The 126158-nt window shown below is 50.4% G+C and overlaps 3 protein-coding genes across 6 annotated transcripts; all 3 read left to right on the plus strand.

Moving 5' to 3' along the window:
- Positions 1 to 31249: 31249 nt before the first annotated feature.
- Positions 31250 to 32112, plus strand: LOC311618833 (large ribosomal subunit protein mL46-like; the record flags this gene model as incomplete). The annotated part of the gene is given in 2 exon segments (XM_084876451.1): positions 31250 to 31673; positions 31676 to 32112. Coding segments are annotated over 2 exon segments (828 nt in total). The 3' UTR covers positions 32080 to 32112.
- A 7196-nt stretch (positions 32113 to 39308) lies between these two features.
- Positions 39309 to 70518, plus strand: HMGXB4 (HMG-box containing 4). Of its 3 annotated transcripts, XM_084880165.1 has the most exons (11): positions 39309 to 39387; positions 43857 to 43954; positions 44569 to 44717; positions 45013 to 45091; positions 46198 to 47153; positions 59199 to 59280; positions 60698 to 60762; positions 61752 to 61857; positions 62550 to 62719; positions 67807 to 67929; positions 68420 to 70518. In XM_084880165.1, the coding sequence occupies exons 2-11, from the start codon at positions 43924 to 43926 to the stop codon at positions 68462 to 68464; spliced, it is 1806 nt and encodes a 601-aa protein (XP_084736291.1). In that variant the 5' UTR covers positions 39309 to 39387; positions 43857 to 43923; the 3' UTR covers positions 68465 to 70518. The 3 variants fall into 3 exon arrangements, with proteins under 3 accessions (XP_084736291.1, XP_084736292.1, XP_084736293.1); XM_084880166.1 differs by lacking the exon at positions 43857 to 43954 and having other exon boundaries at positions 39317 to 39387; XM_084880167.1 differs by lacking the exons at positions 39309 to 39387; positions 43857 to 43954; positions 44569 to 44717; positions 45013 to 45091 and adding an exon at positions 45199 to 45313.
- Positions 70519 to 72091: 1573 nt separating this feature from the next.
- TOM1 (target of myb1 membrane trafficking protein) lies at positions 72092 to 108535 on the plus strand. 2 transcript variants are annotated; one of them, XM_084880174.1, is made up of 16 exons: positions 72092 to 73702; positions 88345 to 88429; positions 90149 to 90227; positions 91118 to 91267; positions 91550 to 91684; positions 91794 to 91940; positions 94406 to 94522; positions 96987 to 97120; positions 98596 to 98629; positions 98961 to 99054; positions 99727 to 99847; positions 103327 to 103402; positions 105480 to 105533; positions 106579 to 106638; positions 107543 to 107582; positions 107670 to 108535. In XM_084880174.1, exons 1-16 carry the CDS (start codon positions 73651 to 73653, stop codon positions 107822 to 107824), a joined length of 1533 nt encoding a protein of 510 aa, XP_084736300.1. In that variant the 5' UTR covers positions 72092 to 73650; the 3' UTR covers positions 107825 to 108535. The 2 variants fall into 2 exon arrangements, with proteins under 2 accessions (XP_084736300.1, XP_084736301.1); XM_084880175.1 differs by lacking the exon at positions 105480 to 105533.
- The last annotated feature ends 17623 nt before the right edge of the window (positions 108536 to 126158 follow it).

Consider the following 126158-nt stretch of genomic DNA (forward strand, 5'->3'; position numbering starts at 1 on the left):
CTCCCCTCCCCCGCTCCCCAGAGGAATTTATTCCTCCCCTAAAATTCCTCCCCTAAAAACCGTGATGTTGAATGTGGGTTGGTGATTCTCAAAGGGGCGGTTCCTGGGTCGGTGACAGCAGCAGCTCCGCCTGGGAATTGTTAGAAATGCAAACTCGAAGCCCCATCCAGACCTCCTGGATCAGAAACAGGGAGGGTCCAGCCGCCGGGAATGTTTCAACTAGCCCTCCGAGAGATTCCGCTGTATGCTCAAGTGTGAGCACTCCTGCCAGAAGAGAACAAATCAGCTTCATTTTCGTTTAATTAGGTATTTGTGGAGCTGCCGTGTGCCAGGGCTGCAGGATAGAAACAAGCCAGAGGAGGCCCTTGACCTTAAAGAGCTCCCAGCCCGGCCCTGACGGCCAAATTCACTCTCCACACCCGCTGAACCAACATCTCTGCTGGGGAGGCATCTGCAGCCAGCAGCCTGTTTTCTTGGCCACGACAGCACCTGGGATCCTCCAGGCCTTCATATACTCACCCCCCTGCCTCCACCCAATCCACCTGCAGGCCGGCTGCTCTCGCTTCAGTATCCAACTTCAACTCCCCTCCCTGAGGCCTCCCTGCAGAATGGGCTGGCCCTCCCCTGAGAGGGCCTCACAGCAGGGTCTGCAGTCCCCGCTCAGGGCACTAACCATGTTGCATTGCAGCGCGTACTAAAGGTGGCCTCTCCCTCCAGCTGTAAACACTGTGAGGGCAGATGCTGTGGTCTCTTTCCCCTCCATCCCCAGAGCCCAGTGCAGGGCCTGGCTCACAGGGGAAGCAAATAAATATTTGATGAATGGATTCATAAGGGAATTAGAGGCAGCCTTGAAAGACAGAAAAGGCTCAAAAGCACAGCCTGAGAGGGTGGGTGTGGTCCAGAGCCAGCGGCATCAGCATCAGCATCAGCACCAGCACCAGCACCAGCACCAGCATCCCCTAGCAAGCTTCAAGGGATGTCTAATCTCAGGTCCGCCCGGACCCACCGCGTCCCAGTCTGCATTTAACATGATGCCGAGTTTGTGAAACGCTGCAAGGGGCTGTCTCGCCCTCTGTGGTCATGCTGCAAGCATCATCATCGGGTGGCTTGCATGCGCACAGAACACGTTTTTAGACAGCTGATGCTACTACTTTCTCCTCCTGGGAAAACTCCCCAACATGACACCTTCCAGAAAACAGAGGGGCCAGGGACATGGTTCCACACCCAGGACACAGCTGCTGCGACCACCTCTGCTCTCCCCCGGATTCTGGGCGCCCCAAAGACTTCCCAGAAAGATACACAGAGCTTAGCTCCGCTCGCCTGAGAAGGCCATCCATAACGGCGGGGGAGATCAATGGCCTGAAGATCGATCCCGGTGTATTTATGGGGCACGGGTCCCAGCTGCAGGGAGGTTCTGGGGGCGACAGCGTCTCCGAGCTTCCCAGGATCCTGCTTCCCTTCCCGAGAATTATGGGATGTCCTTTGTCTCCGCTCAATCGCGCCCTGGAGTTACAGAGCCATTTAGGAACGAATTGGCTCGTTTTTTTCCGCCTCCCCCTTGCCCGCGGTGACAGGGCGCCCGCCCCAACCCAGGAGTTATGAAAGGGACAGACAGGACACTTCACCAGCTCCCCCTCTCCCCAGCCGGCTCCGAAGCGTTAACTCCTCGCCAGACGTGTGACATTTCAGGAAGAGAAAAAAGGTGAAAATGTGAGGTAGGCATTTTATTGTATTCCAGGTATGTTTACTCCTTGGAGGGAGAACATGGCAATTTTTTAAAATTTTATTTTACTGATTATGGTATCACATAATTATCTTCATCCCCCCCATTCCCATCCCAAGCCCCTCCCCACATATGCCCCCACCACCCTGCTGTCCATGGCCACTGGCTAGGCCCATATGCATGCATACAAGTCCTTTGGTTGATTTCTCCCTCTTACCCCTACCCTACCCTACTTTCCCTCGGAGGTTTGAAAGTCTGATCGCTGCTTCTCTTTCTCTGGGTCTGTTTTTGTTCATCAGTTTATGTTGTTCATTATTTCCTCTAGATGTGTGAGATCATGTGATTTTTTTTCCCCCTGAATATTTTCCCATGGTTCCCGCCTCTCCACATGCCATACCTAGTCATCCCCAGTAGAGACAAGGCACTTTCCCTCGCTGGGCCTCAGTTTCCCCATCTGAGAGGTTGGTGCTCCCAGCTGCACCTGCAGGTTACTCTGGGGGCTGTTGACAAGGTGTAGGTGGAGCTAAGGAAACCTTCAGGGGGCTGGCGAAGGTTCCTGAGCCTGGAAACATCTGGTGCCACTGTGGGCCCCTGAGGTTGCAAGGGAGGGAGCTTGTCAGGAAGAGTTGTAGTCCGGGAAAGGCCAGCGGGAGCTGGGCCTGGGGCTGTAGCAGGGACACCGTGAGGCCCAGGAAGGTAAAGAACATGCTTCTCTGGTGCTTTCTGTGTGTGGTACCCCCAAACCTGCTGCCTCTGCCGGGGAGGCCGTCTCAGTCTGTGTGGGCGGCTATAACAAAAACAACCCAGACTACACGGTTCCTGAACCACGGATATTTACTCCTCTGAGTTCTGGAGGCTGGGTAGCCCACGGTCAAAGAGCCAGCAGATTCCATGTCTGGTGAGAGCCCACTCCTGGCTCCTAGAGAGCCTTCTTCTCAGTGTACCCTCACCCGATGGAGGGAGTGAGGAGTTCTCTGGAGCTTCAGTAAATAAGGGCACCAATCCCATTCGTGAGGGCCCCCTCCTTGTAACCTAATCATCTCCCAAAGGCCCATCTCCTAATACCACAGTCTTGTGGATTAGGTTTCAACATATGAATTGGGGGGTAGGGAGACACAAACATTCAGTCTACACAGAGGGACTATCTATTTCAGTCCTCACTGTGTGGAGTATGATGTCATCATCAAGTGTCTACACGATCCTGAGTGACTCCATGCCCTCGGTGGGCCTTGGTTTTCCCATATTGAAATGACTGGATCTACACCCAGTGGTGGCTGCTGGCCAGGAGCCATGCCCCTTCTAAGATCTGTCATTCTGTCAAAAAGATGCCCTCAACCCAGAATTTCCAAAAGGAGAAGGAGGAGGAAGAAAAGGGTCTCCCTCTTCTGATGGACAAGGAAAGGTCCAGCAAGCACTCAAAAGTATAAAGTGACACACTTTGTGAGAAATGGCAGAGAGAGAGGAAATGGGGAAATGAACAATTTCCAGCCAGCAAAATGGCTTTGCTCCCAGAGGAGCTAAGAAAGGCGCTTAAAGTTCAACTCTCTCCCAGAAGACAGAATGAACGATTCAGAAGCCAGAGGCTGTGAGCACAAGGTGAGAACAAACGTTTACCAGAAATATTACAGGACAGGGGTCCGTGTCCTTCTGTTCAAAGATAGCATACAAATCAGTAAGAAGAAATAGTAACCTCTTGTAGGAAAATGAGCAAAGAACAGTCAATTAATAAGAAGGACGGGAATAAATGGTTACAAAACCAAAAATATATAGAGAAAGAAACTCTAACTAACATGGACATGTACATTAAAATAACTATTAGACACAATTTTTTTTACCCAGGAGAGAAGCAAAGTTCTTTGCTATTAATAAATGTTCGTTGGAACGTGCCAAACAGAGATGATGTATTCCCTTAATGGGTGTAAATTTCCCCAACCTTCTTTGAATGCGTAACAAGAGCCATTGAAAGTTCATATCCTTTGGTCATTTAATTCTGTTCCTCGGAATTTAAGCCAAGGAGATAATTAAAGATATGTACAAAGATTCCTATAATGAAGAAGTAGCAGAAACTACCCAGACATTGACAAGGAAATGGGTTAAGTACATTCATATAATGAGCATAAAGGTACATTCATGTGATGAAATGCAAGCATTTTTTCCAAAAACATTCAATGGCATGAAGAATGTCTCGCGTGCTGAAACCGGTTTGGCTCAGTGGATAGAGTGTCAGCCTGCAAACTGAAGGGTCCCAGGTTCGATTCCGGTCTTGGGCAGGTGTCTTGGTTGAGGGCATGTCCCCAGTGTGGGGTTGGCAGGGGGCAGCTAAATCAATGTTTCTCTCTCATTAATGTTTCTAGCTCTCTAGCTCTCTTTCTTCCTCTCTGTAAGAAATCAATAAAAATATATATTAAAAAAAAAAAAAAGGAGGTGAACCTAGGTTAGACTCTCCAGTTTAAAAAAAAAAGAATCACTCGCAATATAATGTTAAATGAAAATATAAGGCACAAAACTGAATATGTAGTGATACCCCTCGGTAAAAGTATGCAATGTTGGAATATATAAACATGGGCATGGAAAGGAAAAGGGAGGAGGGGCATCAAAATGGTAACAGAGTTTCAACAGAAAATTTTGTTTAAGATATAAAAGGCCTTCGGATAAAACTTGGGATCCTCCAGGAACAATTAGGCTGCAATCAGATTTCCTTTTAAATCATGCTATATAATAAAGAGTTAATATGCTAATTAGACCAGATGGTAGAACGACCTTGCAGAACAACCTTCCAGAATGACCAGTGAGGCAACCCAGGCTGCAAGGTTCAAGCCCCTTGCATGAATTTCATGCATTGGGCCTCTAGTATGAAATAAGCCTTGAATCTCACTCTCTCTAAGTAGAATTACACAACAAGAGAAAAAATTATTAGTCGTTCATTCTACAAACACAGAGTACTTTTATGTCCAACGTTATAATAGGTTTTTAAACTGTACAGACAAATAAGTCAGAGACCCCAATACCAAAGACCTTGTTTGTGACCAGATAGGGAGAAAGTAGCCCACTAGTGTGGTTCAGAAGTTGAGCATTGACCTATGAACCAGGAAGGTCACAGTTCAGTTCCCAGTCATAATATATGCCCAGGTTGTGGACTCAGTCCCCAATGTGAGACGTGCAGGAGGCAGCTGATAATGATTCTCTCTCATCATTGATGTTTCTCTCTCTCTCTCTCTCTCTCTTCCCCCCCCCCTCCCTTCTCTGAAATCAATAAAAATATATATTTTTAAAAATAGGGAGAAAGCACGCACTATTAATTATGGTAGAATGCAAATGGCCCAATTAGAAACCTAAGCAGAGAGACTAACTCCCAGCACCTAAGAAGTGCAGGTAAACTCTTTGGAGGGAACAGGTGGGGGGAGATGGGGAAAACTGATTTAATAAGTCTTGAAAGGTCTGTAATGGTCAGCCAGGTGGATGAAGAGAAGGCAGGAAATGCAAGGTAGAGGGAACTGCGTATGTGTGGGAGGCAAAACAATGCCCACCCCAAAGATGTCCATGTTCTCATCCATGGAACCTGTGAATGTGTTGCTTTACATGGCAAAAGGGTCTGTGCAGGTGTGCTCAAGATTGAGGACCTTCTTATGGAGAGAGGAGCCTCCAGTATCTACTTGGGCCCAACCTAATCACAGGGCCCTTTACACGGAAGGATCTCTCCAGGCTGTGCTCAGAGGGAGATGTGACTACACAAGAATTGTCGGAGAGACGCCGTGTTACTGGCTTTGAAAATGGAGGAAAGGATGCAACAGCCTCCATCCTGAAGCTGGCACACGTAAGGAAACGCGTCTTCCCTGGAGCCCCCAAAAAGGAATGAGGCCTTGTCAACACTCTTGATTCTTAGCCCAGCGAGGCATGCTTCAGACTTCTCACCCACAGAAATGTAGCGGAGTAAACGTTTGTCGTTTCAAACCACAAGGTTTGTGGTCACTTATTACAGCAGCAATAGAAAACCAGTCCATTGTGCAGAGGCGTGGAGGTGGGAGACTGAGCTGCATATGGAAGGAACGATGGCGAGCAATATGTATTGATCACCTGCCAAAGCTTCTGCTTTGTGCAAGACCCTCTCCCAGCTCACAGGCCAGGGATAGAAAAGTGGCCGAGGGCTCAGGGAGGCTCCAAGGAGGGCAAGACCAATGTGTCTGGGGCCTGGGTCAGAGCTCCATTGAAAAGGAAGTCACTGGGCTGGGTCTCGAAGAGTGAACAGCCATGACCAGGGAGAAGGCCCTTCCAGATTGGGGAGCAGCATGAGCAAAATCACTGAAAATAGCTTCTCTGGGGAACGGTATGTGGTCCAGGGCAGCCCAGAGCATGGACAGAGCTGAAGAGTTGGGGGCGCCAGCTGGGCAGGAATGACCAGCTGGTGAAGGGCCTTGAATGGTGGGTTAAGGGGTTTGAACTCTACCCTGTAGGGTACAGGGTGGGGCATTTGATTCTTGGCAGAGAATGAGCCTGCTTCTCTTTGAAGTCCCTGGTGCACTGGGACTCTCTGGAGAAGGACTTCCAGGTTTGGGTCAGCAAAAGACACTCAGACCGCACTGAGCCGGGAGTCTGGGAGGCTGGGAGACTGGGAGGCTGGGAGACTGGGAGGCTGGGAGGCTGAGCCACTGGGAGGCCAGCCTGGAACTGCCTGGCAACAGCTTTCCTCACACCAGTCCCCAGGCCTCTAGCATCATCCTTTTCCATGACACATTCCCCAACACCAGCAGTCAGGGATTGAAGGCCATCCCGCTGGGCCAGCCTCCTTCTCCCCAAGAGAAGACTGGCCCGGACACCGAGGACAGGCCTGGGCCTTCGGGTCAAGGAGCCTTGGCTCTGGGGGAGGAAGGCGAGGGCAGGGAGCAGGCAGGCCATGGGCCCTGGAGTCTCCTTGCCACCAGAGGCGGGGCTCCGATGCCTGTGTCCCCACCGTGCAGGGAGAATCAGCGGCTTTGGCCACTGCCTGGACACCCCTTGCAATGCCTTCAGCACTTTTGGTGAAAGGGACTCCTTTTCCCGTCCTTCCGGGCCGGCAGGGCTTATCCTAAAAGACTCTCTGCTGCCGCGTCTACAGGAGAGGATGCCTTCTACACCCATTAAGTTGCTAACGCCTGCACTCGCAGGCCAGCGAGAAGGGTGCGGGATTGATGGATGTACTTGTCATATTTATGGTTTGTAGCCGTGTGATTAATGGGCTTTGTGGTTTATAATGCAATGCTCATTTCACTCTCCTCTTTAAGCTCCAGGTGATTTATCGAGCCTGGCATTGCGGTGCATTTCAATGGGGTGACAGTGATAACATGTTATCACCCTGGATTGTCAATTAGTCTCCTCTGAGAAGAGGGTGTCCCGGAGCCAGGATGAGAGCAGGATGGGGAGAGGGGATGCTTCTGGACACACCTGCGTCCACCACCTAGAGATCCCAGCCTTTCTCCCGGAGAGCCAGCTCTGTGCCCACCTCTGCTCCAGCAGCATAGTCTCACCAGGGACTGTGGGCGCCTGGAGGGTGCGCCTGGAGGGTGGACTGTTGAGCCCCTGGAGGGTGGGACCATGAGTGCCTGGAGGGTAGACGGTGAAGGCCTGGAGGGTGGACTGTGAGGGCCTGGAGGGGGCACTGTGAGGGCCCGGAGGGTGGGACTGTGAGGACCTGGAGGGCAGACTGTGAGGCCTGGAGGGGGGACTGTGAGGGCCCGGAGGGTGGGACTGTGAGGACCTGGAGGGGAGACTGTGAGGCCTGGAGGGGGGACTGTGAGAGCCCGGAGGGGGGACTGTGAGGGTCTGGAGGGTGGACTGTGAGGGCCCGGAGGGTGGACTGTGAGGGCCCAGAGGGTGGGACTGTGAGGACCTGGAGGGGAGACTGTGAGGCCTGGAGGGGGGACTGTGAGAGCCCGGAGGGGGGACTGTGAGGGCTCGGAGGGGGGACTGTAAGGGCCCAGAGGGTGGACTGTGAGAGCCCGGAGGGGGGACTGTGAGGGCCCAGAGGGGGGACTGTGAGGGCCCGGAGGGGGGACTGTGAGGGCCCGGAGGGGGGACTGTGAGGGCCCAGAGGGGGGACTGTGAGGGCCCTGAGGGGGGACTGTGAGGGCCCGGAGGGTGGGCTATGTGGGCAAATAAACCTCACGTGATTTCTGGTCTACTCTCTACTGGGAAGTACCCACATCCTCCAGAGCTTAAATGATGTCAAAGCACAGAACCTGATCTTCAGGCATCTCACCACTTGCATCTCCGTAGAGTCTGCACGGCTGTGTGTCCTTGTCCCGGCAGCAGGGCCTGCGGGCCCCCTCACAGCTGAATTCCTCGCGGGGCCTTCAGAAAACCCGCTGAGAACGAGTGAGGTTTCTCGTGGCCTCTGAGATGCAGTTGGGATCCAGAAGAGTCATTCTCTGTTTCCCTGGAGACACCTGAGCTTCACCCACTAACCTCTACCTGACAAGCACCTACAAACATTTCTACTGAATTTCACAAGCCACGTGGGCTCAGAAGAACTATGGGGTGTTTGCATTTTCCCAAGGCCTGTGCAGGAAAAGGGGTATCCTTCCTCTGCTATCAGATACCAACATTACTTGGAAAATTCTGTCATTTCTCCTCCCCTTTGTTTTCCCTGGAAAGAAAGAACAAATAGAGCTCTTTCTAGGAACTAAACATCTAAGCTCCAATTTTCACTGGCTGTTGTTTCTCTCTTCCTTATTCCAGAAGATTTGTATCTCCTGGGAGGGGTGGATGTTAAAACATATGTATTCTTTTTTTCTTTTTTTTTTATTGACTTTGTACAGAGAGGAAGAGAGAGAGATAGAGAGTTATTGTAGAAACATCAATGAGAGAGAGTCATCGATCAGCCGCCTCTTGCACACCCCCTACTGGGGACATGCCCGCAACCAAGGTACATGCCCTTGACCAGAATCGAACCCGGGTCCCCTCAGTCCCCAAGCCGACATTCTATCCATTGAGCCAAACCGGTCTCGGCAAAACATATGTATTCTTGAGTAGAGATTTTATGTGGTGAGTTCATCAAAGCTTCAATTTTTTTAAATTTTGTTTTAAACTTCATCTCTATGTGAAATTCATTTTTTTTTTTTATTTTAGAGCCACATACCCAATAAGAACCCCAAGCAGGATAAATACAAATAAATCCTCACCTAAGGCCATCATAGTTAAACTGCTGAAAAGATAAAGAGGGTATCTATAAATTATCAAGAGAAAAATGCCACATCATGTAGGGAAGGGACAATAACAATAAGAAGGACAGCTGATGTCTCAGTGCAAACAAAGGTAGCCAGAAAACAGTGGAACAGCATCTTTGAAGTGATGAGATAAAGATACTTGTTGTAATCTCTAGAAAAATCACTTTACAAAACCACAAAGTACAGCTAATAATAATAAAGGAGATTTGATTAAATACTAAAAATTACTTGACTCACCCAAAAAAAACAGTCAAGAGCCCCAGTAAATTGAAGGGTCCTGGGTTCAATTCTGGTCAAGGCACAAGCCTGGGTTGCGGACTCAATCTCCACTGGGGTAGGGGGACGGTGCAGGAGGCAGCTAATCAATGATTCTCTCTCATCATTAATATTTCTATTGTTTCCTCTCCCTCTCTTCTCTTTCTTTATGAAATCAATAAAAAACATACTTTAAAAAAAAAGTCAAAAAAGGAGAAACAGAGAACAAAGAATAGATGAGACAAATGAAAAACATATATCAAGATGGACGATCAATTTATTTTTATTAAATGGCAAAGGATTAAGAACTGTAATTCTAAACCAGAGAGTTTTGAGTAAATTTTATAAAAGAACTAACTACATGCTATCAGTAACAAAAACTCTTTCCTATCAAAACTGATTAAAAGTAAAAAAGTATTTTTTTAAAAAGCCTGTAAACACTAACCACAAGAAAGCTGGTATGTCTGTATTGGACAAAGCAGGAAAAGGATAAAGTGAACAAATTTCTTGAAAAACACAACTTACCAAAACCAACACAAGAAGACATGAAGAACCGAAACCGGTTTGGCTCAATGGATAGAGCATTGGCTTGGGGACTGAAGGGTCCCGGGTTCGATTCCGGCCAAGGGCATGTACCTTGGTTACGGGCATATTCCCAGTAGGGATTGTGCAAGAGGCAGCTGATCAATGACTCTCTCTCATCGATGTTTCTAACTCTGTATTTCTCTCCCTTCCTCTCTGTAAAAAATCAATAAAATATATTAAAAAAAAAAAAAAAAAGAAGACATGAACAGTCCACATAGCCTTATACCTGTTAAAGAAATTGGATTATTCATCGATAACCTTCCCACAAGGATAATTCCAAGTCAAGATGGCTTAACTAATAAATTATAACAATAAATAAATAAAGCCAACTTCACAGAAACTCTGTCATAAATTGAGCTCCCCAAGAAATCGGCTTTGAGAGAGTTTTAGCGAAGTGGTTCATTGGAGGGTGTTCTTAGGAACACCTGCCATGGAGCTAAGGAAGAAAGATTGAGAAGGAGACACTGAACAATGATGGAGTCACAACAGAGGTTTTAGCCTCTTTTTTTTTTAATATATATTTTATTGATTTTTTTTTACAGAGAGGAAGGGATAAGGATAGAAAGCTTGAAATATCAATGAGAGAGAAACATCGATCAGCTGCCTCTTGCACACCCCCTACTGAGGATATGCCTACAACCAAAGTACATGCCCTTGACTGAAATCGAACCTGGGACCTTTCAGTCTGCAGGCCAACGCTCTATCCACTGAGCCAAACCGGTTTTAGCGAGATTTCAGCCTCTTTAAAGCTGTCCCAGAGGAGGGGCCCAGACCCTTTGTGGTCCCACATCAACCTAGTCATCGTGTGTCGATTAGACAAGAGGGCAGCATTGGTCCAAGGGCAATGCCTGGGCAGGAATCATCAGCAGGCACCATCCTCAGAAGCTGGAAAATGACTCCTTCATTTCTGAAAACGAGTATCTGGAGTGGATGGGGGTACCACATGGTCTATTATAAACTTTTTCAGAAAGTAGGAAAGGAAGAAACGTTTTGCAACTCATTCTGAGGCCATAGCAAAAACTGAGAAATATATGACAAGAAAGAAAATTACGAGCCAATATTCCCCTTGAGTATGAATGCAAAATTCCTTAATAAAATGTTAGCTACTTGAATCTGCAATATAGTAAAAGGATAATACATCATGACTGAGTGCTGTTTATTCCAGGCACTTAAGATTGATTTAATATAAAAGAAGAAAGCAATGCAATTCTCCATACTAGAGGAATAAAAGATGAAAATCACATAATCATCACAAAAGATGCAGAAAAGGCATTTGACGAAACTCAATTCCCATTCATAATTTTTTTAATCCTCAGGAAACTAGGACTAGAAAGGAGCTTTCTCAACCTGATAAAGGGCATCTGTGAAAAATCTACAGCTAGCATCCGATTTAATAGTGAAACATCGAATGTTTTCTCCCTAAGATCGGGAACAAGTCAAGAATATCTGCTCTCACTACTCCCTTTTAGCATTGTACTGGAAGTCCTATCCAGAGCAACAAAGAAAAAAAAGGAAATAAAAAGCACAAAGACTGGAAAGGAAGACATAAAGATACCTTTACACACAAAGTTTTTGTTTACATAGAAAACTCTAAGGAATCTACAAAAATACTAATAAAAGCCAATAGGTGAATATAACAAGTCCACAGGATATAAGACCAGTGCATAAAAATTAATTGTATTTTTATGTACTAGAAAGAAACACTGGCATATTAAAATTTTTTAACAACCTAATTAAAAACAGCATCAAAAATTAATTACCAAAGAATCTAACAAAAGATGTGCAAGACCTCCCTATTAAAAATTAAAGATCTAAATAAATGAGGCGATACCATGTCCATTCTCTCAAATTTATTTATAATTCAATGCAATCTTAATTAAAATCCCAGCAGGCTTTTTGAAGAAACTGCTATGCTGATTCTAAAATATATGGACATGTAAAAGACCTAAGATGGTCAGAAAGTCTTGAAAAAGAACAAAACTGAAGGACTTTCCCTATGATTCTAAGATTTACCATCACACTGAGTAATCAAGACAGTATGGTATCAGTGTAAGGCAAGGATAGAAGGAACTTAAAGTATGACAGAGAAATAAGAGACAATCAAGATTGCCAGGCATCTTTTAAAAATAAAATTACAGAAATAAAATTATAATTAAAATTTTAAATTCAGTGGATAGATTAAATTCAAAACAGCTGAAGAGTTGATCGGCAAAACAGAGAACAGATTTGAAGAAAATGTCCAATATGCCCATGAGATAGAAATGGGATAGAAAAACAAAAAGGAAAAGTAAAGACTAATAGATAATAGAGTGAAAATGTTGAACAAATGTCTAATTAGAATTCAAAGTGAGAGAACAGAGTGATGAGGAAGAGGCTATATTTGAAAAGATAAAAAGAAAAATGTTAAGATGTTAGCAAAACTAATCCTATATAATAAAAGACTAATATGCAAATCAACTGAATGGCAGAACGACCAGTTACTATGACCCACACTGACCACCAGGGGCAGGCACTCAATGCAGGAGCTTCCCCTGGTGGTCAGTGCGCTTTACAGGGGTAGCACTGCTCAGCCAGAACCCAGGCTCACAGTTGGTGAGTGCAGCAGTGGTGGTGGGCCTAAGCTGTCAGACATCCCCTGAGGGTCCTGGACTATGAGAGGAAACAGGGTGGGCTGAGGTACCTCCCCCCCCCACCAGTGCACGAATGTCATGCATTAGGCCTCTAGTGAAAGACATAAAGCTAAAAATTCAAGAAAGCTCCAAGTAAGATAATTAAAAGAAATCCCTATCTTGCTACATCAAAGACAAATTTCAGGATATCAAAGATCTTAGACTGTAGGCTCCATGATGGGAAAAAGCACCACCCACATCATAACCATCAACTAGTACTTGAGCAATGGATGAATTAAACAGGAATGTTAAAAGAAGTCAGAGAAATGGGATCTATTACCTACAAAGAAATATTTAAATTAATAACTGACTTTTTAGCCACCATGGAAGCCACATGAAAGTGAATTAATATTGTCTAAGTGCTGAAAGTGCCAACCTAGAAATGATCTCTTACCCTTTGAGATATAATAATAAAAATAATTCTAAATGGGTTAAACTTTCCAGTTAAAAGATAAAGACTATAGCAATAGATTAACTATCCAATTATATGGGCTGGTGGAAGGTTTGCCTGGCAAGCTGTTGGTGGTTTTTTGTTCTGGTACAGTTTTTGGTTCTGGTTAGTGTGGAACAAGAAGATGGATGAATATTTATTCACTGAAGTCCTACTTGATGATATTAAAAAAGAATTAATATGGCTTACACAGATGCATGTAGCAAAACAGGGTTTTTATGATGAAATCAAAGCTAAAGAAACACAGGGTGAAAGATAACCTCAAATCAGATTACCTCACAATGCATCCATAAGGCCTTGATGGAAGTTGGCTGGTGAGTTAACCCTGAGACTCCTAGCAGCAAAAACAAAGAGGAAAACATGGACATTATTCCATTCCCAATGTTCAAAGCATTCAATACAAACCAATCAAGAGAATGGCAGCTTTTCCTGGTACAGAGACCTGAGAGAAAGTAGTCCTCAATGAAGGGAAAGTATGCAAGGTAATGAACACCACTTTCAACATATCCCTACAACAAATCCAAGGATCTACCCTTTTGTCCTAATTTCTTGTATGTCCTTCAATGAAGGCCAATAGGAAAGCAATTCTACAAGGGCCAAGACAGTAAGGTCCAAATATATAGCTCCCTGGTGTCCCGCTTGACCCAAGGACAAAATTGATAAGAACTAGGTAATGGTTCTTGCCTGTGGGGTGTGGGCCACTCTGAGGATCCAAGAAAGCACAGGGGTGTCAGGAACATCTCCTGGAAGAAGTGACACCTTTAATGAGTTTGTTACTCTTGGACCCCATTAGAGCTGAATAACAACAGCAATAATGATAACAATAATAACAACAGCAGATAGATATATATATATATATATATATATATATATATATATATATATATATATGTGTGTGTGTGTGTGTGTGTGTGTGTGTGTGTGTGTGTGTGTATATATATATATGCCTAATATGCTAATTGTCCTCTGACCATTTGACCATTTGACCAGTCACTATGATCCACACTGACCGCCAGATGCTCTTATCGGTAAGTTAGCTTGCTGCTGGTGTCTGGCCAATCAGGACTGGGTGAGATGGGCAGGAAATACCCTGAAGCCCTCCCATGGTCCCTCCCTGGCCCCAATTGTGCACTGGTGGGAGTTCCTTAGCCTGGTGTGTCCCCTCTCATAATCCAGGACCCTTCGGAGGATGTTGGAGAGCCAATTTCAGCCTGATCTTCCACAGGCCAGGCCAAGGGACCCCACCAATGCACCAATCTGTGCACCAGACTTCTATTAGTATATAACATGCTTACATAGGACCATGGATCGGACACGTTTTTAAACACTTGGACAAATTTTGTAAACCCCTCCCCCATGCACACTCACAATTCTTTAGCAAGCTTGTATACATTTTCTTTCCTAGACAAGGAATGGGCATTAAAAGGCCACACAGTAGGTTTTTTAAGAAGTAGAATAAGACAGAGACACCCCGTTTCCTCTCTCAGAAAGCTAAGCAACCTGAGATGAAAGAGACAAGGAGCAGAAAGACCAGTGTGGAGGGACTGCAGCTATCTTAGTACCAGATGGTAGAGAAAGATTACACATATATATACTAGTGGCCCTTATAGCAGCAGCCCTAGAAGGATGTCTGGAAGTACATCCGGTCTAATTAGCGTATTATGCTTTTATTAGTATAGACTCGTGGCCCGGTGCACAAAATTCATGCACATTAAAAGGGAAGAGACCCAGACCCAGCTGGCCTCACCCCCCACTTGGACGAGATCCAGACCTGGCTGGCCCCACTTCTGTCAAGCTCCGCTGGCAGGGGATGCAGTGTCAAGTCCCCGCCCGCCTGCATGTGCCTCGCCGTGCACACAGCCTCCTGCTGATTGGTCGTTAAGGTGTGAGGGCGTCACAACCATTAGCATATTAGGTCTTTATTATATAGGATAGTAATGGGAGAGTCAAGGATGTCAGGCCAGTGTGATAAAAGGGGCCGTGGAGAGGGAAGGTTAAATCTGGGTGGCCTTGCACAAGTTGTTTTGCTCCTCTATCCCCATCTGTAACACAAGGGCAGTCTCTGATGCTCTGAGCGGGCACGTGGGCACAGCCGCAATGCAAAGGTCGGTGATGCTCATAGTGTATGCTGATAGATTTTACATCGATGGTCTTGAGGTGCTACCGAGCCTTCTGAACTCACAGGCACTGCAGCTTTGTTCTTGGGTGTCTTTTCCTCATTGGTCCAGAGGTTTTAGAAAGGCTATCAGGTGCCACACACTGAGCTGGGGACCCCAAGATAAGACTCAGCTCCTAGCCTGGAAGAACACGCAGGCTGCAGCCCCGACTCAGGGAAGAAGGCTCTCCTCAGATACTCAGAGGCCAGCCTGGGAGACAGACTCAAAGAGCCAAGGGAGCCACGACCGACCAGGCCGTGCTGCTGGGGCTCACAAGGAGGGCCGGGTGGATTCCGGGGCTGCCGCTTAGAAACAGACTGTCAATCACGGGAAAACCCAGGAGGAGGATTTTGTTCCCGAAAACAAGTAAATCTTAAAACCTTATTACATGGGGAGAGAAATGTCAGAAGGATGTGAACTACATTAAAATATAATCAGGGAAACCGGTTTGGCTCAGTGGTAGAGCATCGGTCTGCGGACTGAAAGGTCCCAGGTTCGATTCTGGTCAGGTGCATGTACATTAGTTGCGGGCATATCCCCAGTAGGGGGTGTGCAAGAGGCAGCTGGTCGATGTTTCTCTCTCATCGACGTTTCTAGCTCTCTATCCCTCTCTCCTCCTCTCTGTAAAAAATCAATAAAATATATTTTAAAAAATTTAAAATATATATAATCAGGACTTTTCAGCACAAAGGTTGTTTCCTTGCCTATGAAAACATGAGCTTTTGTCAAAAAAGAAATAACTAGCTAAATGCCACTGTGACCCTTGAGAAGTGGCTTGGTGGGGCAGGACGGACAATGGAGAGGGACTTTGTCTCATCTTTCTTTTCCAAGTCATACCACCTCTGGGGATGTTAACGTCCCCACGTCTGAGACCCTTGCTACTGCATCTGCCCTGCTCTTTCCCATGAATCCACAGCGGCTGGTGACTGCACCTACAATGTGCCAGGCGCCCCCCAGGAAGTCCACCTGCATTTATCATCTCTATTCACAGGGACAGGCTGTTATGATTTCAACTAGAGGCCTGTTGCACAAAGATTCCTGCAATAGGCCTTCCTTCCCCTGGCTGCTGGCGCCGGTTTTCCTCCAGCACTCAGGACCCAGGCCTTTGCTCTGGCCTCCGCCTTCCGTCTTCACTCCAGCAGAGCCTTCAGTCTCCATTCCAGTCGGAGCACCACTCCTGTAGCTCCCTCTACCCCCCACTCTCTCCCTCATAGCAGGCACCCAGCCACTCCATGCCTGCATGTGTGCAGCCTAGAAGCCTGGAGTGGCTGGGGGCGGAGCCACCTTCATCTTTGTTGGGTCAATTTGCATACTCACTCCTGATTGGCTGGTGGGTCATGAAGTGATGGTCAATTTGCATAATTCTCTTTTATTAGTGTAGATGTGGCTGAGACCATGGAGAACTGACATTACTTCCTGAGCTCAGAGGGCTGTGTGGGGTGGACTCAGAGCTGGCTTTCACTTTAAACTGTGTGCAACTGCCCAGCCCATATGGCTCAGTGATTGAGCATCAACCTATGAACTAGGAGGTCATGGTTCCCAGTCAGGGGACATGCCCGGGTTGCGGGCTCCATCCCCAGTGGGAGATGTGCAGGAGGCAGCCAATCAATGATTCTCTCTCATCATTGATGTTTCTACCTCTCTCTCCCTCTCCCTTCCCTTTTAAAAAAATAAAGAATAATTTTTTTTAAAACTGTGCAACTGAAGTCGTCTTTGGGAGTCTGGGACTCCGAGGAAATAACCCTGATAGACATACACCTGACTGTAAAGCCCCGGAGGGATGAGCTGACACCATCCACTCTTTTGCACCGTGTCTTCTCCTGACCTAGGCAGCTCTGCAGCCAAAATGAAGGACCCAGCACTCGCCTCTCCGTGGCAGATGCTCATGAAGAAATAGTCACGAGTGGATGGAGCTGCCCAAAGTAAAGCCGGGCATCCCAGCATCCGTTTTCCTCCTGCCTCAGTCCCTCCCAGAGCTTTCTGCCCCCACCCCCATACCCCATACCCCATCTCCACAGAGCTGAGCCCTCATGCAGCCCCACACAGGAATCCCAAATTAGCTCAACCTGCCTCCCAGCTGCTGGATGAGCCTAATTAGACCAAATTAATAATTTATTCAAGCAAAATGAGACATGCCAAGACTCTCCGGGGAGGCTGGAAAGCGATGATGCCATCTTATTAGAGAAATGTGTCAACACCCCATGCAGACACTTTGATTTTGGGACGGAAGCGGGAGGACGGCAAGTTTGACATAATTCGCCTTCGGAGGCCAGCGCTGGGTCCTCCCTCCTGCACCCTCCCGGCCTGGCACCTCCCGCCCCAGGTGGGGCGCTCCTGGGTTCCCCCTCCTCCTGCTCCTCCTCCCTTCTTCCCCGCCTCTTCCTTCATCTGACATGTCATTAACCTGAACTCTCAGGATCATGGTCCCCTGCAAGAAAGGAAAGCCAATGACAAGCTAATATTTCCATGTCACACACTGAGTGATTCCTACATAAAAATTAACAGGCACTTGACAAAGTCATAATTACTAACTAATGATGCATTATGCAATTTCCATAATTAGTCGTGTTATTGATATTTTCTTCCGGCCACAGAGCCGGTGGGGCCACCTTTGTGTACAGCGAGAGAGAGGGCTAGTCTGTGTGTAGGCGAAGAGAGAACTTTGGGGGAACACTTTCCTTCTAACACCCGAGGGTCACTGGCTCCTGAAGGCCAGTCCCCTCTGGAGCTGCTTCCTCTCTCCAGAGCGATAGGAGCGCCCCCAATCAGCCCAATCCATGGGCACAGTGTCCATTTGAGGACGTTGGGTTTCTCACGTGTCCCAGCTCTTTGAGGCATGTCACATACAATGTGGAAGTTGAAGACTTCTGTGGAACTTTGCAAGCAGCCTCCTTCACTCACCATGCTCACAGCAACCCTCCTGGAAATTGAGTCTGTTAACCCATTTTACAGGTGAGAAGACTGAGGCTTGGAGAAGTGAACTGACATATCATGCCGAGTGAACAGTGAGCACACAACACTGGGATGCAAATGAACACCTTCTGATTAAAATCCTGGGAGGCTGCCCTGGCCAGTGGCTCAGTTGGTTGGAGCCATCGTCCTGTGCACCAAAAGATTGCGGGTTCGTTTTCCTATCAGGGCAAATACCTCTGCTGCAGGTTCAATCAATCCTCAGTCAGGGCTTGTGTAGGAGGCAACTAATCAATCTCTCTCTCTCTCTCTCTCTCATCAATAAAAACATATCTTTGATTGAAGATGGAAAAGAAAACCTGAGAGGCTGAGGCATCTATCGGGGGTCAGACAGCAGGTTCAAGCACTAGCTCATCCTACAAAATGTTGTGAAGATTAACTAAATTCCCACTCTTATATGATGAATTCCATTACCATGTGTTACATTCTATCACCTTACCGTGTCCTTCGAGTGCCCTGCATTTGACCTGTGAGTGACAGGATAGATACTCAGGAGAGAAGCCACATGCCCAGGGAATAGAGCATCATGGGAAGGCCTATTTTAGAGGGACGATCAGGGGAGGCCTCTCCAAGGAGGTCACCTTCGTGGGGACCCAGTGATGGGAGGGAGTGTGCACGCTCCTCACTGGATTGGGGAGGGGGGTTAGGCAGACATCTCGCTCTCATGCGCTTTCTGTTTTTGGGGGGCTGTCTGGACCTGTGAGTAAGGATGACAGGAAGTTGCCCTGGCCACTAGATTACATTTCTGTTAGCTTATCACCTATCTCCTCGTGAGAATGGAGATGAATGGGACTCCCTGGGGGCCAGGCCTTGTTCCTGGGCTCTCCGCTGGAGGCACGGTGCCTGGCCCCGGGCAGCACCCAGTAACCATGGTGAGGGAGCGGACAGTGCAGGCAGGGACCTAGAAGGGATCATGGATGCCCCCAGCTCAGCAAAGCACCTCGTTAAGGGTGAGGGCTCCGTCACTGTTCTGTCTACCTCCACCTCTACTGTGTGTGCTTCCTGGCCATTGATCACACCCAGCGCTGTGCCTGCGCAGTGAGCGACACACGGCCAACACACACGGAGCTGGAGTTGAGAGCTTCACACGGTTATTTCACACAAGCTGTGCTAAGACCCTAGGAGGTCAGAATTATTATTATTATCCCCAGTTTACAGATAAGAAAACTGAGGCACAGAGAGGTTAATTAACCTGCCCAAGGTCACACAGCTAAGCGGCAGAGCCAGGACTGGACCCCAGGAAGTCTGGCACCAGCATCCGTCACTAACTAAACAGCCTCTGCCTTGTGGAGATAAGTGAGGCAGAATCTCTGCTCCCATCAAGTGGACCAGATGCACAAAACAGAGTAAAAGCTCTGCACATAATTACTTACTTAATCAATTAATTACTCATGCATGGCATTGAGGAAGAGGGGAGCCGCTCTGGCCACAGAAGCCACACACACACCACCCCTCCCCATGGTCAGCATGGATTTACCCTCCTTGAAGCTAGGAGGTCATTTAAGTCATCATTTCAACTTCTTACAGCTCTGTGTAAATCAAAAAAGGTCAACCTGTGGCTTGGTGGTTAGAGCATCGGCCTACCCACCAAAGGGTTATAGGTTCAATTCCCAGTCAAGGGCACATACCTGGGTTGCACGTTGCATCCTCACCCCAGCCGGGGCACATATGGGAAGTAACCAATTGATGTGTGGGTCTCTCTCACATCAATGTTTCTCTCTCTCTCTCTCTCTCTCCCTTTTTACTCTCTCCTCTTCCTCCTCCTTCTCCTCCTCCTCCTCCTCATCCTTCCCCTTCAACTCTCTTGTAAAAATCAATAGAAAACATATCTGACTGGCCGGCATGGCTCAGTGGTTGAGCATCGACCTATGAACCAGGAGGTCAAGGCTCGATCCCCAGTGTGGAGCGTGCACAAGGCAGAGATCAATGATTCTCTCTCATCACTGATGTTTCTATCTCTCCTTCTCCCTTCCTCTCTGAAATCAATAAAAATATTTTTTTATTTTTAAAAGAAGAAGAAGAAATACCCTCCAGTGAGGATTAACAAGAACCACAAAAAGGGCAACTTGCCGAAGACGTTTTCCTCTGAAGATCGGTGGGGAAGGAGGCGGGAGTGCAGGGAGGGCGGGAGGCGGAGGGCGCTGTGGGTTATGGCAGTCAAGATTAGATTTAAAATAATTGATGAGGTGTCGCAGGAAAATGGGTCTTTAAGTGGCACCCAATGCTCCTTCCTCGGCCATTTCTCTTCTCCCACCCGCAGAGGTGTTCCCGCTTCCCTCTCCGCCTTCCTCCCACCTCCAAGCAGTGCACCGGCACATTTCGAAGGGGTCGAGAATTCAATCAAAATTACATGTCTCAAGCTGTCTCTTGGACGAAGGAAGCAGTTCCCTCTCGTTGGCGCCTGGAGGCTCGGGGGCCGGGGGCGGGTTAATAACAATAACGCTGTGTATTCACAGGCCACTGTTCAGCAGGAAGCTCCCACAAACATTACGTTGCAGCGCCGCCCGCCGCCCGTATCATTAACAGGTAAGGGAGCTTTCAGCCCGAAGACGTGGCTGGAACGGCCCCGAGGCTAGTGAGGACTGAAAGCAGCTTCAGACAGTCTTGATCAAAGGACTGGTGCTCTGTGGAGCCGCCAGGGCCAGCGGGTCCTTGACCCTCATCCTCCTGCACAGGCCCTCCTGTCTGAGGTCCCAGTGCCTTCGCCAGGAGGTGAAGTTCAGCGAGGGGAAGGCCGAGGGGCTGGGTCAATGAGGTGGAGCTCAGCGAGGGGAAGGCCAAGGGGCTGGGACGGGCAGGCGTGCTTCCTGCTGTCCGTCACAGGACATCAGACTGACATCAACAACCCAGGGGCTGCCAGAGCCAGCGCAGCATCTCAGTGAGGCCAGGCTGGGGCCCTGCAATCCTCTAGTCCTCCCCTCGTGGTGTAAGACGGCTGCTGCTGCTCCAGGCACTGTGCCCACATTCCAGGTAGGGTGAGAGGCAGAGGAGAGTCTAGACAACCTATCCCTTTTGCCAGAACAGCAAAAAAAAAATTTGCCCCACCCATGTGGCTCGGTGGTGGAGTGTCAACCTATGAACCACGGTTTGACTCAAGTTGACCTGGATTGTGAGCTCAATCCCCAGTAGGGGTCATGCAGGAGGCAGCTAATCAAGATTCTCTCTCGTCATTGATGTTTCTATCTCTCTCTCCCTCGCCCTCTCCCTTCCTCTCTGAAATCAATAAAAATAATTTTTTTTTTTTTAAAGGTGTCTCAGGAGCCCTATCCCCACACCCAGCAGATGCCCACTTACATCTCATTGGCTAAAATGGGATCACATACACACACCTAGCTCTACTCTAGATGAATCACCGGCGGAGGAAGTGTTTGGAGGGGCTGCTGGGCTAACCAGCCAGCAGTGCAGGCTGCACTGTGGAGTCGGACAATCGGGTTCTTCTATCATTCAGATCTAGGGTTGCTGGGGTTCTTGTTCCGGCATTAAGAAGGGTTCAGCAATCTGGAGAAAGGCTGTGTGTAACTGAAGTAAGAGTCCAGAGACCAAAGATAATTTTGAAAGGCATTGAGGGGTCAGAGGAGCCTAGCTAAAGAAACTAAGTTCTCTCTGTCTCAGGACCCCTTGCTTTTTATTAACACAAATTGTCCTAAGGCAAGGTGGAGATATACATTTCAAAGGCCAAGGTTAGTTTACAGAGTCCATTGTCAGATTGGGAAATAGCCTACAGCTGTTCAGGTATTTGGCCAGTAGGAGGCAATAACATGTAGATTAAGATGTCCTGAGCTGTCTGGCAGTAAGCAATCATCCTATTCAGGTTTGGGGAAATGCCTTTAGCCATTACCAACAGGCAAGAACATATGTGACTCAGCCCTGTTGAGTCCCCAAGTTCCATCAACCTTTTTTTAAAATATATATTATATATATTTAATTGATTTTTTTTTTTTACAGAGAGGTAGAAGGATAGAGAGCTAGAAACATTGATGAGAGAGAAACATCGACCAGCTGCCTCCTGCACGCCCCCTACTGGGGATGTGCCCACAACCAAGGTACATGCCCTTGACCAGAATCGAACCTGGGACCCCTCAGTCCACAGGCCAACATTCTATCCACTGAGCCAAACCAGTTAAGGCTCCATCAACCTTTTGATGAAACTCTTGCAGTTATGACATGCTGGAATTGGCTTCCGGCACAGGACCTCAGTTTTCTCAACTGTGAAATGGGGAGCATTAACCCAGATGTGCTCTGGCTGACACTGAGTGAATTTGAATGTCTACGGAAATGCCCAGCGCTGACACGGAAAGAGGCTATTTCCGTGACCCTGGGCTGTAACCCCTGGCTCCCTGCCCTGCTCTGAGGTTGTCAGGCCTGAGCAGTGGGGGCCCAACAGCCTAGTATGAGAGGACAAAAAAATTCAGGCTAGCCAATGCTCCAGCCACGGAGCCAAACCGACTCGGGCAACAAGGCCAGATTCTGACACCTACCAACTCATTACATGATGATGCACAGTCCTCTTAAGATACGTACATGTTTTCAGTTGGAAAAAATAAAGTCTTTAAAAATATCAATATCTTGAAAAGGTCTCCGCCCTGGTCGTTGGAGGGCTGTTGTCATCAGAACCTCTCCGGTGGGATTCCGGGGAGCCCGGTGGGGCTGTGGTGTCAACCAGAGAGAGAGACACTTCCTCCTGTCTCCTGCCAGGCCGCGGGGAGACCTGCTGTGCAGGGCAATGTGTGGAAAAGGTCAGACACACTCCCCGCTATTGACGGTCCGTGTTGTTCTGGGCACGTCCCAAAGGTGGCCTGTCACGGTGCCACTCCTCCCCTCCCCTGTCAATAAAACATCCGTTTCCTTCAGGGGACTAAGTGCCCAGCTCAGGAAACAAACCCGGACTGATTGGTCCAAGCTAGTCAAGCTATCTTTATATATATATAGTTGATCTCAGAGAAGGGAGAGGGAGAGAGAGATAGAAACATCAATGATGAAAGAGAATCATCAATCGGCTGCCTCCTGCACGCCCCACACTGGGGATCAAGCCCACAACCTAGGCATGTGTCCTGACTGGGAATTGAACCATGACCTCCTGGTTCATAAATCCATGCTCAACCACTGAGCCACACCAACTGGGCTACTCATGCAATCTTATCCCCCTTTGCTAGGCATCAGGGCCAGGAATAAGCATTCAACCCAGTTCCGGAAGTCCACAGGTATTTCTGGAAAAGCCACTTCTCCCTGACCTGAGAGAGGCACCCTCTCCCTGACTGCTGGGTCCCTGCAGCGGGACATGACGCTCGAGGCTGAAGCAGCCACCTTCCAGTCCTGACAGGAGACATTGCCAACACAATGAGAGTGACAGAGAAGAAAGACAGGAAGATCTGGGCCCCGGTCCGTGATGGCATCGCTGAGTTGTTGAAACAGCCCTGCCACTGCCTCAAGTCCTGCTGCACAAACAATTCGGCTTCTTGGGCTTTAACCCTTTGCGTGCCATATGCATCTACAGACGCTTTAAAAACTCATTTGTCATGAGAATTTTCAACTGAAAATATTCAAGAACACCCGAATGGTGAGTGATATGTTTTTTTTTTATAATATTCATTGCCAATTGATTTTTTTTTTTATTAAATTCAAAATATCATGGCATGAGGGCATGGCTTCCATTTTGGAGGCGTGGCAGTTAACTGGTTAAGCCCCTAGCAGCTGGGTTTTCAATTAGTAAGCAATAAACACATCTGTTTTCGTTATCTACTGCTGCACAGAACTGCCACAGACTTCTCCAGTTTAAAACAATGCACATTTTCTGTTGAGATTACAAGAAATGCTGAGGGGGATTCTTTAAGAAGAGGAAGAAGAAAAAGGTAAAGATAAACATTATGAGCAACAAAAAGACATCAAATACATACCTACCAACAAGTGAATCTAAAAATCAAGTGAATAAATCTGAAGAACAGAATGGACTGGTGAATATAATGGAATCAGGGACATAGAAAGGGAGTGGACTGCCAAAACCGGTTTGGCTCAGTGGATAGAGCATCGGTCTGCGAATTGAAAGGTCCAGAGTTCGATTCCGGTCAAGGGCATGTACTTTGGTTGTGGGCACATCCCCAGTGGGGGTTGTGCAGGAGGCAGCTGGTTGATGATTCTCTCTCATCGATGTTTCTAACTCTCTATCCCTCTTCCTTCTTCTCTGTAAAAAATTAATAAAACATATTAAAAAAAAGAAAAGAAAGAAAGGGAGTGGACTAACAATTCTCAGGGGGGAGGGGGTTTGAGGGGTGCGGGGAGAGATTGGACAAAAACCTTACACCTATGGATGAGGACAGTGTCGGGGGAGGGGGTATGGAGTGGAGGGGGATCAGGTGGAAAGGAGTTATGGGGGGGGGGGGGAAAACACCTGTAATAATCTGAACAATAAAGATCTATTTAAAAAATAAAATAATGCACATTTGTTATCTCATTTGATTCTGGAGGCCAGGAATGTGGGCGGAGCTGAGCTGGGGCCTGGGCTTCGGCGTGTTGAGAGGCTGCAGTCAGAGTGTCTGCAGGGCCTGGGGTCTTATCGGAAAGGACCGGTTGGGACAGGATTTGAGCCTCTCCACAGACAGAAAGAAAAAAAGTTTCACATTCATTTCAGTATCCACAGTAATTAACACAGGGCGTGGCACGCGGTAGGTGCTAAATAAATGTTTGTTGAATGAATAAATGATTGCATGGATAAATGAATGAAAAAAAATCCGGTGCCTTGCAACAACACCTACGCACCCAACTTCGACCTATTGGTTGGCAAGAGGTGAGTCTTGGAAGAGCTTCAGCGGACTCAGTCATTTCTGCAACCCAGCTGTGCTCTGAGCTCCGCAGGGCTGGGCCTGGTCTGACCTGGCCCTCCACCTCCCCAGCTCTGTGTTTCCAATGCCCAGTGCAACACCTGGTGCCTCCTGGGCCTCACGAAGGCTGGGGGAACGAATGAACAAACGAATGAATGAATGAATGAGTGCGTGGCTCCGCCTCACACCGGCAGCCGCCTGTCGCAGGGATGGGGAAATCTGTCGCAGTGACGGCCCCTTTGACTGCGGTTGTTAACAAAGCGTCTCGGAGTGTGGTAATGAACGTGACAGCATGTGCCGTCTGTCCACGCAGCCTCCCTCCGTCTCCGTGCATGCCAGTCTGAGCGAACGGATAGCGCACGCTGAGATTTACTAAAAAGGCATTGAATTCCGCTCACACGTCCCCGACCGATGCGGGGACTGGCAGCTACCTCTTCCTCGCATTACCATTCTGATTCCCGGCGCGGGGAGACGGTTTCTCCTCCTCTCCCCAGTTGAGTTACTGTCTGCTTTTGTGGAATAAATGGCTATAAATTGAGTTACCGACACTCTAAAACGGGGAGATATATTCTCGGTGCTCTCCGGGCAGTTGACAACATTATGGAAATACACAAAGTGTGTGTCCAAGTGTATGCGCGTGGTGATGAGTGGTGATGGATGGCGGGAGGACGGGGGCTGGCGGTGGTGGCCTCGGGCAGAGGGACACGAGCTGCCTGCTTCCCCGCCATGGCACCGGGGCCCAGCCTTGGGAGGGAGCATGAGAGGTGGACCGCAAGGAGGGTTACAGCTCTGAGGAGAAACAAGGAGGGCGATCGCTGGGGAAACCAGCGTGGGAAATAAAGTAAGAGCAGGCCAGAAAGAAGCATTCTGGGGACATTGTTGGTCCCCCCTCACCCTGACTCCCTCACACGGCTCTTGCCTGTCCTGTGACCACCTCCCAGCTTCCAGGGGCTTTGCACCTGCACTCTCTTTGGAAGTCAGGCCCTGGGCTACGGGGGTGGCCCTGCAGCTTTGCAGACCCCTGGACGCAGATCTTGGCCAAAGACTGTGGGGCTTGCTCAGAGTGGTGGTCAGAGAGCCTCTCGGGAGCTGTGGCCCGTGTCAGAGGGCAGGACAGTGGGGACTTCCCCACAGAGCCCTCTGAGGGACCAGGGGCCCCTTTGCTCTCAGTGTTCCCCATCCCCGTGCCAGTGCAGGCCCCTGGGGACACAGTTGAGCCTCAGCTGGAGAGAGGGAGGCAAGCACCAAGGGGAAACACGAATTGAGGTTCTGAGCTGCAAAGAACCAGAGACCTCAGGACCTGCTGCCCTGCAGTGGAGGGACAAGGTAGCACCCATTGCGCCCCCACCTGGTTGAAAAGGTCCAATGCATCCACAGGCACCAGCCCCTGAGAGCCAGCCACTGAGTACTAGCCACTGAGTACCAGCCACTAAGAGCCAGCCACTGAGTACCAGCCTCTGAGTGCCAGCCACTGAGTACCAGCTTCTAAGTACCAACCACTGAGTACCAGCCACTAAGAGCCAGCTGCTAAGTACCAACCATTGAGTACCAGCCACTAAGAGCCAGCTGCTAAGTACCAGCCACTGAGTACCAGCTGCTAAGTGCCAGACACTGAGTACCAGCCGCTGAGAGCCAGCGCCAGCGCTCCTCCTGGGTGAGCTCACTCCATCCTCTCAGCAACCGCAGAAGGAAGGTGGCGCTGCCTAGTGTGCAGCTGAGACGCGGGAGCTGAGACGCGGGAGCTGAGACACCTGAGCCTTAGAGGCAGGTCTGTCTGCTCAGGAGCACACCGGCGACACGGAGCAGAGTCTACATTCACACCCAGGTAGGGCTGTCTGGGCTGTGGATCATTTTGGATGCCTTCTTTGTGGACTGGTAGGGGAATAAATTAATTACTGTACAGCCACACAACAGAATACTATTCGGTAATATACAAAAGGTAATTAAAAGGGAAAGAATTACTGATGCATGACAAAACATGGGTGAATTCTCAAAAATAGTATGCTTAGGGGAAGGAGCCAGGCACAAAACCACCTTCTATAGGATTTCACTTAATGAAACTAGAGGCCCGGTGCACGAAAATTCATGCACTGGGTGAGGGGACGGGTAGAGAGGTCCCTCAGCCCAGCCTGTACCCTCTGGCAGCCTGGGAGCCCTCGAGGGATATCCATCTGCCAGTGTAGGCCCACTCCCCAAGGAACCAGGCCTAAGCTGGCAGTCAGACATCCCTCTGGCAGCCTGGGAGGCCTTGGGGGATGTCTGCCTAACAGCTTAGAGCTTCCACAGAGGCGGGAGAGGCTCCCTCCACAGCTGCTGAGCTGGCCAGCCATGAGCCAGCTTCTGGCTGAGCAGCACTCCCCCTGGGGAAGCACACTGACCACCAGGGGACAGCTCCTGCATTGAGCGTTTGCCCCCTAATGGTTAGTGCTTGTCATAGCAACCAGTCGTTATAATGGTCTGCAGCTCAGAGGTCCCTGTGCTACAGAGATTTGCGACCCATCAGGTGATCTGTGATAGACCAGGAGAGTTGGTGAGGCTACCTAGGGAGAGTGTGCAGAGCAAGGGGCACAAAAGGGGGGTGCAGCCCTGCAGAACCCCAGAACTGACAGGGCCACCTCAGGAATCAGTCTGCAAAAAGACTGGCAGAGCAATGAAAGAAAGCTCTGGCCGGTTTGGCTCCGTGGATAGAGCGTCAGCCCTCAGACTGAAGGGTCCTGGCTTCAATTCCGGTCAACAGCATGTACTTTAGATGCAGGCTTGATCCCTGGTCCTGTCAGGGCATGCGCAGGAGGCAACACAATCTCCTGGAGGGAGAACTGATGTAAGCTGGCCTACCCCCCCTCCCCAACTCCCCCTGCCCACTGTATTCACTCAGGCTATCCTTGGGTCCTCAGAACCTGACTCCACCAGGATTCAAGACCTCCCAAGGAAGCTCTGGCCACATTAAGGTCTGGGCCAAAGGGGGCGACGGGAATAGAGAAATAAGAAGAAATCACAATGGGCAAAGAACTCTGGGAAGTGGGGGCATGTACGGGAGTGGGGGGGGGGGGAAGCGGCAATGGTAAGATATGTACACATATAATACCTTAATAAAAAATGGGGGGAGGAGGGGAAGAAATCAGATGAAAGGTGGCAGAGTAGAAGAACAGACAGGGAGAGGAGCTGGAGTAAATATCTGGCTGGAAGAAGCCTTAGAGAAGAAAGAGACCTTGAAGCTTAAACTCTTTTGGCTTTTATAGCAATTCCTCCTCTGACCACATGGAAGACGGGAAAGTACTTCTAAACTGGGCCAGCAGCACCCTCTAGTGGACACTGGGAGGAAAGCCTCAAAGGGCCCAGAACCTCCCGGACACACCCACCTGCACGCACATCCTGAAGCCTGGCAGGTCCATTGGGCCGTCAGCTTCCAGGAATTTCTCCTCAGCCTGCACCCCACTCTCCCGACCCCAGAGTGCATCATCATGGTGAGAGGGTCAGAGATGAGCATCTTCATGTACAGTTAGTCACAGTTCGATTTGAAGCAAGGAACTACCGTCTGAGCTTCAATTTCCTTTTCTGCAAGTAAGATGTACCTTAGTCAGTGTCACTTCAGAGAGTGGTTCGAATGAGTTCATAAGGTGACACATAGAAGAGCTTTAGACAAAGGGTGTTTTGATATGTAAGTTATTTTTCCAGGAGAAGGTATTGTCAGTGACTTATTTTTCTTTTCTTTTCCTTTTTTTAATATATTTTATTGATTTTCTACAGAGAGGAAGGGAGAGGGATAGAGAGCTAGAAACATTGATGACAGAGAAACATCAACCAGCCGCCTCTTGCACACCTCCTACTGGGGATGTGCCCGCAACCAAGGTACATGCCCTTGACCGGAATCGAACCTGGGACCTTTCAGTCCACAGGCCGACACTCTATCCACTGAGCCAAACCGGTTTTGGCAACAGTGACTTATTTTTCCATGTCTGAATCAGCTCTTCTGGAGAAATCACCTTTCCCGGCACTCGAAGCCCCAGTTCCACTGTGTGGGGTAGAGAGGGTGTGTGTGATGCACCCCACGCCCCTCTCTGCAGCCCCCCAGAGTGAGGAGGGAGTGTAGTCGCCTCCAGAGTCCCCGCATCTCCTTGCCTCGTGGGCCATCCAGGCTTTCTAAACCGTCAGGGCGAGCAAACGAATGACTGAAGGGGGTTGCTACACAGATGCCAGATGAACGAAGCTAAGGGAGCTGTTTTGTTTTCTTTTTTCCTCTGACTATATTTTGGCGTCAAGTTCCAATTGAGAGAAAGTTCCCAAGAATAGCACAGGCTTCTCATGCGCCCTTCACCCAAACCCCTGACCCATGCAGAATCCCTCCTGTGCTTGCCCTTCTCTCTCCAGAGGTGAGTGAGTGCGCGGTGCCTTCTGGGTCTTTGGGGGTACGCTGCAGACACGATGCTCTTTGCTCCCAAATCTTCAATACGTATTTCCTCAAAACAAGGTCATTCTCTTACACAACTGCAGACCTATGACCAGAATCAGACAGTTATACGAAATGCAATACGACTGCCTACTACATGGACCTTAGATTTCACCAATTGTCCCAATGATGTCATATAGACAAAAGAAAATCCGGGACCGTCCATCCAGCTGTTATGTCTTTTTGGTCTTCGTTAATCTGCCAACAGTCCCCCAGTGTGTGTGTGTGTGTGTATGTGTGTGTGTGTGTGTGTCTGTGTGTGTGTACACATGGCACTCACAATGTCCATGCACATGTGGTGACATTTTTTAAGATTTTTTATCCCTGACCGGTTTGGCTCAGTGGATAGAGCATTGGCCTGTGGACTGAAAGGTCCCAGGTTCGATTCCCGGTCAGGGCACATGCCTGAGTTGCAGGTGGGTCCCCAGTGAGGGGCATGCAGGAAGCAGCCGATCAATGATTTTCTCTCGTCGTTGTTGTTTCTATCTCTCTCTCCCTCTCCCTTCCTCTCTGAAATCAATAAAAATATATTTTAATAAAAATTAAAAATAAAGACTTTTTAAAGAGTCATTTTAGGCCCGGCCAGCGTGGCTCAGTGATTGAGCATCAACTCATGAACCAGGAGGTCACAGTTCAATTCCCGGCCAGAGCACATGCCCAGGTTGTAGGCTCAGTCCCCAGTGTGGGGCGTGCAGGAGGCAGCCGATCAAAAATTCTCTCTCATCGTTGATGTTTCTCTCTCTCTCCCTTCCTCTTTGAAATCAATATATATATATATAATTTTTTGAAGAGTCATTTTAAGCTGGCAACAAACTTGAGAGGGAGCTACAGAGATTTCCCAGACACCTACTGGCAGTGACATTTTTTAAGAGTCATATTGTAGAGTGGCCTTCGTTTCGGATTTGTCCGATGTCTTCTCATAATTAGATTTGGGTTATGCATCTTTGGTAAGAATACCAAAAGTGTGCAGTGCTGTCACTTCACTGTGTGACCGTGGATATAACACTTACCCTTTCTGAAAGTCACTCTCCTCATCTGAGAGTCAGTAGGAAGAGACCAACCAGGTACCAAGAAGACAATATAACGTGAATCTCAAAAGCTACCCAGCAAAGAACTTGGTGTCCGTGAGCATGCTCTTCAGGTTGCTGGGGAGCATCGAACAGTACCAAGTGTGTCCACCATATGGATTCCTCTTACTCTAGACTAGAGGTTCCCAAACTTGTTTGTGCCGTAGACCCCTTGCCATGTTTTTTGGTTTTGGGTAGACCCCCTACTTACCTGATATTGATTTTTTTGTAAATTTCTAACTGTAGTGAAGTTTAGTGTTAAAATTTAATAAAAAATAATGTACCTACTTTTCTCCGGCATTCTCAAACAAAATAACACTGATTCACTATAATTTGTATGATAAACTACCAGTTTATATTTTTTTAAATATTTTCTCAGCACTTTCCTATTCAAGATTCAGGAAATGAATGAACGTATTTTTCTCACATTCATATTTATAGAGTGACGAATTGAACAAGTCGGTGCAAGTTCGCGAAGCTTTGAGACAAAAATTGGCAAGAATGTTTACTGCGCGTATGCTTGTAACAAGATGATACTGGTATATCAATATGTGCGGGTTTTTATCCTACAACTTACACAATTTTATAAACATATATAATAAATTTTTTACTTCATAGGTACTTTTATAAATAATTTATATGTTTTTATATTATAAGATAATATGATGTAAGTAAATAGGTACTATCAGTGTATGTTGAGATCCACTATCGTGGACCCCCATTTTCATTTCATGGACCCCCAATTTTTTTTTTCGCTGACGTAGACCCCTTGCAGGTTGTCATAGACCCCTGGGGGTCGATATAGACCACTTTGGGAATCACTGCTCTAGACTTTACCAGGAGATGGCAGCTTTGAGAAGAGTTTGAAAGAGTAAAATCCAGAGGTTATTAAAGTTATTTTGGGAGGCAGGGATGGCGGAGCCGGGAGCAAGTGTGCTGCTGAGACTGGCGAGTGGCTGGTGGTGCCTGCTGTGGGCCGGCGGCCGGGCGACTCTTGGCCTGACCCTGGGGGCCGCCCCCTCGAGCAGCGGGTCCCCATGGCGTCTGTGGGGTGCACTGTGCCTGCAGTGGCCACCTGTGGTCTCCAAGGCGCTGACCCCTTTGCACGAGGAGATGGCGGCTCTGCTCCAGCAGATCGAGATAGAGAGAAGCCAGTATTCAGGCCACGAGCTTCGTGCTTTGGATGAAGCCCAGTGCCTGGCAAAGAAGAAAGCCAACCTCGATGATGATGAAGACGAGCAGAATATATTGCTGGTACAGGATTTGGAAGAAATGTGGAAGCAGAAATTCCTGCAGTTCAAACTTGCAGCTCGCATAACAGAAGCCGATGAAAAGAACACCGGACCTCACTGCACCGGAAGCTAGACAGGAACCTTGTTCTGTTGGTCAAAGAGAAGTTTGGAGACCAGGATGTTTGGGTACTGCCCCAGGCAGATTGGCAGCCAGAGGAGACCCTCCAAGCAACAGCTGAGCGAACCCTGGCCACGCTGGCAGAACACAACATGAAAGCCAAGTTCCTGGGAAATGCACCCTGTGGCCCCTACAAGTTCAAGTTCCCCCAGGCAGTGCGGACAGAAAGTAGCCTCGGGGCCAAAGTATTCTTCAAAGCACTACTCTTAACAGGAGACTTTTCCCAGGCTGAGAAGAAGGGCGGGCACATGTGGGTCAGCAAGGAGGAGCTGGGGGACTATTTGCAACCCAAATACCTGGCCCAGGTGAGGAGGCTCCTGCTGGACCTCTGATGGACTCGCTGCCTATGGACGATGCTCAGACAAGTCTGCAACTGGGGTCTCACGGACGTTTTGTGGCTGCCCCGTCTTTGCAGGGAATCTCAAGAAGCAAACAATTCTGAGAAAGAAATGAGTTGATCATTGTGGAAAAAAAAAAAAAAGTTATTTGGGGAGGTACGGGTGAAAGATAAACCTTAATTAGTCATCTCATAGGTAGGACATATGGAGAGGAGGAAGAGAGATGGAAGCCCCCCCAGATCAGACACAGAATGGAACTCAGGAAGCCGAAGGCACAAAAAAATACACAAGTCCCTTCAACCACTTTGAAAAGCAACTTGGCAATATCCAGTAAAGGTAAAGAAGTGCCCTAAGATATAGTGTTTCCACTTCTACAGGAATTCTCACACAGTTGCACAGGGACTTCAACACAATTGAATACAATGTTAATGCCTATATTGATAAAAATGAATAAATAAAATGTAATACATCTCCACCATAGAACACTATACTGCTGTGAAGATAAATTACCATGGCAATGACACAAGCGTCCTGCCCCTGGCCTCTCAGTGCCTGTGTATGCAAATTAACCTGCCATCTTTGTTGGTTTGGTTTGCATACTCACTCCTGATTGGCTGGTGGGCATCACAAAGGTACAGTCAATTTGCATCTTTCTCTTTCATTAGTGTAGATTTTTTTTTTTATTGATTCAGAGAAGAAAGGAGAGGGAGAGATAGAAATAGCAATGATGAGAGGAAATCATTGATTGCCTCCTGCACGCCCCCTATTGGGAATTGAGCCTGCAACCCAGGCATATGCCTTTGATTGGAATTGAACCCGGGACCCTTCTGTTTGCAGGCCAATGCTCTATCCACTGAGCCAAACCAGCTAGGGCCTGGGTGACTTCTTGAGTTTCTTTTATCTTTCATGTCTCTCCTTAGCAGGCTTAATATTTCCTCTACCTTCCTGGCCATATAGAATGTAATCACTGTTTTGAATAGCCCTGTCTACTAATTCTATCATCTCTATCTTTTTTGGTTCTGCTTCTATTGGTTGATTTTTCTCCTCATTACGGGTCATATATTCTTGATTCTTTGTATGCCTGCTCATTTTTGTTGTTGTTAATCCTCACTGGAGGATATCTTTTCCATTGATTTATTAGAGAGAGTGGAAGGGAGGGAGGGGTCGAGGGGAGAGCAAAAGACATCGATGTGAGAGAGACACATTGATTGGTTGCCTCCCACACATGCCCCAACCTGGGCTGGGGATCAAACCTGCTACCCTTTGGTGCATAGGTTGATGCTCTAACCACTGAGCACACCAGCTAGGCCGTACCTGGTAATTTTTGTTGTCGTTGTTGTTGTTGTTGTCATTTTTATTGAATGCCAGATATTGTGAGTGTCACCATTTTGGGTTCCGGGTATGTTGTATTTCTGTAGATAGTCTTGCACTTTGGTGCAATTAAGCTACTTGGAGATGTTTCAGTCCTTCCAAGGCTTGAGTTTAAGCTGGGAGGCGGACCAGAGCAGCCTTTATCCCAGGGTGAAGGGTCCCCCACCACTGAATGATTTAGCAAATACCCCTGGGTGACCAGGTGTTTCCATTGTGGCTGATGGGAACCCGCACGCTTCTCAGCCCTACAGAGATTATGCCCTCTAATCCTCTGAGCCATTCTTCCAGGGCCTTAGCTAGTTTCCTTGCACACATGCACTGATCTGTCCTCAGCTGAACACTCATGGGGACCCTCTACTGAGGTCCCCAGCTCTCTCTGCCTGTGAGTCCCAGCCACCTGGACCTCCCAAACCCCCAGCTTCCTCTCAACTCAAGGAGACCACGTGGCTCCCCGGGGCTCACCCTTCCCTACACCGTGGTCTGGAAACCCCAGGCAGTGAGCTGAGACCATAATGGGGTTGCTCTCTGGATTTCAGAGGTCACTGTCCCTCTGAGGTCACAGCACTTACTTTGAATAACAGTGCTGCTACAGTGCAATACAACATAGCACCTCATGTTGCTCAGAGATGGCAGATTGCACCTGCCAGGTGCAGGGCACGGCTGGGTAAGTGCTTTTCTTACCTTATTTTCCATTTTGAGGAGAGAGGCGCTGGGGCCAGAGATGTCTAGTAATTTGCTCAAGGCCACACAGCTAGGAAGTTAGCAGAGTTCAACTTTGATCTAGGAAGTCAGGCTCCTGAGTTAATGCCCCTAACCAGTAGGCAACACTGTCTGCCATGAATATATGTCTGGGACAGGAGGGACTAATATACTAATTTCATTTCCTCTGAGACCAGAGAGAGGAGGAAGAGGAACTATGGGTGCTGGGATAGGGATGAGGCCATGCTAAGTAGAATAATGTTAACATTTGTTCAATCTGGTAAGTGGGTACATCGATATTAGTATTTTGAAATACATTACAATTCATAAGTATTTTCCTGTGGTTAGAAAGGAAAAAGAGAAGAAATAGTCACCACCATAGGCAGAGAGAGAGAGAGAGAGAGAGAGAAAGAGAGAGACAAGCAGGTCAGAAGGTGGAGGCAGGCCCCAGGCCTTCCACACTAAGTACAGCCTCCTCCCTTCTCCCCTCCATGTGGCCCAGCTCCCCCGCCACACCCAGGAACTGACCCCCAGGGGAGGTGACCCAGCCCTAAGCCTCCCTTCACCCGGTTTCTCCCACCAGAATGCTCCCCTTCACCCCACCCCGCAGGCAGGGACCAGCTCCAAGGCTTCCTCTTTCCTCTTTCCTGCGGCCCGGGGACCAGGGAGTCCCTCTGGGCCCCAAACAGCAGAGTAGCAACCAGCCAGGTCACCCAGGAGGAAAGGGGGGTCTTGGCTCCAGAGATGAAGCATGGAAGGGTGGGGACAGCTTGACCCAGGCCCTGAGCCTCTGCGGGAGGCACGGCTGTGGGCAGCCCCAGGTTCACAGCTGCCTGGCGTGGGTGAGAGACACAAAGGACCTCTGGCCTCCACCTGAAGTTTTAAAACGGCCCAGGAACGCTGGGGCAGAGGTATGAGAGGCCCACGGCTGCGGCCACGTGCCCACTCCTGAATTTGGGCAGTGGGGTCCGCAAAGGCGCTGCCAGGTGGACTGAGCAAACCAAACCCAATGCCGTCTCTCACCCTCCCAGGCAGTTTTCGCCTCTGACTCCTGAGTCCCAAGAAAAATGATCGGTCCCAGTCTTCCTTCAACAGCACTGTGGACGGAAAAGGGGCCACGTGCTAACCCGACAAGCTCAGGGAAGGCCTGCACCCGGGTCCTGCAAACTCAGAGACCCATAGTAATTAACACTTGAACTAAAAGCAGTTGCTGGCGGGCGGTCTGTTTGAGGCCAGTATCTTCCCTGACAAAGGTCACCCTTCACCTTAATTGAGCCTATCCTCAGTTTGCATCTACATTATCATTGAAATGTCAGGGTAACTTCCCTTTTTCCAGACCCCTCGGGGCACAACCGAAAGCCAGGGCGCCAGGATGGGCACCACACATTCCTTCATTGTTATGTTTATCCTGTTGATTGACTGTTAACTATCCTGTACTCACTTAATAAAAGACGTTTGTGTCAATCATTTTATTTTTTACCCAGAGGCTTCCTCCTCCCCATCCCCATCCCGTTCCCCCACCCCCATCCTCACTCCCGCTTTACTTTCTCCTGCCTCCCAAATCTATCACCAATGGATTTTATGTAACCCCCTTGCGTCTCCTCCTTGGGTTGTAATATAGAAAACAAGATGAAAAGCTGCCATTCTCCAGGGCATTATCCCAATACTTGAGAGATCCTGCTTCCCGGTCCATGTCCACAGTTTGGCTCAAATAAACTCTCAAAAATTCTTTACATTATCATTGAAATGTTTCTATGTTAACAGCATCTAATCAAATGGGGTCACTGAGTACCCACCATGGGCCAGGGGGACCAAGACAGCTTAGATCCCATCTTTGAGGAACAGGGACGTGAGGTACGCAGGAGAATTGTGGCAATGCAACATGGGAAGTCAGGAGCTGAAGCATGTTGTCAAGAGGGGGCATGTGAGCTACATCCTGAGGAATAAATAGGAAGTTTCTGGGTGCGGAGTTGGTAAAAGTGGGGGATGGAATGTGGGGGCCTCTGCCCACAAGGAGATGCGTGACCAGTGGCATGTTTGCATGACGGGGCACTGAATGCTTAGGGGGTGGGGAGGAGGTCACCGTGTCAGGGATGTGAAGAATCAAGGCTGGAGAGGAATTTGAGGCAGGTTAAGAGAGTTCTTGACTTTCCATTGTAAAAGGGTTTGCTCTTTATGGTACAGGCAACAAGAAGCTGCTCAAATTTCATTAGCTGAGCCCTAGCTGGTTTGGCTCAGTGGACAGAGTGTCGGCCTGCAGATTGAAAGGCCCCAGGTTCAATTCCAGTCAAGGGCATGTACCTTGGTTGCGGGCACATCCCCAGTAGGAGGTGTGCAGGAGGCAGCTGACCAATGTTTCTCTCTCATCGAAGTTTCTAACTCTCTATCCCTCTCCCTTCCTCTCTGTAAAAAATCAATAAAATATTAAAAAGAAAAAAGAAACAAAGAAAGCATGATGGGATATTCCATAGAGGCTATTTTTCCACTGAGGCTCAGAGGAAGGTCTTGTATCTCTTCCAGGAGCTATGACCTCCTGACACCCCCCTCCCCCTCCCACACACACACACACACACACACACACACACCCCTTCCCGGCTGAGCTAGCCCACAGCTCTCTTCTCACCAGAGAAGCCTCCCCTGGTCACTGTTTTAAAGAACACCCCTTCCCACCTCCACCGCCTCCTGGCATTTTCCTCCACCTTTGACCCTCACCTAACAGGGTATCTATTTACTTTCTGCCCCCGAAACCAACTAGACTAGAAGCTCCAATGGGACAGAGACTCTCCATTTTGTTCACTCTCTTATTCTCAACGCCTAGGGCAGTGCCTCGTGTACATTGTGTTTTCAACAAATATTTGTTAAATGAATGGATGAGTGCACATGCAGCGATACAAGACCAGGAGCGAATGAATGGAAAGAGCAGGATGAAGAGTGATCTATCTGCCTTCAGGTGCACAGGATGTTAAAATGAGCAGTAGCATGCCAGTTCCGTCCTCAGGTGGGATCAAAGGAAAGATGGGACAAATGGGACTCAGGTGCTCTCAGGTTCGAGCTAGCGATACGGATATTCTTTTTGCCTACCTAGCACCCATGCACCCTTCTGACAATACTCCCTGATTTTCCTTGAGTCGACCCTAGTTTGAGGGCTGAGCATGTGTGACTTGATCTGGCCAATCACCCCTTTGCTTATAGGGACTGCTTTCTGTTTGGATACATGATCCGATTCAACAGGAAGAGTAAGACCATGATGCCCGCCAAAACAAATGGGAAAGAAACCTTCTCTCCAGGGACACTACTAGTAGTAAAATCTGAGGCTCTTAAAAGCCCCCTTCCCCCCCCCCCCCCCCCCCGGGGATCTGGGAAGAAAGCCGATCCAGAAGAAAGCACCCTAGGGAATGTCAAGAGACCCGAGTCCCTCCCTGGGATCGAGCCATGCCTAAAGGTACTGGGCAATCCCATAGTGTCAGCCAAAACAGCTCCTTTTCTGGAGAACTGCTTTGAACTGGGTTTCTGTCACTTACAACCAAAAACATTCTGACCACTGTTTAAGAACAAGAAGGAAATACATTGTTAAGGCTTTTAAATACCTCACAGAGAAACCTAACATCAGGCAGCGTGTCCCAGGAGTGCAGCCCCAGACCTTTTGGTGAAACTCACTGCCTTTCTTTTTAGTGAGGAGGATGGTGATTGAGAAAAAGGATGCTAGTTTGGTTTATTACTAGAGGCCTGGTGCATGAAATTCGTGTGTGTGTTTGGGGAGGAGGGAAGGTCCCTCAGCCCTGCCTGCACCCTCTTGCAGTCCAGGCGCCCTCGCTCCTTACTGCCCACCTGCTCCTTACTGCTTGGCTCATTGCTCCTTTAGCGCTGCCACTGAGGCAAAAGAGGCTCCCACCACCCCTGCTCTGCTCACCAGCCATGAGCCCAGCTTCTGGCTGAGGGATGCTCCCCCTGTGGGAGTGCACTGACCACCAGGGGGCAGCACTTTAGGAATAAATTCAACAACTTGCTTAAGCGTTTTAACATCTCAAGCGTCTCACAGTTATAAGAGTAATAGTTAAATAAAATGCAATATTCTACTCCAGTGCACAGGGAGGGAGACCATGATATGGTAAAAAGTCCAATAATCTGGTTTCTTTCTCATCCTTATTTAATCACTAAGTGGCAGTGTGGTCTGAGACCAATTATTTTGCTTCGCTTGGTCTTAATTTCTAAGTATCCAACAGGAGCAGTATGATTACATCACCTTCAGGCCAATTCTGCAATGACAAGCTCACTAGGACAAGGGTTTCTAATCTTCGATGGAATTCAACCCCCAGAAAAATACCCACGTGCATAAACACATAACTTTGCATAGAGATTCATGATTCACAACTGTAAGAGCCAAACTCTATCTCTAATGTCTCTGCTCTACAGTAACTAGGACACCGCTGCTTGGATTCCCCTTGGTGACAAGGAGCTCACTTCACTACCTTACAGAGTAGCCAAATACAATTAAGCTGCTCTAGAAAAAAATGAATTCATCTTCATATTGAACCCATTGGCCCAAATTCTCCAGAGGAAAACAGAAAAACCCATCTTTCCTGTGTGTATGACATTTCTTCATTTCTCTGAAGACTTTCTAACTTTGAAATGCAAATAATATGTGAGGAGAAATGCAGACGATTGCCATGCAAATTATTCAACAGTGTGCTGCTACAAAAATAAGTTCTTCCGCCCCACCCCAGCTACGCCAAACACCCAAATGTAGATGCTCAAATCCCAATAGGCATCACTGATTATCAATGTGCACGGACCTGGGTTCTGCAAAGAGGGGAATTCCTGCATAAAAACATCTTGAAGGAAACAGTAGAGTCTTTGGGAAAGAACGCTGCATTAAGAATCAGAAACCTTGGAGGTCTATCCTGCCTCCCACTCCAACGACCTGTGTGTATCGTTAGACAAGTCCCTTAACCTCTCGGAGCTCGTTTCTCATCTGTACAATGTGACAAAAACCCCATCAGGGGGATGCAGGGAGGATTAACGCCAACTCCCGGGACACACTGGTTCCCGGGCGCGACCAGCTGCGCGGTGCATTCGATGCGCTCGGCGCTCACCCCAGCGGGATCCCCCGTCGGGTCGGAGCCTGCGCTCTGGGCTCGACTGAGCGTCCCTGGCCGCTCGCGCTTTTCTCTCCGGCTCCAAGATGGCGGCGGGCGGCGGCGCGGAGGCGGGATCCAGGCGAGCCGAGTGAAGGTAGCGGCGAGCGGAGCCCCCACGAGGCCGGGCCGAGCCCCCATCCCGAGGCGGCGGCGGCCCCGGCCCGCCGCCGCCCGCTGCCCGGGGCCCGCGACACGGCTCCGGGGGCGCCCCAGACCCGCTGCGGCCTAGCCCAGGGGCCGAGCCGGGGACTGGAGTAGCGGCCGCAGGCCGCCCCGGGCGAGGGGCTGGAGCGGGCCGGAGGAGGAAGGCGGGCGGGAGCTGTTCAAACGGGGAAGGCGGGAAAGCTGCGGGGCCGGGAGGGGGCGTGCGGCCGCCGCGGGGGCCTGCGGGCCGGGGCCGCCCCTCCCCCTGCCCGGCTGTCTCCGCCTCGGGGGCGCCGGGCTGCCGCCGGGGACGCGAGAACCCGGGTCGGGGCCGCGGCGCCGCGGCTGGGGACCCGGGGTGCGGGGGTCCCCGGGACTGTCAAATCGAACGGGGCCTGGAGCCGGGGCGATGGGAGGGGCTGGGTGCTCGCGGGCAGCGGAGGATGCAAGGAACTTCCTTTCCTCTCCATGGAGCTCGGTTGAACCAGCCGCGGCTGCAAAACTGCCGGGAGGGAGAGCCCCCGTGGGTTTGCGGTGGGGACCGTGCACCTAGCCCCGGGGGCTCTGAGCACCTAGCTCTGTGCACCTAGCCCCGCGTCGCGTGGACTCTTTTTGCGTGTGGCCCAGTTTGATCTTCTCCGCAAGGGGCCCATTTCCCACCCCGACAGCTATTCACTTGTAGATTCATTCACTTTTTTCGATATCACGCAGAAGAGGAGCGATATCGACCTGCCTTCTTTTCGATGGTTAATTAAGCTGGTGGCTGGTTATATGTCTGCTCATAGAATAAATATGTAAATAAACAGGCTGGATCCAGAGGAAAGCCTGTTGATGGGAGGAGGCTGGTTCAAAGGTGTATCTTGGACTTGTGTATGTTGCCCGCCGATCTGTGCGGTGGTCGTGGTTCCGTTCCATGGCACTGGGATGAGGGGGGTTGGGTGCCCACCCCGGGGATGGGGGCATCTCTGCAATTTGCAGAGCTGGCAGGGCCTGTGAGTGCTGCACAGGTAGGTTCTTGGAGAAGGGAGTAGCAAGAACTCGGGAGTCGCTCTTGTGCTGAGATTCGGAGGAGATCTGGACCAAAAAATAAATAAAATAAAAAAATGAGAAGGTACCTGCTACTACCCTAGGAAGTAAGGACAGCAGAAATGCAGCAACTGGCAGCCGCTCGACGTGCGACTTCCTCCCCTGCACCGACTGGCCTTTTAAGTTCCCGAAAGGAGTTCTGGAAGAAGAGCGCGCAGGCTTGGACGGGGCGCCCCTCCTGGACTGGACCTGGATGTCGGGATTTCGCTCGCTGCCCGGTTTCGGGGGGCTTACTTGGTCGTTTACATTCTCCGCTGATGGCTTAGATTGCCTCGAGAAAATCTCCTTCGGAAACTTTATGTTTTCAGTATTTATCACTTGGGCTTCGAAGATGACAAAGTACAACCGGAGAGTTTGGATTTTCCTAATTACTTGGGTAATCCAGAAAGCTGTGCCCGAACATGACGCAAATACTCACCTGCGGGAAGAGAAGCTCTGCCTCCGCTTTTTCACACCCTGAAAAGTCCCCAGAAAGCCATTCGACAATTTGCACATGTTATAAACTCCAAAACTTAGAATTCAATAGAACGGGTGTTAACACCTGTTTTTCATTTGCCAACACTTTAATGTCAGTTTCCATTAATCCTCACAATCTGCTGCCTAACCCTGAACTCTTAATGTATCATGGATGATATCCAACATTCGGAAGGAGTATGGGGAATCATCTGATCTTACATATATGTGTTGCCCTAACTCTGCCTTTCTTACACACTGTTGCTTGAGACTTCTTTATCTGGTTTCATCTTCTTAAGTTAGCAACCAAAATTAACCCCTAGGCTGCAATAATATCCTGATTTTAAAGTACTTAGAAAGTTAGGCTCCATCAGTTGCCTGGCTGTGCGACATAGTTCATTCATTATGTTTAATTCTTGTTTTTCTAAGCTTGTGGCTGCCCCAATATTTTAGTGAATTGGACTTCTTTCAGGCCTCATTCTCTCTCTCTTTTTTTTTTTATCGGTTATTTAATCCTATAATTTATAAAATGCTCTTCAGTGTTTTTTTTTATGGAAATTGAAATAGTAGTAGTCCTAATTCTAATACATATCATGCCTTTGAGGATCAGCTTCTAGTTTTATGTTCCCTTTCACAACTAAATTCACTGATTATTTTTCAAAGCAGTCAGTTATGTGATCAAGGGCACTTTTTCATAATGCAGTAAGAGGCCAGTGTTTTCTTAGACTGTCTTCATAGGTACCTACCTCTATTTTGACAATTATGCAACTCTTTTATGTTAGTTTTGATACCAAAGGGAAGACCTGGTTATAAGGCTCTGGACCTGCCTCCGCTTCATATAGAAGTGCATTTTGTTGTTAACAACAGATGGTGGCCATATTGATGATGGAATAGTTAAGATTTTTATTCCCCATTTCTCAAACATTCTTTGCCAAAATTCATTTGGCAAGGGAAACATTTAACTTTAAGTCTAAAGCAGCGATATCTCGTAGCGTTATCAGAAACTAATGGGATCTATATATTTTTCTAATAAGCTCAATATTTCAGGCCAATGAAATGATAGGCTATTTTTAAATGAATGGCTATAATTCCCTGTGACATTCCCCCTCCCCTCAGCCTTTTTGGATTTAGTGACACTTCGGTGGAAAGAGGAGGACAGTAATTTCTGCTGGAGAAAGTTTAATGCCAAACATTAAAAACTGGCTACATTATGTACCTTGTCTCCTCATACTTGTACATGAGATCTAATTTTATATCCCCTTCATTTCCTTAGAAAAGGCCTTTGAGCAAGCAGTTATTCAGTTTATCTTTAAAATAATTCAGTTCATTTTGTTATTGTTTTCTTCAGTCTATCTTCTCTTACCTTGACCAAGTCCACTCTTCATTCCACTTCTTAGAAAAGTAAAGAAGTGCTTTTTTATGTTTCTTAATCTTGTAAATCGTTCTGGGTGATACTTCTTTTTTCTTTGTACTTTCAAATTAGGCAAATCTGAGCATTGTGTTTTTTCTGACTGCTATTAAGTTGCAAATTTCCCTTGTTAGTGAAATTCATCTTTTCTTTTACAAAAGTTACCTTTCTCAGTATTATCCACACCTACATAAAGGGATTGGCAATGTCTCATTAAAGTGTCCTTCAGTATTTCTAAATTCCATTGTAGTAATGCAGGTAAAATAAAACTTAAATGATCAACTTTTAAGATCAACTTTTAAGCATTTCTCTAACTGCATGAGAACATTTTCAGTATATTTAGTATATAATTTTTTAATTTCCTGCAAAGGAATTGTGACATTGCCTGTCCTTAAAGTATTGGAAGAACTTTATCTTAGTGTATAGTTCACAGATTGTTATCTTCAAAGTCAAAATGGACGTGTAGACTTAAATGCCAAAAAATATTAACAAATTGAATACATAAAATTTGTATATTACAGTAACTTTTCAGATTAGTGAAAATCTTAATGATCATCAATATTTTGTCACCAGTTGACAAATATTCATTCTTCCTTGTTTTCACCTAGCCTTTAAAATGTTAAAGGCTTGAAAGTGTTGAAAGCTGTCATAGGGCCAATTAATATAAGAGGTGTACCTATTTTTGCACTTTTGTGATTTGAGCAAATTCATATAGCCTAACAAAATCCATGAGAAAAATATCCTTCAGCCCTAGCTGGTTTTGCTCAGTGGATAGAACATTGGCCTGTGGACTTAAGGGTCCCAGGTTCGATTCCGTCATGGGCATGTGCCCAGGTTGTGGGCTCGATCCCCAGCACTGGGTGTGCAGGAAGCAGCCGATCAATGATTCTCATGATTGATGTTTCTGTCTCCCTCTCCCTCTCTGAAATCAATAAAAATAATTATTTATATATATACATATATATATGCTTCCAAGATCTTTAATATCTTAATGTCATCATTATATCTGTCTAAACGGCAATGCAGTAGATTTTAGCCTGTTGCCAATCCAAATGGTAGGACTTTATGGTCTCAAATGTGGCCAATCTGTCTTCCTCCGCATCCTGCTTTATCTGCATTTCGTAACCCTGCTGAACCTATCCCTCTGACTTAATGTCGGTGTTTACTCTATCTCAGTGTTATCAGTCCTGTTGGCATTTCAGAAATTCTCATTAATTTTTATGTGGGCGGTATTTTATATACTTCCTCAAACAACAACTTTAATTCATGAATCAAATCGAATTAAGGCAAGTGCACTTCCGACAGCTTCAACCCCACTATGTGTACAAACAGAACGAGGAAGTGACAAAATGCTCCTTCATTTCTTGCCGCCCTCCCAGCCTGCCCTTGGATCACCACGCATTTCCAGCTGGAAGGTTGCATCTCCACAGTGATTTCGCGTTACAGGAAGGTTTTCCTTCTTTGTTTCTCAGGCCTGGTCCTGTAGGCGGGAAGGAGCCTGGACTCGGTGACACTTCTCAAAGGCCCTGCAGGAACGCCATGGCTTATGATGACGCCGTGAAGAAAGAAGGTATGACCCCTTAATCTGAGAAGCATTCCAAAGGGTGTGTCCTCTTCAATCCTTGCAGCCCATGGACCTAGAGACCAGGATTGGCCATCCCAGCCTGGACTCCCAAGTGATGATCCAGAGCACTGTTAAGCCTCCACGTCATCCCCAGACCCCAGCCTGGGCCCATGGAACGAACATCAATACAGGGTTCCAACACAAGAGTCTGAAACGTAGCGTATTGGGGCGATCCCCTGCAGCACTCGTGGTCCTTGCCAGCTCCATGCGCAGGGTCTGGGGGTAGGAACCACACATTGGATGGACTCCCACAGAGCAGCACAGCACGCGAATCCTTGTTCATTCCAGCCGTATCTCTGCAAGTGGTGTCCGCCTGCCAAGTCACAGCTGAGAACCATGTCTGAGAACGCACAGTGGGCCTGTGCATAGCATAGACGTATTGCTTCTTCAGGTTTGATTCTTGTCTTTGCAGCCAGGTCTTCAAGAAACAGTGTCCCAGGGGACTTACTGAAACGTCTTTTTATTTTGGAAACGGAGGGACAGTTGCATTACAGATGTGATTTGCTTATTACTTACTTGACTTTCTCATTTCCTTTCCTTCTCGAACCGGTGCCTCTCAGATTGCTTTGATGGTGATCACAGCTTTGAGGACATAGGACTAGCAGCTGGCAGAAGCCAACGAGAGAAGAAACGTTCTTACAAAGATTTTTTAAGGGAAGAGGAAGAAATCGCTGCTCAGGTCAGGAATTCTTCCAAGAAGAAGTTAAAGGTAAATTCTAAACATTTGAATTAGGAAAGTTTTAAACTTATCACATATGGTATTTCCTAATAGTTGGGGAAAGAATTTCTTTTGAAAAGCATTTAAAAAGAAAAAAAAAAAAGAAAGAAAAAGAAAAAAAAGCTTTTAAAAAGAAAAACCCAACATTTTAATATCTTTTTTTTTTTTTTTTAATTTATTTTACTTTGTTTTCCGAAGTCAGAAATGATCGAAAAACAAGATTGGTTCCAAGCTACTTTTGCCTCATCATCCTATTCATTGGCCACTTCTTCCTCTCTGATTCCAGGACAGTGACTTTTACTTCTTGGGGACGGACACGCACAAGAAGAAGAGGAAGCACTCTTCTGATGATTACTACTATGGAGGTGAGGACGGGAAAGGGCGACCGGTGGGACAGACACATCTCTGGTTCTTGGAGTCGGGGTAGGGGAAAGGGATCCAGATGTTGCTGACTCAGTGGCCTATTTAACAGGACAGTGGTTCTTGTTCTGAGTGCCGATAAACCAGTGTGAAGGAGGAGAGAGGTGGAGGGCTGGTATTTTGGAGGATTCAGCATAGAAGAACAGTCTTCATTTGTGATACACCAGGTACCAGGTTCCTTCTCTCCCCAATCACCCACTTATCTTGTGCCCAATGTTATCTAGCATCCCTTTTGCCATGAGTAGTCCTGGGCCCCCTGGCCTGCACCTGCGGGTTAATTCTCAATCCAGGGAACATCTGCTCACAGACCACCTTTTCTTAGCTGTATTATGCACATAGCTGACAAGACTAACTCTTAACTAGAATGGGTTTGTCCTAAACACAGAAACAAACAATGTTCTGCCTGCAGTAAACCTAAATGGTAACTCTAGTTGACCCTTGAACAACGTGGGGGTTTGGGGCACTGACTCCCACACAGATGAAAATCCACATATAACTCTAACTTCCCGAAAATTCATCTAATAATTGCCTATTATTGACCAGAAGCCTTACCAATAACATACACAGTCAGCACATATTTTGTATGTTATATGTATTACATACTTTACAATAAAGTAAGCAAGGGAAAAGACAATGTTATTAAGGAAATCATAAGCAAGAGAAAATACATTTATAGTATTTATTGAAAAAAAATCCATATATAAGTGGACCCCTGCAGTTCACACCATGTTGTTCAAGGGTCACCTGTCCTCAGAATCCCACAGCTACAGTCTGTTCTGGTTGTGCTCTCTGTGGTTGCTGGTGAAGACTCAGTGAAGAGAAACAGCTGTAGTGGCGAGAACTGTCTCCAGGGACAGAGGCAGAGTCTACCAGGCCAAGAAGCACAGGGCATCCTCTCTGAATGTTAGGAATCTGTTGAAGGACCTCCCCTTAAATCACTCCTGTTGGCTTCTTCCTCGTGTTAGTTGGGTGTTTGGGGCGGGGGAGTGGAGGGGAAACTTGTTGGAAGTTGCTTTGTCACGTGGACACTACTTCTCTTGGTTATTTCTAGATATTTCGTCTTTGGAATCGTCACAGAAGAAAAAGAAAAGGTCCAGCCCGCAAGCTGCCGATACAGCTATGGACCTGCTGAAAGCTATCACTTCCCCGCTGGCCGCAGGCTCCAAGTCCTCCAAGAAGTCAGGGGAAAAGTCCTCTAGTTCTTCTGGTCACTCGGAGAGCAGAAAGGACCACCACAGGAAGAAAATAAGTGGGAACAGTGGGGAACTGTCCCTGGAGGATGGGGGTTCCCACAAATCGAAAAAAATGAAACCGCTCTATGTGAATACTGAGACACTGACCCTCCGGGAGCCTGACGGCTTAAAGATGAAGCTCATTCTCTCACCAAAGGAGAAAGGGAGCAGCTCAGTGGATGAGGAGTCTCTTCAGTGCCCCTCTCAGCAAGGGGCTGTGAAAAAGCCCTCTAAGAAATCAGCTCGGGATGAGCAAGGTGCTTTACTCCTAGGACACGAGTTACAGAGCTTCCTGAAAACAGCCCGGAAGAAGCACAAGTCATCCTCAGACCCACATTCCTCTTCTGGCCCTGAAGGCGGTGGGTCTGATGCCTCCCAGTTCCCAGAATCCCACAGTTCTAATCTGGAACTTTCAGGGCTTGAGCCTGCCCTAGGAGAATCAGACTCAACCTCTGGAGGGGAGCTAGAGGCCGGTGAGTTGGTGATAGATGATTCCTACCGGGAAATCAAGAAGAAAAAGAAGTCAAAGAAAAGCAAAAAGAAGAAGGACAAGGAGAAGCATAAGGAGAAACGCCATTCCAAGTCCAAGAGAAGTTCAGGACTTTCTGCCGCAGTGGTGGGAGAGGTCACCATGACTCCTGGCCCTCCTCCCAGCGTCCCCTACCCTGCAGCCGCTGCCCCTCCCCCGCCGCTTCCTGGCCTCCACACTGATGGGCACAGTGAGAAAAAAAAGAAAAAAGAGGAGAAGGATAGAGAGAGAGAAAGAGGAGAAAAGGTAAAACTTAGAAAACCCCATTTTCTAAGGTGTGGTGGGGTTAGATGAAGCAGGGCCCTGTCTCCATCTGGTTGGAGCATCATCCCATGCATGGAAGGGTCACTGGTTCGATACCGGGTCCGGGGCGTGTACAGGAGGCAACTAACTGATCCATGGTTCTCTCTCACATTGATGTTTCTCTCTCTCTCTCTCTCTCTCTCTCTCTCTCTCAAATCATTTAAAAACAAACAAACATATCCTCAGGTGAGGATTTAGAGAGACAGAGAGACAGACAGAGAGAGAGAAGCAGGTTTGTCCTTGCTAATAGTAGATAGATGTGGAAATAAGCAGCCGAGGTGAACCACTGGGAATGTAGCAAGGTAAATCTCTTGGAATGATACAAAGTATAAAATATTACCAATGGCTGAGTCTGTCTGATAAAACAGCAATCTTAATTATTCATGGTTTTTCTTGATGGAGTAGTTGTCCCATTGAGTCAAGCATAGGTAGGGTGGTCAGAGAAAGCTTGAAGAAGGATGTCAGTGGAAGGGAACTCATGGAGGCAGAGATGTTTAGGAAGTAGCATTGCAGAACTACTGAATTCCAGTCCTGTGTTTCTAGCTGCCTGATAAATCTATCTACCTGAATGGCTTGGGCAGTTCTCACCCCCCAAACCTGCATCTCCTCTTTTATCTCTCTCTGTATTCCCCATTTCCTGTCACTCAACCCAAACTCAACACTACGTGCTACCATGCACTGTGTGAGAACTGAACTTGTTTCCCGCACATTCTTACCTCCGTTCCTCTGCTCATTTTCTTCTGAGCCTCCTTCCCTTCTCACATGTTGAAGCTGTGCATTCCCTTCAAGACTTAAACAAATGCCATCTGCTAAGACTTCAGTCCCTCCGGTCAGAATTAACTTCTTGATTGATTTGAGAGAGAGAGACAGATACACATCTATTTGTTGTTCCACTTATTTATCCATTCATTGGTTGCTTGTATGTGCCCTGACTGGAGATTGAACCCACAACCTTAGCATATTGGGGCTCTCTAACCAACTGACAAACCCAGCCAGGATCAGAATTAACTTCTGAACTCTCACAACACCTTGCTGTCTCTCCCTTATTGCACCTACTGCCATCTTTGTGCAGGTTCCATTTCCCCTGTTAAAGATTATTAGCTTCTTACAGGTGTTTTAACTCCGCAGGGGCTGTCTTAGTCACCTTAATAGTGCCTTCAATGCCTTATATCCTTGGTAAGCATTTTGTGATATGTCAAATGAGTGAATATGTTGTTGAAAATATGTATTGAAAAACGCAGGTTGGGAGCAAATGGTAGAGTTTTAAATTCCAAAATAGAGGATTTGGCAGTGGGCACTTTGGGGTTATGCGCAGAGGTTAGATCTAAATCAGCGGTCACCAACTTTTCCAACCTCACAGACCACCGGTTGGCGACCACTGCTCTAAATGATCATTTCAGAATAAAATGATAGAGCTGTACCAGGTGGTTTAGACTGAAGAGAGACTTGAGACAGACAATCCAGAAGCTTATTCTGGTCCAAAGTCAGTTGTCAAAGCTGCTAGAAATAAAATGGGAGACAGGTTCAGGAGCGACCGAAGGGGAAACTGGCATGGTCTGGCCCCTGGGCTTGGATCTGGGAAGCCAGAAATACAAATGAGCGTAAAGATGCCCCTTAAGGTTTTGAACCTGTGTACCTTGGAAAGTAAAATTATAATCTCCTCAGTTGTAGAGAGTTAGTTGTAATTTCCCCCGTGTGGCTAGCAGTTGCTAGTGAAAAAGAATTATAGTTAGAATAAAAGTCTTATTATGAGTCAGTATTTGATTGTGACTGTCCAAACCTGAAGCAGTCATACTTTAAATGTAATAATTTATCCAACAAATAGCGTGCTTTTTAAACTTCTCTGAAACTTTAAACAAATACCCTTTCCTGGGTTTTATTTCAGTATAAAAAAGAACTACCTACAACCTTTCTAATGCCAAGACCCTTTAATACAGCTCCTCTTGTTGTGGTGACCCCCAACCATAAAATTATTTTTGTGGCTACTTCATAACTGTAATTTTGCTACTGTTAATGAATCGTAATGTAAATATCTGTGTTTTCTGATGGTCTTAGGCGACCCTGCTAGCGGTTCTCAACCTGTGTAACTGCAAAATTACAGTTATGAAGTAGCAATGAAAATAATTTTATGGTTGGGAGTCACCACAACATGAGGAACTGTATTAAAGGGTCGCAGCATTAGGAATGTTAAGAACCACTGTAGAACGAAATGTTTCAGGAATCCTGTTCCCTCAATCTACAGCGAGCAGAGACTGGAGAGCCAACTGTAGAAATGCTGAAGGTCTCTGTCCCCTTTCTCCCTTAGAGTCTGTGACCAGGACTGTTATGAAAATAGGAAGCAAGAAGACTGGCTGGTTTGGGAGAAGATAAGTTAGGTTGACTGTTAAGATCCAAGCATCAAGAGATTCAGCATATCTAAGTGGCTAAGATATTGAGCTCTGGAGCCAAACCACTTGGGTTCAAATCCTGGCTCTGCCACTGACAAGCTCTGCGATGTTGTACAAGCCACACAGCTTCAGCATCTGTAAGCTGGGGGTGGCAATAGGCTCTAGCAGGACCCCTAAAGATTGAGTGAGATAATGCATGGGGATGAGTTTAGGGCTTCAGTATGGCAAGGTGCCACCGCAAACTCAAAGGGGCACCATTAGGCATTTTAAATATATTCAATTTTCTAAGAAACAGCAGTACTTGACATCTGTCAGAAACCTTGTGAATTACTATCTCAAAGTAATTCACAGCTTCAGTATCTTCTGTACATTTCTTTGAATAAAGCCACATCTTTTCAAAGCTGGGTTTTCTGTAATTGCTTTGATCAAAAGCAAGTATCATGTGAAAACTCACGTAGGCACCATGAACCAACAAAGTTAGGGAACTTTGGCTTCTCACAATGCTCAGCACATAGTGGACACTTCATAAATATTCCTTGTTATAATCATCTCACTAGAATTTCCAGAGAGCAATGGAAATGCGAGACCTAGAATTCAGTAGAACGATTGAAACTAGGGTTAGAAGTTGGATGCTCCTGTGCAGTAAATGAAATATGTGAGTGGACGGGAGGGCATAGAGCCCAGAGCAGAATCTTGTTGAATTCTCACCTGAGAGCACTGGCGAAGGAAGAGGGAGAAGTTGTGTTGGAGGAAAACCAGAGAGGGGTCAGTGTGGCGGCAGTGAGGAGACAGGCAGTCTCGGAGGAGATGGTCCCATGTAGAGCGGACACATTGTTACGTGTCATGGGGAAGAATGGGAGCCAGCTGGGCGGAGTTCAGGAATAGTGAGAAGCGAAGGCAGCTGGGGTGGAGCCCTCACTGGAGAATTTTGACTGATAGAAAGAAGGGAAATTGGACTAGCTCCCTGGTGACAGGTAAAATTTTCAGTGTTTAGTTCTATTTGGGAAGTGGGTGCTTGCTTGTTTGTATCTTTGTTGTTGAATCTTGCTTTCTAAGAAGGAGTAGAGAAATCACATGCTAATTTTATTTATTTATTTATTTATTTATTTATTTATTTATTTATTTATTTTGGTAGCACAGCAGTTTTTAATTAAAGGAAACATTTTGTATATACCAAGTAAGACAAATTCTAAAACAATCAAATTTTAAGATTAGGAAGGTATACATTTTTGGTGTCAAAACAAGAAACATTCCCCCCAAACATGACTTTTCTACAATGCTAATAGCCAGAAAGTAAAAAAGCGTGATCTTACTTTCCTGAATGTATTTCTTGTATTAAGTACAGAAAAGTGGTTATATGTTCACTATTTACTAACATACTCAGCTAAACTCACTGAGCAGCCTTGAGCATTCCTTGTGTTACTTATCCAGGATTACTCTTTAATATATGACTTCCTTTGGTGTATCTGTCTGCTCATTTGTACGTTTTCCGTTTATGCAGGAGACACAAGTGGTTGGTGAAACCATAAAACATGGTTCACTGAGTGTAACTAGTGAATAAAAGAGCTCACTGCAAATGTGAGCATGGTTATTCTCTGCAAGATTATATAAGTCATTATTAATGACTCCCCTTACAGATCACCCACTAGAGTGGAAGCTTTTGTGTGTATACAGGAGGAACAGAACATCATAACATTTCAAAGTTTTATTAAATCACAAAGCCTACCCACTGCCACTCACAATAACATTGCCTCTTCAGAGACGTGCCCTTTAGTTAAATGCATTTCTAGAATGTCCACATTTTCTCTAAGCAAACTAAGGCTAGCCAGGTGGCCTGCTGCCTGGCACACCCAGGCATTGTTGCCAATCTGCTAAGCTAAATTCTGAGCTATAATTAGACTTGTGATGGCACTGTATACATTCTTTGTTGGTAAGACTGAAGCTGACCAGCAGCAGTGAGTGGTGAAAGCTAGTACCTACCATCTCCTGAGTGCCTGCTGTGTGCCAGGCTTTCCTAGGTATTTTACATACATAGCAGTCTTGACTGGTAGGTACCATTTGGCTGAGGAGAAAGCTGAAAAGGCGTGGAGTCAGAATGGGTTTCTTTAACCGCAATCCTGTACTCTTTCCATTCTGCCACATGCCTTTTTAAAACTTTAAGACAGGGGTCTTCAAACTATGGCCCGCGGGCCACATGCAGCCCCCAGGGGAGTCTGATCCTGCCCGCCAGGTTTTTTGGGCAGTGAGCGCAGCCGAGGTGTTACAGTAGGAATTAGTAGTTCATATAGTCCGGCCCTCCAGCTCTCTGAGGGACCGTGATCTGGCCCCCACTTTAAAAAGTTTGAGGACCCCTGCTTTAAGAGATGGCTACCCAGGGCCATAATACATTTTGACAAAGCTAAAAGGTTGGTTGTAGGTGAGAGGAAACCAATATATTGTGCTGCTGTCTGAGATTAGTCCTACTAAGAGGTAGGTAAAGATGTTTTTAAATTGAAGAGGCGGAGTATAAGGAAATACAATGAAAGCTTGGACTAACATTCAGCAGACTTAGATTCTTGTTCTGCTATTTTGGCCTTGTCCACTTGAGATTGCTTCCTCACTTCCAGTGAGGTTACTGAGACTAAACTAGGTGATACACGGAACACACTTAGCACAAGGCGCGGCTCAGTAAACAGTAGCTTAAATTCTTCAAAAGCATAAAATGAAAGCATCTTTTAACAACCTTTTCAACCGCTAATCACATTAGACTAAACAAGGAAACTATGCTTTTATGGTTTTGGTTTTGTTTTGCTTTGTTTTTTTAATATAACACCCAGCTTTTAGGAAGCAACCTCTGCACTATCTAACCTATTTGGAAACAGTTAAGAACCAAAACAGGGTCTCTAAGGAGCAAAGGCAGATGTTCTAAAGCGAGTTTCTGCAGCTTCTGGGAGCCCTTTAGGAGTGTTGTGGGGAGTAACATTGCCCAGAGATGAATCACGTGGCCTCTCTGAGCCTGTTCTTTGTGGAATAGCGCTCTGGGACTCAGCTTCTGCACCTGCAAGGTGTTGTGAAGATTGGATGAGGTAATACAAATGAGTGCACACTGGCCTTTCATGCACACCACTGAGTCTTTCTTACTGAATACTCAGGCACTTGCCAGGTGCAGTGGACAAAGATAAGTGGGGTAGTGTCAGCCTTGGTGTAGTAAGAGAGGATGGAAAGTGTTGGGTGTGATGGACCTCAGCAGAGACAGTTGCTGGGGAGTGTGAGGAGAGCTGGAGGTGTCAGAGAAGGTTTCTTGGGGAGCTGTCATCTGAGCCGAATCTTGAGGCCAAAAATGAATTAAGGAAGAGGGTGGAGCTGAGAAAGAATTAGTAAATTACGATAGTAATAGCTATATTTGTAGAGGTTTTACTCTAGAGTAGGGGTGTCGAACTCAATCAGAGAAGGGGCCAAAATCTAAAATCCAGCCTAAATTGCGGGCCGAATGGTTTACTGAACAGTCATAAACTGACAATGTCATAAACTGACAGCGGAATGCAGTGATGACAGCGCGGTGCAGGCCACATTGCAAGGCCTGGCGGGCTGGATTTGGCCCGCGGGCCTTGTGTTTGACACATGTGCTCTAGAGTATTCTCAGCACTACACTAAGTTTTTTAATCTAAGGTATATCAATGAATTTTTACAAGAACCCAATGAAGTGTCCATATTATCTCCATTTCACAGAAGTAAGCCAAATAAAGTGAAATCACCTGCCCCAGGACACATCTATTTAGTGGCAGAGTAGGAATGGGAACCCAGGTTTTTCTGATGGCAGGTTCCATTCTCTTTCCACTATACAGAAAGTATTTAAATTGTAGTAAGTGCAGTATTATGAGAGGCAGAAGTACAGAGTATATTTTAGAAAGATTTACATTCAGAATGGTCAAAATAAAAGCATTGGTGTGAAAGCCTTACTTTGCACTCCGTCCTTTAGCCAGATCAGACTTAGGGATCTCAGTCCAGTTCATTCACAAGAGCATCAGTGGTTGTCATGGTTATGAGTACGGGCTCCAAAGCCAGACTGAGTTCAGATGCTGGCCCTGCCACTCCATAGATATGTGACTGTGAATCTCTGTTTCCCCTCCGTGTTTAAAATGGCAGTGGTGATGGCACCACCTAGTAGGGTTGTTAAAAGGCTTAATTTCCACAGGTGTCTCCTGCACTATTCCATTAATGAAGAGATCGGACCCTGTCATTAGCAGAAGAAAACCAGGTTCTATTTTTAAGATTTCTAAGTTACGTTTTGACTTAACTCTCAGAAAGTTTATCCTTTAAAAGCCTTTTTTAAACTAGTCATGAGAAGTTTTGAAGAGTAGTTTTTATCATATTCTCAGAGTCTAAGACCCCAAAGAGTTAATTAAGCAGGACTGTTTTATAAAGACCATTAAGAAGTTGCTCTTTGAAAGATCTTGATACTGTGACAAATGTCTTCAAACATTTAAAAGGATATTCTGGCTGTAAAATTACAACATTGTGAGTCACAGTAAGTGGACTTGTTACAAGTCATTTGCTACAATTAGTACTAATGTATCCAAGTTTTCAAAATATTAACATTTTATTAAAGGGCAGTCCATGTTATTCCAGATCCACTGTGGATCACTTGCAATACTTGCTTGAGAAAGTCTAGACTAGAAATAACTGGCCTTGCCTTTAGAATTACGTGGGAATGTTTTGTATGTGTAGAGAGCATCCATTGTGTGTTTCTAACTACTAATTTATAAAAATGTCTGTGCCCTGGAGAAAGTTTAACCATTCATTTTAATTGGGAACTTCAGTGCACAGACTGAAGTTGCATCTTGTGCAGTGATTAGATTCGAAGGTCAGCACATAAGGTGAAAGCTGTTAGTCAGTTTCCCTTGAAAATGTCCTAGGAAGACTCCACAATGAAGGCCAGCAGGTCCTGAGTCCGACAGAATGCCAGCCCAGTGCAGCTAGATTTCCTGTCTTCCGCACCAGTGAAGTCATTGGCAGGAGCCATCCTTTTATTATTTTTAAATATATTTTATTGATTTTTTACAGAGAGGAAGAGAGAGGGATAGAGAGTTAGAAACATCGATGAGAGAGAAACATAGACCAGCTGCCTCCTGCACGCCCCCTACCGGGGATGTGCCTGCAACCAATGTACATGCCCTTGACCGGAATCGAGCCCGGGACCCTTCAGTCTGTAGACCGACGCTCTACCACTGAGCCAAACCGGTTTCGGCCTTTTATTATTTTTAATGTTAGCTACACTTGGTTGGTAGTGAGTTGCACACCTTGAGAGAGTCACACAGGAACTCTCTGGGGAAGCAGGTTTATCCCCTCACACACACCGAGGAATAGGTTTAGAGAGGAATCCCCAGACTGATCAGTCCAGTCCTCACACATTTATATTCTCTCTTTTCTCTCTTTCTCTCTCTTTCTCTCTCAGCTAAATATAGAACTTGGGTAAGCTTGGTGTGCGGTGTGTGTAGTGCTGCTCCATTGGGTCTTATTAGAACACTTAGAGCATTTGGGGATGTGAAGCTGCTATAAAATTAATGAAGGAGAAGCTGCACCCAGCATTCTAACCTCTTTAAACAGGGCTGGCTGCACCAACAGAAGAGTGAAATGGGACCTTTACTATTTAAATGAAAAGTTTTAAGTAAAGACCGTGCTGCTGTTTTCTGTGTGTGTAAAAGCTTGTATTGGCTTTTTGGATGCCACAAGTTCTATTTGGAAAAAGGCAGGGAATAGAAAGGAATTCAGTAGATTTCTGTTGTAGCATAACCAATTACCACAGCATTTCTCTGTTATCTCCCAGAAGTCAGCTGGGCTCGGCTCAGGCTGAGCCTGGGACCCGTCCAGGTTCTCACCTGAGGCGAGGGCTCTGCCAGGTGTTGGCAGCTCCTCAGGCTGGTGGCAGCGTCTAGTTTGTTGCCGATGTGGAACTCATGGCATCTGTTTTCTTCAAGTCCAAGGCCAGCAGGAGTGTCTGCTGTTGCATCTTGTTTCCCTCATGGGCTCACCTAATAAGGTCAGGCCCACACTGGATAGTCGTAATGGCTGACTCAGAGTCACTCACTGGGACCTTTATCCCACCTGCCATCCCACTTACAAGAAACGTGGGAGTCAGTGTCCCTTCGCAGTCACCGTCCTGCCCACACTCCAGGGAAGGGCATTAGATAGGCCTTGTCAGTCAGGGGGTGGAAATCGTGGGAGCCATCTTGGATTCCTGCCTATCACATAAATAATATTACTGAGTATCTCCTGAAGTGCCAGACACTGTCCAATTAATTCCCACCTTTGCATAAAAATGGCATTTTCCAAGTTTGACTCATAGGGAACTAAAGCTCGGGGAAATGAATGTGTGTAACTAGCGAAGAGTATGATCAGGATGCTAACTTGGATCTGCTGGCCTCCAAAGCCCCGCTCTCTCCATTTTGCCACACGATCTCTGCTCAACCCTGTCACTTCTCCCTCCTTTCCAATGTGTTTGCTCTCCTCCAACCTCACCGTCTTGGCTGTAGGCCATTCTTACCCGTCCCTGGCACTATTATTGTAGAAGAGCTCTCCACTATATGTTTTATTCAGGGTCAGATAATTAGTATAAGGGAAAGATGGTGGGCCTTTAAGCTCTACTGTGTTTTTCTACTGTTTTGTGCTGCTTTACCTGCCTTAGAATGTGAGCTCATCCTCTTAAGAACTCACCCCACCCAGTGCAGGTACCCAATGAATGCTAGTTTATTTTCTACATAACTGAATAAAGTCCTTTAGAAGGTTCAAGAGGAACCCTTTCTTTATAAGTGGATTTGGAGCTAATATATTGGCCAGGAGTTGTGTTTAATTTTGTCAAGTTTTAATTTTATGTTCTAGCTTTAGATGGCCTGGGGGAATAGGGAGCGTGAAAACTTCTACAGTATTATATCATGTTTGAGAAAATATTGCTAAAACTCCATGTTTGTTTAAAAATATGACCAAATGAGCTATGAACTCTCTCAAGCACATATTCTTTCTATTGTCAATATTTAATAGTGAGATTGATTCTACGGTTGAGAAAGATGTGTCTTAAGTATAGACTTCCACAGATTCTTTCATCATGTACTCCAGTAATTGGCAGGCCTATGGCTAAGCTATTTAAAATTATTAGTTTAAAACTTTTTTTAAAATATATATATTTTTATTGAGTTTTTACAGAGAGGAAGGGAGAGGGATAGAGAGCTAGAAACATCTATGAGAGAGAAACACCGACCAGCCACCTCCTGAACATCCCCCACAGGGGATGTGACTGCAACCAAAGTACATGCCCTTGGCTGGAATCGATCCTGGGACCCTTCAGTCCGCAGGCTGATGCTCTATCCACTGAGCCAAACCGGTTTGGCAGTTTAAAACTTTTGAAGCTGAATTTGTAACAAACATGCCACAATTTTCATATCCAAAGAAGTGCTGTCTCATTGAAAGCACTTTGGAAGCTATCAGGAAAGCTTCTGTTTCTCAGAATGGTTTCAGAATTGCTTTTGTTCATTATCTTTTAATTTTTCAGTTACTTGACATACAGTATTCTATTAGTTATATTAGTTTATGTTTGATTAGATGTTTATTTAACTTATGAAATGATCCCCTGGATAAGTCTAGGACCCACCTGACACCTTACGTAGTTACTACAGTATGATTCACTCTATGCTGTATGTATTTTATATCCCGTGACTTTTTATAACTAGCAATTTGTGCTTCTTAGTCCCTTCCCATTTTTCACCTATCCTCCAATCCCTCCCATTTGTCACCCATTGAAAATTAGAATTCCTTTTGGAATTAAAGTCATAGCCATCACATAAGTTTTTTATTGTCATCAGTCTCTGCCAGTCTTTGGCCTTTGAGGATAATTATTTTATGAAACAGCATTAAGAACTAAGGTGAATAAAGTGTACACTCAGGTTAAAACAATACGCAACTCTAAAGTCAAGAAACGGGACAGTGTTGTTTGTTGGTTTGTTTTTGTCATAAAATCTGACACTTAAGGGAAACAAAAGTTCCCAGTAACTTTTAAAGCACCAAACGTTCGTCGTAATAACTGCAGGACCAGGAAGGACTGTGTTGGGAGCAGATGGAGGACTGATCCACATACCTCGATGCTTACAGACGGAGTTTTAAAGGAAAGCATGCTAAACACTCTCAGTTTATTGGATAAAGATTATAAAAGGATAGTGTTTTCTTTTTAAATAGTAACTACTCTGTAAGGAGACAACTTTCTTTCATTGGTCCATAATGCATAGCCCAGGCTACCTATGTGGTACTTATTCTGGTGGTGTCATAACAATAAGCAAAATACTACTTTCTGAGTTTCCCTTTTTTTGTCCTCAAATGAAAGGTTTAGACAGGTGCTATCTAATGAATCTTCTTAGGTAGGAAAACAACTTTTTTCCCGCTCGGTCTGTGGATAGTTGTAAAATGGAATGCATAATGGTATATCATCTTTAATTTTATTTTATTTTTTAATATATTTTATTGATTTTTTACAGAGAGGAAGGGAGAGGGATAAAGAGTTAGAAACATTGATGGGAGAGAAACATTGATCAGCTGCCTCTTGCACATCTCCTACTGGGGATGTGCCCGCAACCAAGGTACATGCCCTTGACCGGAATCGAACCTGGGACCTTTCGGTCCGCAGGCCAATGCTCTACCCACTGAGCCAAACCAGTTAGGGCTCACCTTTTATTTTAAATATCCCTCATCGAATTAGCTATTTCTCAAAAACCATGCTTTGCTCTTGGAATTGTCATAATACAGTGAAGAGCAAACATACTTCAAGTAGAGGAAAGTAGTTGGAATAAACGAGGTTCATCCTACATTGACCAACAAAGAATTCTATTGATGCCCCAACCAGTTTGGCTCAGTGGATAGAGCGTAGGCTTGTGGACTAAAGGGTCCCAGGTTCGATTCTGGTCAAGGGCATGTACCTTGGTTGTGGGCACATCCCCAGTGGGAGGTGTGCAGGAGGCAGCTGATAGATGTTTCTCTCTCGTTGATGTTTCTAACTCTATTCCTCTCTGTAACAAATTAATAAAATATATATTTAAAAAGAAAAGAATTCTCTTATTTACTTAACTCACCTGAACCACAAGAATGTGAACAGTGAAATAATGGTAAACTACAAGTGACAGTAAAAGCAGGATCAGGAAAATTATAAGATTAGAAATCAAATGTAGAGGAACAAAAGAACATAGACTTGGCTCTTGGCTTTCACAGTTTAAAGGGAAATTATGTGGTGGTTATTTTAAAGATGAGAAAAGCGACATCCCAGGAGAGGTAAAGAATTTTCTCAGCGCTTGGTTCTGAAAGAAACGTAACGTGAGATTGTACACAGGAAGGCTGGGGGCTTTACAGGTAATTACTGTGCAGCTGCCAGGGTCTGAAACATCTAGAAAAGCATTAAGATGTGCTTTTACCTCCTAAGCAATACTGACAGTCATCTCCGGGTAATAAGAAGCAAGGCTTAAGTTAATGGTCCTCTTTAGGAAAGCTGTTAGTAGAACGCTTTCCTGGATGGAAAAGGGTGTGAGATTCAGAGTTGCTCAACTTGTGTTCTGATCAACCCTGTTCTGCTCCCATGTGGCTCCAGCCAAAAAAGAAGAACATGTCGGCCTACCAGGTGTTCTGTAAGGAGTACCGCGTGACCATCGTGGCTGACCACCCCGGCATAGGTAAGGACACGTCTCATCTTCCTTCCCCTTCCCACGTGCGCCCGCAAGCAGTACAGCTAATTCAGTCAGGAAGGAGCTTCTCCCCTAGTATTAAAGGAAGCCAGGTCTCATTTTTTCCCAGCAGATCTGCAAGTCACTCTAGATTTTGTCTTATGTTTATCCCAACCATAAAAGTGATAAGCTTTTTTTAAAAAAAAATTATTTTATTGATTTTCTACAGAGAGGAAGGGAGAGGGATAGAGAGTTAGAAACATCGATGAGAGAGAAACATCGATCAGCTGCCTCCTGCACACCTCCCACTGGGGATGTGCCTGCAACCAAGGTACATGCCCTTGACTGGAATCAAACCTGGGACCTTTCAGTCCGCAGGCCGACGCTCTGTCCACTGAGCCAAACCGGTTAGGGCAGTGATAAGCTTTTTATTTATCTCTCTTAAGTTCATAAAATGGAAAACAGTAAAATTAAATATTATGAAGCTCAGTATATAAATATGCAGCTGCTTATTTCCAAGATTCTACAGTTGACCTTTTCCTTAAACTGCCCCGGGTGTGCAGTAATGAGATGACTTACATTGTTCACATTTGTCTGTGTGTTAGAAGTTAGCGAGGTGAGGAAAACACTGCACCATAGACCTTGGACAAGGCACTTAACCTCCATAAATCTCATTTGCCTGAGATGTAAATAGTTTCCCGAATTTCTCATCACGGTGTTGGGAGGCACGTGTGAAGGACCCTGCAGATAAGAATGCAGTGTGCAAAGCCTGACCTTGCCGTGCATGTGCAAGAGCAGCACACGCCTCTGGAGGATGCTTCTGAGCGGCCACGGGGAAATTCTTTGGTACCGAGTTCTCGGAAATTCAGTAAAAATCTAACATCTTTTCTTAAACTCTACAGCACATGTTTTCTTTAACCTAAGTTAATAAGCCCTGAGTTGTGGGATCAAATTAAAAGACACCAGAAAGATGCTTAGGGAACAGATCCCTAGAGAGGAGATGTGAGAGGATTTGAGTCTATCTCATGATCCCCAAAGGGGTCCCTACCCTATAGAAAAGAATCAAGAAAGCTGGTGGGTCCTAGCTGGTGTGGTTCAGTGGATAGAGCAACGGCCTGCAGACTGAAGGGTCCCTGGTTTGATTCTGGTCAAGGGCACATGCCTAGGGGGGCATGTGGGAGGCAGCCGATCAATGATTCTCATTACTGATATTTCTCTCTCTCCCTCTCTGAAGTCAACAAAAATATATTTTTTTAAAAAACAAAAACCGAAAACTGGTGGGGTTTGGTTTGGGTTGGTTTAAGAATATTCTGCTATTTATATAAAGTGATTTTCAAATACTTTTCTCAGTTTTTGCTCTCATCAACCTCTGTTTTGTTGATAGTTAAACCTTTATTTTATTGAATTTTTTACTATTTTATGCCAGATTTTGGGGAACTTAGTAAAAAACTGGCTGAGGTGTGGAAGCAATTGCCAGAAAAGGATAAACTGGTAAGTACACTTTCTTATAAACATATTTTTTAATTGCTTTATGCCTTCTAAAATGTATGATTCTCCCATAGACCACCCAGTCAAAAAACACTGAAATAGTGAAACAATGACAGGTCAATGGAAAATGGTTTACTAGAGGGCAATGACACTGATTGGTGCCAGTTTACTCTGGGTAAAATTTAGCTGCACTGAGGCTGTTTTTTCTAAACTTTTCTAATTTTTTTTTTTTTTTACAACAGTCTTACATTTGAGCCAAAAGATGGCCTAATTTGGGCATGCTTAAAGTATTTTAAGAAAAAATCCCTTTACTAGTCAGCCCAAGGTCTGAGAAGTGAGGAAAGGCATCCACTTAATAGTCACTGCAAATAATAAAGCCCTGGGACTATGACTACTAGGGAGCCAGGTTCCAGACTATCCTCACCCGCTACCAGGTAATGTCCCGTACTGCGAAGAAGCTAATGAGACTGTGATGACTAGTCATGTCTGAGTCTTAGTCACTTTCCAGTAGGCTGATACAAAGATGGTTTAGGAATTAGAATTGCCATCTTGCTTTAAGGTATAGCTCATCTGGGTAAAACAACCTAAATATTTCTGACCCAAGTATTAATAGTTTATCTTTAGTTTCTATTTTTCATTTCAACGTTAGCCTACTGTTGGTTTTGCCAACTAGCAAGTTAGAAGAAATATTTTAACCACATGGACATAATACCGAGCCAGATGTTTACTCCATGATTTTACATTGCGGTCTTAGAGGTCTAAAATCAGTGCTGAGAGCTGACCGTCAGCCTTGAGGAATGTATGCAGTGCTCTGAGTTCGGACAGCATTCAGTGTCTGTGCCTGCTCAGTGGCCCTCTGCTTGAGAGTTAGCATCAGCTCTCTGCACTGTCCCCTCTCATTTCTGTATTCTACTTTTCCATGACTGCTTTCCATTTTATTTTTACTTTTTGATTGATTTTATTTTATTGTATTTTGCCGGATCTGATTGCAGATTTGGAAGCAAAAAGCTCAGTATCTGCAGCACAAACAAAACAAAGCAGAAGCTACAACTGTGAAAAGAAAAGCATCCAGCTCAGAAGGCTCCGTGAAAGTAAAAGGTAGTGGCCACATCCCTCTCCTGCTTTGCTTTTCCCTGGAGCACTGTAAATTCTGCTGCCTAGCTGAGAAATTGGGAGAGCAGCCTACTTTAGAAGCAGACCTTGATACCCAGGTATTATTACTAAACATTATATGTTGAAAAGGCATTTAGAAAATATAAATCAGAAGTCGGCAAACTTCTTTGGTAAAGGGCAAGAGAGTAAATACTTGAAGCCTTGCAGTCCCAAGTGCTTTTTGTGTGACATATTCTTTGTTTTATCTACAACCGTTTAAAAATGTAAAAATTAGCCGAAACCGGTTTGGCTCAGTGGATAGAGCGTCAGCCTGCGGACTGAAGGGTCCCGGGTTCAATTCCGGTCAAGGGCATGTACCTTGGTTGCAGGCACCTCCCCAGTGGGGGGTGTGCAGGAAGCAGCTGATCGATGTTTCTCTCTCATCGACATTTCTAACTCTCTATCTCTCTCCCTTCCTCTTTGTAAAAAATCAATAAAAAATATATATATTTTTTAAAAATAAAAAAATAAAAATGTAAAAATTCTTACAAAAACAGGTCATGTGCCAGATTTGGCCCACAGTCCATAGCTGTGCTAATTCCTGGCATAGCTCCCAAACAGGGGAAATCAGGAAGGGCATTTGTGTGGTGTTCAAGGCCATAGGAAGCTTGGTCTCTCTATTTCGTCTCTGTCCTCAGCTTCCTCGGCAGGAGTGCTGTCACCCCAAAAGAAGTCCCCGCCCACCACCATGCTGTTACCAGCCTCCCCGGCCAAAGCCCCTGAGACAGAGCCCATTGATGTCGCTGCGCATCTACAGCTGCTGGGAGAGTCCCTCAGCCTCATCGGACACCGCCTGCAGGAAACGGAGGTGAGCATAGCCGTCCGCAGCATGACTCCAGGGTCGGATAGAATTTGAGTCCACCCATTCATCCCACATATATGCATTGAGCAGCTGCTGTATGCTGTGTTATGCCAGGTGTTTAGGGTGCAGTGATAAAGAAGACTTACAGTCATAGAAACATCTGGAGATTTGGAATTAAAGTGTACACTAATGCCATCCTATTGAAGCAGCGGCACAAAAAAGAAATTCGAATACCCTGTATTTTCCCCCCAGCTTTATTAAGATACAATTGACATATAACCCTGTGACTTATTATTTTTTAAATGCAGTGGGAAAACTGAGTACAAATCCCATGGAAGTTTTGATCACTTGTAGTTCTAAGACAGTCTGAGTTTTCCTGCACATTTCCAGCAAGGTCTTTAACAGACGGATTAGGTTGTATGGAGGACTAAGAGTTCCTCTACTTTTTTGAGAGTAGGTAGCAAATAGGAAATTGAGTTCTCAAGCTCTTCATTACTCTGCACTGAAGTTGAATTACACAGTGCAGTGTGCCCTCCGGAGATCTTGGTCCTTTTCAGTTTCAAAATCACTTACCCTGCAAAGCTGTCATACTCCATTTCTATTACCATATTCCATATCTAATTGTACTGCCCTCTTGGCTAACTCAGCAGCATAGTATTTCAGTTTTCCCACTGGGTTCTACTAGGACATTTCAGCAAAGAAATCAGTCTCAGCTACTAAAGCCATTGTAAGCTAAAAATCAGTGTAGGAATATAAAACCATCAATTTGCTTCTATGTGGAAGTTGAATTATTACTCAACAAAAAAGTGCCAATGGCCGAAACTGGTTTGGCTCAGTGGATAGAGCATCGGTTTGCTGACTGAAGGGTCCCAGGTTCAATTCCGGTCAAGGGCATGTACATTGGTTGCAGGCACATTCCCGGTGGGGGGTGTGCAGAAGGCAGCTGGTCGATGTTTCTCTCTTGTCGACGTTTCTAGCTTTCTATCCCTCTCCCTCTCTGGATAATCAATAAAATATTTTTTTTTTTTAAAGTGCCAATGGCCACAAGAGATGACATTGTATCTAAGTTCTTTGACTAGTTTCAAAAATTTAGCATTTGTAACAAGTTAGTAGTTAGAACAGTAGTCTACTCTAGATGTGTAGATATGGCAGAACGGCTAGAGTTCTTTTATGTAGGCTGATGTCCGAATGGTTGTAGTTACTTCCAGAATAAAATAGTCTGAAATTTTGGTTATTTTTCATATTTAGATTGTGTATATTTTCTAAAAAGTTAGAATATAAAATGATATCCATATTCCAGATTTTTCTTCATATTTCCATTTAATTGAACAAGTATTTGTTGAGGATAAGGCATTACTCCAAAACCTTGGGGGAGTAGAAAATCTGAATAGTTCCTTATCATTCCTACCATCAGGAAACTTCCAGTTTAATTGGAAAGAGAGAATGTAAGTTAGCAAATTCTAAGAAGCCAGCAGCTGTGCGCAGTTGCCGAGTTACACACACAGCGTGACCAAAAAGGGAAAGAATTTTGCAAAATCTCTAGTCTGATTTTTTACATAACAGTCTAATTGAGATGTAACTCACCTACCATAAATGCACTTTTTAAAAAGTTAGTGGGCATTAGCATAGCCACAGAATTGTGGGCCCATTTCTACTACCTCGTTCCAGAACATCTCGCTTACCCTGAAAAGAAACCCCATTCCCTTCAGCAGCCTTTCCCATGTACCCTCTACTCCACTTTTTCTGGGACTTGAACATCTGCATGCGTCCTCACAATTAGGATGCAGTTTTCATGTACCACTTATTTATGTTTATTTAAAGAAATTTCTGCGTGCTTTCACAATATCTTCAATATCATAAGTGTGATATTCTTTTTTTCCCTAATAAACGTCAAAATGGATATCACAGTAATTAATGTTCACCTATATGCCACCTGAAATTACATCTTACACTTTAAGGAACATGTCTTTATAGAATTTGCTCATTTAAGATTGAATGCCTGAAGCCTAGTGACTAGTGACTAGTGACTAGTGCAGTGACTAGTACCAGCTTACACAATGATTTGTGACCGGGCCCAGCTTGCCTCACTTCTAACCTGTCCTCATTCCGTTGTTCTGTGCCCGCTGACGCTGAGTAGTGATGGAGAATAGAGAGGGGGGGGAGTGAGAGGCTCTGAAGGGGAGCTGAAAGGCTAGGTAGCAGCAGTTCATCCCGTGGAGATGTTGGAGAGAGACATTCCAAACAGGAAAACTGAGCACATCGGTTTCTAACCTCAGGGTTTCCCACAGAAATGGGTTAAAGGAGGCCCAGTAAGACCCCACTCGTACTTTAACCAGATCTTTTAGCTCTTTTGTATTTTGGGGTCCACCTGTGGTTTGGGGGGTGGGTTGTGTATGTGTGTTTTGTTTTGTTTTTATATTTTATTGATTTGAGAGAGGGAGAGAGAGATAGAAACATTAATGATGAGAGAGAATCACCAATTGGCTGTCTCCTGCACACCCCCTACTGGGGATCGAGCCCGCAACCCAGGCATGCGCCCTTGTCCAGAATCGAACCTGGACCCTTCAGTCCATAGGCCAACGCTCTGTCCATTAAGCCAAACCAGCTAGGGCATGTGTGTGTTTTTTTTTGTTTGTTTGTTGTTTTTTTTTAAATATATTTTATTGATTTTGTACAGAGAGGAAGGGGGAGAGAGAGTTAGAAACATCAATGAGAGAGAGTCATCAATCAGCTGCCTCTTGCACACCCCCTACTGGGGATCTGCCCACAACCAAGGTACATGCCCTTGACCGGAATCGAACCCGGGACCCTTCAGTCCCCAAGCGGACGCTCTATCCATTGAGCCAAACCGGTCCCGGCCATGTGTGTGTTTTTTAATATGTTTTTATTGATTTTAGAGAGGAAGGGAGAGGGAGAGAGAGAGAGAGAGAGAGAGAGAGAGAGAGAAACATCAGTGATGAGAGAGAATCATTGATGGGCTGCCTCATGCAGGCCCCCTACTGGAGGATCAAGCCCGGAACTTGGGCATGTGCCCCAACCAGGAATGGAACTGTAACCTCCTGGTTCATAAGTCTGCCCTCAACCACTGAGCCGCTGTAACTGGGCCAGGAAGGGTTTTTTAAGAGCTTACTGTATGGGCAACACCAGTAGTTATTGGGAGACTATAAAAAGGAATAGGACATGGTTCCTGACCTCGAGTTGCTCTCCATTAGGAGAGCCCATTGAAGTTATATAAAATGTTATCTATAATTAACTGTAAGGCAAAGTAATGGAATAATATTACTAATTTTCTTTGAATGGTTACTCAACCAGCTTTGGTTCAGAGTGCTTCATAGCGATTCATTTAATTCACTCGGCAGCTTCCTGAGGCAGAATTCTTGTTCCTCCGACTTTACAGAAGGAAATAAATAAAACACAGACTTAGAGGTTAATTAACTAGGTGCTGAAGCAGAGCTTGAATTTGGTCCATGCTCTTCACCCATCCCGCACTGCCTCCCATGGAAGTGAGCGATAGGAAACACTGCGCAAGAGGGTGGGGGGGAGGGAGAGTTGGTGTTGGCGAGGCCTAGACACTAGGCAGTTATATGAATGATGGTGATTTCAATAGGAAGGGGTGCTAGGAGGAGGGTCCCCTTTTCTCATTATAGCACACTGAAATTGAGAAATGTCCCAAATTAGAGACCTAGCAGGCAGCCAGAAATGCAATTTTGGAGTCAGTCTAAGTTATTGGTAATAGTAATAATTACTGATACTTTTGAGCACATATCATGAGCCAGACACAAAGCCAATTACTTCTATGGTCTCACTTAAGCCCCTCTGTGCCGCAGAGCTGTTAGTGGTCTACTTCATAGCTACAGCCTAGGAAGCAGCTTGCCCGGTACAGAAACAGTGGGTGGACTAGTCAGCTCCGGGCCCGGCAGGCCTGGCCGAGCTCATTCTGGGCAGGACTCTGCTCTGCAGCCTCCAAGGAGATGTAGCCTCACAGCACTCATAGTTGAAGCGGATTATGCATCAACTGGGCAGGGGTATTTGCAGCAAGCAGTCTTATTTCTTATCTCTGAATCACAGAGATACGGACAAGACGTTAAAGGACTACATTTTCTTCTTTTTGAGTCAACAAATCAACATAGAAAAGTGATATTATCAGCTATCAAAAGCCACATATTGGAGAAGTGTGTGCATGTTTATATTACATGCTAATGTGTAGGGTTGTAGAAGTCTCATAGTTGTTGCATTTGAGCTGTATTTGTGGCCTTCATAAGAAAAATACTTTTGCATGCCTGATCTCCGCAAATCTTCCCAGTAGCTCTCCAGAGTAGACGGCATTTGTTACTATTCCTAAATATAGGCTCTTACCCCCCCCCCCCCCCCCCATTCAAGACTACCCCAAAGTTGGATACAGGGTAAGATGAGTAAGGAATATAGCAAAGAAGCCTGGGATTGTATTATAAAAGTTTTCTTTCTAAACAATTACAGAGTTACCAAAGCAGATACCTTCCACTTCTGCTTAGTCTCCTAGAACTGCCTAAGACTTAAAGAAAGTGAGGAAATCGAAACCAGTTTGGCTCAGTGGATAGAGTGTCGGCCTGCGAACTAAAAGGTCCCAAGTTCGATTCTGGTCAAGGGCATGTACCTTGGTTGCGGGCACATCCCCAGTAGGGGGTGTGCAGGAGGCAGCTGATCGATGTTTCTCTCTCATCAATGTTTCTAACTCTCTATCTCTCCCTTCCTCTCTGTAAAAAATCAATAAAATATATTAAAAGAAAAAGAAAAAAAAGTGAGGAAATGGCCCTAGCTGGTTTGGCTCAGTGGATAGAACGTTGGCCTATGGACTGAAGGTTCCTGGGTTCAATTCCAGTCAAGGGCATATGCCTGGGCTGCTGGCTCAATCCCCAGTGGGGGGTGTTCAGGGAGCAGCCAATCAATGATTCTCTGTCACCATTGATGTATCTTTCTCTTTCCCTCTCCCTTTTTCTCTGACATAAAATATATTTAAAGGAGAGAGGGTGGGAGGGAGGGAACCACACAAGGAGGGAGCGTCAGGAGTGGGCTGCCCATCACAACTGACGCCTCTCTCGTGCTCTCCCCTCCAGGGCATGGTGGCTGTGTCTGGCAGTTTGTCAGTGCTTCTGGATTCCATCATCTGTGCGCTCGGCCCCCTGGCATGTCTGACCACACAACTACCTGAACTGAATGGCTGTCCCAAACAGGTCTTGGTGAGTTCCCCTTGTCTTCCTTGGAGTTTCAGAGCCAGAACCCTTGGGAGCCAGAGAGGCCCCGTCTTAAAGAGCTCTATCAGGCACAAGCTCCTATGGCATCAAGCGTAGAGGCTCCCTCCACGTGTGGGAACGTGATACTGCGTAACTCGCTGAACGCATGCCATGCTCTCAGTGAAACCAAACATGCCATCCCCTAAAACAGTCCTGTGGAGGGAAGATTCTAGCCCTTGAGATACTGCAACAACTCCTGTACCTCCTGTTTGTTCCACTGTAAGAAGTACAGGAGTCTTCTGCCTCTTTTGTGCTGGTATCAATGGAGTAGTCAGAAGAAAACCTAGCATAACAGACACTGGATGCTACCTTCATTCTCCCCGTTTTCTCAAACTCGGGGTTTTCTTTCTCACTTGGGTCCCCTGAACAAAGAAGCACGTGTCAGGGAGCCAAGGCTTAGAACTCTGCAGTTGAACCTTTCCCCCTTGTTTTGCAGGCGAACACACTAGACAACATCGCTTATATCATGCCTGGACTGTGACAGCAGAGAACCCTGGGACAGAAACCTTGTCCTACCCCACTGCTGGTTTGTGTACATATGACCGTTCCAGATCTCTTCACTGGCCACTGGGTGTAGGTTTTAAATTTTTATATACATACACATAAATATATATATATATATAATGTACAGTATATACATAGGATTGTAACTATTTCGCTTTTAATAATTTTATGAAATGGCAAAGGCTTAGCCAAGAGGAAACCTTGGCATGAAAATGGGCTTGGGATTCTTTTTTCTCCTGTGGTGGATAAATCTGCCTTAAAAATCAATGTTACTTGAGGGCTGGGGCTTGTTCTGGGTGCCAAGTGCATCTCATTATGGACAGCTAAAATGTGATTTTTTTCCCAAGCTCAGTTGTACCTCCAGACCCATCACTGACCATTTGCCTTACCTGTCTTACAGTCTGAAATGTAAGAGGAAAGATTATGGGAAGATGCCAGGTGACCGAAAGTGCTAAAGCCTTTCAACTTGAAGTGTCTTGGGTGGGAGCTGATAAAATCGTTCCCATCTGAGAGTCATTGCGATGGCTTAGGTGAACCTAGGAGGGGTTCATTCCAGTTCCTGCGATACAGGTGTCCATGTCTCAGCTTATTGTAATCATTGGCAGCCTCTGTGGGGGCCAAGGAATTCTGTGAGCCCTGGCAGCATACAACGCCTTGAAGAGGGTAACGCTGTCAATGCCACCAGTTGAACTGCATATATTGTGAGGCGACCCAGAATCTTTGGTCTGCAGAACGAAGAGCTGGTATCTTCCATCTGGCAGCATCCACTTAGCCACCAGGTCCTCACAGGTTCTGTGTAACTGCTTGGTGGCCGTTGAAGATGAATTCGGCCTAGTGGGATTCTTGGGTTCATCTTATTGGCTCCCCTGGTGGGCGGATCCACAGTGTTCTGCATTCCACACATAAGCGAATTGCAAAAAAAAAGTAGTTGATTCTCATGTAGGTTTATTTATGTGCGCGTGTGAATGTGTTTTAATTATGTGTATTTAACTCTTTAAAATCTTAGATTTTAATTTATCCTGTAAATTTCTGTATATATAATTTAATAACACAACCTCCACCAGCAACAGCATGTGGAAGATGCAGATTGTTCTTTCTTCCTCCCTTCCTTCCCTTGAAAACTCCAAATCATCCGCATTTGAAGGCATTGTGCCTCAAAAAGGAATCAATATGTCAGGATTCTAGTTCTTTATAATTCAATAATGTGAAGAAAGTGAAATAAAAAGGAATGTTTTCATTCCCAGCTGCCCTTATTTCCAAAGAACCAGACTTTTACTTCCTAGATCCAAAGAAGACAGCTGAGCGCTTCAGGGTTGTTTTTAAACGTGTGAGCCTCCCTGCCAAACGGCAGCTCGGAGGGAACTTGCTTCCCAGGCTCCACGGAGCTCCACGGCATCCGAGTGGAGGTTTGGGAACAGTGCAGCCAGTCCACACCCCATCGAATGCCTCCCTTGTCCCCGCCAGAGTGGTTGCGGGGCTTTCTTAATGGTGTTCTGGCTGCTGAATGCCTTTCTCAGCTCAGAGTGGTTTTGAGATTTAATTGAGGAGACGGAAGGAAAGGGGAATGTTTGGGAACCAAAATCAGGAACAGAAATCTCGTTTTGATTTTGTGTGTTAGAACCTGTACCATGCCTCATCTGTACCCACGGAAGTTTCCTGTTTGACACAGGTATCAAGGAGGGGCCTTGAAGACATGGCTTAGTCCCGAAAGAAGCCAGTCCTGCCATGGTCATTTGTATACATTCATGCAAACCTGATGAGGACCTGCTTTCTGTTTGTTTTCCTTTCAAATCCAATCCTATTGTATTTGTATTTAAAATTTGTACACATTTGTATAATAACCTGTACCTTGTGGTATTTGGTACTATTAGAGGAAAAACTTTGGATTCAGACCTTCTTGCAATTTTTATATCATTGTTTTATTTTTGTTTTTAAAATAAATCCTAGTGGTTTGATCCAAATTCCATTACAGTTGTATAAAGAAATAAAATTTTGTACTTATATTATTAAAAACCACATTTTTAATATTTATAGTCCAGTCTCAGCTATCTTTTCCATGCTGCCAACCAAAGTTGCTCTGAAAGTAGAAAACCTGTTTTTCACACTATCTCCTACCATAATATTCTTCTTTTTTTTTTAATCTATCTGGAATAGTCATTTTCCTATCGTCTTGCTCTGTTTCTGTTAACTTTTACATTGTGGGGTCTCTCATGTTTTCTCTTTTACAAACTACAAACTATATGAGAAGTATAGCTCTGGTTCATTGACCAATAAAATTGCATGTACATTTAGTGTGTACACATAACTCAAGAAAATACCAGTCCTGTGTAAAGTTCACATATGAATCATATGTTCCAATATATTTCATGCTGTTTCAGTACTGTCTTGACTTAGTGATACTGGATCAGTCACTTAATCTTTATAGATAACCAAAGTCCCATCTGTAAAACAATGTTAATGTCACTTCCCTGTCTCTAAGCCAGAAGCCAGCCAGGCTGACATGAATGTTTGGAAATATTTTGAACATTAATATACAGAGATTTGACTTTTTAGGGTGTAAAAATTTCAATGCAAACACAAGGTGTTAATAGCCATAAATGATGAAATACTATTGTTAAAAGTCTAACTTCTTATGGAGTAATTTTCATATCTCATTTAATCCTCCCACAAGCCTCATGAGTATTATTCCTCTTTACAATAAGGAGACATTTGCAGAAAAGTGCTTTTCCTAAGATTATATGCCTATTAAATGGCAGAGCCAGAATAAGCATGCTGGTACAGCCAACCCCAAAGCCTAAGCTCTTCTACCCAAAGCCACTTTCAAAAGTAAATTGTGTATGTAATTCATCAGAATCCTTCTTTAATATTATCTATAGTATTTAGCAAATGTGGAAATGTAGGAAAACCTCTGAGACCTTTCTTTAGGTCTGGAATGAGGAACCTGTTTTGAGAAAAGCATTTTTACAGAAGCAAAATTGAGTAAGTTATCTAAAGTATCTACGAATCACTGAATCAACAGAAACACGTTATCTGGGGCCATTGGGGCAATTTAGAATAATTGTGCTGTCCAGATTCCAGGATCACTTGAGTCAACAGGAATGCACTGTCTGTAGCTACTGAGGCAATTTAGGATAATTGAGCTGTCCTGGTCCCCAAAAGAATGTGCTTCGATGACCAGTGAGATCACAATCAATGGGATATTCCAACGATCATCAGTGGAGTATTGGGATAGCATCTATAAGTTCAGAAAATCAAAACTTTCTATTGTCTTAGCAAACAAATAAGTACAGAACCCCAACAGCAGTTTCTACCTGAGATGATTGCTACCATACTTCATTGTGATCCACTCCCTGTTTAGGGTCACATGATTGTCTCTGCTTTTTTTACTATGAAGGATAAACCTTATGGCCGTTTTGTTCTTGGCAGTAAGCCAAGATATCATAATCACTTTAAACCAGAGTGATGATGTAGGAAGCAAGAACTTACGGTAAATCACCCCACACAAACTAATGGAAGAATCCAAAGGAAGTTCTGGCTAAATATACTCCATACAACCAAGCAATAATCTTTTTTCATTTTTTATTAAGGTATATGTGTACATATCTTACCAATTCCTATACATGCCCTCCCTCCCCAGAGTTTTGTGTCCATTGGTTATGCTTATACCAAGCAATAATCTTAAATGAAGAAAAATATGAATGGTACCTGACATGAAGTTCATCTAATGTACATCTCCTTTTATAGTCCAAAAACCATTATTGAAAGGTAGATTGACTCAAATGTTCATGTTATTGTGCTGGACAACAGTGGTGAGTAAAGCAGACGTAGTATTCCAACCCTTATGAAGCATCTAGACTTATAGGGGGAAAGGCATTTATTTATTAAGTCTCACATGCATTATTAAAACACTTCAAAGCACAGCAGTTATGATTTCCATAATGTTTTTATATTGTAAAGAAGTTTGCCCTTAAACTGGTTAACATTTGTTAAACAGGTTAACACGCAGTAATGATTATAAGTTCACATTAGATTTTCCATCATCCTAAATTTCTGCAGAGTCAATTTACTAGCCTTGAATCACACAAACTTGATCAATAAATACTAAAGTCCCATACTACCAGAGCAGTGGTTATTGTCTCTTTTGAGGTCTTTAGAGGAAAAAAAACAACCCATTGATCTGGCGTCTAATGTGACATCTGAAACATGGTCCAGACTGGCAGGTTGAAGAACACAGAATTACAAAGCTGGGAAAGGCCTCTGAGAGCCTTCATTCTCAACTTGGGGTCAACAGCTGTGCTCCCGGGGCCCCAAAACTCCCCGAAGTTATATTGGATCTCTGCCTTTTCAGAAAGGCTCGTGGCTTCAAATTCTCAAAAGAGCCTGTGACCTCAAAAAAAGAGAAAAGTTGAGAGTCCTTGGACTAATTCCAGCATCCCGAGAATATGGGAAGCTGTTTGAATCACACCGTAAATGAATGGCAGAGATGAATCCCAGGCACCATTCGCGACATCTGCGTGCTCTCTGCTAGCCCGTCCCAAGCTGAATTTATTGAGTTGGCTCTCTGTCAAGGGAGCTCGAACTCCTGGCTCTTGTCTCCTATTTGAGATAAGTGAATCTGGGCTGCGCGCGCCTCGGCTTGCACCTGGGAGACCTCGAACTCCGATAGGAAGAGTCCTATTAGGACAGGGAGACAACAGGCCAGAGAGGGTATCTACCCCCTCGGTGGGTGTGCAGTCACGGTGACGTCCCGAGGACTAAGACATTTAAAAAGTGAGCGCTGCCATCGAGCTGGCTCTGCAACCTTAGCCAAGTCACAGCTCCGGTCTGAGACCCGGTTTTCCAGGTGTGTTACAGGATCGCCAGGCCACGCCCCCTAAACATTGGGGGCGTGGCTTAGAGAGCCCCACGCCCCCGGGCTCCCAGCCGCCCTACGTCGTGCGTGACGTCCGCCGACGGCGAGTGAGCCCCCGTGAGGTCACTGCCCTCCCCCTCGGAGTGCCGACCCTCCTCAGGGGTGGGGCCCGTGTCCGATTCCAGACTCGCTCCGCTCCGCCCCCGCGGGCGCCTCCTCGCGGGCCAGCCGGCGCGTCACGTGACGGGTCGGCGGCGCTGGCGGTTGCTGTCAGCTGATATCACGGGTTGGTGGCAGCGGCAGCCGTGGCGATGGACTTTCTCCTGGGGAACCCGTTCAGCTCTCCGGTGGGACAGCGCATCGGTGAGTCCCCGGAGCCTCGCCGGGCCCTGCCCCGAGGCTCCGCGCCCGGCCTGACCCCCTCGGGCGCCCGAGGTCCCCAGCCGCACCCCGGAGGGAGGCCGGGAGGGGAACGAGGCTGGTGCTTCTCTCTCCCAGACCCGGCCCCGCCCCGTCCCCCGCCCCCTGTTGATTGACAAGAACCGTGGCCCATTGGGAAGCCTCGGCTTGTGATGGGTGCCTACAGCAGCCAGTAGGGGGAGAGAGAGGGCGGGTCCTCTCGCGGTTCAGCCAACGGACGGCTGCCGGGGTCGCGAATCCAGGGAGAAAGTTTGAAGGGTTAAAGGGACTACGTGGTTTTGCAGTCGTTGGTTCCTTCGATGCCTCGGCGTCTCTTTCCCCGAACCCTGGTCGCGGCGGCGCCTGGTCTCTGGCCGCCTGGTCTCTTTCCCGGCTCGCCGGGCCCTCCAGACACAGATACCTGAGAAGGGCCACGAGTCCATTCTCCTGGGATCCGAGACTAGGGCTTGGCGTCCAGGCGGCGACTGGTGGGAGGGGAGAGTGGGGGGCGGGGGGCGCTGGGCAGCCCTGCCTCCCCGGCCCCGGCCGGACCAGGCGGCCAGTCCTGGACACCGAGGCCTCAGGACGTACCCTCCTCGGCAGCCCGCGCCCACCGGCTTCGGTTGGAAGTGGTCCTAGGAACCACCTGATGGCGCCTCCCTCATTCCCCAGTAAATGGCACCGCCGGACGGACGCCCCGGCCCTGGCACCGCTTACTCAGAGCCCAGATCTCCTGACTCCTGACTCCCTGTGGACGGGAGACTGACTGGTTCTGTGACGTTACCTCCGTTGCCTAGGTTTCCTCTCCTGTAATTAGGGGATAATAATGGTCCCTGTCTCCGTGGTGTTGTTGTGAAGATGGACTCGTTCATTAGAACCGTGCCTGGCACATGGCCAGTGCTCTATAAAAAGAAAGAGGTGATGTTTATTATCATCGTTACTGAAATACCAACAAGTGAGTCTGGGGGCGGGGGAGCGGGGAGGGCAGGGAGGGGAGAGAGCGGTCCCTAGAAGTAGCTGGACAATAGGTCTTACAGGTTATTCCTGCGCGCCCACAGGCCGAGGCCCAAACAGCTGACACTCACCCAGGAACGGCCTGGCCGGGCCTCCTTGCAGGAAGAAACCGCAGGCCGTTCAGTGAAACTCTCTCTTCGTCTTTTTGCTGTTTTTAGCCTGATATCCAGACTGGGAAAATTTGATCTTTTAGACAGAACGTTTGATCTTTGCATATGTACTGTCCTGGAAGCCAGACCTCACTTACGCCTGTCGACCAGCTCTGTGTTGTAATCGCCGCTGTGGCTCGGTTAATGGCTCTTCCGAGGTTTTGTAATCAAACCTCTCCAAGAGGGGTGTGGCAGCAGAGGATATGCACACCAGGAAACTCCTGGATCAGGGAGGGGGGCCTGCCCTCTCAGGACCACCGCCTCCACCCCACTCTCCCACACAGCCCCCACCCCCAACTCCCACCCCCCTACCCCCCCCTCCCCGGAGTCACTGTATTGGAGCTGAAAAGAGGAGGCAGCTTTTCTTTCATCTCTGTTTCCCCAACTACAAATGGGGCTGCTTTCATCACATGCCAAATCTGAGACTGACTTACTATAAAAAAGAAAATCTGGCCAAGCCAGCCACATTTTCGGAGGCTTTCTAGAAAAGCTCGCCTGGACTCTGGGCCTCAGTGGTCAAAGAAAACAGCTTCTCTCCTTACGCTGATCAAGGGTTGCCTCCTTGGGCAACAGATACTCTAGCCAAAGACAGTGCCTCTAAATCATAATGCCTTAAAGCACAAACCTGGAAGGGTCCTTACCCTTCTCTTATGAAAACACCGCAGGCAGGGACCCACCCCGAGAGATCTGGGGTAAAGCCCATTATTGGTATTTCTAACAAGGTCTCAGGGATGCTAATGACACTGGGTTGGAAACCACATTGAAAATCTATTCCAGCCCATTGCCTTCATTTTAAAAAATATGTTTTTGATTTCAGAGAGAGGAAGGGAGAGAGAAGAGAGAGAGAAACATCAATAAGAGAGAATCATCGATCAGCTGCAAAAATCATCGATTGGCTGCCACCTACATGCCACCAACAGGGATTCGAACCGTGACCTCCTGGTTCACGGGTCAACCAGGAACCACACTGGCTGGGCCTTCATTTTACACAGGCCCAGAGAGGGGAAGCTGGAAAGTGTGACTCACCCAGGATCCCAGTGAAATGATAGGAAAGTTGAGATGAACTCTCCACAGCCACTGAGTTTTGAACCAAAGCAGAAGAGGCTGTAAAAGTAAAACTAAATGAAGAATATCAGCCATCGAGTTAATGCTCTCAGTATTCCATCTTTTTTCTTTTAGATAAAGAAGCAGAAGTACCACCGATATCTGTGATTATCGGTGACCTAGTTGTAGCTGCTTGCATGTCTGCGAACTGCAGGAGTAAAATAATCTCAAGGCTGCCGACTCTGTCCCTGTTGAGAGTAGAGCCCCGTAGAATTGGCGTCCCCAAGCACGGTGGTTCTAATGGTGTTCACCAGGATACCATTCACAGAGCTCCGGTGCTGCTCCTCCCACCCTCCCCTCCATGCCCCCTTCAAACCCCAGGCATCACCACCTGGCCCCTGAGGTCTTCTCTGACCCCTTCAAGTCCAACCATCGCTTTTGTGTTCTCCAAGAAGCACCCCCGCACCCGGGCTTCCTCACTGTCTGCCTTTGTGCTCTGAGCTTCCGCTTCCTCCTCAGTGGAAAGGTGCTTATAGCAGCATCTACCTCTCGGTGGGTGTGAGAATGAAGTGAGATATTCCTGGAGAGAGTTGCCGGTGTGCATGAAACAGTAGCTCTTGCTGTCACCAACATCATTTGTATTATTGCCACCATCATCACACCAACAGGGCACTGCCCCGTTATGTTAGGAGAAAAGGAAGGTAACAGTTTGTGAGCAGACATCACGTGCCACATGCCATGCTAGTCTTCTTGGTATGACTCTTCACGGTGGCCCTACAAGATATGCCTGCCTATCTTCCCCCTTTTCACCGAAAGCCTAAGGGGAGGTGTCACTGCCCACGGCCTCACAGCTCATCAGGGTGGGCGCCCGACGCAGAGCCCTGCTCCTCTCGCACCCTCATCACGCTGTCTCTGACTGGCCGCTGCTTGGTTGAAATTAACATCAGTCCCACCCTTCAAGGTCCATAGCTACTGTTCCACCTACAGACCAGCTTTCCTGGCTCTGAAGCGCGTTTCCAGTCCCTCTCCCTCACCTGAGAGGAGGAGAGCTCCCAAGAGCCGCAGGCTGTGGCTGGAAGGATCCCAGAGAGCTAGGACTAGGCACTTGTTGACACAGCTATCTTCTTCCAAGGATTTCAAAACCTTTTCAGGGTATTCTCTGAGGACACACTCACTGGCCGCCTTTTAGAGACAGACGTCAGAAGGCAACCCACCAAGCCATTTTCAATTTCTGGCTGTCACCTCACCGCTGGGTCTTTGAGCCAGAGACCCAATGGGCTCATGAAAGCAAGCTACACACCAGCAGTGACTAATTTAAATGTGGGCAACCCTGGGGACCAGCCCCCATCACTGGGATAGGGGAACGGGATGTGATGGGAGCTCTCAGAGTCTAAGGATGAATGAACCCTTGGGTGGATGAGAGAAGGCCAAAGGTCAGGGAGAGCTGCTCTCGGAGCCACAGAAGCTGAGCCACAAGAAGGAATCGTGGACAAGAGACCACAGGTGCCAACTAGGGAGAGAATACTTTGGGCTCTCTGGGATGCCATTTTGGGAATGATGAGCTAAAAACCAAACTGGACCCTCACACAGCGTTGTCGAGGGGCCACCAGGCTGGGAGACAGGAACCCTGGGTCCGGGTCCAGCTCTGTTCCCTCCACGTTCCCTCTGCATCACCCACGCCCTCGTCTGAAAAGTAGCAGAGCCACCCACCATTCTCCCTTTGTTCCCCAGGGGATCAGGGAGGAACAACTGAGGGGACAGGTGAGGACAGGGAAGGATTGATCCCAGAGGGAAGAGAGGAACTGATGGCTATTGTGGAGGAACGATAGCGCTGATTCCACAAGGCTCAGGGAGTCCGGTGCCAGCGCAGATAGCTGTCCCTGCCACCTTTCAGAGATGGGACTGGCTGCCTTGTCTGGTAGTGAGCTCTTCACCCCAGAGGTGTGAAAGCAGAGGCCAGAGGGAAGGGGGGATATAAAGAGGAGTCCTGCGTGGACTAGGCCAGTCTGCAGACTTTCTGTAAAGCATCAGTAGTACTACTTCTGGTTTTGTGGGCCATTTGGCCTCTGTTGCAACTACCCAACTCTGCCGTTACATTACAGAAGCAGAGGCGGCCGCATCTGTCTATGAATGAGCGTGACTGTGTCCAAGCAAACCTTGGACACTGAAATTTGAATTTCATGTAATTTTCACATGATGAAATATTATTATTCTTTGGATTTTTTTCCAACCATTTAAAGGTGTAAAGACCATTCTTACATTGATTGGCCCTATAAAAACACCGAATTTGGCACTTGGGCTCCTAGTTCGCAGGCCTCTGGGTCAGACCAGCTGGCCAGAGACGGAATGTTGAGAGGACAGTTTCTTCAAAGTGGGGTTCTGGGGCGCCCACATCAGAGATGCTTGAGGTCACTCCAGCTGTGGGCCCCCTGAGTCAGAATCTCCACCCCTTCCCACAGCGTGCCAGGAAGCCCTGAGTCCTTGATCTCTTAAGTGCGGGAGCCATGTTAGAGCCAAAGTCTGTCTTCAGGGTCACAGGGAATGATGTCGAGAAAGGGCTCTTGAGCCAGACCACGTGGTCTGAGTCCGGGTTCAGACTGCATCGGCTTTGCTACTTGGGGCAAGTTCCCTAATCTCTCTGAGCTCCAGTTTCCTGCCTGTAAAGTAAGGGTAATAATAGCACCTATCCGTCAGGGTTGTTGTGTTGTCATGTTGTGAAGCATTTGGCACGGTGCCTGCCAGACTACCCGTGTCCATAATTGTTAGCCAGTGTGGTTTTCATTGGTGGATCCTTATTGCTGGGGCCCAGTCTGGGTTAGTGGCAGAGCCAGGGTGCCAGCCCAGGGCCCTGACTCTCGTGCAGCCTGTGTCGGCCTTGGCGTGACTGGGAGAGAGCAGTCACTGGCTGGGTGGCAGCCACATTCACAAGTCAGGTTTCAGGGTGTGGGGAGAACCGATTCTCCCTTGGGAACTGGAGCCTTTGACTGCCCTGTGGATGGAGCTGATGAATAGGTTTTGTTCCCTCACTGAGCTCAAAGAAATAAGAGTAAAGTCCCGGATTTCCGCTCTTTTGATTTTAATGAAAAAAAAACAAAATCCCTCAGTGTCTTCTAATTAGCTTGGGGCCATCACCCATGAGCAGCAGGGAGATTGGGGACCAGTTAACTCGTTACCTCCTCACCCAGGGCCCTGGATCTAGGCGAGGCTCTCCAGGCTCCTCCTCCGGGCACCACCTGATGTTTTATATCTGCCCCAGGCTGCCTCCAGTTTTATTTTTATGGTGTTTCCTTTTGTTGGCTCACCTTTTTAAATTTGGCCTCTTCCTGTGTAATTATATCCATGAAATCATTACTTGGATGAGCTAGTTTATGCTCTTTTCCTAGTCTACATTAAATGGAATATTTAACTCTAAAATGTCTTTATTTATTTATTTATTTATTTATTTAAATATATTTTATTGATTTTTTACAGAGAGGAAGTGAGAGAGATAGAGAGCTAGAAATGTCGATGAGAGAGAAACATCAACCAGCTGCCTCTTGCACACCCCTTACTGGGGATGTGCCCGCAACCAACGTACATGCCCTGACCGGAATCGAACCTGGGACCTTTCAGTCCGCAGGCCGATGCTCTACCACTGAGCCAAACCGGTTTCGGCTCTAGAAATGTTTTTAAATGTGCCCGTGAGACCATCTAACATGATCCTAGGTAGCACTTGGTCAGAACTTGGACTTCTGCATCAGAACATGTGGGTTTAAATGCCAGCTCCACCCCTTCCTAGCTGTGTCCCCAGGCAAGTGACAAAACCTCCCAGGGACCGATGTCTTGATGGACTGTGGGAACCTTGGCAACCGATGGAGCATTGACAAGTGCCGTGGAGAGCCAAACTGCTGAGTAGGCCTGAGGACAGATGCTGGGCTTCGCTCCTGGTGGGGCAGTAGAGCAGGGAAGGAAGGGAGGGGGAGGAGACGGGACAGGGGGGCCAGCCAGACCGCACGAGGGTGACAGCTGAAGGAGAACTGAAGGACGGACAGAGTTGCCCCCTGTTGCACTGGAGCTTGTTTGCACTGGTTACTGTAAACCCCTGGGGTGGTTAACTTTATGTGCAACTTAGCTGGGCGATGGGACTTAGATATTTGGTCAAATGTTATTCTAGACGTTTCTGTGAAGGTAGCTTTTATCTGAGATTAATGCTGAGGAAAGCAGATTGCCCTCTATAGTATCGTGGTGGGCCATGACCGCTCAGTGGGAAGCCTTAATAGAAAAAAGACTGGCCTCCCCCAAAGCGGGAACGCTGCCAGCAGGTGACCTTTGGATCTGAGCTGAGTCTGTCCCCTGGGTCTCCAACCCGCAGGCCTACTTGTAGATTTTGGACTTGATCACATGAGAGAGAAAGAGAGAGAGAGAAAGAGAGAGAGAGAGAGAGAGAGAGAGAGAGAGAGAGGGAGGGAGGGAGGGAGGGAGGGAGGGAGGGAGGGAGGGAGGGAGGGAGGGATCACTAATCACTAACATCTTTCACACACAGGTCAGGTTAGGGGAGGAAAAAAGAATGTCATATACATGTTGGCCAGCTACTTCAAGCCTCTGCTTCACAGCCTTGCTCTCTCTTATCTGATAGATTTTTAAAACCCTCATTCACCTGCCCTGGCTATTGTGGCTTGGTTCTTGGGTGTCCTCCCGTCCACTGAAGGGTTCAATTCCCGATCGGAGCTTGTGCCCAGGTTATAGGCTCAAATGCCAGTGCGGGCAGGTGGGAGACAGCCGATCGATATTCCATTCTTCAACCGATGTCTCTCTCTCTCCAAACAATAATAAAAAACAAAAAACTTCTTAAAATAACTGAGGTATTTTTCATTGGATACTATAGTGGTTACATCAACTTTGACATTGTGGGCTGTCTTCTGTGGAGTATTTTAGGGTTCCTCTTGCGGCCTGTGGTTACAAAATGGCAGGGGAGAGGCAGCCAGGGTTTTGAAGAAAGACTGCTCAGCAACTTAGGAAACTGGTGCAACTTTCCCAGCTTGGTCTGGAAAGGGCCGTTCATTTGAAAAGTTGGCTTTAGCCCTAATTGGTTTGGTTCAGTGGCTAGAGTGTCGGCCTGTGGACTGAAGGTTCTCAGGTTCGATTCCGGTCAAGGGCATGTACCTTGATTGCGGGCACATCACCAGGAGCGGGTGTACAGGAGGCAGCTGGTCGATGATTCTCTCTCATCGATGTTTCTAACTCTATCCCTCTCCCTTCCTCTTTGTAAAAAACCAATAAAATAAAAAGTTGACTTCAAGACAGTTTTGCTTGGGGGAGGGGGGGTAGTTACTGCATTTGTAGTGGAAAATGTTTGCTTTAGTGCTTGCTGTGTGCTAGATAGGATAGCAAGCATTGAAAGTGCATTCTTTCATTTGTAGCTAGTCCCATTCCGCGGAGGAGGAAGTGAGGCCGGAGGATTGACTCGAGGCACACCCCTGGTGAGGGCTTGAACTGGGATATGTCTGTGGCCAGATCCCACACCCCAACTTTGCTACCTCATTGCTTCCCCACAGAACTGAAAGGGACCTGCTGGATTTCCTTCTAAGTGAAAATGTCTGGGTCTGTCTAGAACGAGTCTGTTCATGATGGTTCTGTCTATGTTTTCCCTCCTACCCCCCTGCCCCCCCCCACACACACACACCTTTAGCACATGGTTTGATCCTGGTGCTGCCTCCCAGAGCAGGAAGCAGGCAAGGTCCCAGCTGCAGCTGTCCAAGAGAATTCCACGTATGTCTCAGGGGCCAGAGCGGGGTCACAGGTCACAGGGCCACTCCTAGCTGCGAGGAGACTAGAAAAGCTGAACACCATGGACCAGGGAACAGTATCTTCACAACAGACTCCTGGAGTCCTCTGCGTGCGGTGGGGTTAATGAATATCTAATGTAGTTCCAGGTGCCCTGATACAATCCCATTCCAGCGTGAGCAGGTAAGCCAGTTCCCACACCGCGTTTCCGGATGGAGGGCCAGCTGGCCTGCGTCCCAGCGGGATTGGTCAGAGTGGGAAGGTTCTGGAGAGCAGGTCCTGGTGCAGTGTTCACAGGAAGAGGATATCACATGGGGGGCAGATCAGGAAGGGCTGCTCATTTGAAGAAAGATGTGGTTTCTGCACATAAGCCACTAAGGAATCAATGGGGTCCAAAAGGTGGGGATATTTCATTTAAATTAAAGTGTCATTAAGGTTTCTTGTGCTGGTGAACATGGCTTCATCCGTCATTCAGTCATTCAGCAAACATTTACTGCAGGTTTGTCGCATGCCCAGTCCCGTCTAGTATGGAGAATTTGATGATTCATGAGCTATAATTTCCACCCTTGAGCTCACAGCCTAATGGGAGAGACAAAGAAATCAGTACTATAGAGATATTTTACCAATGCACTAACCAGAGCTTGTCCCTGTGGTCTGTGGAAATGCTGCTGGCCCGGAGTGCAGGAGCAGCCCTGCGGGGTCAGGGCAGGCTCCACAGGGAGAGGTCTGCCTTGAGCTGAGCTTAGGTGCTCGAGGTGAGATGGAGGGGTGGGGAGGGAACAGCACCTTCCTGGAAGGAGCACAGAAGCCTGAAGGAGCAGGACTGACGACAGAAGGCCAGGGTGAGAGGAGGAAGTGGGGAGAAGGGCTGGGCTGGATCTCCACCCAACGCTTGGCCAACAGGTGCCTGTGAGGCCCAGGGTAGCTCCGATTCCAGAGTGCAGCAGTCTCGTGGGGAAGCCAGGGGACCTCTGCCGCAGGTGACAGGGACCCAGCCCCCACAGGCCGAACCCACCACCACTTGCGATGCTTGCCTAACAAGAAGTCTGAAGGCGGGTGGTTTCAGGGTCGGTGTGACAGTCAATGATGTCTTTAACATCCAGGCTCTTTCTCTGTCCTTGGCATGTTGTTTTTTTTGGTCCGAGCTAGCCACCTCCCAGGCTCACATTCCAGGCACCATGCTCCCATGCTAGCCTCCCACGAGATGAAGGAAAGAGGGGGGAGAAAAGGCTTCCCCTCCTGGCTGTGCCCTGTGTCCCAGCAGTGCCTCTCAGCAGTGCCACCCAGCAGATGTCCCCTTACTCCCCAGGCATCAGAACCGGCCGCTGGCCCACTTCTGGATCAGGCACCCAGGGTATGAGATCGCTGCTTTGGGCAGTGAGAAGGAAGGGATGGCTCTGGGGAGGCCAGGAAGGCGGCTGCCACTGTGGGGCTTGGTGTGGTTGCCTGCCTGAGTTCCTCCTTCCAGCCTGAGGTTGGTCTGTCCCTCTGCCTCAGCTGCCACTCCCTGCTCCCCTGGCTGCTCCCTCCTCCTGGGACCTCCAGCCTCCCCCAGGTCACTCTCCCAGTCCCTCAGGCCCTCCTTCCCACCGCCCTTGTTGATTCATCCTTGATTCATTCACGCAGCCCATGCCTCTCCTCCGCCTTCCGCCTGGAGCAGAGCTCATGCTCTGCGCTCACTCCCACGGCACCTCCTATTGAACCTACTGGTGCCCTCGCCGGTGCTCACCCTCCTCGCAGCTCCACAGGACCCCGAACTGGCTTCCGTCCTCTCACTTGTCCACCTTGCACTGAGAATGCTTGTCTAGCTGTTACCCTGACCACCAGGAACACCTCAAGGGCTGGGATTCTTTTCTCCACCTTTGCTCCTGCAGCACCTGGCACAGAACTGGACACGCACAGCAGCTCAGGGAGCACAGTGGGAGGGCGGAGAGGGGGACAGATGGCAGGAAGAAGGCATGCAGAAGGCAGATGCCAGAGTGGAGGGGCTAAGAGACACTCGGGCGGAGGCAGATGGAGGGTGGGAAAGTAAACAGAGGGGTGTTACAACAGATTTCAAACATCATATTTCATTCATCAATATTTCAGTGTGTGTCTAAATTATAGAATAGGGTTATTATTTTAAGACAAACAAGCCATAACCATAATACTATTACACACTTTTAAAACTTGTACTGGTGTGTTTTTAGAGTCAGAAAACAGTCAAGACTAGATGGAAATCTTCACAAAGGGTCACTGGTCCTTTGAGTGATATGAGTAGGTGACTTTCACGCTGGAAAAACGGCATCAGTAAATGGGAAATGACTAAAAAGGAAATGACTGTGCGTGCAGAGGGGCCTCTCAAGGAGACGGCCTGTGGGAGCCACCCAGAGCTGAGCAGCATGCGGCTGTCTTCTCCACCTGGTCAACCAGCGCCCGGTCTGTCCCTGTCCCTGGTCAGGGAACTGGTGGGACTAGGTCTGTTTTCCGCATGATCTGTAAGGCATTCCCTCGCTATTTACAAACCCCATGTCATTGAATCTAAGACATCATGGGTGTAAAAAGAAAAGGCTGCCAACAGAGCTCTGATAGGTCATCCTTTGTAAGAAACATCCCAGTATCAAGGGGTTCAGGAGTGGAAAGGGGGAGCTTGGGGTCAGTGGAGCAGAGAGTGCTATCCAGGGTGGGGGCAGGGAGGGGACTCAGCATTTACCTGGAGCAGCGAGGCCATCTGGAGGCTCAGCGAGCCCTTCTACAAACATTGACTGAACCCCTATTCTCTGCCCTACCAGACAATAGGGCTGGTGAGAGAGAGATGTCCCCAAGAGCTCAGCGCCCACCAAGACAGATGAGACATCCTTCAGGCAGAGCAGGGTGAGAGTGTACGAGTTTAGGGCCACACAGGCCAGGGTTTACCCCCCTCCCCTCCCTGGCACTGGGCATCACCTGCCCTCCCGCTGCCCACATAAGGTGGGTGAGGACATGTCTTTGGTGGCCACTCTTTCCTGCTCTCAGCCCAAGTCAGGTCATGGTGCCTCGCGGCTATTGGTCACTGCTCCTTCCTTGACATTGTCTGGCTGACAAGCCAATGTCCGCGAAGCCGACAGCCTTATCTTGGTTTGACAGATGAGAAAAGGGACACTTAGAGGGCTTGGGTCCTTGCCCATGGTCTCCTGAGGACGACGTGTGGCCAGACTAGCCTATGACACTGCCCCACCTGACTGCGCTTGCCTCGGTGCCAGGCGGTGCCGGGAGGCGGTGTCTGACCAGGCCCAGCATGGGGAGGACAGGCTACTGTTCAAGTATCATGAGGCAGTGGTCTGAGAGCAGAGAGACGGGCCAGCCAGTCCTTGACAACATGGGGCTAGTGGCTGGTGGAGGCTTGCGGGGCCTGGCCTCCTCGGAGCTGGGACAAGAGTGGAACTGCTTCCGGGGCCTTCGAAGGTTGCCACCAACAGCTCAGAGGTCAGAAGTCAGCTGTCACTCTCTGGGAACGGGTCGACATTGTCCGTGTTCCTTATTCCCCCTTCTTAAAATAGCTAGCCCAGTTACTTTTGTGGTTAAACACTGAAACAAAACTAATATCCCAGGTTCCTGTGGGTTTAAATTTCTGCCCTTAATGGGACACACCAGCTCATGGTCTCTTCCTTCAGGAAGTCTCCCCAGTCCTGTCCATCCCAGACCTGAAGGGAAGGAGGAAGGTGCGTGTGGTGGAAGGGCCGGGCCTGGTCTGGGCAGCCCCTCGTCTGCTGAAATTGTTCAGATGGGCCTGTCTCTCTCCTCTTCCTCTACCCTTCCTGTTTAGTCTGCCTGAAACTCCCCTTTTTCTCCTCTCCCCCCGAACCACACAATCCTCTGAATGGCTCTGCCCAGTGCTGGCACTGAGGACTAAAGTTTGCCAGCTGTGCTCAGACTCGTGCTCAAGGTCCCTCTGCACCCATCTTGATTCCTCGGGATGGCATCCTGACATATATCCCAGCTGCCCCCTCACCCCTTCCAACCCCTTGCCCTCTCCCCCGGGAGGAGAGGGGTGTCCATCATGTTCAGGGGTCGCCGGGGTGGTAAGGGATCGGATAGAGGAGCTACTTCTGGCTTGCTGGTGGAGCCAGGGGTCCGGGAGGAGGAGCAGCTGCCTGTGTGGTCCAGGGAGCCCTCTGGGACAGCAGAGCCCGATCCCTGAGTGAGACAGGCTAGTGGCTCCCGTGGCCACTCCTCCCTGACCACCTGGCACAGCCGTGCACCTCCGTTTCCTCATCAGTTGGTGGAGGTGGTCATGTGCGCCTTACACGTGTGAGGACCAGTCACACTACGGGAGCAGCTGCTGTGTTGGTATTGCAGTGCATAACATGGGAAGTAAAGTGTTGCTGCTGTGGAAGGGCTTGGAGGCCTGGCTGGGTGCTCAGGGCTTTTGAAGGATTCGGGGCTGAGACGGACACAATCACTTTCAGCTCCCAGAACGTTTAGAGTGGGCAGCAGGGAGAATGGACGGGAGGCGGAGGCCGTGGTCCAAGCGCAGTGGGTGGAGGCCGGCTGGGCATGGAGGAGCGGGTGAGGAGATGGGAGGATGAGAGTCAGAGCTGGCTGTGCCAGTCAGAGTAGTCCAGGAGTCGGGTGACTAAGCCTTCCAGTGGGGGTCACTGAGACATGGCTTCTGAGGGGGCAGGTTCTACATGGTGATTAGCTACCGCCCCCCAACCCCAGAGTAGGTCCACCCTCTGCTCAGAGAGGCCTATCCATCCTTGGTTCTTCCCATTAGCTCAGTAAGTGTGTAAGCCCCCAAGCGTGGAGAGTGTGACACAAAGAAGCCACACGCCACAAAATGGTAGGGTGGACAAGTCCATCTCTCAGCAGCCCTTCCTCGTCCCTCCCCAGGTCTAATCCAGGGAATACAGCCACCACTCCCTGCCCCTGGGTTCCTACCTGGATACCTCAGCTGCCCGGCATGTGTCCTGGGCTGTCCTAGCATCCATCTGGCTGCAGGGCCCAAGGTAGGACTCAGGGTGGAATGAAGTCAGGCCAGTTTCAAAACCAGGGTCACAGAAGCCACAGTTCCAGGGAGCTGGCTGTGCTGGCCCGCCCAGGGATTGCCCTACAGGATGGGATGGGCTGCCTGCCTGGCTGGAACAGGGCCTTCCCAGGCACACAGGAAGAGAGAGCGCCGCTCTGTCCTGACAGCCTGGGCTCAGAGCCCCAGCCTCTTTGGGCGCCATGTCCATCTGGTCCACCATTGCACCCCAGCGCGTGAGCAGGCCTGACCTCCAGCAGCTGTGCAGCCCCAGAATCTGTCTGTCCCTGTGAGCAGGGCGATGCCCGCCTCCCTTGCAGGACGGTTGTGCCATCACATGACGTTCCACGTGCCAGTCATTGAGCACTCCTGGTAGGGGAGAGCTGGCTGACCGTGAGGGGCCAGCGGGCGCGTGAGCCCGGCGGGTGTGAGCACTCACGCCTGGAGCCAGGGTCTGGGAGCCAGGGAGACGGCCCTGGTGTCTGAACCTTAAAGCGCTGATGAAGTCCTGTTTTGTAACACACTTACACATGGTAGAAGTGCATGTGTGTGCCTGACGCACCAGCCAGGGGTACGTGCGTGATGGAATGTGGCTGAAAAAGGCAGCAGACAAACCGTCCATGCGCGCTGTGGTGGGACTTATTTAAAAGCTGCTCTGTGATGCCGAAACCGGTTTGGCTCAGTGGATAGAGTGTCAGACTGAAAGGTCCCAGGTTCGATTCCGGTCAAGGGCATGTACGTTGGTTACGGGCACATCCCCAGTTGGGGGTATGCAGGAGGCAGCTGATCGATGACTCTCTCATTGATGTTTCTAATTTTCTATCTCTCTCCCTTCCTCTCTGTTAAAAAAAAATTTAATAAAATATATTAATATATATTAATATATATATACATATTTTTTTTTAATAAATAAATAAAAGCTGCACTGTGGGAGAAGAATCTAGAGGAATAGCATGTTTAAGTGGAGGGACAGAATTTCGCTTCTTAAAGAACATATGTGAGTGTTCGCCCATCATCGTTCCTGTGATGAACACCAGGCGAAATCATTCATTTATAAAAACAAAACAAAACACTCTGTATTGCCCTGGCCAGTATGGCTCAGTTGGTTGAGCATCATCCCCTGCACCAAAAGGTCATTGGTTCAATTCCTGGTCAGGGCACTTGCCCGGGTTGTGGGCTTGATCCCCAATGGGGGGCATGCAAGAGACAGCTGATTGATGTTTCTCTCTCCCTTTCTATCTCTAAAATTAACAAAGACATTATTTTTAAAAAAACAAAACATACACCTCTGTATTAGCACATGAAAAACAAGCACTCTGAAGCCAGCGCTGCTGGATTCGAGCACCTGCTCACTGGCTCAGTGCTCTGAGCCACGGCTTCTCAGCCGTCACAGGACAGCGCTCTCCCAGCCAAGTGTGGCTTCTAATAAGAATTAAGTGACAAAAAAAAAAAGAATTAAGTGACAAAATGGGACCCTGGAGGGGCATAGCTTACACAGCACCTGGCCCATCTTAGGTTCCCAGAAAGCATCCACTGTCCTCCCTCCTCTCCTCTCTTCCCGCCCGACCCCCATCACCACACCACGCCCCACCGTTTGAGTTTATCATCCAGGACCCCACACGCCTTTGTGACTTGTGCTTTCCTCTCCTCAGAGAAAGCTACCGATGGCTCCCTGCAGAGCGAGGACTGGGCCCTCAACATGGAGATCTGCGACATCATCAACGAGACGGAGGAAGGGTAAGCTGGGGCCCAGGCGGGACAGCCAGCTGCAGCCAGCATCGCCCCTGCTGCACCCGCCTCCGGCCCGAGACACCCCCCCTCCCCCCCCCCCCCCGCTCCCAACACCTCTGTGCGAAAAGGCAGGGCTGCCTCCTGCCTCAGGGCCAGGAGGGCTGCAGAAGTCCTCTGAGCCCCACCCCGGGCAGGAACATGCATTTGGAGCCATGGTCCTGTCAACCCTCTCGGCAGATGGGTGAGTGGCCCGGAGACGCCGGGTGTGCGTCTCCGGGTGTGCGGCTGGCCCGTGGCCCCGGATGCTCCTGCCCATTAACAAAAACAATGTTTTTGTTAATTTGAGAGAGAGAGAAGCGGGGGGGGGGTGGGGGGGGGGAGAACATAAATCAGCTGCCTCCCGCCCATAGCCTCTCGGCAGCACCCAGCCGGGCAGGTCTTCCTAAGATATTACCTGGGCAGCGTCTTCCCAGGACAGGGCCAGCTGGCAGCTCAGATGACGAGGTGGCCCCCGGACCTCTGCGTTCTGTGGGCTGGAGTGTGTAAGGGACTCCGGCTTCCTTAGTGAGCAAGAATAGACTTTCATTTCCTTACCGTGTGAAACCACAGGCAGGCTCGGGATCACGGGGAGGGCAGTGAGATGACGCAGAGCTGAGTGTGGCCGAGCATTTTCAGTGTGCGGGCCACCGTGTCCTGCTCAGCGCCCAGGAGCCCTGCCGAGCTTGCCCTACGGGGGTTGGGGGAGCACTCACCCACACTGACCAGCCGTGGACCTGGGCAGGTCACTTTAACTCTTTCCAGTCCTTCTAGCCATAAGCCCAAGGCCCCGAGGGGAGCAGAGCGGGGATCCTGCGTCCACTGTCCTCGGAAAATCCAGGAAGCGTGGGGAGCGGGGTGGGGAGCACCCAGCAGGAAGGGCAGCCAGGCGCGGCCTGTTGTGGAAAATCGGGGTCAGCAGTGGAGCAGGATCTCGTTTCCCTCTCCTTTCTCCACCGGGAGTCCAGGTGTCCTGGGAGAGGTCCTCAGCCTGGCCGCGCTGTGTGACAGAGCGGCAGCGGGGAGCCCAAGAGAGGCTGTGGGTGACTGCTTCTGGCAGTCAGGACCAGTCAGGAGAGCTGACATCACGGCGGGTCCTTGCAGACTGGCTGAGAAGGGCTCAGATGCTCACCCTCAGGTGCTTGCTATTGACTTGAGCGCCTGTGTTCCAGGCTCTGCACGAGGCCTGGGGACCCAGCAGCGAGCAAAGCGGGCGTGACCCTCACCTCCCTGAGCTTAGCAGGGCCACGTGGTCTTGTTCACCAGTGTTTCCCCAGGACCTGGTGAGGGGAAGGATAGATGGGCAGAGGAGCTGGCAGGACAGGCATTAGGACTCTGCCTACAGTCACAGGTTCTTCAGTCTGCACCACAAGCCCTGGGGCATTGTGAGCACCCACATCCCCTCAGCGTTTGGTTCAGGGGTTGAGCGTGGGTCCAAGGTTCTGCGTTTTTAACCAGCTCTCACATGCCCCCACTCAGGAGGTCCGGGGACCACACACTGAGTCATTGCCACGGATCCTGGCGACCTACCCAAGGACTCTGGGGGGTGGGGGGTGTGATGTGATTAGAGCCTGGACACACAGGAAACAGACAGGAACAGGGAGGCAGTTCACAGGAGCCGTCCCGTCTCCAGAGCCCCTGATCTCTGGCCCCTGCCTCAGCCCATCCCTCCTTTTTTCCTCTGTCCAGTCCCAAAGATGCCTTTCGAGCAATAAAGAAGAGAATCACGGGGAATAAGAACTTCCACGAGGTGATGCTGGCTCTCACAGTAAGTGCCCAGTCTGGCTGCCTGGCCATGGCCGAACCAGAGACCACTGGGTTGGCTCCCTGGGCCCAGCAGGGACTCCTAGCCACTGGGGGCCCCTCTTCCAAGGGCTGGGAAGGAAGGGTCCTGGGCAAAGTGCTGTCCTGACTACACTGCTGGCGGGCACAGAGTGGCAGGAGAGGCCATTGGGGGAAAGTTCTCTCCAACCTACTGGCTGGTGAGCAAGCAGGCACACGGAGGCCCCGTCCTTCCGAACCAGCCGTGGAGAGCCCGGGCCAGAGGGCCTAAGGGTGAGCCCACACTTGGGACAGGAGCCTGGCAGGCACAGGTGGTTGCTGATTGGCACTTGGACGTCCCACCTGAAAAACGAACATTCAACAAATGCCCCCAATAGGATGAGCCAGGCATGGTGGGCATCCTGGCTGTCGGGGCAGGTTTGCTGGGAGTGGGGCTGAGAGCTCTGTGCCAGCCTCTGCCACAGCAGCCTTATGTCCAGGAGAATCCCCCACGCTGAAAAGTAAAGGCAGCTGCTGCTATGAATAAGAAGAAGGCACTTGGAGGGAAGCTCACCACCTTCCCTTGGAGGGAAGCTCGCCACAGGGTCACCACCTGACAGAGCCACCTTTGGTTTCCACCTGGAGAGCCACCTCCCTCCAGGCCGGACTCAGCTCAGAAAGAGCCTAGGACAGGGTTCTGTGGGTACCGAGGCCACTTAGCAAAGGGCCTCTGGCCACCCAGTAAGCCAGCCCGGATCCCACATCATCCCTGCTTCTCCGAGTGCTGGGTCTCATCTCAGGAAGCCCAGGCACTCTGGGACATAAGCAGAGTGGGGGTTGGGGCCCTGGGTGCTCCCCTCCTCTGACAGGTGCTCACGGGCACCTCCCGGCCTCCAGGTCTTGGAAACCTGTGTCAAGAACTGTGGGCACCGCTTCCACGTGCTGGTGGCCAGTCAGGACTTCGTGGAGGGTGTGCTGGTGAGGACCATCCTGCCCAAGAACAACCCACCCACCATCGTGCATGATAAGGTGCTCAACCTCATCCAGGTGAGTGCTGGCGGGCGGGGCGGGGCGGGGCGGGGCGGGGAGAAAGGTGCCGATGCTGCTGCTGCCGCCGCCTCGGTCTCTTTCTTGTTTGGGGCCACCTGGGCTGTCGGTTGATTGGACGTTCAGAGTGTGGGGAGACTTGTCAGCGTTGAGCCTTGCTGTGGAGTTGGGTGTCAGAGTGATGTAAAAGGACCAGCAGCTCAGGGACAGAATTGCTGTTCTCTGGGACAGGGTCGGTGAGCTTACAAGGGCTTTACCTGCCATGTCCCTTTGTCCCCTCAGTCCTGGGCCGACGCGTTCCGCAGCTCGCCCGACCTGACTGGTGTCGTCGCTGTCTACGAGGACCTGCGGCGGAAGGGCCTGGAGTTCCCAATGACTGACCTAGACATGCTGTCGCCCATCCACACACCCCAGCGGGTGAGGAGACTCGGGGACTGGGAGGGGAGGCAGGAGCAGTCACCAGCTGGTTTCTGGGCTCTTTCTGGGGCCCCTGCGGGCCTCGCTGATCCAGTCGTTTGCCCTCTAGACCGTGTTCAGCTCAGAGACACCATCCGGACAGAATTCTGTGGGCACTGACGCCTCTCATCGTGGGGATCCCAGCCAGCAGGCGGCTCCTGTGTCCACCCCAGCTGTACTCCCCAGCGACACACCCCTAACGCCAACCCCTGAGCAGGTAAACGAGCCGGGGTCAGAGCCACGAGGGGCACGGTGGAGGCTGCTCCTCACGTGTCAGGGAAGAGCCCTGTCAGAATGAAAGTGACTGTGGGGCCTCTGCTGGTCCTCACAGCAGCCCCACGGGTGCCTGTTGTTCCTCCTGTTGGAAGAGGAGGCTCAGAGAGAGAAAGTCTCTCGCCTCGAGCCACACAGCTCAGCAGAGACAGAGCTGGGGTTCGAGCTCAGGTCTGTCTGGCTGCAGGCCGGCTCTGTCCTATGTGTTAGCCAGCCTCCAACTGTGTTCTGGTAGAGCCCCTCGGGCAGCACCAGGGAGGGGAAGTGCCTGTAGGGACCCCTTCGCCCACAGCAGCTCCACTGTCCTTGTCATTGTGTGCTCAGTAACATTTGAGCAGAGGTTCTGGCTAAAAGCAGTTTCAAACAGCCACACAGATAAAATCCTGAAAACCTCTTGCATTGCATCCTGCCGCTTCCCGTGAAGCCCCGAGAAGAGGGGGCATAGGGTAAGGTTCCCGGGGGCAGACCAGGGCCTGGGAGAGATTGGAAAGAGCACCCTCCTCAGACCAGGGGTCACATGGCTTAGTCGGCCTCTGTCCCTCAGTGTGTCCCCTCTAACCCCCATCAGCCAGGAGCAGTCTGTAGGGGGCTGACGCTGCTCTCCCTGTGAGGGACATCCACTGCCAGGCTAGCATTCGCTGGGTGCTTGGTCATCGGCTGCAGGGGTGTGGGTCAGGGCCTTGCACTGCCGGGGTGCCCCTGGGAGGCGTTCTGCAGACTTCAGACCCATCATGTCAGCCAAGTGTAAGAGCTGAGTGCCGGTGAGAAAGGCACAGGTATGTAATAGGACAAAAATGGTACCGTAAGGTCTCTAAACCAGCTCACCAGACAGCCCTTCAGCCCCAACCTGTTTGAAGAGCAACTTGTGTACTTTGATATCATAAAAACACCTCCAGAGTTACAGATATTGCTAGAGAAGTTTTCCCAACTGGACAGACCATTCAAGGTACAGGAAAACTGTAACAGGGTTGTAAAAATGTATCTAGCCAGTTATGATTGTAAAGCAGTTTGCCTGAGGCCTAGCAGCTGCGTGGATGAAGACTGACTACGTGTAGTGCAGAAGGTTCTCGCCAAACAAACGGAGCCGTCTGTGTAACTTCAGAGCCGTAGTCTCCTGGGACTCATTAAGTCTTCGACGCCCAGTGATGTAGCTCAGGCTCTAATTGGGTCCCATGTGCCCTGCACTGGCTGGATTTGTGAGCAGTGGCTTTTTTCCCTCACTTAACCAAGAGCGCTCATTGAAGAGGCCAGATGTAGTTAACATTTTCCGGGTTAGGAAGATGACAGTGAACCGTGTGAATGCACTGTCTGTGTCTGAACACTGCATCTTCACCTGCGGTAAAGATAGGTGCCTTGTAAGACAGTGATCAAGTTTGTGCTTCTTTTTCAATATTTTTATTGATTTCAGAGAGAAAGAGAAAGGGAGAGATAGAAACATCAATGATGAGAGCGAACCATTGATTGGCGGCCTCCTGCTCAACCCCCACTGGGGATCAAGCCTGCAACCCAGGCATGTGCCCTGACCTGGAATCAAACCATTGACCTCCTGGTTCATAGGTCAGTGCTAAACCACTGAGCCATGCTGGCAAGGCATGGTGGCCAAGTTAGATTAGCAATGTACGCTGTGCACTGAGGTACTTGAATCAGTGTTGGTAAAAGGTAGCTGCTGTCAGACATTATAAATTAACATGGTGACATTCAGATTCTGAGATCCACTCAGTTACTCCACTTAATACGAGACCCATGAGGTGTTCCGTGATCAAAGGGGCTTCGGCCAGATTAATTTTGGAGCTCTCTGCCCCCTCACCCAGGTGAAAGGACTGCAGCCTGATTACCATGAACCCCCAGCCAAGACCTCCTGCCCTTTGATCACTGTCATGTCCCTGTAACAAGTGCTAAGTCTGTCTCTCACTCCGCAAGTGGGTGGGGGTGGTACTGGGACTCATCCTCAGAAGAGTCTGGGTCACAGAACCACAAACAGACCAGGAGCAAGACAGCAGGCCCAGGAGAGGAGAGATGGAGAGTCCATCCCCCCAGAGGGAAGCGGCCGCTGGCTCTCCTCTCGGCGGAAGGTCCTTCGGGCCTCGTTAGCCGCCCTTGGGCCCAGGAGCCCTGAGCTCCAGCCGGGCTCTGAGGTGCATCCGCCCTCCGCTTCTTTCCCTTCGGCCTCTCCCTGCACCAGGCTCTCCAGTTTGGAGATGATAAAGGTTGGTAGATCCTCTGTGAGGGGGGCTTGTGGAGTGGGGGAAAGCCCACTCGTAGGCAGGGCTGCGGCTGGGAGCTGAGTGAGAGTGCTGGAAGCCAGCTCCTCTGGGTACCACACCCGGCTGGTGGCACCAGGCTCAGTCGCTGTGGATGGCATCGGCTTCGGGCCTCTGGCCTCTCTCACCAGGCAACGGTGTGTTTCAGATCGGGAAGCTGCGCAGCGAGCTGGAGATGGTGAGTGGGAACGTGAGGGTGATGTCGGAGATGCTGACGGAGCTGGTGCCCACCCAGGCAGAGCCCGCAGACCTGGAGCTGCTACAGGTGAGTCTGCATCCACCCCAGGTAACTTCATGCTCATGTGATCACACACCTTCCCTCCCCACCCACCTAGTTCCCAGGCTCTCTCTGAACCCCTTCATCGCCACAGGAGAGGCTAACTCCAGGGACTTGGGACTCCATCAGATTGGAATTCAGAATAGCTCCCCTGCCTCAGTTTCCTCATCTGTAAGATTGCACTAACAATAGCTTTCATGGTAAAGTTTGGCATGAGACAAGGCTTTGGCCACTGTGCCTGGTCTGGAGTAAGCTATGGATAAATGAAACTGAGAAAAAGCTGGTAGGCAAGATTTCCACCTTTCAGATTACAAGGTGGCAGACAAGCATGAGAGAGCAGCTGGTGTCAGGCTGAGGCAGGTGGGAGCTGTGGGTCTCGCTCCTGTGGGTCAGGAGATGTTCCCGCAGTCACATCCCCAGCTGGTGAGGGATGAGGGTCGGGCACTGAAGTAGGAGGAGCTGGTTTGGGGAAAAGCACCTTTCCCAGGAAGGTCATTTCATAGAGGTACTGAGAAAGCTGGGGGACCCCAAGGCCCAGGAGCCACAGGACCCAGGAGGGGATGATGGGGTGCTTGGTGTGATGGTCTCATTTTGGTCTGTCTCCTGCTCAGCCTCACGCTCCCGAGGGCAGGGCTGACCTGAGCTGACCTGGTGCCCCTGCCCTTGGATGGGGGCAGGGGGAAAGGTGGAGTCTCAGAGTTGAAAGGACATGTGACTATGAAGACCACACGAGGGCTATGAGAGAAGCGTGAGGGAGCTAGGAAGCGCAGGACTGCTGTAGAGCAGTTAATTTTGTGTGTCCCGAGCCCTGCTTGTGGGAGTGAGTGATGGCTGGAGCAGGCAGGCGAGGTGCCCCAGGGACCTGGAGCACTTCCCATGTGCCAGGCTCTGATGTGGACGCTTAATACACATTCACTTACTTAATCTTCACCCTCTCCCGTGAGGTAGGGGCTCTTATCCCCATTTTCCAGGTCAGCAAACTGAGGTGGAGAGGTCATGGGATGTGCCCAGGGTCCCATGGCTGGTAAGCAGCAGAGCTGGGATTGGAAGCCAGGGCCCTGACTCCAACTGCTGCTCTTGAGTAGACAAGGAAGAAGAAACAAAGCCATAAGTGCTCTTGGCTGTGGAAGGAAGCGAAGGGAGGCCCACCGGATGTTGAAAGTCACTCGAAAGGCAGATAAGAAAATCCCAGGAGAATGACCTAGGAGGGGGCGGATTAAAAGGGTCCAGAAAGATCCAAAATTAGAATTGGGCAGCGTTTAGTCTCAGTGATGCTTCCAGGAAAAAAGGGTGGTGTGGTGGTGGATTCCATTTCCTGCAGGGCACGTACTTGGGTTTGGGGTTTGATCCACCTGTCAGGGTGCGTACTGGAGGCAACCAATCGATGTTTCTCTTTCACATCAGTGTTTCTCTCTTACTCGCTCACTTGCTTTCTCTCTCTCTTCCCTCCCCCCTCCCAACCTTTGCTCCTCTTCCCCTTCTTTCCTCTCTAAAAAATCAATAAAAAGCGTATCTTCAGGTGAAAAAAAAATTAATTTTAAAAAAGCCAAACTTTATTTTTTTAAAAAGTGCCCATCAGTGACATGACGACTAAATGCAATGTGGGATCTGGAACAAGAAAGGGGCATTAGTAGAAAAACAGAAAACCTGAACAAAGCCTGTAGATTAGCCAATAGCATAGCAGTGTTAATGTCGTAGTTCTGACAAGTGCCAGGCTAGGGAGAAGTTGAGTGAAGGGTTACAGAAACTCTTGGCAACTCTTCTATAAATCTAACATTATTCCTAAACAAAAGTTTTGTTTTTTTTAAATAAGTCTGTGAATAATAAGGCAAAAATTCAAAATTTAGGTTTGTTGATAATAGTTGGAGTCATCTGGGTGTTTTTTAAAATATATTTTTATTGATTTCAGAGAGGAAGGGAGAGAGAGAGAGAGAGAGAGAGAGAGAGAGAAACATCAGTGATGAAAGAGAATCATTGATTGGCTGCCTCTTGCATGCCCCCTTCTAGGGATCGAGCCTGCAACCCTTGGCATGTGCCCTTGACTAGAATCAAACCGGAACCTTTCAGTCCTCAGGCCGACACTCTATCCACTGAACAAACCAGCTGTAGTCTGGTTTTATGTTTTGGCTACTGAAATACCCCAATAAACCCAGAGAAGCTGCAGTTTGTTCGGCCGGGCCACCTGGCAGCTCTGTCCTTCAACAAGCAAAGATGGCGACAGGAACTTTCTTCTGAAGTCTGCATGGAGCCAGCTGGTTGGTGAATGTGAGCATGAAGCACAGAGTGGAATTCAGAGGCTCATTTGTGGAGCCCCTGGAGCTGCTCTGTGGAGCTCCTGTCCGGTGTGGAGTCCGCTCTGCTCTCCAAGGTCACCAGGGGCCAGAGCCCTTCCAGGAGAGATGGCCTCGCTCTGGTCCGGTGCCCATGCTTGTCCTCCTTGCTTCTGTGGCAGGAGCTCAACCGGACGTGCCGAGCCATGCAGCAGCGGGTCCTGGAGCTCATCCCCCGCATCGCCAACGAGCAGCTGACAGAGGAGCTGCTCATCGTCAACGACAATCTCAACAACGTGTTCTTGCGCCACGAACGGTACCCTTCCCCAGCCTTGCAGCTGCCCACCCTTCCCCTCCCTCGTACCCACCCTGTACCCTGGTCTCCCCACACCAGGCCGGCCACCCAGGGCATGTATCCTCAGCTGTCTTCTAACAGCATAGGCATGCATGCCCTGCCTTCCACTACCTCTTCTCTCCTCTCCTCGCCAGTTAGCCCTGCCCTATGTCCCTGTGTCCAGGCCCTGGAGAGGGCAGTGGTAGTGGCCGAGTGCGTGAGCCCGCAGCCAGGCAGGCTGATCTGTCCTTGCTCACTCCACCGTTGCCTGGCTCTGGGGCCTCGGACCACTTACTGGCCTTAATTAGGGCTTTTTAACTACAAGTACACACAGCGTTTCCGGCTGACTTAGAATATGAGTTGATTGGATGAAGAGCCTCTATTAAATGCATAGCTTTTAGAGCCCAAAGGAGCGTGAACAGCGAGGCCTCCCAACAGAGCAGGAGGGACAGACAGATCCTAGGGCGGCTCAGGGGTCTCTGGGCAGAACCTCCTAGACCAGAGGTCGCCAACCTTCCAGACCTCACAGACCACCAGTGATCCGTGGACTACCAGCTGGTGACCGCTGTCCTAGACCATGTCCCCCAGGTGTCACCATCAGTAAATGGGTCCAGATGCTTCCTCTACTTGTGTCATTCTGTTCAGGGACAGGTCCCTGAGAGAAACTGGCTCAGCTTTACTGTGCCCACTGGTTGGGGGACAGGAGGGCCCTGGACGGCCATCCCACCAGGATCGCGGGAAATGGGGAAAGAGCAGGCCTGGCATTTGCATGATGGTACTTTCCATTCACAACCACTCATACTGTGTCTGCTTGATGCTCACATCTGGGAGGCAGGTTCCTCTCTCACCCCCTTTTTAACGGACAAGGAAGCAAGGTCAGAAGTGATATAATAACCCATGGTCACACTGTTAACAAGGGCCAGGGCCAGGACTCGAACAGACCCCAGACCCAGGTCTTCTTAGCCCCCTTCGCCCACTGCCAGGCCTATCTGAGGGTGGCCAGTGGCTTGGGGCAGTGCAGGAATGTGTGTCTTTCACACACCACCCAGGCCCTGGCACTCACACATACACAGGTAGATTACTGAGCAGCTCCCACAGAAGTCCTCCTCTGCCATGTGCCACGTGCATCCCATGTTCTCCTCTAGCCCATTCCTGTTCGTTTGTCTGACGCTGATCATGACCCGAGTGGCCAGGTCGTTGATAATCCAAATTGGGTCTCTGCACATGAAAGAGGCACAGTTAACAGTGCCCTGGGGACGCCGAGCATCACTGGGTCTACCCAGACAAATAGACTCACCACTGCGCTGATGCTGAGCCTGAGGAACAGACTAGAGGAGAACAGGGGTTGCGGGGGGGGGGGGGGGGGGGGGGGTGTCCATGGCACATGAAGGGCTCTGCCTGGCTGTGCAGAGGTGCCTCTCAACCTGTCTCTCTGACTCGCTCTTTCTGTCTCGTAGGTTCGAGCGGTACCGGACCGGCCAGACGGCCAAGGTAATCGGCTTTGCTCTCACCAGATCGTCCCTGGTTAACAGGGAGAAGGAGGGCGGTGCTCACCCCCACCCCACAACCCGGGCAGGATGTGCCTTCTTATCTAGGCTCCTAGAAAAGTCCCCTTCTAGCTTCTTATATCACTCTCTTTAAGCTCTGCCACCAGCTAGTGCCCAAGGGTCTGCCCACCCTCCAGAGGGAGCAGCAGAGCTAGAGGCCAAGGGGAGAAGCCACAACTGCAAAACTCGGGAGACAGATCCTCGGGCCAGAACTTCTGGTCCAGGGGAGTGAGGCCACTGGCAGGGGCCTGACGGTGGGTCTCCCTTCCCCCTAGGCCCCCAGTGAGGCCGAGGCGGCAGCAGACCTCATCGACATGGGCGCTGACCCAGCAGCCACTGGCGGCCTCTCATCCCAGCTGGCAGGAATGAGTAAGTGCGGGCAGCCCTGCAGTTCTGGGGGTGCCATCCTGTGTTACAGTTGGAGCTGGTGCCCCAACAGCAGAGTGTTAGCCCAGGCCCCCCACACCGGGGTCCCAGGCTGAGCATCTGGGACAAGATGTGGGACTCTCCCTCACAGCCCACAATGGCTGAGCCCTCCCAGGTCTCAGAAGTCCCATTGTTCTGGGGTGCCCTTGACACTGAAGTCTCCGTGGTCTGAATCTCCTGGGTGAGCGTGGGCAAGTCGCTGGAACATCCTGTGCCCTCTTTCCTCCTCTGGGATGGGCAGGAATGGGCCCTTCCTCACAGGTGATCATGAGGACTGAATGAACTCGGGTATGGGCCAGGCTCAGAGCAGTGCCAGGACGGAGTGGGTTCCTGGCACACATTGGCCATCAAATCGTTGACATATCACGGTAATTGGTCTTACTGTTACTGACTGCCTGCTTCGTGCCAAGCCCAGGAAATCACTCTGAGTGAGGAGGTAGCTATGCCCGTGGTCCCGCAGACAGCAGGTGGCCGCCTGCTCATGGATCCTGCCCTGTGTGCACCCCCTCTGCGCTGCCCACCCAGAACCAGCCCTGGGCCCGGCAGGGAGCAGCAGGTTGGCCATGGCACGTGCGAGAGCAGCAGGCGGAGTCTTATGTGCCTCTCTCCCCGCAGACCTGGGCTCCAGCAGCGTGAGGGCTGGCCTGCAGTCTCTGGAAAACTCCGGCCGCCTGGAGGACGAGTTTGACATGTTTGCCCTAACACGGGGCAGCTCCCTGGCTGACCAACGGAAAGAGTGAGTGGTGTGCTTGCTTCGGCAGCACATATATTACAATTGGAATGATACAGAGGAAATTAGCATGGCCCCTGCACAAGGATGACACGCAAATCCATGAAGTGTTCCATATTGGGGAAAAAAAGAGTGAGTGGCCGGCCCTCCTGCAGTTTGGGTCAATCCCCATCAGAGGAGACTCTCTCCGGGTCCCTGGATCCACTTGGTGGGTACACCCCATGGAAAAGCACACATCCCCCTACAGTCCCCCATAGGGAGGCAGAGTTCCTTCCCCTAAGTCAGCCCCACGTGGCCCACAGAACCCGTGGCCAGGCAGCAGACCCAGGCGGCAGGCAGAGCTGGATGGGGAAGGCTGGCCTGTAGGTTGACCAGCTAGGAGCCAGAATCTCATAAGATCTGATCGGATGAGGAAACTGAGGCTTCCTCGGTGGGAGCCTGGTCTGTGGTGTGCGGACAGCGTCTGAGACTCATGTTCCCCCCGCTCTGTGCACAGTGCACCAAGCCCCGGGCCAGCAGGGAGGCTCCTGGTAAGTCCTCGGGCTTGTCCAGTCATTTCCACCGTTCCAGTCCCGACCGCCTCACTCAGGTCTGCCCACTCTGCACCGAGCTGGGGGCTGTCCTTCCATAGGGCCGCCCACTTCCAGGGAAATGCCCTCAGCGGTCAGGGCATGTGACCAGCACTTGCCTCAGCTTCCCGTGATGGGCTCCATGTAGGCGTGTCAGAAGCGGTGTGCTGAGGCTCGTCCCCATCCTCGGCCCCTTGCTCATGACCCTGAGTCTGGGTTGGGCTGGCCAGACAGACAGCCAAGGACAGCTCTGGATTAAGGACCTGTCCCAGTGGACCAGCTCCTAGTGGTCATTTTGGTGTCTTTGGAAACGGTCAATGGGCCTCTGAAGGACCCAGAACTGCCCTCTCCATCCTGGCGTATCCAGGTGTAGCCCACCAGGGCCCATGGGTTGCCTGCCCACTGGCCATACCCATCTCTGGGAAAGGGAGGGCTGATGGGCCATGAGCCACATCCTTATTCAGGCAGCGTCCATAGTCTCAAACCTAGGGCTCTGGGACCAGTGGCTCATGGTTGCCATGGAGTTAGGGCACGTGAGGCTGCTGTGCAGGTGGAAGCTAATGAGTCTGAGGGACCTAACAGCCAGGAGATGACCCGCCTACGAGGCCCCAGCAGGTGGCACTCTGGCCACACCAGAGAGCCCATCTCCAGCCTGGCTGAAGTTTGCTGCTACTGGAACAACGCCCTAGGAGAGAAAGGAAAGCACTCTGGAACATTCTCTCCAGGGCCTGCAATCTCGCAGTGCTGAGTGCTGGAGGGGTGTACCAGGCACTGCGACTCAGACAGCAGGTCGGGGGCGAGGGTCAAGATGGCCGTTTCAGGCCATGGAACTGCATGTGCAAAGGTCAGAGGTAGGAGAGAGCAGGGGGTAGGGCAGGTGGTCTGAAATGGCATCCTACAGGCCCCGGGATTGGCTTCCGCCCAGCAGAAAGTGCCAGTGCCCTGCAGGGGAGGAATGTGCCCCAGCTCCGAGTTCCCCAGCCCTTTGTCCTCCTGCCTGGCTCCTTCCTTCTGCTCCAGCTGCCTCGTTAGCCCTGGTCACCTGACTCCTTCCCTGGGACTCTCAGACCCTCCCAGGCCTGTCTACCTGGTATCTGGTGCCAGCTCTGCCTCCACTCACCAGGAAGCCAGCTCTTTGGCAGCCTCTCTGTTTCTGCTCCAGCCCTGACACAGCTGGCACAGTCCCGGCCTCTCCACCTGACCAGCCCTTCCACTCGGGGCACCAAGGAGAGCAAGGGGGCATCTGGGCCGGCCAGGGCAGGGGTGCCTCGGCCAGGCTTTGCCGAAGCAGGGAGGCCCTTCCTCAGCTTCTCCCACATCGTTGTTCTGGGACACAGTCCGCTTCCTCCCCGTGCTACTGTGTCACCCTCAGTGGTCTCGTGGCCAGCAGCCTTACGGGACCATGTGAGGAGCAGCCCTCCCTCCTGTGTTGGGCATGGACCACAGACACCTGGCCAGGTCTGCAGCCCTGTCTGGGCTGTGACACTGTCCTTAGCGGGTGTGCTGGGCCCTCCGCTGCTGCAGGCACGGCTCCTAGCGATGGCCGAGCCTCGCCTTCAGGGCCGTACAGGTGTGTGCTGAGAGGAAGAGGGAGATGGGGGGTAATTAGGTAATTAGGAGAGAACATGCAGTTCTTGGAGGGAAGGGAAGCATCAGTTTCTGTCTGTTCCAGGGCCAGACGTGCCCTGTTCTGCCTTGTCCTCCAGCACTTGTGCCCGGGCACAGGGATGGCAGCGTGACTGCACCTGAGGGAGCGGCCTCCCTGGACCAGGGCTTTGCACAATCTCTGAATCTCTGGCATCGCTTCCTCCTCGCTGCGCTCACTGCCCAGATTTAGCCAGGGGCACTCAGCTGTCACCGGAAGGACGAGAGCACACTGCCCGCCACCCCCCCTCGGGTTGGCCCCAGGGAGACCCTGCAGATGGTCTGGCCCCAGCCCACTGGCCAGGAATGCGAGTCCTGCAGCCGGGTGTGGCCGGCTCCCCTGGCTGACTGCACATCTTATGGGGGAGTGGACCTCGGGGCTCTCCAAAGTGGCTGTGTGAGAATTTGGGGGGCTTATTCAAGAGGCCCCTTTAAGTACCAGCCTGCCCCATTCCCAGGAGGGTGAATGGGCATGGCAGGCATTCAGTGTAACAACTCCAGTTTCCAAAGCCTGCAGCTGTGCAGCCCGGCCTCACTAGAGGGTGTCCCTGTGCAGGGGTGTCCCTTTGCAACGGGGGTTCTGGGGCTCAGTGCTGAGGTCTCACTTCCTCTCTGCTGTGGTTCAGAGCGAGCATAACGGTTCTCTCAAGCGTCAGGACTGCCTCCCCCAATGCCCATCCCTCTGCAGCAGTCAGGGGAGACACCAGGCCCCCTCGTTAGCCCAGGTCCTCCTCTCACTCCTGCTTTATCCTTTTGCTCCCCCTGAAACTTCACCTCAAACCCACCAGACACCCCCTTCCCTGCCCTCTGCCTGGGAGCTGTGGTGTTCACCCCGTCCCTCCCCAGCTTCTCACACCACCCCCCCCCCCATCCCACAACCAGTGCCCAGCTGGCTGGCACCCCCAGAGGATGGTTAGAATTATCCTCCACCTTCTGTCAGACTGGGGATGTTGTGCAGTAAGCCAGCGCCAGAGGGCGCCTCATCCAGTCGCCCACCCGCAAGCTTAATTCCCCATTCAAACACAGCCTTGCCCAGATCCACCGTTTGTAAATTATCCAGTGGGAGCTGCTCAAAGTGTCTGGAAGCCCTAGTTCTCCTCTCTGGAGTTCGGCCAAATCTGATGTTGGCCATTGGCGATCCGGTTCTGTCTTGGGCCAGCAGCACCCCCTCCCTCCTCCAGCTCTTCCCCGCCCATTCCCCTCCATCATCACATCCGCTGGCACACCCTACAGCAAGGGCAGCGCTAACGGCCATGGTGGCCTCTGTTTCAGGGTAAAATATGAAGACCCCCAAGCGACGGACGGCCTGGCTGGAGCCCTGGACGCACGGCAGCAGAGCACCGGCGCGGTGAGCAGAGGCCCGGGGAAGGCCGGGGTGCTTTCCCAGGGCGTGCCCCCCCCTCCCCGTTTGGTTCTCCCCTTGGCCCTTTGTAGCTAGTGTGAGTGTTCCCATGTCACAGCTGAGGACGCTCAGTCCCCAGTTCACACGGGAGAAGAGTTAGAGCAGAGACTCAGACCTGCCCCCTCCCACCCCGGCCCCCCAGCTGTGTCCTCAGGCCGGTGACCACCTTCCTGGCCTCCGCCTTCTTCTGCACCGGAGCTCACAGCTGTGCCCACAGGGCTGACAATAGGATGCGTGAGCGTGTATTGAAGAGCTTGGCTCAGACTGAGCTGTCAGTCCTATGCCTCAGCCTCTCTAGAGACCTGTTCTGTGGAGTGTGGACAGAGGGGGCCAGAACAGAGAGCTGGAGCTGCAGCGGCAGCCCCGCCCCTCCCACCATCCGCCTGGCATTCCTCCCAGCTCCCTGCCTGCCTTCCCACCCTACCACCCCAGCCATCCTGGACTTCCTCCTACTGCCATTTACCTGCCTGCTGTGCACTGAGTGGCCGCCAGGGGCCAGCACCGAGCAGCTCTGTGGGCGACCCCGTCCCTTGGCCAGAACTCCAAGCACACTTCTCATCCCTGTGACGTGTGTCTGGGTGCTGTCTGGACAGTGAGACTTGTGTCCCAGGAGTGGACAGAGTTGCTCCTGAGGAAGTGGTTGGAGATGGCAGGAGCAGAGGCGTGGCCGGCAGAGGAGAGGGTTGGGGGCTTGAGGCCGTGCCGGGGTGGGACTGGCTGGAGGGAGGCAGAGCCTGAGCGGCAGCTGGGACTGCAGGGCTCCGGGCAGCTGGAAAGGTGGGGGGCTTCATTCTGTGTGAGGAGGAAGCAGAGGACAGGTGTGAGCAGAGGGAACACTCATCCGGCTTCCGGTATAGAAGGGCCTGCATGGAAGGAGGAGAGCAATGAGGAGGCTGTGCAAGCCCTCAGCCCACCGGGGTGTTGTGGACAGGGAGCCTGGCTGACCCCAGAGACCCCCAGCCTCTCAGGAATCCTTTCCGGGTCAGAACAGGCAAGACCGGGGGCACTGGAGCAGGCCAGCGGGACCGGGCTTCTGTGTGCCTTCCGCCCCCCAGAGCTCCGCCATAGCTCTGTGTAGGCGGTGGTGTGTTCAGCCTACGCTCTGCGCCAGGCCCTGCACCAAGCTCTCTACACCCCGTCACCAGGTCACCACAGACCCTCCCGGGGCGCTCTCCCTTTCCACAAAGCGGAAACCATCCCAGAGGGAGCCCGGTGAGAGCACTCTGACGCCCTGCGCGGGGCCCTGGCACACCGAGAGGGATTTGGTCTCTGTGGTCCACCCCTTCTGGTCCGTCTGACTCCCAAGCCAATGCTGGTACCAAACCCAGGGGGCCTGCCGCGCTCCTCCACCTGCCTTGTCCGAGGGCCGGCATTCTGGCTCCGAGAATCTGGATGAGTCCGGCCAAAAGCACCTCCTCTCGGGCCACCTGGCCTCGTGGGCAGGGGCTGACACCACTGCCCGGGGCACACAGCAGCTCGGCACGCCCAGGCCTCCCCTCCTCACCGCCTGGCAGCTACCCCGGAGGAGAGGCCGAAAGCGACCAGTGAGGCTAGTGCATCCTGGTAGCCAGAGGTTTGGGTCACTTCACCAGACGAGGGCAGGGCTTTCCTCCCGGTGCTCCGTCTGGCTGTGGTCGGCTCGCCATGGGCCGTCAGACCTGTTCCAGGCAGCCACATCCAGCGTGGAGTCAGTGCCCGCTCGGAGGCAGCAGGCTGGCCACGGTTCACCGTCCTGGGAGACGGTGTGTGTGCCAGGCCCCGTGGGGTCTGTCCAGGATGGGCTGCAGGACTCCTGTCTCCCTCGCCCACCAGTCTGCTCTGGGCCCAGGGAGCCTCCTGTTGCCACCAGTAACCCTGAGGTGGCCGGAACCAGTGTTTGTGAGCTTGAGAGGCCGTCAGAATCAGAGCCAGCGGCCTGGTGGCTGCCTGTGCTGCGTCCCAGGGAGCATCCTGTTGGCCCAGGCCGCCAGCCGCCTGGCCCTGCCCTGTCACCGCCTCCCTCAGCGTGACCCTTTCTCACCAGATGGGAGGCGGCAGTGAGAAGAGCCTGGGGGACTGGATGGTGAGACAAGGCATGGTGAGGCCCCCCAGAGTTGGGGCTGTCCCTCAGGGCTCCCGCCGGTGCTGCTGCCAGAGGAGCAGGAGCCTTAGACCCAGCGGAGAGAGGGCCTGCCGGCCCAGCACTCAGGGTGGCCCTGCTCTCTCCACTCCTGCTTTCTCAGCCTCTTGGGGCCACTTCTGGCCACCCAGGCATCCCCTCCGCCACCTGAGGGCTACTGGGAGAGGGCGCTGCTGGTGCTGGTGCTGCTGGGAAGGCCCTCCCGCCTCTGCTCGGGCTTCCTGCTCCCCACGGGGCCTCAGGCTGGAGGAGAGCTGGGGCGGGACCCGCTTGGCTGGAGAGAGACTCTCCCTCTTCCCCAGGCGCTACCTGGTGGCCAGCATCCTGAGCGTCCGCTCTGCCGGGCACGGGGCTGGGCTCCTCCACCCACTGTCTCCCTCAGTCTCACAGCGCTGGGTGGTGGGCACTGCTGGGCGGTGGGCACTGTGTTACCCTGAGGGTGAGCAGTGAGGTAGCCCGCCCAGAGCCACCGTTCCCCGGGCCGAGCCACATCCAGGCTCTGGTCCCGAGTCTGCCGGAGCTCCAGTCGGATCCTTCCGCTGGAGAAGCCTCCAAGAAGGAGGCCCGCCCCCAGCCCCTGTCTACACAGAGCTTTGTGACCCGGAGTGACAAGTCCCCGTGCAGCCCCAGCCCCTCTGAACCCCCAGCCGGGCCTTTTCAGGTCATCTTGGCACCTCCCTCCCTCCACATCGGCCCTCCACCAGGAACTTGGTCTGTGAATGTACAGGGAGATGAGCTGGCAGCCCCTTCCCCAAATCGTGCCTCCACCCCACACGATAGCTGAGCCCTCCCTGGGTTCCCTGCCTTCGCCAGCTGCCCCCCCCCCCCCCAGCCTGTGCCCAGCCCTGGGCCTTGCAGAAGCCCACCCCCTGCCGCCTGGAGCCTCGCCCACACCCTCGGGGTGGGAGCTGGAGGTGTATTTCCTCCTGGCCTGGCCCGGCTGTCAGGAGCCTAAGTGAGAAGGCTCAGGGAGGGTGACTGCTCACTGTCCTCTCCCTTCCAGATCCCCGTCACCCAGGCCTGCCTCATGGAGGACATCGAGAAGTGGCTGTCCACTGACGTGGTGAGTCAGGGCCACCCGGCCCAGAGGCAAAGGCTCCGGCCGCTCCTCACCCACCTGACGGGGCTCCCAGATTTCTCATGAGGAAGAGGCTGTCCTGGGGATGACGGGGAGCATTACTGAGGGACCCTCAGCAGCTGGCAGTGTCCCCCCTTTAGAGCAGGGTCTGGCACTGCACCCCTCCCCCAGCACACTGACCTGGTAAGGTCCCCGTGGGTGCCGGCTGAGGGCAGTCAGGGAGCCAGGGCAGTGCTGAGCTCTGCATACAGCCCATTTCGCAGATGAGGAGACTGATAGCAGCTGAGAGGGGTGCCGGGTCCTGCAGGAGGTGTGTGTGTGGGGGGCCATGCAGTCTCCCAATGAGGTTCTTCCCCAGCATCGCCTCCAAGGGGCCAGGAGCCAAGTGCCTGGCACTTACAGGCCCAGAGGCCGCCTCTGCAAGCCGCCCAGACCATGTCTCTGCCCAAGGTCAGGAAGGGTCCATCTGTCTGTCTGCAGAGGCTCCCAGGCCCAGCCCCTGACGGAGCGCCTGGCCTCGGCCTCTGGGTGTCAGTCTCCCTCCGTAGGGCTCAGTCCCTCCAGCGCTCTGCACTCCGGAAGGAAAGGGAGTAGCATTCATTGAGGACCCGCTGCCACCGCTCCCTGTGCCTGGTCCCCAGCCTGCAGGGTTCTCTTAGCTTCCCCCACCCTGGGGTTTCACCGAGCAGAACACCCAGGCTCAGAGGCCAGGCGACCCCTCGGCCAGCAGCTGAGGAGCAGGCGGGTCCTCAGCCCACAGCCCGTGCCTGGGTCACTGGTTCAGCAGCCAGAGCACTGCCCGCGGCCCGCACCTGCCCAGCCCCGCAGCCCGCACCTGCCCCGCCCAGGCCCACACCTGCCCCGCTGACCTCTGCTCCTGCTTTCTCAGGGGAACGATACGGAGGAGTCCAAGGGCGTCACCAGCGAAGGTAGGCCCTGGCCCTGCCCGCCCTCCCCCCCCTCCCCCCGCCCCACGCCAGGCCTCCGGTCACTCCAGCCTCTCTCTGTTTCTCTAGAATTCGACAAGTTCCTGGAAGAACGGGCCAAAGTGGCCGACCGGCTGCCCAGCCTCTCCAGCCCCTCCGCTGAGGGACCCCCAGCGCCCCGCCCCGGCGCCGCCCCTCGGAAGCAGACCCGGGAGAAAGATGACGACATGCTGTTCGCCTTATGAGCAGGCTGGCACCTCGTGCCCGCCGGCTCCCGCCCCGGGCCGGCCTCTCCCTCCCTCGGTGTCAAGGCTGCTTGGGGTGGCGTGTTACCACTGCCCTCCTCGAGGCGGGGCCAGCTTTGGGGAGTGGGAAGGCAGCAGGTGGACTGGGCGAGCAGGTCAGTTCCTCATAGGGATCCTGGCCACTCTGCCTCCCCCGACCCCCAGCCGACCACTCTGACTTTGCTGAGACCCGGAGGCCTGCACAGCCGGCTGGCTGCTTGTTGCCCCGGTGACTCCTGCCTGGGTGACCCACCCCAGAGGAGCCCTCCGGAGCCCACACTGCCAGCCGAGGCCTGGCCGGAGCTGGGAACAGAAGCTTCTGTTGCAGCCTCTGGTCCCTTCCCTGGCCCTGAGCGTGGAGCCGAGGCTCTGGCCCGCTGTTGCGGGCGGGCGTGTGGCCCAGCTGCCCGCCGTCCCGGTACGAAGCTGCATTTGGGGCAGAGCACCCGGCCCCGGCTGCAGGGGAGGGTTCGGGCTATGCCTGGCGCTCCTGCAGCCCCACCGTCTCCTCCACTGCCTTTCCCCTTCTCCCCCTTCCCCTTCCCCTTCCCCTTCCTCTTCCTGCCCCCAGGGCTGGGCCCCCACCTGATTTTTGATCCTCTTGTACTGGGAGAGGTACCTTTACGTCCCCAATTAAAGGTAGAAAACCAGCTATGACCGTTCAGTCGCCAAGTGGGAAGTGACTTCTTGGTCTCTCAGTGAGGGGACAACTTGGCACTCGGCTGGGGCCATCCAGGGCGGGATCCGCAGATGGCCAGGCGGGGCACAGGACTGGCAGCCAGCAGCCCCTCACGCCTCACAGGCTCAGCACGCCTTGATTTGCTGGGAGGGAGGCCCATTGCTGTCCCTCTGAGTGACCTTCCTACATGCTCTACATGCTCAGGGCGCCTTCACACTGCTCCCCCTTCGCATCCCCGCCCCCACCAGCTCCCGCCCAGCAGCAGCAGCAGCAGCAGCGCTGGGCAGTCGCAGCAGGAGCACAGTGTGGGGCGGGTGCTCCTGCTGGGAGGGATCGCCATCCTGGCAGGCACTGGACTAGGCTATCCGCGGGCTCAGGGACCGTCACAGCGGCCCTGGGCAGAGCAGTTACCACCGTCACAGACGCTGAGGCTCGACTCTGTCACGCACCATGCTGTCACTGGGCCCCTCTGCGCCTCGTGCCCCCACGTGGACACCAGCACCCTGTCCTACCTGCTTAGATCGTGCAGAGGTGGCCAGGTGCTGGGGCTTTGGCCCTGATCTGAGTGTCCACTGGCTGTATCTTGCTGGCCTTGCTGCCTCTGCAGCCGGTGTGACAGCAGGTCACACCCAGAGGCCCTTCCTGGGCCGCCGCTGGCTGGCAGCCTCCACTCCACACTGGCCCACGGAGTCTGAAGCCGCAGCTGGAGTCTGCTCAGTCCACACGGCGGAGGAAGGCCCTGGTGCACCAGGGCTCTGTGACCCTCACTGAGGATCTCGCTGAGCCTGCCTGGCTGCACGGGGCGGCAGCACGTGGGGTCAGATACGCGCTCTCGCAGTGAGTGGGGGCGTGCACACACTCGCACACATGCAGTGTGGCCAGCAGCCTTGTCAGCTCCTACTTGCAGGGCCTGGCCTGGGAGCCCTGGAGATAGGGCCGTCTCACAGGACAGGGGCTCCATGAGCTCCCTCCCCTGTCCCTGCAGCCCCCAGCTCTCAGAGTCCCCCTCCCTCCCCACCACGCCCAGCTGAGCTGCTGTGTGCAGTACCTGGCTGGGCCTTTTCACATCTCACAACAGCCCTGGGGAGCCAACAGCTTTGACCACTGCCTTCCAGGGGGGAAACTGAGGCTTGGGGAAGCAAGGACTGGCTAGTCACATCTGAGTAATGGGAGAGTGGGACCCAGTCCTTTCCGCACGCTCTGCCAGCACGTGACTTCAAGCGCTGGTGGCCCTGTTCATGGCCCAAGTTGTTCTTTCCTATGGATGGTGTCTGCCGAGTGCCGCCTGCACACAGGGCCCTGGCCTCGGTGCTGAGGATATGGGTGAATGTGGCCGCCTGCCAGCCCTGTTGGGCCATATGGGCGGGAAGGGGGCAATAACGACCGACGTAAATTCAGAAAGTGCCACCTGCTCTGAAATGAAGGGAGGGGAAACTGAGGCAGAGTGATGGGAGCTGGAGGTGAGGGAGGGGCCAGCGCAGAGCCAGGCAGGAAGGGGATCAGGGAAACCACCCACTTCCCCTGGAGAGGGAGCACTGGGCATGCCCTCCCTAATGCCCCTCCAGAGAGAGGCAGCTGGCCAGGCTGGTTTCCTGACGCAGGCGGTTTGGACCAATCACTCGGCACGGGAAGTCCCTGGCCCCCACAAAAGTGGGCCGGCTGCTGGCGGGGGCTTGGCCTGTGCCCACCGAACAGGATTAATGAGGCACCGGCAGCTCCCACTGGGCACAGCTGCCTCAGAAGGCAGCCATGTCCAGGGGAGGCTGAGGGGAGCCCAGCTGGAGGGAGGGCGGGAAAAGGGGTGTGTTGGAGGCAGCCCCTGGGGCCTGCGGGAAGGTGCTCACCAGAACTGCCTGTGCCCTCCTGGCTTCCCTGAGGCACTGCCCCCCAATGTCAGCCCCCCAGTGTCAGCATGCAACCTCTCAATTGTCACAACAGCAAAGCCGCCGTGGCCGCTTCTCATGGTAAACTGTGCTCCAGCAGTCACCCTCATGGGGTGGTTGTGAGGGTCAGCGGAAGGACAAGGTCACAGTGCCTGCTGAGATGTTCTCCACGCGTCCTCAAGGATGGTACCCTCCATCCAGGCACCGGTGATCCAGGGACGCTTGCTCTCTAGGGTGCTCGCTGCCTCCACTCCACGCCAGCCTTTGCCCTTCTCCTGGGCCTGGGCTGCTGCCCCTAAGGGAGGCCCGGGAGCATAGAGGATCCCCAGGCATCCTGGGTCAGGCTTTTGGAAGCCCTTTCTGAGGTGGCAGGAGCTCAGATGAGTGCTCCACGGTGACCACAAGGTGGCAGCAGAGCTACACACTAGCCGCCTGCAGAGGTGCACTAGGGAGGGTGGGTGTCTGCCAACCAGGGTGGGTGTCTCCTGCACTGCCCCTCTGTGCCCTCGGTGCCACCGCACGGGTCTTTGTCCCAAAACCCACACAAACTGCCCTCCGCCTCCACACCCCACACACCTCTGGTGGGGCTGGGAGCTCAAGGGGGAAGCATGTCAAATTTAAAGGCAAACACGAACCAAATAAAGTTTAAGTTTATATGAGCTGTAAAAAAAAGGGATTTTCATAGAAATGTAGATTTCCATAGAGACATGCTGAATACAAAGGGCTGAAATAATTGAGTCATCGTTAACACAAAATATAGAATATTTTTATAAAAATATTTTTTTCTTGCATATTAACTTACCAGACACTGAATAACTGCACAAATTAATAAACATAATGCAAATAAACCTATTTCTCTTGTTCTCCAAAAGCGAAATACTTCCTGTTGTGCACACCAAACAAGTCAGTACAAGGCTAATGACGTGGCAATTGGCTGCTAAAATATCTGCTGCTGATATTTGTGGAGAGAAATGGTGAGCCCATGCATAAGATACATGAGGGAAATGAATGCAACACGATTATAATAACCAGTTATTAGCAAACACTGTAGTTCGTTATTAATATGTGTAACAGGATGTTGTAAAAATTAAGTAACGAAATTTTTATTAGAATGTTTCTTACATCTGTTATATTGGCTGGGCCACAAAAATATTCATTGTGGACCGCATGCAGCCCCTGGGCCACAAGTTTGACATGCTTGTTCCACGGCAGACTCAGGGGAATCCCCAGCCCTGAGGGTTCTGGGGAGGGTTCGAGAGATGGCCTGGGGGCCAGCAAATGGAGCTCTGGGTGGGCACCACCCAGCCCTGTCTCCTGTGAGCCCCCTGAGCTGTGGGCACCTTCTCCATGGCGCGTGTGCGCCCGCGTGCATACACACACACACACACACACACACACACACGCCTTCTCGGTGTACATAGCATTCGGATGGTATTCCTTGTTCTACCTACATGTGCAGAGAATCAGAGTTCCCGTCCTTAACTCCGTCAGTACAACACCATGGTTCCTCTAGCACTGCCCTTCCCTGTGTGCGACTTCCTTCTCCAGCAGGGACAACCGGTCCCGTTATCCTGACCAGCTGCTCCCTCCTGTCATAGCCAGCCTCCCCTGCCCCGCCCAGCCTGCCGATGCCCTCCTCATCCATCGCCTGGGTGCACCCAGACCCTGCCCAGACCCTCACCCAGCGCAACCTCCTACCCCCACCCCGCAGACAGACGGCTCCGGACAGGAGTGGAAGAGGAGGTCCCTGAAGTGATGTCTGAGTCCCATTGTCCCACAATCCATCCGAGCATGTGTGCAGTTCAGGTCTTTACCCCGCAAACTACCCCTGCCCTCCACCCCTGCCCACCCTTTGTATCAGAAGCTCTTGCTCAGGGCATCAGTTACCTCATGCGGCCACAAGGGGGTGACACAGACAGGCTGATCCTGCAGACAGGTAGGAATGTTCGGCTCAGTTTGGGGCTAGAGGTCACGGTGCCCGCAGGCGGTTTCCTCGTGGCTTGTAAACACCCATCTTCTCCGAGTGTGTCAAAGTTTCCTCTTACAAGGACACCAGTCAGTCTGGATTAGGACACCAGCTCACCTTAATAACCTTTAGCCTCAATCACCTTTCCAAAAGCCCTGTCTGCATACAGTAGGGGTCCGAGGTCCTGAGCGCTAGGACTTCATCAGATGGATGCGGGGGGATGGGGGAGAGACTCTCTCAGTCCGTAACAGGCAGGCAGACCGATCGCCCCTGCACGCCCTGGGCATCTCCCAGGCTCACCTCTCTGCTCTGGACCCAACCCCAGGCGGCACCACCCTGACCCCCTCCCTCCCCACCGCCTCTCCTGAAGGCGGCCTGCAGATCCATCTTCGGGCCAGCCTGGTCTTAGGAGCCAAGAAGGACCAGCCATGGGGCCAAGGGCAGGCCGGATGGGGGGAGAGTGGAGGAAAGGCCACAGGTACGGGAGCCTGGGCCCAGGCTGGCCTCCGGCCCCACCCGCTGTGTTTTAGAGCAGACCCAAGGCAGAGCTGGCAGGACCGTGCTGGCAGCAGCCCCCAGGCCGGCTTCTCCCCGTGCCTCTGACTGGGACTCTGGCTCTCCCTGCCCCTTCCCAGGCCAGCCCTCTCCCCCACCACCGGGCTGACTCCCTGTGAGGGCTGCCCTTCCAGGCGTGGCCGGCAGAAGGAGGAGCCCACAGTGACCAGGGCCCCAGGCCCCAGAGGGTCAGTCACCTGGGCAGGGCCACGGGGGGTGGTAGACAGGGAGACAGGCCCACGGCTGTGAGGGGCTGTCTACCACCCTGGGCAGGGGCCTTGGGGCTCCTTGTTCTGGTGGGCCAGGCCCGGGAAGAGGCAGCCCCACCCCAAGAGCTCAGGGAGGGCAGTGGGGGGTCTCCCCGTTGTGAGGGACCCTGGGCTACACAGCCAGCCACTGACTCGCTGCTTGATCTGAAGCAAGCCCTTCCCTCTCTCTGGGCCTGTTTCCCCACCTATTGCCTAGGGGAGTGAAGTAAGTGATCCTTAGGCCTCTTACCACACGGCCATTCTGCCCACTCAGCCTCCCAGTTCCACAATCCTCCCTCCAGAGAGGAAAGAAATGAGAAGCGAGAAATCCTCCTACTAGCCGAAACCGGTTTGGCTCAGTGGATAGAGCATCAGCCTGCAGACTGAAAGGTCCCGGGTTCGATTCCCATCAAGGGCATGTACCTGTGTTGCGGGCACATCCCCAGTAGGAGATGTGCAAGAAGCAGCTGATCGATGATTCTCATCGATGTTTCTAACTCTCTCCCTCTCCTTTCCTCTCTGTAAAAAATCAATGAAATATGTATTTTTTTAAATCCTCCTAGCAGATGGAGGACACGAGGCCCGGCTCCGCCCACTCCGGCACCCGCAGCTGTGGGAGCACCTGCCACACAGGTCAGGCCGCCGGGCAGTGTAGGTGGTGGGTGTGGAGGTGGGGTGACCAGGCCTACGGTAGCCTCCGCACAGGGAGGGGCTGGGGCCCCGGGGAGCTGGGCAGGCTCAGGAAGGAAGTGAAACCCCACTGGGAACAGCCTGCACTCGCTGCAGCCCAGGCCCAGAAACGGGAAGCAGGTGGCCCCTGAGAAAGAGGGAAGGGGCAGCCGTGCTCCCTGCCCGCCCTCGGGGGCACTCGGGGCGGCACCCTGGCTGCTCCTGAGGCGGATGAGAGGGAGTCTCCGCTTTAGGGAGAGAAGTGCGGTCAGGAAGAAGGGCTGACTGCTCCCGGTCACACCGCTGGGAAGCGCACAGGCCCAAGTCCTCTTTTCTGGAGGAAAGGTCCGTATGGAGGTTGGGAGGAGATGCATTTTTTATTTTTTTAAATAGATTTTATTGATTTTTTTACAGAGAGGAAGGGAGAGGGATAGAAAGTCAGAAACATCGATGAGAGAGAAACATTGACCAGCTGCCTCCTGTACACCCCTACTGGGGATGTGCCCGCAACCAAGGTAATGCCCTTGACCGGAATCGAACCCGGGACCTTTCAGTCCTCAGGCTGATGCTCTATCCACTGAGCTGAACCAGTTTCGGCAGGAGATACATTTTTTAAATGTGTTTTTATTGCCCTGGCCGGGTGCTCAGGTGGTTAGAGCATCATCCTGACGCACCAAGGCTGTGGGTTCCATCCCTGGTCAGGGCACATACAAGGACCAGTCAATGAGTGAATAAATAAGTGGAACAACAAATCCAAGTCTCTCCCTTTCTCTCTCTCTTTTCCTCTCCCCCCTCTCTAAATCAATAAATACAAATTTAAAGCATGTATATATTTTTTATTATTGATTTTAGAGAGGGAGAGACAGAAACATTAATGATGAAAAAATCATTAATTGGCTGCCTCCTGCATGCCCCCCACTGGGGATCAAGCCCACAACCTGGGCATGTGCCCTGACAGGGAATCGAACTGTGACCTCCTGGTTTATAGGTCGATGCTCAACCATTGAGCCACACCAGTTGGGCAGGGATGAAATGCATTTTACTCTGGGGCAGGGACTGTGTTTGAGGCTGCGTGGGGCCAGAAAAGTCACATTGTGTGTGTGTATGTGTGTGTGTGCGTGCACACGTGTGTGCACGTGTGCACAGGCAAATGGATGTGTGGCCCCAAGTCTAGTGTCTAGAAGGCACCAGGAGCTTCCTGGCCACCTGCAGGCAGGAGGCTGGCAGGGACAGGCAGGGTCCCCTCCCAGGAGGGGTTGGAGGCCCGGAGGTTGAGAACAGCCAGTGCCTTCTGGCCCCTCCTCCATCCCTCCTTGTCCCTTTCCTCCCATCCATTCACCACTGGTCCATCCGCCATCCTGCCCCGGAGGACACATGCCAATCAGCATCCCTGCTCCATCACCGCTGTCCAGAGCCCACAGACACCTGCCACTCAGAGGACACCACGGCCCACCACTCAGCCAGGACCACAGGGCACCGCTGACAGGGAAGGTCTTTCTGCCTCCCCCCACCCTCCCGCCCCGGCCCCTCCCAGCCAGGCCAGAGGGAGGCAGTGAAGGAGCAGCCACTCCCACCCGCTCCAGGTCCCTCCAGCAAATCCCTGAAGGGGGGAGGGGAGGGGAGGGGAGGGGAGGGGAGGGGAGGGGAGGGGAGGGGCGGGGAGGGGAGGGGAGGGAATCAAATCAGCTGTGAGACTGAACTTTGAGGCTGGACTGGGTCAGGCTTCCAAATGATGAGAATGAGGGGCCCAAAGGCCGGGGGGGGGGGGGGGGGGGGGAGATGGGAGTCCGGTGTGGCCCAGGCGGTCGGGGGAGGAAATGAAGGATGTTACGATGTCATGTCCCAGTCGGGTTTGCGAAGAGAGTCCTGCCTCTGCAGGAAGAGGAAGATGGCGGAGGTTCCAGAGCCACCTGGAAGAGGGGAGGGCAGCTCTGAGACACAGGGAGAGCCAGCCCGCGTGGCTCGGGGGCTGAGCAGTGGCCTATGGACCGTTGGAACCCGTTGGATTCTGGGTCAGGGCATGTGTCCGGGTTGTGGGCTCCATCCCCAGTGGAGGGCAAGCAGGAGGCAGCCAACCAATGATTCTCTCTCATCATTGATGTTTCTATCTCTCCCTCTCCCTTCCTCTCTGAAATCAATAAAAATATATTTTAAAAAGGAACCAGAGAGAGGAGTCCGGGGCACGTGGCCACCCCCTGCAGGTGGCCAGGTGCAGGCAGGGAGGGAGCCGTGCCCCCTGAGAGGGTTGGAAGGACAGACCTACTGTAAGACGCCACGGGAAAGTGTCTTCTGTGGAGCGAATGTCACCCCGAGCTCTCCTGCACAGGCTCTGCTCCCCCGCAGGGTCGGTTTGCGGAAATGGAGCCGGAAGGGGTGAGGTTTCGAGTCTGAGTCAGCAGGGGCCCAGCCGGACCCTCAGGAAGAGGCGGGAGCAGCAGAGGAAGCGGGGAAGCAGCCCCGGGGCCCCTGACCTCTGAGGACGCTGACCCTCACTGGACACCAGGGAGGGGACTGACCATCAGTTCTGCCCTCCCCCCGGGCAGTGTCTTCCTCACAGGAGGCCAGAATGAATGTCAAAAGGCTAATCTGACCGAGCCTCACAGATCTGCACCCCGAAACCCCAACACGGCTCTCAAACCCTTCGCTTGCTCTCAGGTTAAAGATGGATTTGCTGCTGAAACCGGTTTGGCTCAGTGGACAGAGCACCGGCCTACAGACTGAAAGGTCCCAGGTTCAATTCCAGTCAAGGGCATGTACATTGGCTGTGGGCACATCCCCAGTGTGGGGTGTGCAAGAGGCAGCTGATTTATGTTTCTCTCTCATCAATGTTTCTAGCTCTCTATCCCTCTCCCTTCTTCTCTGTAAAACATCAATAAAAATATTTTTTAAAATAAAATAAATAAAGATGAGCTTGCTGGCCCGGCCCCCAAGGCTGTGCAGGGGGAGGGCAGGCCCTGCCAGACCCACCAGGAGCCCAGCACTCAGACACAGAGATTGTCCTTCACTCCTGACCCCAGGGCCTCTGTACCTGCTGCTTCCTCTAGAGCTGACCCGCCCCCAGGCCACTGACTCACCTCTCAGGACCCAGCTCAGACCGGTGACTCCTGACCTCCTGACCAGGTCACTCATCCCTCTGGGTGCCCCTCCGCGGCTGCCCTGGCAACGAGGACTGGAACGGCACAGCGGCTCAGAGCCCACGCCTCAGACCTGTCCTCACCCATGCCCTGGCACTGGGCCCGCCTTCGCTGCATTGTGAACAGACTGAACAACCCGTTACCAGGGAGACAGGAGAATGGCCCCGCAAAGGGGATCCAGGTGCCTCAGAGGAGCAGCCGCCTCCTCAGACGCCAGCCCCCGGGTCCACGGTGAGCCGGGCGCTGGGACTGGTGCAGCCCAGCGCCCCCGAGGCCTGTGCCCGGTGGAGTATCCCGGGACATCAGGCTCCAGGTCTCGCCTTTCCTCCTGTGAGGGGCTCAAGTTCAAGCTGCATGCGTGTCCTGTCTGCTCACTCACTCCCGGGAACGGGGAAGGAGCCGGGGCGCAGGGCCACAGCTTGTATCTGTATCCGTGGCCACAAGAACAAAAACATGCCCACAGTCATCATTACTTTCTACCGAGAAGTTAGAATGAGCCATGGATGATTTCATTTCATACAAGACCCGGAAGTAGGTACTATTATTACCCCCATTTTACAGGTAAGAAAACTGAGGCCCGGAGACATGTAGAGACTTGGCCAGGCCACAGGACTTATTCCTACTAGATTCAAAACCAGGTCCTAGGGATGTGCTTAATCAACAGGATTTATTATTTTTTTAAATATATTTTATTGATTTTTTTACTGAGAGGAAGGGAGAAGGATAGAGAGTTAGAAACATTGATGAGAGAGAAACATCGATCAGCTGCCTTCTGAACACCCCCTGCTGGGGATGTGTCTGCAACCAAGGTACATGCCCTTGACCGGAATTGAACCTGGGATCCACAGGCTGCCCACTGAGCCAAACCAGTTAGCGCAACCACTAGGATTTAGAAGGAAAAACAGCCCAAGTGGCATGGCTCAGAGGTCAAGTATTGACCTATGAACCAGCAGGTCGAGTATCGATCTATGAACCTATGAGGGCCTATACATGGTTGCAAGCTCGATCCCCAGTATGGGGCTTGCAGAGGCAGCGAATCAGGTAGCTGATTCATTATTCTCTCTCATCATTGACTAGAGGCCTGCTGCACTAATTCCAGCTCTCTGACATCCCCCAAGGGGTCCTGGATTTTGAGAGGGTGCAGGCCAGGCCAAGGGACCCCACTGATGCATGATCAGGGCCAGGGAGGGACAAAGGAGGTTGGCCAGCCCAGGAGTGACCACAGCAGGGCTCCAGGGCATATCCGGCCCATGTAGCTCAGTCCCAGTCGGCTGGATCCCAGCAGCAAACTAACCTATGGGTCAGAGCATCTCTCCCCTGGTGATCAGTGTACATCATAGTGAGCAGTTGAGTGGCCTTAGCATGTTATTAGCATATTACGCTTTGATTGGTTGAATGGACAACCAGACTCTTAGCATATTTGGCTTTTATTACACTAAGTGGCCAAAGTGTGTGTGTGTGTGTGTGTGTGTGTGTGTGTGTGTGTTAGAGGCCCAGTACATAAATTTGTGTATGGGTGAGGTACAGCTAGCCTGGCCAGAGGGAGGGAACATGGCGGTTGGCCGGCCTGCCTGCTGGTCGAACTCCTGGTCGAGGGGACAATTTGCATATTAGCCTTTTATTATATAGGATAGACACTGAGAGTCCAGATTATTATGAGTTCAGAGATTATAATAATCTGGTCACTCAGTGTATATAGGATGTTGCAAACCCTCCCTCCCTCTCCCTTCCTCTCTGATATGAATATATATATATATATATATATATATATATATATATATATATATATATATATAATTAATAGAAGGAAGAACAGTGTCATGTATATTAATAGATCCTGTTTCCGCTTGCTCGTGACCATTTCCCATTTGACACAAAGGCACTTTTCCTGTCCTGCACAATCAGTCACAGGCCTGATCAAGGCAAACTAAAAACCTGGTACTCAAATGCTTCTGGACTCTGCCACCCACCAGTGGGTGAGACAAATCCAGAACATGGGACACTTTCAACGTAACCAACCTGTCTCTTCAAAACAATTCTTTGAGCCCTAGCTGGTTTGGCTCAGTGGGTAGAGCGTCAGCCTGCAGACTGAGGGGTCCCAGGTTCGATTCCAGCGAAGGGCACATGCCCGGGTTGCAGGCTCGGTTCCCAGTAAGGAGTGTGCAGGAGGCAGCCAATCAATGATTCTCTTTCATGGATGTTTCTCTCTCTCTCCCTCTTCCTTCTTCTCTAAAATCAATAACATATATTTTTTAAAACACAATTCTTTGAGTCTATGGAGTCTACGTCACGAAGGACACTGACAAGACAACATGGACTGACTGGGGTGGGGGGGGGGGGAGGGACCTTAAGAACCATTTTGGAGAACCAGGGAAAACTGCCTGTGGGCTGATACTCAGGGACATTGCAGAATCAGCGGTCCCTCTCTGTGGCATCATCATGACAATGTGACTGTGTCCTCGCTCTGATGGGTGAGGTGTCCTCGTGCCTGCAATGTACTCTCCCGTGGGTCGGGAAGAAAAACAAGCGATGAGGAAAGAGCGAGAGAAACAGGCACAGCGCGTTACCAGCAGGGGGGCCTGAGGGCCGGGGGGGGGGGGGGGGGGAAGGGAGTAGGAGGGGGAGAGGGGGGGTTCATGGCTCTATCCATTTCAGCTTTTTTTTTTTTTTTTTTAATATATTTTATTGATTTTTTACAGAGAAGAAGGGAGAGGGATAGATAGAAACATCCATGAGAGAGAATCACCCATCAGCCACCTCCTGCACACCCCCCACTGGGGATGTGCTCACAACCAAGGTACATCCCTTTGACCGGAATCGAACCTGGGACCTTTGGTTCCACAGGCCGCTCTATCCACTGAGCCAAACCGGTTTTGGCCATTTCAGCTTTTTGGTGAGCCCCACATTCCTTCGAAGTGAAAAGGGAGGAGGAGGGAAGCGGGCGGGAAGGGGTGGCCGATGAGCCTGCTAACTCAGAGCCCTTCCGGCTTTAGAGCCTGGGACCCTGTGGTGCCATAACCACGCACCACAGCCTGGGAGGCTGACACAGCAGAAGCTTCCCTCACAGGCCTGCGGGTTGGAAGTCCTCCTCCGGGGCCTCTCTCCGGGGTGGCAGGCAGCTCCGCGTGGCCTCCAGGCCTTCCTGTGCCCGGCTCTGCGGGCCACGCCTCTGCCTGGAAGGACACAGGGCTCAGGGTCAGGGTCCACCCCCAGGGCCCCATGTTAACCTCCCCGCCTCTTCCTCACCCGATCTCCAAACACAGCCACGTCTGCCCGGCCTGTGTGGCTCAGCGAACCAGGACTGTGGTCGGCAAACTGCTGCTCGCGAGCCACATGCAGCTCCTGGGCCCCTTGAGTGTGGCTCTTCCACAAAATACCACGGCCCGGGCGAGTCTTTTTGGAAGAAGTGGCATTAGAAGAAGTTTACGTTTAAAAAATGTGGCTCTCAAAAGAAATTTCAATCGTTGTCCTGTTGCTATTTGGCTCTGTGGATTAATGAGTTTGCTGACCACTGAACCAGGAGGTCACGGTTCGATCTGTGAACCAGGAGGTCACGGTTCAATCCCGCATGTGGCGTGTGCAGCAGGCAGCCAGTTAATGATTCTCTCTCATCATTGATGTTTATGTCTCTCTCTCTCCCACTTCCTTCCTCTCCGAAAATAATAAAAAATATTTTTTAAAACACAATCACATTTTAAGGTATTGGGGATTAGGGCCTTGACATATGAATTTGGGGGACCACATTTCTGCCCATAACAGACCTAAGGCTACCTTGGGCTTCACCCCAAACTCTGGAGGGGCCCAAAGAGGCCTTTACAGTCCACCTGGGCTCCTGGTAGGAGGGAGAGCTGTCCCTCAACCTTCAACCCCACCTGCCTGCTCCCCCAACAGGCCTGCTCCCCCCACCCTCACTGCCAGCTCACGTGACACACACACCAGCTGCCTAGCCAGCTGCTCAGGTCAAAGTCATGCCACCCAACCTGTGACAAGGCTCCTCCCTCCCTGGATGCGGCATAGTGGGCCTCTCCCTGGAGCCCACAGGCCTCCACTCCCAGCCAATCAGAGCACTGATGTGGTCCTTTCTCCTGCTGTCACTCAAACTTGCCCCACCCCCAGCCCCATGATAAAAGTTACATTTTCTATAAAAATGCAGGGCGTTTTTAAAGTTATAAAAATTAATAAGTTACTTTATAATAATCAAGTAAAACACTCCAGAAACCTTAAACATATATCTACAGTTGACCCAGGAATTCTGCTCTTGGAATTCTAGTTAAACCCATTATCAAAAAAGACATAAAACACTTTAAAAAAATATGTAATAAGCCAGAAATATATATATAATGTGTGTGTGTGTGTGTGTGTGTGTATACTGGACAGAGAGAATGAGTGGTAAAGCAAATATATTTTTATTTGCTCAGCTGGTGTGGCTCAGTGGTTGAGCATCGACCTATAAACAAGGAGGTCATGAGTTGATTCCTGGTCAGGGCATGTGCCCAGGTTGCGGGCTCCATCCCGTGACGCTCATTGTTTATGTTTCTGTCTCTTCCTCCTCGCCGAAATATAAATAAAAATATATTAAAAATAAATAACATAAAATAAAATGACAGTTGAGGACTGCAGTAGCATAAAGATGAATATGGATAAAGCTAGGCTGGCTTCATTATTCTATATTTGTTATCATTGCATTCTTTCTTCTCCCCGCACCCCTCCCCCCACTTCTGATCTTAAGAGAAATGTCATTAAGACTTCTGCGGAGCCCTGGGCCAAAGCCTCCTTCGCATCCCCGAGAAACCAGCTTGCTCACTGTGAGGGCGGCCACTCCACAGGTCCGGGCTGCCGGTCACTACTGAGCCACACTAAGCAGACAGAGCGGGATCATGAATGAGCGTTTGTTACAATAACACAGCTGCCTGGGAGAGCAGCAGGTCACTTTGGAAATAAATTCTGCTCTCACCACCCGGCCAGCTGGCTGCTTACAGGCCCGGGAGAGAGCTGCGTGCAGCCTAGGGGGTGGTGTGTGTGTGTGTGTGTGTGTGTGTGTGTGTGTGTGTGTGCAGTCTAGCCTTCAGGTGCCCGAAGCCCGATAGCAAGGCGGCTAATCTTCATGGTGTTGGAACACGAAGCCCCGCCCGGTCCTGGGGCCACCGCGGAATGGTCAGCATTCCTGAGGCCGGCTCCGGAACAGGGTCAGGGTCCAGGCTCAGCAACCCAGTCAAAGCATGTCCTGTCCTCGGTCTGCTTTTAAAAGGCATTTCTTTTTATAGCCCTGTTTTCCTTCTTGCGACACAGCCCCCTGGTCCCCATGTTCTGTAAGAAAGCCTCTTACCCACAGTCAGTAAGGTGAACAATCATTAAACCACCGTGTCCTATTCTTATCACACGCTCATCCCCCTATGACCTGCTTCCCGGCCTGCTGAAGGCCCGGCCTCCAGGCCTCCGGGCCCTCCCCCACCTCCTCCCCTTCTACCACCCTTTGCCTCACCTTTCCATCCAGACCTCGGTGGGGGTGGGGAGGGGAAGGCAGGCCCCTGGTAGGAGAGAGAGATCCCAGTATATTAAAAAATAAAACAGACAATTCCCTGAAGTGAATCATGCCCCTCCCCTAGTGTGTGAAAGCCACTGAGATTGTTTTTTGTTTGTTTTAAATACCCCTTCTTATCTTTCTCTTCCAATAGGAAAAACAAACAGGAAGCAGCCCTTTACCAGCGGGAGCTTGGCCCACGGACTGGACTTCTGTGCCGCCTTTGAAGCAGAGCTCACATGAGAGGGGCTTGTACTAATGTGAGAAAACAGTGATGTGAAGCAAAAGGGAGGAAAAGGTATAAGACAGACATTATAATGGCAGCCAGCCCTTGCCAGCTGCTCAGTGGTTAGAGCGACAGCCTGTGAACTGAAGGGTCTTGGGTTCAATTCCCATCAAGGACACTTACCTCAGTTGCAGGGCCCATGCCCCAATTTGGGAGGGGCTGGGCAGGGCAACCAATTGATGTGTCTCTCTCACATCTCTAAAAAAAAAAAAAAAAAAAAATTGGCAGCCACATAATCGGCATAGAAAAAGATTAAAGAAAGACCTATTTCTTAAACTGCATTCCTGTTATTGTTTTTTACATATAATCATAATGTATATATGCTGCTTTGTGAGTATGATACAAAAAAAAAAAAAAATCCAAAGACAGGAAAAAAAATAAGTCTAGCCCTGGCCGGTGTGGCTCAGTTGATTGGACATTGTCTGGTGCACCAGGAAAAAAAAGGGGGCGGGGGGCTATTTACCCCTAGCAGATTTGGCTCAGTGGATAGAACATTGGCCTGTGGACTGAAGGGTCCCTGGTTCGATTCCCAATAAGAGCACATGCCTGGGTTTCAGACTTGATCCCCAGTAGGGGGCGTGCAAGAGGCAGCCGATCAAAGATTCTCATTGATGTTTCTATCTCTCCCTCTCTAAAATCATTTTTTTTTAAAAAGGATTATTTAACAATCTTGTTTGTTTAACGGTCAAGGATGATAACAGACCCAAGGGATGTCATTAAGTGAAAGGAGCTTCCCTCAGTTTTAAGATGGGGGATCCGGCCCCAGAGAGACACCAAGTGTGCCTTGCATTGGGCAGAAGGACATGGGCCTATCACCCAATCCTCCCAGGCCGGTTCCGCAGTTGGCACCCTGCTGGGGAGAGACCTACTTCTTAGGCTGTATTCGTGTTATAGTATTGTTTTTTACATATAACTTGTTAAGGTCCCCAGGGAGGGTCTAAGCTGCCCCACAGCCCTGCGCGGGGAGAGGTGACCAGGCAGGGGTCCCCATCCAGGGACCTCTGGGGCGCCTGATCCTGCTGAGTAACCCTTTCCCCAGCCGGCGCGAGGCAGCGCCTTTCTTGCTGAGTCAAGGGCACGGGCGGCTTTCTGCTGAGTCACGGTCCCGAGGTCTGTTTTCGCTGAGTCACGCTCCCAGCGCCGCGGTTGAAGCCCTGGGGCCAAAGTCCTGGCGTCTGGTGGAGCCGAGGCAGCCAGCGACTCCCTGGGGCCTGGCACGTACTAGCTGACCTCAGAGTCCGGGCAAAGCCAAGTCCCTCCTCCCCCTCCCCCCTCCCCTCCCCCCTCCCCTTCCCCTTTCCCCCCTCCCCCCTCCCTCCCCCCTCCTCCCACAGGTCCTCAGCCTGCCGTCCTCCGTAGCCTCCCACAGGCCAGGGGGCTTCCTTAGACGGTAAAGCAGGGAGGGGTGGACATTGCGATCCCAATTAGAGGGACAGCGGCCACACAGCCGGCCTGTACGTTCCCAAGACAAGATCCTGGAACGCTGGCTGCCCGGAGCTAAGAAGCAGGACCAGGAAATGCCAGGCAGGACCTGTGGTTGGAACCCCAGGCGAACAGGACGCGGAGGCTTCACGAAGGAATGTGTATGGGAGTCAGGTCCTGGTGTCTATGATGGCACTGCGGTTACAAAAACTATCCCGCTAAAGAATCTGGGGGGAAAGGGACACGATGCCAGCAATGTACTCTCAAATGAGCCAGAAATATGTATTATATATATAATGTGTGCATGTGCTGCAGAGAATGAGTGATAAAACAAATAGGACGGAATACTGCTGAATCTAGGTGACAATGCACATGAATCCTCTGTACTTTTATTCCTGCAGCTTCCCTGGGCATTTGAAATCATTTCAAAGGAGTTTACTTTTAGAGAGAAAAAGAAACGTAAAGATCGGGTATCTGAGATTCGAAACTCCCAAATGAGAGTAAGTAAGGCTTGTCAGATGTTAGTGACCCCACCCCACTCAGAACCATCCAGAAATTTCTAGATAGGAAAAGGCTCTGGTAGAGGAACCAGATGTGGCTCTCTGACCAAGCCTGAGGTTCCTCTGTGCCAACCCCTCCCACCCTCCACCCCGTCCTGAGCTTAGAATTATTAAACCGACTTAATCCTCACCACGTCCCCTTGAGCTGATGTTGTCAGACGAGAAAATAAAAAATAAAAGCTGAGAGGGGGTAAAGTGCACGCACATTCGTCATGGATCTCAGATTCGGCTGCAGTTCTTTTGCTAAGAGCTCGTTGCTTTACACAGTCCGCACCACCTGGAAGTGCCTTGGCCAGGTTGGACCAGGTCCAGGGGCCCCAATCAGGCTCCATATTGGCCTGGCCATCATTGGGCCTGTGCTGGCGGAGGCTGCACAATGTTGGAGAAAGATGTTGCTTTTTCTACACTGCCTCAAGCTCTCAGAGTGTCTGGACAGCTGATTGTTGTTGAACTTGAGTTGTGTTTTGTTTTTGTTCTTTTGTTATGCCCAGACTTCGTGATCCCCCAAGGACCACCAGGGAGCCAAGTCTGATGCAATAAACAAAAGAGCCTTCACCATGCTAGCATGGGCCCTTCCCACCAACGCCGGCAGCATGGCGGAAGAGAGCGAATTTCTCCCAGTCCAGGGGTTTTGAGGGCTAGGGATAACTCCGCCCTGCAGGGCGGAGTTGGGAGCTCATCCTTGCCCCGCCCTGCCCTCTCACTTTCAAATTTAATAAATCTTTATTGCTCAGATTATTACAATTGTTTCTCCTTCCCGCCCCCCCCCCCATAGTCCCCTTCACCTGGTTCCCACCCCACCCTCTGCCCTTACCTCCCCCTTGAATTGTGTTTTAGAGACAGATGTACCTGATCCTGAGTCCCGGGTGAGCTGTGTGACCATAGGCAGGGAATTGAACTCAGCTAAGCCTCATTCATGAAAAATGTGGGGACTGGCTGCCTAGTGCCAGGCTCTGGGATAGGGGGGTAAACCCCACAAGGTCCTTGCTGCCCTGATAGAGCTCACCTTCGGGGTGGGGGCCCCTGGAACACAGGGAGCTCAGGGGAGGCCCCATCATGTGAAGGGAAAACATCAGGAAAGTCTAGGCTGAGTCTGTCCCACAGCTTTATGAAGAGATAGTTGCTCAGGTCCGGTAGCTCGGTTGGTTGGAGCATCGTCCAGATACACTGAGGTTGTGGGTTCGATCCCTGGTCGGGGAGCATGCAGGAGTCGACCAATGGAATGGCAGATGGATGTTTCTCTTTCTCTAGGGACAATTAATGGAAAAATAAAAAGAACCATTTAAATTATCGTTTTAATAAATGTAATTGACATACAAAACTTTACATATTTCAAGTGTATAATTTGATTAGTTTTAATAAGTACAACCAG

Source organism: Pipistrellus hanaki (genome assembly GCF_964339955.1).
Source record: "Pipistrellus hanaki genome assembly, chromosome: 3".
NCBI classification, from domain to species: Eukaryota; Metazoa; Chordata; class Mammalia; order Chiroptera; family Vespertilionidae; genus Pipistrellus; species Pipistrellus hanaki.

Coding starts and splice junctions, on each gene's coding strand:
- HMGXB4 (XM_084880165.1), top strand. CDS start 43,924: ATGGCTTATGATGACGCCGTGAAGAAAGAAG. Junction 43,955..44,568: donor TGACGCCGTGAAGAAAGAAG/GTATGACCCCTT, acceptor GGTGCCTCTCAG/ATTGCTTTGATGGTGATCAC. Junction 67,930..68,419: donor GCTGTCCCAAACAGGTCTTG/GTGAGTTCCCCT, acceptor CTTGTTTTGCAG/GCGAACACACTAGACAACAT.
- TOM1 (XM_084880174.1), top strand. CDS start 73,651: ATGGACTTTCTCCTGGGGAACCCGTTCAGCTCTCCGGTGGGACAGCGC. Junction 90,228..91,117: donor AGGTGATGCTGGCTCTCACA/GTAAGTGCCCAG, acceptor CCCGGCCTCCAG/GTCTTGGAAACCTGTGTCAA. Junction 103,403..105,479: donor GGCAGCAGAGCACCGGCGCG/GTGAGCAGAGGC, acceptor CTTTCTCACCAG/ATGGGAGGCGGCAGTGAGAA.